Below are 105,907 nucleotides of genomic sequence, written 5' to 3'. Positions count from 1 at the left end.
AAAATCCATGAAATGAAAATAAATACGCAAGTAAATAGATAAACGTGGATCTATGACATCTATACAGTGGACCACCACTATGGCACTGCCCCAACCGGCTATGACACTTGGGATAGGGTCCCACGCGGAACCAGGTGCAAATGCTAAACAGGGGAAGTAGTGGGCCCATTCTAGGAATGGTCTGTATTGTCAATTTTAGTTTTTCTTTTCCCATATGAGTTGAGTATTTGATGGTAGAATCTAAAACTGGCCTTTTGTTGAGCACTCTTAGTGGAAGTAAATTTTGGTCTTCATATTGATTTTAGGGGAATGATTCATGCGCTCCAGTGTTTTGATAAACATGCGCTCCACTTGTTTGTCGTGTACTATTTACATACGGTTCTCACAAAGCTCTTAAAGCCCTTTAAATACTACACGACAAACAAGTGAGCGCATGTTTATCAAAACATTGGAGCGCTGAAATCATTTCCATAATTTTATCAATATTTCACTTAAAACTAGTCTATGAGAAATTGTCATCTCTTTCAACTGCTACAAAACAGTAATGATAATGTTGAGCAAATTATATATAAGGGAAATGATATCACCACTACCGTATTTGGATGTGACCCATCTAGTGGACAGTTTGGATCATCCTATGGCGCACGCCATACGGTACTTTTTGATAATGTGAGGAGTGCGATCATCAAAATAAGGTAGTGGTGATCAGGGGTGTAAATGGATATTCAAAAATTCGATTACCGGCCGCATCCGAATCCGTTTAAAGTGAATATTATCCCAATCCGTTTTAAGCAGATATTATCCAAATCCGTTTATGAGATATCCGGCTCTTAGCGGATGCGAGTCTGGTAAATGGTATATCCGATCCGTTTAACATCCGAATCTGAGAAGTACATCATTTTTATTTATTATTATTATTATCATTAATATTTAATTTTAGTAATGACACACTATCTTTTGCTTCTAAAAGAAAAGTGAATTTTCTTTTTAGAAAAAAAAAAACAAAAAGTGTTTTGGGTGGGTAATGGAGTAATCTCTCATTTTAAGGGCATTCTTAGAGTTTGACATGACTTCTTTATGACGCAACAAATGTGGGTTGTAGGATGAAAGAGACAAATGGATGATGGTGATTGAAAAAAGATGTCATAGCTTCTAAAGAATCCTAAAGCATAAAAGGCCATCCTAGTCATTGATGGTAAATGGACGGCTCGGATCAGTTTTTCAACTTAGGGTTATATAAAAACCAAAAATGCAATTAAAAGATGAGACTTCTCAGGTTTGCAAGGAGAAGCAAGAGAGAGAGAGAGAGAGAGAGAGAGAGAGAGAGAAAGGAGGAGGCTGAGACACCATCTCCGACATTCCTTAGTGCCCCCAACCCCCACCAAAATCCACTGCCACCCCTCTCCACCTTCTCACGGCCACCTACATCACCGCCAATCACCTCCATATCTAACCCAATTCATATCTCCATCCCCATTTCTCTTCAGCTTCCACCATCAGCACTCCCACTTCCCTTGTTCAAAATAGTCCAAACCCATTCCATCGTATACCTCAAAAAGAAAGAAGAAAAAACCCAAAGACCACTATCAACACCATCATCCATCCCCACCGCCCCTCTCTCTCTGCCTTTGTTTTAAAAGGAAGACGAGAATCTCATATATTTTAGGGTTTGAGAGTTAATTTTAAGAATAGAAGGTAGAGGTCTGGTTTTAGGGTTTGGAAAATTCATTCGAGGAGTAAGAAGGAGAAGAAAGATAAAGTGATGCAGTAAAATGTTCGAATTTACCGGATAAACGGATACGGATAATATCCGAATTCGAACAAGATCCGCGGGAATCGAATTCGGTAACAGATATTAAATATCCGTCGAATCCGAATTCGGATAGTGTATATTGTAATCGAGTTCGGATATAGCCGTATCCGCTTCGAATTCTATCCGTTTACACCCCTAGTGGTGATATCATTTCCAAATCGTTTGCAATCTAAAAATAGTGATGCTTTGATATGAATACGGTGTAGTTGAGATTTGTAATGTGTGCAAATATGAATACCTAATGGGCATCCCTTTTGATACTGGCACCTATGTTCATTGTCATAGGATGATCCTAACCCTCTATAGAAGTTTCCATATGTGCAGTCCCACTATAGAGTGGAGGATTATGATCACCTATGGAAATGATTTTTGGGGCAGCCCCCTATTTATTTTGTGGTGATCCAAATGTATGGTTTGGATCATCCTATGGTTTTACTGTTTGAAAAATAATGGTTCATACGGCCACTCATCATGTGGGGACGGATTATCTACAGCTGATACTAAAAAATGAATGGTTTAGATTATCAATTCATCTGGCCCCCAGTACTTTTTTGGCTACAGAAATAACACCACTTGCTCCATATAAAAACTCAAAAAGGGATAGTTCACAGAGTTAATAAACATCAATACAGCTGCTTCTGCAAATGAACGACTAGGATTGTCCAATGGATGAATTATTTTTTTTGAATGGTAAAGAATTAAATTAAACCTTCGATCGAAAGACCCACTATAGGAATGGTTTAGATTACCAAGTCATTGAATCCCACCATCCATATCAGTTCTACGGAAAAAAAATTACTGTCGAACAAGGCAACTCGTTTGCACAATTGTAAACAGTACCATTTATGAGGTATATTATATATTTATATGGTGTAGGCACATATTTTTTTTAAAAGTACATGGGCCCATATGGTTGGATCATCCAAACCATTCATTTGTTAGATCCTAAAATACTAGTGGAGGGTCTCACTCTCAGGTGTCAATCCTCGGCTTCCCACACTCCCAGCTAGGGGTGCAACTTGGGTTGGGCTCAACCCAAATGCGACGGGTTCAACTCGATTTTGGCTCATGTTGGGTTGGCATTTCCTCAGGTTGGGTGTTGGGTTAGGGATGGGAGAAAGGCCAACCCGATTTAATTTCGGGCTGGGATAGGGTGGAGTCCTTGGCAACCCAACCCAAACCTGACCTCTGTCCTCTGATTTTATTGTGATTTTCTTAGGGTTATGATTTTTCTTTTATTTATCTGTTTGGCCCTAGGTGAACTCAAACGCAACCTGAGCCGATTTGGGAAAAACAGGTTTGATCAGTTAGTTAGGGTTGAGAGATTTAGAGGCAGGTTGGGATAGGGTTGACCATCATCGACCCGAGGCTCAGGTTGGGTAGGGTTGGGTTAGGGTTGAGGGAATGGTATCTATGGTTGGGCTAGGGTTCGCCTTGCCTCAACCCGATCCAATCCGACCCCCCATCTTCCTCCAATGGTGTACTTTGGAGCCTCTCTATCACGACACCAAAATTATTCTCCACTTCGCTGCCAAATCTAATGATTTGTCGAATGCCCTTGCTGCAAACTCTCTTCCTCTTTCGATCAAGTGTTACACTGACACTTCCACCAATCACATGAGTCTGATTCGACCCCACTCGACATCCAAAACTTAGTATCCAGGTTCCGACACCCTCTTTTTAGGGAATGGGTCTCTCTTTTTTTTTTGATGTCCAATTGCAGTTTTCTCTATAGCCCAATATGTATTTGTCATTGTTGAATATAATCTTATTGCTTTTATTTCTACACATAATAATAACGCACTTACATTGTTCCAACAACTCTTATGGTATTATCTGGACTAAATTGATTTCCTCTGAAAACCCTGGCCATTCCAAAATCAGATATTTTTGGATTCATCTCATGGTCCAACAAGATATTTTTTTTTGAAAAGGGCAACAGATTATATATATATATATATATATGTAAAAACAGAACCGAGGTGGTCCTGAAGGAACAAAGATAATACAAAGATAGCAGTACAATAATTCAAGGAGGTAGATAGTCAAAGCACTCAAACGCGGCCCGAAAGACTCCTTTCTTGGCAAGGGAGTCTGCTTCCGCATTGGCTGATCTCCTGACATGGCGAAAAACTATTCAGGAGCCCTTAGCCCTGTCCTCTATTTCCTCTAAGAGAGGCAAAAATCGCCAAGGGGGAGAAGCGTTACCCGAAAGCCAGCGAATAACATTTAAGGAATCCCCTTCGACGATAATTTTGTCGCACTCTAGACGAGGCATCGAGAGAAGCCCGCTATGAACGGCTCGTACCTCTGCCTCGTTTGAGTCTGCCACTCCGATAGGTCCCGAGTAGACCCAGAGGACTTCCCCTTTGTGGTTTCTACATAACCCCCCTACTCCTGCCATTCCTGGATTGCCGATAGACGATCCGTCAAAGTTAAGTTTCAGGGATCCCGGAGGAGGAGGAATCCAGGAGGGGAGGATTTTCACTTTGGTAGCCGATTCCAAGCATATGATTGACCATCCTTCCCAGAGGTCGAAAGCTGAAACAAAACGAAACAGAGGAAGGCTTCGAGCCCAGGATATGACCGCAGCTATCAACTGAATATAAATCCAATAGGGAGATCTAGCCTTCCCTTCAAAGATACGAGCATTCCTCTCTTTCCACAAGAACCACCATGAGGCCATGGGTCTCTCTTGCCATCTCTCACAATGATAACTCTAAAATTTCTATTTCCTCGTCCAAAATTTCATTAGCTAATGTTCTCAAGTTCTCTCTCAAACACAATTTACTCAGTTGCACAATTTACTAGCAATCAAAAATGTGTCTTCGTTTTTTACTTTGATGGTTTTTTAATCAAGGATGGCTCGACTTGGAGGTTCTTCGCCAAGGAATGATCGTCGACTCTACCAATTAAAACCTTCTCTCTTTCCACTCGTCTCAAGCTTTCATTGGAATAAAAGTCGATGGAGACGAATGGCATATTGTCTTGGTTATTTAACTAAAGCCTACGTCATTGATTTATATTGAGCCTTTGTCTCCTCCTCCATGGTTACTAGTCAATGGATAGCATCCTCATAATCACATGCCTCTTTCTTGGAGCTCAGTTCATGGTTTTTTGTTCCACAAGAATAAGTTGTCACATAATCCTGGAGCAATAATTGAGATTTTTAGTCGCTTCCATGTCGGTCTTGATCACTATGAAATTCTTATTCCTAAACTTGAACATTTTCTATAGATTCATTATTAAACATCTCTATTGTCTTCAAGTTTATGATCCATGTAGACAAACCCAACTAGTGTAGTCAATTTGAGCCAGGTAGATCCTTTCACCTTCTTCATGAAAATTTTGTAAAGGATTCATTAGCCGACCCCAACTAGTTCGGGACAAAGGCTTAGCTGAGTTGAGTAGATTGTCTTCAAGTTTGGTTGCACTTTGATTTTTGCAACAAATTTTCAGTAAAGAAAGGGAAATGATATCAGCGCTCCAATGTTTTGTTTGATATTCAAGCTCAAGTTTCTTGTCTTTTAGTATTTAAAGGGCTGTCAAAAGGTTATTACAGTTCCCAAAAAGCTCTCACAAGCTCTTTACATACTAAAAGACAAGAAATTTGAGCGTAATCAAAGCATTTGAGCACTGATATCATTACCCTAAAGAAAACATCTTGACTAATAACAACCTTTAAGACAATATGATCCTACAAAGTATATTCCATTGTTCCAGCTGCATATCCAAGAAAAATACTTTTTGTACCATATGTCCAACTTAATCCCTTGCTCTTTACGAATTCAATTCCTAAGTACAACAGAAAATACAGAAGAAAAATTAACTAGTTTATCATATCACATCTCTTCTAAAATTTTGCAGTCATGTTTGTAGAACAACTCACCAGATGCCAAACTAAACGGACGACTTCTACCTAAATATTTTCCAATCCGGCTAAACATGCTCTAAAATGACCCATAAACATTTGTATGACACTGCACCAGGAATTGTATAATACTGTCTATAAAATGACTCATTCAAAATACACCCTATCACAGGGTTTTTACAAGTTGTGCATACGTGAAGTTGATTATTTTTAAAAAAAAGTACACTGGGACCCACTTTATAGGGTGATCCAAACCGTCCATTTATTGGTCCGCAACGTAACCCGCAAATCATTTCCATAGGATGATCCTAACCCTCCGATCTGTAGAGGGCCAAAGAAAACTCTAGAGATAGGAGGGTTAGGAGCATCCAATTGAGATGATCTACATGATACATGCACAACCTATTTATGTTGTGTCTCAATCGTTTGAATCACCCTATAAAGAGGGCCCCAACTCCACTTCTTGGAAAAAAAAACACAGGACTTCACACCACACAGCATAAAAAATCTCTCCTGTCCCATTATCAGTTCTTACTTCTTAGGCACTTTTTTATTTCTGTTTTTTATCTTCAGCCAAATTCTTGATCTTCCTGAATATGAATAACATATCATTATTCCTTGTAAATAAATTCACTATGCTTTTCTAAAAAAGAAATCAATAGAACCAAAAAAAAAAAAAAGCAATTTATATTGGCAACATTATGTTTAAATAATTGCACAAACCCAACTTACCCTTTTCTATCATAATTGGCTTCTGAGGGATTTGTGGGTAGTGTAATAATAACATTTAAGATTGTTTAAATAATAAAAGACAAGATGAATTTGTGCAATTATCAAAATATGGTAGTGCCAATATCAGTAGCATAAAACACTTATTGGAAGAATCTCTAGAATTTACAGTAGCATAAAACAAAAGGCAAAGGTATCGAATTTACAGCCTAAAAAACAGGAAATAAACCTCTAGAATGATTCTGATTTCTTCCCTGAGACCCCCTCTCTTTTCAGCTAATAATAACTGATTGGAAGAATCCGAATAAGACTGGCTTCAAGTTACCTGAAAATCTCTCTACATTCTGGAATCCAATCTCTTTCTCCCCAATTCAGCATGAATTTTCAATCCGGAATTGTCAAGACTGTTCAGACTCATTGTTCCTTCTCCAAAAAGCCCTCCTCCACCACACCTCGAAACCCCTCTGAATGTTGGGGCAATCCTCGCCCGAATTCAAGAATCTATCAAACCAGGCAAGCAAGATTTCTTGCTGCCAACCCAATGGCAATGTGAGAATGGTATTACTAAGACCATCCTCAATCACATTCCGATCAAGCCCCTTCCAAGCTCTTCTCATCCACCCAAAATCATCATAAAATGGCTCTAACCATGTCTGTAACAGTAAACACCTCACCTCCTTAGACACCAAAATCTGCCCTTTTCCGATCCCGACGAACAGTCTCGATGTAACCCGGCTCACCTCGTACCTGTTAAGATACATCAGATCATATATGGTAAGATATGACCTTAGAAGGTGAGATTATACTATCTATCTTGGTAGGTAGAACATTAATCCTATATTTATCTTCATCTTATCTGTTAAAGATTAAATAACACCATCTCCAACAGCTTAAGCTTTTTGGAGTAATTGGTTGTTTCACATGGTATCAGAGCAAAGGTTTTGTGTTCAAAACTCAAAATCCACATCTAATTGGCCAACCCAAAAGAGGGGCCACATGTAGGCCAATCCTAAAGGAGGGGCCACAAGTGAAGGGGGAGTGTTAAAGATATAAAAGATTAAATAATACTAACTCCAACAGCTTAAGCTTTTGGAGTAATTGGTTGTGTCACATTATCTAATTACCTTTATATGTTTATCTGTATGTGCTTTATATAACCATATATTATTGTTCATGAAGATCACTCCGAGACTAGTGAAAATCAAAATTTGAACAGTACCGGTGTATCGCCGGAACCCTAGAATGCGCTTCCGAGAGGTCACTCTGACTCGCCCATGAGTTTACAAACTCATCAGCTATCTGGCGGTCGATCAAGATGTCGAGAATCCAGTGCAAATTGTCTGCCTGCCTGGAAATCTGACCCACATTCATAAAATCCGATGACGCCGCACTGAGAAAATGCGACCGAAGGAGTTTCAGGCAGCTGTTGAAGGCAGAGTAGAGTGATTCTTTGCTGAGGTCTTTCTGAGAGGCATTTTCTCGAAGCATTTTCGAAACTAGGCCTTTCATGTCTCTCCGCGCCTTCTCATCTTTGCCTTCTAGAACCACTTGTAAAAGGCGTAGAAGGGTTTCCTCGCTGCTTCCTTCTTCTTCTTCCATGCCGAATTCGAGAGAAACTCTTTTAAGTACTTCACCTGCTCCCGCGGTCTGAAGGTGGAGCTCTGAGAGCAGAGAAGTTACCTTCTCTTCTTCTTCTGCCCATGGAGCTGCTTCTAAGTACTCTAGACATGATAAAACCCCCGCATCGAAAAAAATTGCAGCTGAAACCTATGAATAAGAAAAAACCCAGTAAGAAAAAACCCAGTAAGGAAAAACAGAGACTTAACTCAAAATATTAGAGGAAAGAAAAAGGTTTATTACATGTGATAGATGGTAATCTAGTATGATTAGGTGATGACATATATCACAAACAATGATTGTTAGATATTTTGTTTGCCATGGTCCAAACTTAGTATAAATGTCAGATCAAACACTTTTGGTCAGACAATGTGGCGCAGCTCAAAATACCAAGATCAAACAAAACCAAGAAAGAACAAGTAACAAGAAGAACTCGTACTAAATCTCACGTATGCCGTGAATATAAATTTTTATTCAATCTCAAAAACTCCCCCCCAACTCTAATCTTCCATTTCTTTTATTACATCTCCAAAAGATTTCCAAAATCTAAAAGTAGCTAAAAATAATATTAGCATATCTATCTAAAATATTAAAGTTTCCTTAGCTAACAACTAGCTACAAATAAGAAAAACAACTAGAGCCTCTCAAATATAGTAAATAGCTAAATTAGAAAATGATAACCTTTTAAGAAACAACATACTCAAGGGAAAAAGAAATCATATTTTCCAAATCTTGAAACTTGCTAAATCTTAAAGCTTGTAATCTTGCAAGCTTTCCAAGAATGTATGTTTCCCATATCATGTAAGCTTAGCAAGTTTCCATTCCGCCAAAACGCCTCCTTATTTATGAAACTTTCCGTATTTTCCTCTTGTGAAACTTCCACTCGTGAATCGTCCTAAAATAGCCATCTTCAAAATTTATTGCTAATTTTTGGATTGCATCACAATGGCACTGTTTTCCTTTCTACAAACATACAAAATACTTTATCTCAGTAGGAAAGATTCATCAAACTAGTTTTGTTAGTACACCTCAGCTATTGACTGCATCAATTACATGTAATAATTCTTTCCTCTCATACAAAAATTAAAAAAAAAGAAAAAAAAGATGATGATGCAAAGGAAGCCCGAGAAGATGAAAACCCCAGCAAGATAAAAACAAACCCAAACCCAAAATTTCAATTAAAAAAAAGAAGAAGAAGAGGAAAACAGTGCAATTGAAGGTGAAACCAAAGAATAGGAAAATAAACAGTGAGAAAAAACAGAGCCATAACCCAAAACAATCAGCAAGACAAAAACAAACCCAAACCCCAAATTTCAATCAGAAGATGAAGAAAATAGTGCAATTGCAGCTGAAACCTAAGAAAAAGAAAAACCCAGAAAGAAAAAACAAACCCACAACCCAAAATTTAAAAAAAAAGAAAAGAAAAAAGATGATGCAAAGAAAGCCTAAAAAGATGAAAAAACCCATCAGACAAAAACAAACCCAAACCCAAAACTTAAATCAGAAGATGAAATTTTAGTGCAATTACCTTCAAAATGCCCAAAACTTTCGAAACGTCTTCTTTCATGAGCTTTCTTCTGAGGTCTTTACAGTACATAAGACGAAGAGTCTCCATATAAATGTCAACATCATCACAGTCTGAAATTTCAACCAAATGGGGCAACGATCTCTGCTGCTTAGACCAATGATCAGAGATCTGAGTAGCAAAAAATCTACTATGGGCCACAAGAATCTGACGGTGTACATTCATCGAAACACTCAAACCATCTTTCGAGCTTAGTGTTAGCTTCACATCACTAGAACTCAAATTATTAAACTGATTCCCAGGGCTACAACCACCCATAATCTCTAACACTCGTTCCTGTAACAAAACCTGCTTATCTTGTATTGAGATTGTAGATTTCACAAGGGGATTAAAATTCATGGCAGGAATAGGGTTTCTGGAGTGAGAATCAGGCTCACTCGACATCATCTCTAACAGGGTCGGACTCGACCGGGCTTTGTCCGGATTCGGAGGGGGTGACAGTGGGTTTAAGAGGCCCGCATTGAGGGCGTTGTTGAATTTATTGTAGCTTGAAGGGTATGGAGCAAAAGAAGAATGCATGAATTGAGAATCCATTACTGGTTGAAACAAGGGTTGGGGTGGAATGGGAGAAGAGGAGGATGAGATGGGGTTTTCACGAGAATTACGAAGCTTGGATTTGTGATGGGTTTGGGTGTGGGTTTTGAGGAGTGCCATGGATTGTTTGTTTGTTGTTTTTTGTGAAATGGGGGAATAGGGTGGTTTTGGTAATGAAGGAAAATGAAGTGGGGCGGTTTTTACTATGAATTTGAATCAAGGATAAAGGGTTGCCTTGAGAAGAGGGACAGAGGGAAAACAAACAAAAAGGAAAGGGAGTATGAGAGTGACAATGGAAAGTGGTAAATGATGTAGAAAGAGAGGAGCTGAAAGGGATTTTTGAAAAGAAAAAGAGAGGGTGAGGGTTACAAGAAAAGTAGCAATCAATGCATAACGCATAAAGAGAAGAAGGCGGGAATCCTTTAAATTTTATTAATAAAAATGATTGTTACAAGAGCAAGGAATAAAACCTTGCCTCCAAGAAGAGAAACAAGAAGAATAATTTGATACAAATTTAAGGAATATACTCCATAGGAGTAATCTTCCTTACAAATTTGAATTATAGTAAATTCCATAGGAGATAATATTTCTCTCTGTTTTTTTGTAATATAATAAATTGGCCATGGGATCTAACTTTTTTAATAAGGACAAGAGTATAGGATTCAATCTAGATTTTCTTGATACCTAAAGCAACACTGTAGCCAAGGCCATCTCTCATTGCTCTAAGTTTAGCTAACAAGTTAGCATTCATATCATAAAAGTTAAGGAAAATGATATGGAGACCGAGAGTTCCACCGAGCAAGGGACCTGCAATGAGAACGTGACATGTGTGCAAAAAAAAAAATCTGATCTTGTTGATTTCCCTGTATCTAAGCGATGGCACACATCACTTGTGATATTATGGCGAGAACCCATTTGTTCAGTCCCCTTTTCTGGGGTACTCTCGGTTTCCTTAGCATTACTCAAAAGTTAAAGAAAACAAATCTCAATCAATACTAGGATTGTCTTTAAAAATACTTGAAAAAATTTCAATAGATCACTAAGCAAATCACCTTATATAAACAAATATTTAAGGTTTCCATAGTTTCTTCCTTTACAACAATTACATTTAGAGGCTATTTTAATATTTTTATCTCTAACGTGATCATCAAAAGGCCCGAAGTTTCCATATAAAAATATTATTCTTTAGTCCATATTTGGGCAGATTAATTGTTTCATATCAAATTTCATGCAGATTTGATGAAGAATTTTCTATCATTATTAGGACATCAAATAAGATTATTCTCATTACTAATGATCTGTAGCTTTGAGTGTATCATCCCTACCCAAACCATGCATGTGGTGGGATCCACCATTGACACAATGTTTTGATAAGGTTGGTCCCCAACTAAAACTCGAATCCATGCATCGGGTGGGCCACCATTTTACTTCATGGTTTGATGGAGTGGGTCCTACAATCTCCATCCAAGCGTAAGCATAGAGTGGACCCCACCATTTTACACCTCATGTTTTGACGGTGTGGGGCCAATTAACCGAACCCCGATGGGTTCAACCGTTCAACTATAAAAAAAAAAAGTCGGGTCGGGCAGGACCGGCCGGGTTGGTCTCAACCCGACCCGACCCGAGTTGCACCCCTAATATTTTATGACTGCCTTTTTTTTTTTACACTAGAAGGAAGTGGCCTGGGGAAGAAAAGGGGCTAGATAGAAAAATGAAAAGAAGAACCTATTAAATTCAGAGCGTGGTGCATTGGTGATAGTGAGCAGATCCGGCATGGAAGTTTACACAAGCTGACACACCATACCGTCCATGGTCAGATACTTCATGTTGTAATAAGTACGATTCAAGCTGTTGATTTGGGAAATGATATATTTGTCCCCCTTTCTTCCCCAGGCTACCCCTTGTAGAGTAAAAAGAGTAGTCATAAATACACTAGAGGGGGTGGCCCAGGGAAGAAAGGGGGTCCAATATATCACTTCCCTTCAAGAGCTGGTGGGACCCTTTGTTGTAATTGTTCTTGTCGATCAAAGAGCTTGTAGAAACCAAGAACTGAGGAGGGGAGCTAATAACAGCAGCCTCCTGTGTTGATATTGGCACTCCTATATTTATTATGTATTTTTGTGAAGGGATTTGCTAGCATCATTGCGTAGTGTCCATCGCAGATAGCCTGTTGCATGTCAGACCAGCTGTACAGGCTCACTTTACAGCAGCTTTTGTTATCATTAATGAGGTGGCTCGTCGACATGCAACAGACCATCTGCGATGCAATGGACGCTAGGAAATCCCTTGTATGAATGACCTGTGCGATTATGACTGACTGAAGAGCAGCTAAAGCCTGTTGTACTTATGTCAGAAGAATTCAATGCCCTTGATTGCCACAAACATTGATAGGGGGTGATTTTGGTGATCAAAAGGGGCGGATATATCACTTCCCCTTTAGAATTTCAAAATAAGAAAATGTAGGATACTACCTGCATGGATCAAATCGTGGTTTAACCATGCCAATTTCATTTTTATTTTTTTCATAATGTCTGCTCGTCCGTACACGCATGAAACAGATTATAAGTTCTTGAATAACGATATGGGTAATCGATTTGGGACCAGCAGTGGAATGGAACAAATAGCCCCTTAACACATTACCAATCTTTCCTTTGATTTTGGCTTTCCCTCCATGAAAATGGCAAAACAACCCCTCCATGCCTGAGGCACGTGGAGATTTGTTAGGTTACACTCTCGGTTCCAATCTCGTTACCCATGTCCTCAGCAAGTTATTTTTCAAAGTTTGCCGATTCTCATTTCAATCTTTGACTCTTCCTCAAAGAGTAAATATTGTATTCCCATTTATCTGTATTCAAGAATGAAAGAGACTAGTAGGGCTGCAACTCGGGTCGGCGGGTCGGGTTTTGGAGAACCCAACCCTACCTGTGAAATATCTCGGGTCGGGTTTTTTTTTTGGAAAACCCATGATTCCCAAACCCGGCCCTACCCATGATAAATCTCGGGTCAAGTCGGGTTTTTTCACGTTGACGCAATTTTTTTAAGGAAAATTCTTGTTTGGCAAGACAACTCAACTCATAGAATCAGAAATTACACTCACATTACACTTGAATCAAACAATGCTGTAATCAAACAATGTTGTAATTACAATCAAACAATGCTGAATCAAACACTTGAATCAACTCAACTCATAAAAGCAGAAATTACACTCACATACAATAACAGTGGGTGCGTGGGTTTTCACTTTTAACTTTTAACTAACAATAGAAAAAAATGTACATACTATAGCTTATGTAACTCGGGTCGGGTCGGGCCCCTTCAAACCCGGCTCGACCCGAAACCCATGAAACCTGAACCCAACCCAGGCTATTTTCGGGTCGGGTCGATGCGGGTCGGGTAAAACCCGGCTCGAGTTGCAGCCCTAGAGACTAGGTTAGCCTTGATTTTTCATGTCCTCGTATAGCTGTTTTCCAAAGTTCGCTCACTATCGTTTCATACTTGGACAGTCATGTGGAAGAGTTGATTATCCTTTCCTGTCCTTCAATCAAGAATGAAAGAAAGTGAACCTTGGATTATTCATGTCCTCGTTTTGTTGTTTTCCAAAGTTCGTATATTCTCATTTCAATCTTTGACGCTCACACAGAAGAGTGGATTCTCCAGTCCCAAAGTCTTAGAAAAGTTGAAAATAAAGATGAAAGGTCCTCATCAAAATAGGGAGTGCGGATATCATTTCCATATGTGTACACACACCCACGGTCCATGCTTTGTGGACAAATACTATGAGACAGCACATCCGGAAGAAACTCTAATTGGGTCCATTAATGTCATGTCAGGCTAAACTTTCAAAGTGCATATGGTCAGCCCCGCCAAGGAGGTGCAATATCCTAAATATCATGCATTCGTAGAGTTTTATGTGATGGGAACATTGGATGTGTATTTTTTAGCCACTCCATCTCTATTTACAATATCAAGAGAATGGATCCAACAAGAGCATATGCCATAAAAAAAAATTCATGGCAAAAGACACAAGAAAAGCAGTCTTCCACCGGCAAAATAGAAAACTAGTCTCAATGTAAAAGACGCACGGTGAGGAGGAATCCAGCTATAGTAATCGTGATAGAAAGAAAAGCTAAGTGCAAATTACTCACAAATGACTGCCTCCTGTAGGTTGGCTAAAACTCAACTTCGATGGTAGTGCTAAAACCCCGGTGGAGCAGGCATAGGAGGTATTATTCGAGAAGGTATTATTCGAGGAGGTATCAATATCTCTCACCAAAAAACATGGTACCAGAGTCATTGTCTCACGCCAGCCGGTTTCTTAGAGTAGAGTAGGTCAAGTTATGACCGAACCACTATAAATCTTGTGCCTTGTGGATGCTTTCATCTTCTCCTTCTCATTTGCACATTGTGGTGATTGGAAATCTCTAACCCAACTTATGTTTATGTTTTAATTAAAACAAGGGTTAGTGAATGCATGTTTAAAGTAACATCCAAACCCTAGCTCTTAATATCTTTATTGATTAATCAAGGGTTAGACTTGTTAAGGCTTAATTGGTAAATTGACTTTAGTAATCTAATTAATTAAGCCCCAAATTTTTAATTAGTCAATTCACACCCCTCTTCTCATTTCAGAGGTTTGATATTTGAAGCTGTAAAATTCTAGTGACCTTACTTAGGAGTGTTGTTTTAATGCTGGTGGAAGTCCATGCTCCATCTTTTGGTAGGATTGTGGGTATGATCAATATGCAAATATCCTAGCTCTCTAGAAAAGCAAGGCATCTCTTTGGAACTCATAGACTAGTTATGTATAATCTACTATTACTTTTAAGGGTGAGTAGTTCTTTCCTTTTCGAAGGATGGAGAATGGTTCCCTTGGAAGCATAGAGGAGAACTGGTGGTATGTTGTGCTATTTGTAATACAACCGGTGAGAAAGTCTCCTGATAGTCAACGCCAAATGTCTGAGTGTACGCCTTAGTAACAAGGCGGGCTTTGAGACGTTCAATAGACCCATCTAGTAGGTACCTGATGGCAAAGAGCCAACGACAGCCAACAGGTTGGGCACCAAAAGGAAGAGAAACCAACTGCCACATTTTAATGGAGTGAAGTGCAACCATCTCAACATCCATAATAGCCTTCCATCCAGGATGATTGAGAGCATCTGTAACTGACTTAGGCACAGTAATTGAACACATGCTAGAGACAAATGACCGAAAAGATGGTAAGAGATGCTCATAAGTCACATAATTAGAAATATGATGAGCCACAGTAGGTGATCTAGTCTGGGATGCAATAGGTGAATCATGAATAGGAGAACAAATACCGTAAGGTTGACAATCCGACTGTGGAAGAGGATCAGTGGGCTGAGATGGTGCTTCAGTCATCGAAAGAACGACCTGGCGAGGTCCCAGAGTAAAAGTTTTCAGTTCAGAATCCTTAGGGTCCACAGAAGAACTTGTGGCAATGTCTGGAGCACCCACAGGACCTGGCAGAGAATGACCCATCACTAAAGGAATGGGAAGGCTAGAGATGTCAACATGTAACTGAGGACCTGACCCAAACAAATAAGGCTGGTCCTCAAAGAATGTGACATCCGAGGAAACTTATGTCTTTCGAAGGCAAGGGCTATAACATTTATAACCTTTTTGGTTCTAGAGTAACCCAAGAAAATGCACTTCTCTGCCCGAGGGTCTAACTTGTCAATTCCCAGAGACAATTTATGAACAAAACGCATACATCCAAAGATACGTGACACTAAAGGAAACGGATCTCCAAAGGATACAAGACAAAAAATGGCGTTTGACCAGATAAAACTGAAGAAAGAAAACGATTACTTAGGAAGCATGCAGTGAGGGCTGCATCTCCCCAGTGAATCTTATGAACCTTCATCTGAAACATATTCGTATGTATCATATCCAGCAAATAACAAATTTTCCTTTCAGCGACTTCATTCTGTTGTGATGTGTGTGCCCTTGATGATTGAGGAATGATACCACGAGAGGAAAGAAAATCATGAAAGCCATTATCCACAGAAAAATATTCCTTAGCATTGCCAGTACGCAAACAATTAATCGTACATTTAAATTGATTTCCACCTCAAAATAAAAATTACGATATGCATTAAACACTTGAGATCTATCTTTAAGTTAAAAACAACCACGTGGTCCTCGAATAATAATCAACAAATATGATAAAATATTTATGTCCATTTAACGAAGTAGTTTTAGCTGGACCCCAAACATCAGAATGTATAAGTTCAAATGGACGAGACACTCGACTACTAACTCGAGAAGGGACGGACATATGATGGTGTTTTCCCAACTCACAAGACTCGCAAAAAAAGATGGAATTGGAGTTGAAACAAACGAAGACTTCCTAAGCATATCCACAGGTGGATGTCCCAAACGACAATGCCACTGATAGGCATCTACCGAAGTACGAAGAGCAACACTAGCACTAGCCTGATCAAGGTAGTAAAGGCCATCAATCTCACGGCCCAAGCCAATCCTCGTCCCAATCTTCATGTCCTAAAAAACACAATGAGAAGAAAAAAAGGAAACAGAACAGTTAAGAGACTGCGTTAATTGACGAACAAATATTAAATTAACAGGAAAAGACAGAACATATAGAACGGAAGACAAGTGAAGACCCTTTGAGATGGAGACTACACCCATGCCAGAAACAAGGGATGTAGTCCCATCAGACAAGGTAACAGTACAAGGACCCATAGACGGAACAGACTGGAAAGAAGAGAGAATGTTAGGATTACCAGTCATATGGTGTGAGGCTCCTGAATCAATGAGCCATGGACCAGAGGAACTACCAGAGAGAAAACATGAGGGGCTACCTTGATGCGCAAACGTGGCAGTGGGCTGCCTTCCTTTGTCCCGGATACAGAGAAATTCCTCATATTCTGCACGAGGGACAACCAGAGTATCAGGCGTCACAGATGGAGCATCAGAAGAAGAAACACCATCATAAGCAGCAGCAGAAGCATTCGTAGTTCTGTAGAGACGAAGCTCAGGGTGTAAATCGTAGCAATAATCAACGGTATGTCCATCCATACGACAATGAGTGCAAAAAACGAGGCTCACGTCCACGACCACCACCATCCCAACCTCCCCCTAACTCTCGGCCACCACTACATCCACAGCCACAGCCATGTTCACCACCGTCGCGGTCGCGCCCAAAACGACCACCACGATCGGCCCCAACATATGTCACATGAGCCGACCCATCCACCATAGGGTCACCAAGCTGAACCGCTCGCATACTCTACACACAGGAGAAGACATCTGCCAGGGTGGGAAGCGAACCAGAACTAACAAGTTGTTGATGAAGCTGGAGATAGTCAGGCCCCAAAGAATAAAGAAATCGAACAACTCTCATCTCTTCTTGACGCTTTTTAAGAAACTCAGGATCAACAAGACAACAATAAGTCAAGCTCCTGACAGAGAGCAAGGTAATCACTGTAATGGGACGCTACCGGTTTGTCTCCTCGCTGAAGATTAAACCAATCTGAAAACCGATCACAGATACGGGTTAGATTATCCACCCCTGAATACATCGTAGATGCCTGCTCCCAGATTTCTTTCGAGGACTGAAGATACATCATGGAAGTAGCTATATGAGGTTCCATACAACCCCATTAAAATGAGCGAACCATAACATCATCCTCGCACCACAGTTCATATGACTTGTCAGTACTAGCTGGAGGAGGGCGCTCAAGAAAACGTATCTTCCTACGGCCAAGTAGATAAGTATATATGGCCATCTTCCACGAGGGGTAATTTGTTCCATCCAATTTAATGGACATCGTCAAAAGAGGAGGCTCAACATGAGAGTAACTAGACTGAGCATCATATGACGAAGGATGAGTCTCATCAACCTTAAAGGCAGATACTGCCGAGCGGAGGGTCCACATACTCCATAACAAGAGCACCACAATAGAACAACCAACAAATATAATCCAACCACAACAAAAAAATGAGCCTCCAACACCGCACTCAACAACCTATTGCAACAATCACACTAACACCAACAATAAATATCACAATCCCAGATACAAGCAACCACACGGAGGGCAAAACATATGTAGCAAACCATCCACAAGATAATCACCACAATTGCACCAACAACACCAACAACCAACTAACCACACAGGCAATACATGTACCCTCCAATAATCATCTACGACTAATCACAACACCGCCAGCACAATGATCGTAATAAGCACGAACCAAGAATTCATGCGGAAAAAAATGAGTAAATCATAAAGAAAAGGTATGGAAGGTGCTGATTTTTAAAGAAGCGTGGTGATGATAGAAGGTAATCACGCACCCGAATGTAGAGGTCTCAAACAATTACATAGAGAAACTAGAGTTAAAGTTTTAGTCAAATTGTGTAGGGTATGGAATGAGGGAAAAACACAAGATGGGGAAGAGAGAGGTGGGCGAAAATAAAGGGTGGGGTAGGGGAAAGGTGTGGCTAGGGTTAGGGTTAGGTTAAGACGACCGACGGAGATGGGAAGTGAAAACCCAAAAAAAGAGGCAAAACACAAAAATAAGGGTTTTCGAATAAGACGAAAAAAAAAGAAACAGGGGGGGGGGGGGCGAAAATCCAAGAGAAGTAGAGGGATGGGGTTTGACAAGGGTTTGGGTTAGTAAGGCTAAATGATTAGGGTTGAAATCTGTTAGAATAAGCTTATGTAGCCTAAGGCCATTATAGTCTTTTCATATTCTTTTCATAATAAATATATATGTGTGTGTTAGGGCAAAGAGGCTGACACACAATATTTATTCTCAAATATCTTTGTTAACATGGTATCAGAGCCCTAGGGTTTCTCGATGCCCTAGGGACCTCCATTGAAGACCTCTTGTCTTCCTCCATTGAAGCTCATGCCCATGCCCTAACTTCTTCTTCCATTGAAGCCCATGCCCATGCCCTAACTTCTTCTTCTTCTTTTTTTCTTTTTCTTCCTCCATCTTCACTGGTTACCCCCCTGCGCGCCCCCTGGGAAACCCAACTTTCCCTGTTTGTCCCCCCTGGAAAACCCAACTCTTCACTGGTTGCCCCTACGCGCGCCCCATGGAAAACCCAATTTTCCCTGTTTGCCCCCCTGCGCGCCCCCTGCGCGCCCCATGGAAACCCAACTTTCCCTGTTTTGCCCCCCATGCGCGCCCCCCGGGAACCCAACTTTCCCTGTTTGCCCCCCCTGGGCGCCCCCTGGAAAACCCTACTCTTCCATGTTTGCCCCCCCTACGCGTTCTCCCTTCTTCTTTTGTAACATCTTTCCCCATCTTCTTTGACCTATAAGGATAGTGTTTTTCTCTTCTAGCCGTCGGGTGTTCATGCCCTAAATCTTCCCGTTACATTTCTCACCTTTTTTTGGTCGCGACTCCGCTTTGTTACATTTTTCTTTACTTCTTACTTGATGAGTTAAGCTTTGTCTCTATGTTTCGTTGTAGTTCCACAAGTATGAGGCTTCGTGCTTGTTTTTTCGGGGTCCTTCCGGCGGATGTTTGTGGTTTTTCCTTCCGATTGTTTATTTTTCGTGGTGATTTGCTTGTCTATATTTGGCTGCCCTTTTCTGTGATTGTTGTGGTGTGTCTTGTCTGGTCTGCTTCACCCACATCCCATTTGAGTTTTGGTGTTGATTATGGCCTTAGCATCAGCTTCTTCCTCCGGTTCATTTCCGGTGTCGGTGACCTCTATGGCATCCATTAAATTGGATGGTGCTAATTACCCTGCCTGGAGTCGTTCTGTTCACCTCTATTTACAAGGTCAGGGTAAGTTACGTTTCATCACGACGGATCCTCCGGATCCTAAAGATGCTGGGTATGATAAGTGGAGTAAGGATGATGCCCAGCTTCAGTCTCTTCTCTATCAGAGTATGGAACCAAAGATTGCGAGCCACATGCTATTTCTGTATACATCACGGGCAGTCTGATTGCATGCTGAGACACTCTATTCCGGCAGCAATAATCTCACGCGGATTACTGATGTTTACAGTGACTTCTTTCGTATCTCGCGTGGAGATAAGACTGTTGCTGAGTACTATTCGGATTTTGTTCGTCTTTGTGAGCAGATTGATATTTATCATCCCCCATCCACCGACCTTAAGGTCTTGGCTCAACAGAAGAATGAGCTCCGTACTACTCGGTTTTTGGATGGCTTAGGGCCTGAGTTTGTCCCTCTTCGGCAGCAGATCCTTGGGTTAGGCACGCTCCCATCTTTGGATGAGATCTTTTCTCGCGTTCAATGCACTCTACGTCTCGATCCGACTATCTCTGTTGCTGGTGACCAGTTCGCCTTTGCTGCCCAGTCTGGTTCCTTTCGGGGCACTCGTGCTAGGGGTCGTGGTCGCAGTCGTCGCGGACAGGGCCGTGGCTTTGGCCGAGATTCAGGGGGAGGCCGTACGTATGGGGGTCGTGGCTCACGTTATTGCAGTCATTGTGACATGGAGGGTCACACTATTGATTTTTGTTACGATCTCTATCCCGAGCAGCGTCCCGCTCGAGCCGCCCACTTCGCTTCTGAGACACCTGCTGCACCTACTCCTGCTCCCTCAGACACCATGCTCGTCTCTCGGACTGAGTATGAGTCACTTTTGCGCCTACAGGAGAAAGGGAAACAACCGGCTGCTCAACTTGCCACAGAAGGTAGCAACCCATCTTGCTCCCTTAGCCACTCTGCTTCCTGGCTTATTGATTCTGGTGCCTCTCATCATATGACCGGTAACAGTACACTTCTTAGTTCATTTACTTCTTGTGCTCCTACTAAGATGGTCACCTTGGCCAATGGGACTTGATGTCCTATTTCAGGCACTGGGACTGTTACAGCCACATCCCACTTATTCTTATCATCTGTACTCTGTGTTCCTACTTTTTCCTGCAATCTTCTTTCTGTTAGTCAGCTTACTAATCGCTTTAATTGTTTAATAACATTCTTTCTGTCTTATTGTGTTTTTCAGAACCTTGCGACTGGGAAGATGATTGGCTCGGGGCATGAGACAGATGGCCTATACTACCTGGATGATGCTATCACTCCCACGGCGTTTAGTACCTCAGCAGATTCCTTTATGTGGCACTGCCGGCTCAGTCATCCTTCTCCTGAGCGTCTGCAGTGTTCTTCCGTTGTTTCTGGTGTTATTAGTCCTTTTCATTGTGAGTCTTGTCAGTATGGAAAACACCATCGTGTTTCCTACCCGTCTCGTTCTGTTAGTCGTGTCAGTAGTCCTTTTGAGTTAGTGCATTCCGATGTTTGGGGTCCATGTCGTACTCCTTTTATGTTTGGTGGGAAGTACTTTGTTATTTTTGTTGATGATTTTTCCAGGATGACCTGGCTTTATATAATAAAGGATCGTTCTGAGGTGTTTTCTACATTTTGTTTATTTTATGCTGAAATTACAAATCAATACTCATGTTCCCTTAAATGTTTACGTACTGATAATGCCCGTGAGTATTTTTTTGATCGGCACGGTTTTCAGGAGTTTCTTTCTAGTCGTGGAATTATTCATCAGTCGTCTTGTGCCCACACTTCACAACAGAATGGTGTTGCCGAAGCGAAAAATATCGTATCTTGTAGATATAGCTCGCACCATTCTGTATCAGATGCATGTTCCAAAATCTTTTTAGGCTGATGCTATGCTTACAGCCTGCTTTCTGGCTAATTGTCTACCATCTTCAGTTCTTAGCAATCGGTCCCCTTTTTCGGTGTTACACCCTTCTGGGGATCCGTTTCCGTTACCTCCCAAGGTGTTTGGGTGTGTTTGCTTTGTTCAGGATCTCACCCCAGGACTTGATAAATTGGCCCCAAGGGCAGTCAAGTGTGTTTTCCTGGGTTATTCACGAACCCAGAAGGGTTATCGATGCTACAGTCCTCAGCTTCGCTGCAAATTTATCGGTGCTGATGTCTCATTTTTTGAGGATACTCCCTACTTTCCTGCTTCCTCTTCTTTACCGGTATCTCCTCCTCCGTTGCCATTGCCGGTTCCGGTTCCCAGTTTGACACCGGATCCGGTTCAGCGTCCCTTCCAGGTATATAATCGCAAGCGTTTTACTACTTCAGTTGAGCCTTCATGCCCTGCCATCTCTTCTCAGCAAGCGGGTCCTTTACCCTCATCATCTGATGATGCTACTCAGGTTGATGAATCTCTTGATGCCCCCATTGCGAGCCGTACTTGTTCTCGTGCCACTCATCACACTATTTCTGATGCGGTAAGTTATGCTCGGTTATCTCTTTCGTATACCGCATTTATATCATCTTTGTCATCGGTTTCTATTCCCCGCTTTGCTCAAGAGGCTATGCTTGATTCGGGATGGCGAGCAGCTATGGAGGCTGAGATGGATGCTTTGGCCAAAAACCAGACATGGCAGTTGGCTTCCCTTCCTCCTGGTGCTCAGGTAGTCGGATGTAAGTGGGTGTTCACCGTCAAATACCTACCTGATGGCTCTGTTGAGAGGTTAAAAGCCCGTCTTGTTGCCAAGGGCTTTACTCAGACTAATGGGATTGATTATGTTGAGACATTCTCTCCAGTGGCAAAGATTCCATCCATCCGTGTATTGATTTCTTTGGCCGTGAATCAGTCTTGGCCATTATATCAGTTGGATATCAAGAATGCGTTCCTCCATGGTGATTTGCAGGAGGAGGTGCATATGAAGCAACCACCAGGGTTTGTTGCTCAAGGGGAGTTGCAGCATACCGTCTGTAAGCTTAGAAAGGCGATTTATGGTCTTAAACAGTCTCCCCGTGCTTGGTTTGGGAGATTCAGTGAGGCCATCCTACGATTTGGTATGAAACAATGTGCTGTAGACCATTCTGTGTTCAGCTCTCGAAGCAAGGATGGTTTGATTCTCCTGGTTGTGTATGTTGATGATATTGTTATTACAAGGAATGACAAAGCAGGAATACAACGACTCAAAGATTTCCTTCAGAATGAATTCAGCACAAAAGACCTTGGTGTTCTGAGATACTTCTTAGGCATTGAAGTGGCACATTCACAAAGAGGGCTATCTTTGTCCCAAATGAAGTATGCTCTTGATATTTTGGAAGAAATAGGTCTTCTGGGGGCAAAACCTGCACAAACTCCTATGAATCCGAATGTCAAGCTTTCACTTGATCAGGGGGAGCCACTAGAAGATCCTGGTCGATACAGACGGTTAGTAGGACGATTGATCTATCTCACAGTAACTCGTCCGGACATTGCATATGATGTTGGTGTGGTTAGCCAGTATATGAGTGCGCCTCGGACATCACATTGGTCAGCTGTGATTCAGATAGTGAAGTATCTGAAGAAAGCTCCCGGGAAAGGTCTTCTCTTCATGAAGCATAACCATTTGAGGATTGAGGGATACTCTGATGCAGACTGGGCCGGATCTCCTGCTGACCGGCGATCTACTAATGGCTATTGTACCTTCATAGGTGGAAATCTAGTATCTTGGAAGAGTAAGAAGCAGGACGTTGTGTCACGATCCAGTGCAGAAACCGAATATAGGGCCATGGCTTACACAAGCTCTGAATTAATTTGGCTACGGTCGTTTATGTCAGAGATTGGATTCTCATACTCCTCACCTGCATCCCTCTACTGTGACAACAAGTCAGCCATTCACATATCTATGAATCCGGTATTTCACGAACGAACTAAGCATATAGAAGTGGATTGTCACTTTATTCGTCACAGGATTCAGACAAGCCAAATTCAAACCGAGTTCACTCAAACGAATGATCAGATTGCAGACATGTTTACCAAGCCGTTGAATGGAGTTCGATTGCGTGATTTATGTAACAAGCTGGGCATGTATGACATTCATACTCCAGCTTGAGGGGAAGTGTTAGAATAAGCTTATGTAGCCTAAGGGGATTATAGTCTTTTCATAATAAATATATATGTGTGTGTTAGGGCAAGGAGGCTGACACACAATATTCATTCTCAAATCTCTCGGTTAACAAAATCAAAAACCCAAAAAATTGAAAAAATGAAGATAAAGAAGGGAATAATGAACCTTTTTTTGTTGATGTGAATCTTTCACAACATCAGCTTTAATACCATGTTGATGTTCTATATTATGTATGAGAGGGAAATAGAGAGAGGGAGATGAAGTGAGAGAGGGAGAGGGAGAGTATGAAACTTAGAGGAGAAGGGGCGTGAGTCTGGAATGCATTAAAGCATTCACTCCCCCCATACGATATATTAATTATAATAATTAGCATATTATGACCATAATACCCTTAGTACGTTTAACATATCTAATTTCCTAAACATTGTATATTTTTTGCTTAAGAAAGGCATCTATTGTATGGACCACCGACTATGTCATATAGGGAAATGGAGGGAAGAAATACCTCCTAATTCTTGCCTGAAAGCATATATCTCCAACATACTGAACGAGCATGAACTCAGCCAACCCTTTCAAGATATAACAGTGAAAACTGAGATCAAGGGAGCCATGACCTAACCATGCAAATTGCACATTTGGATCACATTTAGCACTAAAGTGCCATATATTGACAAAGATACATGATGAATCTAGACATGCATAAAAGAAGCCCCCTCATTAATTAGAGGGTCAAAAGTAGTTGTCCTAAGCAAGGATTGAAATTTCGGTTTCTGTTTCGGTTTTGGCCTCAGCCGAAAATGAAATGTCGGTGGCAATTTCGGTTTCGGTTTTAAATTTCGGTCCAGTACGAAATCCGAAATTTCGGTATTTCGGCCGAAATTTAAAACCATGGTCGTAAGTGGACTGAGCAACACACTAATGACTTTTCTGCAGAAATGCACTAACAAAAGTCGGTCCAGAGGAGGTTTGGGCAAGGGTGATGGCCTGATGGGGCAGCTCATGATACATCCAAAACATCCAAATCAAGCCAAACTGGCACCTTCAGTCTTCTAAAACAACTCAAAAGAGGTTATACCACTGCCAACTAATAGACTCACCATGTAATCAATGTGTGACTTCGAGAGATGTGTAAGTAAAATGTGTTCCAAGAGCCTGCCTTTCACTGATACTTATAAATACTAGTAATAATATTACGTGGCAAATGTGTGTGTGAAATGAAAATAACAATTCTATATGCACTAACAGGAAACAGAAAACATGCTCTTTTCTAGGCCCTATTAGAAACAAGCCAGAGGTGGTGTTCCAAAACTCTGTAAGTAGAGCATTAAAGTGTTCCAAGTCCACACACAAAAAAAAAAAAACTATATAAGAGCTAGATCTCCATGCAATATGATGGAATCACGGTCAGAAAACCTATCCAAAACAGCAGCCTCAGATTTTCTAGTGGGGCCTTGATCTTGTGAGCTGGAGAGGAAATAAAGATTTCCATGCTGAAGACCTTCAGTGAGAGTTCTCTCTGGACCCAGATCCTTCACAAAGACAGTAGAGGGTGTGAAAACAATACCGATTATATTGATCAGTAAACTGAAGACATAATAATTTATTTTGCTTGCTAGAAGCAATAAAATCATCCAGAGACAGCCTACCAAATCAAGAAGTAGTAGTCACAGAACTAAGGTGTGGGAAGGGAAGATAAGTGTCATTTCCCATAAGGGAAGAAATATTACCTCACTCATCTGAATTGTGGTTCATTTGTATTTATAATCTCTGAAGATTTAGTCGGCAGAGAGAGAGAAAGGTTGCTCAACTGCTTACTTAGGTGATAAGTGAACACTGTTTGGCATTGAAGAGTTATGCTGAAATTACTGTTGGCCTATTTGTCAAACTGATGTAGGTGAGAGGTGGAAATGGATTCAAATACGGTTAGGTCTAATCTTAGCTCAGGTGAGGATCTAGCTGAAGAAGGCTAGACTTGTTCCAAAACAAGTTATCTACTGATGGCCTATGGTATGCCAGAATTGGAGACTCTGGAACTTGCAAGCAAACCTGAAATATTGAAGTTCAATTCAATTCAAAAGATTTTTTTTTTTAAGTTGACAAAATATATTTATACTATAAGAATTACATTGGGGACCAAAGGTCCCAACTTGCATTTACATAGCAAAACTGAAAAGAGTATACTCCTGACCCATCAGGTGAAACAAAAGTAGAAACTATTCATAATTACATCAAGATAAAGATAAGTAATCCATCCTGCCAGTTCCACAGCAAAAACATCTAACAAACAAGGCTACAAGCCTACCAACTTCCCTACAAACCAAGAAACAGTTCTTCTTCACTCCAGACAGGACAAGTACAGGGTCAAAGGAAGGATGTCACCCAAAGCGAATGACCAGAGTCTATCAAGCTAAGGGGAATCAACTTCGTTGAGATTGCTCCACAGCTTCCAAGGTCAGATTAGTGCCTGAAACAGCCAAGGCCAAAGAGTTTGAAGCTTGATGAAGATCTACATCGTTTAATTTGCTCGCGTACTTCCTCTGGATTAATTAGTGCAACAATCTTAACAACCAATTCCTCAAGACGAAAGCCACAATAAGGTGTCTCATAAAGCGAAAGACCAAATAGTCCCTCAAGCTTAGCGAGGATCTTCCACGCTTAATTCACTCCCATGGTCTCTCATGAGAAAATCTAAAAAAAAAAATCTCCTTAAACTAACAACCGCCCAATGGAAAAACCACCCTCCCACAAAACGATAAACATCACCAACACCCTTACCCTATAAACCCCGAAGATCCAGCCACCTATTCAAACTGAACTGCTTGTAAAAGCTGATAATCAAACCAAAAAGACTTCCAAACTGATAATCCTACCAAAACAGATACAAAAGAACTCTAAAAAACCTACAACCTAAGCACAGACTATGTACAAAAGAGGGGCGTGACAACTACTTCTTCAGGGTCCTCGACCCTCGGCCCCCCTTTCACCAACCACTTTTTCTTTTTCTTTTTTCTTCCTTTCCCGTCGGTCCCTTTCCTCCATACCCAGAAACATTTTCCTCGTCTCTTCCAAATTATCACCATACCCAATCCCAAAAACATCCCCCACTCACAGCAACTCATCAAACTCATCAGAATCAATCTCCTTCTGCTTTTTTGAGGCTCTAGTATCCTCAGAACCCACCTCTACCTCCTTACCTTTAGACTCTTCCTTCCAAGCCAAGTGCGAACGAACCAGCTAACTAACTTCCACGTTTAGAGAATCCCTAGAAATTTAGACCCCTCATCAGGAATCGTAACCAGGGGAGGCACCTCTAAGTTTTCAAGGGCCATCTGCGCTTCCCATTTCAGCCGCCTCTCTCTACGCTCTAATTCCAGAGCCTCCTTGAAATGGGGGAGCTTGTAGGCTGGGATACAAATTTCTTTAGGGTCATGCCTACCCGTCAACTTAAGAAATTCCTCAGTGTTCGCCCTTGCATCTTTCTTGAACTGTCTCCAATCCTCTTTTCATATAGCCAGAAACCTTTCTCTAGGGATCAGAAATTCTTCAGAGGCCTTTGCTTCGTCATAAACCCAGGTCTTTTTTGGCTTGGACCCCTCTCCATCCTCCTTAGAAGTTCCTTTCCCTTTCATATTTTTGTCTCTATCGCCTCTCTCCCCTGAAGAGGTGGAGTTACTGGGATTATCAAAGTTTTCCAACATTTTCTTAATTTCTGAAACCAGAGATTTTTTTTTTCCTCTCCTCCCTCACAAAATGACCTTGAAGCTTCCTTTTAAAGGAGGAGAGACCACCCCTTGTGGCCAATAAATGATTTTCGAATTTCTGGTCCCTACGTGTGGATCTGGTTGTTTCAACATGGAGGCTGAAAAGCCTCCTCTTTGATTTCACACTTTTCCTTGTAGATTTAGCTATATCAATTAGTGCTATTTTTGGTTTCCCCGCCTCTCTGTTGTGGCCGTCATTATCACTATTTTCTGATTGCTTCGGTATCGCTGCTACTGCCGACTGCAGGGCTATTCCTTCTGCCTCACGACTTCGATTAACCTTCCCCCAGATGCCAAGTGTCCTCGCCTTAAATAAGCACTTATCATTATCCGGCCCACGCCGTCCTTTCCTTCCTCGAGATGACAACTTCCTTTCTACTGACCATGTAACTTCTTTTTAGTTTTAGAGAGCGCTTCAAATTCCTGGGAGGGCTGCCACAACGGCACTCTAACCTTTGAATTCCTCTCCGCAGGATTTTTCTGTCCATTGCTTTCCAGGAAATACTTTTCCCCCGGCATTAACTCATTAGAAGTCCGATAGCCGGAAACCTCAGGAGAAATTAATTTTTCCTTAGGTTGGGACTCGCAAGAGGACTGCCAACTCCCATTAATGGGGGGGGACTTCAGCCACCACTTTAACTCCTACTAAAAAAGAACTGGATTCCACCTTTAGGCTTATAAAAGGCTCCAGGCATTTCCACATAGAAGCCAAGACTTTAGCCGAGTCAAAAGCCATACAGTGATCATGGTGCCCATAAAGTTGGACCTCAAGAGCATGGGCAAAATATTCCCCTAGAGCCACCACTGTTGCAGAGGACCATGCATGAAGAGGGATATTGTAGAATCTTATCCAAATAGATCTTGCACCATTGTTAAACGCAGGGAACCAAGGCTGAAGCGAGAGGAGATAACTGCCCAGAGCATCCCCTCCTTTGTGCAGGATTGAGGAAACTTGCAATTCCGAATCAAAACTGAATAGAACCATTGTAGGGCATAGGGTAAAGGGTTTCTTTAGCTGAAGAAGGCCCCAAAGTCTTTTAGCCCAAGCCCAGATCTCTTCCAGGAGCCATGAACTATTTTTCATGCTACCCAGCAAGCAACTTTTGAGGGCCAGTCTTCGCTCCACCACTTGATCCAATGGTACTTCAATCTCCGTAAGTCTATTAGATTCAGGCTCCCCAGTAAGGACCGCCTTATCTACTCTGGGGAACCCCCACCAGAAACTTTTTCCTTTCTTGCCAGCGAGCATTTCCTACAACGGCTTCGCGACCCAAAGTTAATATCCACAATCCGAGCACCTCCAGTCACTAGCCTTGGCATGGGAGAACTGCCCCCTGAAGCCATCCACTCTTCTAGATTTCTTCTCAATCCAGAATCAGGCCTTCTAAAGGAAGCCTTTCCCTCCTCAAATCTCCCAGGGGTTCTAGGGAAAGATCTCGGGGAAGACCAATGGGATCCATCATCGCCACTTCCCTGCCCCAAAAGAATCATGAGTCTTCTGCAACACACCCTGAACAATCCTAACGAACGAAAAGCCTCCTGAGCCGAATATCCAGCTACTAGCACCCAAGGGACCACCGGAGCCATAATCTCCCGGAGATAAGCCTCGGCGGCGACCATAATATTCTCTTATGGTCATAATATTCTCACATACCTTGTATTTCCTAGTCTTGACCTGTTTGTTTCACAATTCAATTCAAAAGATAGCAAACCTTCATTGGCTGAACTGGAATCTCAGCTTTTGAAATATTGTATACAACTGAATTAGGATTCGGCCAGTGAATTAAGAGTAACTAGAATGACAGTAACATTGAATCAAAGCTAAGCTTCTCGATCTTGGAAAATGTAGCAATGGCTACCAGTAGTAACTTAACAAACTAGTTCTGTCAACGTGAGTCTTAAGAACAGCCACGGCTTAACCAAGGGATTAGAAGAGCACTCTTAAGTCTAGCACTCAAGAACTGGAAACTCAGTTTAAGACTGAGCTTGATGGAGCTGTTGACAAGAATTTAACAACTTCATAGCAAATATAGAACAGACGATCTGAATCATAGCAGATCTTCAACAATTCGCCCATAAGATTTTGAATGCGAGTCGTGTATAGAACAAACAGCAGAAAAAAACCTCTCGGTTTCTAATTTACACCAAAAGATTAGAGTAGTCTCAGTCAAATTCAGATCAAGTTCGATTGGCATTAGAACAGAGACAGGATCAAACAAGATTGAAGAAAGCAGGGAAAGGTTTCGCTTGAACCAGAACACAGGCTACTATTCAGGTCGTAGAAATCATCAAGTTTGAATTAAGTTGAGTGTAAATTCAGATCCGAACTGACTATGCACTCATGGTTCAGAAACATAGCAGCTATAGGAAAGGAAAGGAAATCAATGCAAACTTTTTCTTTGGAGATATATCTTAGTTTCAACAGAGGAGGAAAACAAGATGTCAAAAGTTTGAGACCCTAATTCATTCCTTTGAGAGCCTTCTTATTTCCTTGCCTTTATTCCATGAGAAAAATTTCCTAACTACGGTCTACTCTATGCCCTCCATGTCCTTGGCCGCATTCCATGTCCATATCACAAACCCAATAGCAGTCTAGTCCACGGCCATGAGAAGAAAAATTATCCGTATAGAACACCACTCAAAATGATCTAAAACATTTTGTGTGAAGAAATCAAAGATGGAGAATGATGTAAGAGGAGAAGAAGAGAGATGGCAAACAGGAGAATCCACACTATTCACGTGGTCTGTCTTGTATCCAATGATAAATCTACATACAAACTTACAAGAATGCAATAGCTGATATGTCTGTAATGATATCCAGAGATCACAAGAAGTCAGCATATTGAATACTCAGCTAAAATTTCAGAGAAAGCCTATCCAAGATATGATGTTTTGATCCTTGGCTGTCTCCAAAGATTGAAATTGAGGATTTCAAATCCATGAAAGCGCTTGTTTTATCCTTATCCTTTGTACTCATGCATATTCAGGAGAAGAAAGAGAGGCACCGTCAAGATAGTCAAGGATATCTTGTCATTAAGCAATTGGTACGATTTGTACTTCACGCATAATGAAATTATCACTAGGTAGCTGGATTGAAACAAGTTGAGGTAAGAACGAGAATGAAGGGAATGAGAGTGAAGAATACAAAGATGGTAATTTAAAAAAAAAGATAAAGAAAGTCAGAAAGTGACGAGAACAATGGAGGAAGAGAAGGTTTATTCTGAATTAGATGAACAAGAGAGAAATGGAGGGAGAGATGTGGAAGCAATGGAGCACAAATAGTCTTAGGCATTGCTTAGGGGTTTTAGGCAAAAAAAATAGAGTGACAAAGATGAAAGAGGAGATGAGAGATATTTGAAAAGGAGAAAAAGGATTTAACGAATGAGATCAAGGAGATTATAGGGAGATGGAAAGGAGTGCCTTTATATTCAGATCTGACTTATGAAAGCTCAAAACATGCTCTGACTCTCGGAGACCATAGAAGACTATGAATATGGAAGAGGATAAAATAGGAGAAGCCCCAAAGGATGAATTCATTCGTCACCAAAACATAGGTCATTTAAAGAATAGTACAGCAATTATATTAGAAATGAAAAATATCATTACATAAGCATTTGCAGTCTAACTAATCAGTCACTTGAGTTGATTAGGAAGTACAGATAATTTAAATCATCAAAATGAGAATATCAGCCAAATCCTCGTGAATATTCATCAAAAAGAACCCATTCTTCATAGGTGGACATTTAAAGAAAAGCCATCTCCATAGAAATGACTGAATCTATTACCCATAAGTTCAAGTAGAAAGCAAAAATAATAATAATAATAATAAAAATTAAGAAGGAATGATTATATGGAATAACCTCAAAATAACACATCAAATAATAGCAGGAATTCTAATAACTGCAAAGATGCCAACAATCGTCAGATTGGCAAGGCTCATTGTCTTATATATCACGTGTTCTCAAGGTTGAACGCAAAGAGAAAGCAGATTGTGCATGTCAAAAGTGTCCAAACACCAAATGATCGGCCATGAACTTCAGTCACTGCAAAGAAAGAACATACTATAGTTAGAAATGCAACCTCATGAAACACAATATCCCACAAAAAAAAAAACTACGTGTCAGTCAAGCTAATATGGACACAAAAAATGAAAATTTGTTTTGACATTAGGCAGAGTACTTGCCTTTTGAGAACATAAATGAATCCGTGGCAAGAATGTGGACTTTGACAGATTTCCAAAGAAATCTGCAAGCTAAATATCTAAAGAGACAAGGTGTATGTTACATTGTTTGATATTGAAATTGTAATATATGGATAATAACTATGATTAATTTTAACTTGGCCTTAAAATTGTAATATATGGATAATAACTATGATTAATTTTAACTTGCCCTGCATGAGTATCGATTGGGCAAGAATATCAATCTGATATTCTCTAAGCAGTATCAAAATGTGACTCATGATATTAATCTCCAATGGAGAATTTGTTGAATACTATAGGTATAAATCTAATATTCTCTTGGTGTATAAATCTAATGCACACCATATGATTTATATGCACCTCCATTTCAAAAGAAATGACTTAAAAGCATCATAACATGATGCATATAAGTCACTTGTTTTCCACATTTTGCCACATATTGATGCATTGGATCATAAAACATCCATTAGTGAATTCAAAATTCATGTCTAACTCAAGTAATTGCTTTTGTGCAAATATTTGCAAGCTGATTTGTTGAAGAAATATCTGGCAATGTAATCCACCCTCTATCATAGCATTAACGGATATAGCAGCAATCCATCTCAATATGCTCTGTGTGCTCATGAAGAAAACAGTGTTGGTATTGATCTGAATTGCATTCTTATTAACTCTATGAAGAGGTGTTGGATAAGAGCTCGAAGCCATACAATCTCATTGGATGTGTCTAATATGGATTCGTATTCTGCTTTAGCTGATGATTTGGAAACAACATCTTGTTTCATCCATTTTTAGGAGATGAGAGAATCTCCCAACTCCCAAGAACATACATCAACCCGTATGTGGCGGGGCCCAGTCAGTATCAACATAAGCAATCAACTCCAAAGAAGAGAACAGAAAGAAGAGTCATCGACCCACTGTTCCTCGTAACTATCAGATAATTCTATGCACAACTGTGAGGTGAACAATAAAGGAGAAGATACAAATTGACCCACTATCAGAACAGAGTAAGCAACATATGGCCTAGACAGTGTCAAATACACCAAACTAACCACAAGTTTTCAGTATGTAGTCATATCTTCAAGAGGCACACCATCTTATTCACTATATTTCTCATCAAGCTCGAGTGGTGTCTCGACTACCTTTTCATTGATTGATGGGGTGTGAAAACACCAGCCTCTCACAGGCTGCCACCTGTCCCAGAGTAGGTGAGGTCCAGCCTCTCACAGGCTGCCACCTTTCCCAGAGTAGGTGAGATCCAGCCTCTCACAGGCTGCCACCTGTCCCAGAGTAGGTGAGATCCAGCCTCTCACGGGCTGCCACCTGTCCCAGAGTAGGTGAGATCCAGCCTCTCACGGGCTGCCACCTGTCCCAGAGTAGGTGAGATCCAGCCTCTCACGGGCTGCCACCTGTCCCAGAGTAGGTGAGATCCAGCCTCTCACAGATCACCACCTGTCCTGGACACCTGTCCAGGACACCTCAACAGATCTTCCCTATAAATAGGGGACTAAAGCTCAGACTAATGGGTAATACGAAAAACCCTCTTCTCCCTAAAAACTCTGACATTTCCCTTCACTCCTGCTCATACTGACTTGAGTGTCGAAGGGCCTGTCCGGAGTAAAACCCGGTCCGGTCTTCTGACCTCACTTGCCTTGTGTAGGACTCAGCCACTCCATCGCTACTCACTCACTCTGGTTCACCAGGACTCAGCTCCTCTGGTCATCCAGCTCAGCTCTTACGTCACTGCTGTACCTGTTACCGATTTTAGGTCTAACATTGATCATATGTGCAAGAAAGATTAAGTCTCGAGTTTATTTGGTTTGAGTGACAAGGGTTCCTCCTTTCGAGCTTGTAATTTTCAACCCAAGAAAATAGGTAAGAAGGTCCAAGTCCTTCATTTTAAATGAGGACCGCAGGAAGGATTTTAGTCCTGAAATACTATCAGGATTATTTTTAAAATAATATTATTAATATAGATAAGCAGGATAGTAATTCCTGATTTTCAACGACGGACGCACTATATTGAAATCTGTGAGAAATCTCTGTGGTGGGAAATTTTCCAAACCATACGCATGGTTCATATTTAAGGCCATAAAGGGATTTATTCAATATGCAAACCAAAGGGGATGATGTAGGAATAAGTAGTCAAGGGGGTGGCACAATGTATACATTTTCAATGAGCTCATCATGTAAAAAGGCATTGTTTTTTTTTTTAAATTGACATATATATATATATATATATATATATATATATATATATATATATATATATATATATATATATAGAGAGAGAGAGAGAGAGAGGGGAAAGTGAAGCTACACCGGCGGTGTAGCTAACTTAGCTACACCGCCGGCTTAAAATACAATGGGCCCACATTGTTTTGGTGATCCAAACCATTCATTTGATTGGCCCTCACATAGATAGGGTGTCCACCAAAAATCAGCTCCATAGGATCATCCCAACCCTTCAAACTGTGGAGGCAAAAAAGGACAAATTTGGGAAGGTTTTTACACGTTCATTTTTGCCTAATGGTAGGGTTGGGATGATCCTATGGAGCTGATTTTTGGTGGACACCCTATCTATGTGAGGGCCAATCAAATGAATTCTTTGGATCACCAAAACAATGTGGGACCATTGTATTTTAAGCCGGCGGTGTAGCTAAGTTAGCTACACCGGCAGTGTAGCTTCACTTTCCTCATATATATATATATATATATATATATATATATATATATATATTAATAATTCATACGAAAGATATATGAAGAAGGGACCAGAAGTCCCACATGATTACATCGTACGACGGCCAAGGAGAGAACTCCAAAGCCCTAAAAAATAATAAAAATCTATCCAAGAAAAAGAACTATCTCCATTTACATTCCCCATCCAGCCAAAAAAACATAAGAACTTCCAAACGAACTTTTACGATCTTCCTCAAAGATCTTGAATAGAAAACCCATAAGAAACATCCAACAAATTTTGCGATCTTCCTCGAAGATCTTGAATAGAACACCTTCAAAGCATAAGAACTTCCAACAAACTTTTGCGATCTACCTCGAAAATCTTGAAAAGAACACCTTCCCATCCAGAGTCTCAATATATGACTCCATTACATAAGGTCAAAGCAAAAACCCTCGAAACGGTACAGCCGTATAGGGGATAAGCAGTGGAGACGCCACTGCAGATTTTCGATCTTTTCCTACGACAACTCCTGTGTCAAGGAATCCCCAAAAAAACTATACCCGATCCCAGAACCAAAAAACTTCTTACCAAAAAACTTTTTACAGAATAGGTACCCCTCATTATTTTTGTAGAACTTTGAGCTCTCTAAGTCCCTTGCCTGGAGCTCCCCTTCTCCGCCCTATCCCGCTTCTCAATTTCCATCAGCATTTCCAGTGTCTTTTCCACATTTTCCTCAAAATCTATCCAGAAAGCAGTCCCCATCTTTGGCATCCTTCCAAATTCCTCAGAAAAACCTTATCTTCCTCCATTGAAACCTCTTCGGCCCGCTCGACAGGTTCTTCGCCGGCAGCCCTTTCCATGCACCCTTTTATATTCCCACTGAGTTCAACATCCATGGAGTCAGGAGAAAAAGCCGATTCTCGTGAAGGAACCCTGCTATGTTCAGCCATGCCTTCTCATCCTCCGATGTCGACTTAGATTCCTCTTCCAAAGCTTTATTTTCCTCCTCTAGCAGCTTTCTGAAGAACGGAAGATGGTGCATTGGAACACATATATCAGTTATGTTTCTTTTGCCTGTCAGGGCTTCTAGTTTGTCCTCTTTACCCTTTGCCTCCTCAAAAAAAAATTCCACTGAAGGTCTAGGTAAGCCTCTACTATTTCTCCTCTTGATGGCGACCTTTCCTTTTTCATCTTTAACATCTTCTGTATCCTCCTTGTTTTTCCTTTTAAAATCTCTTTCCCTGAACTCCCTGCCAGAAGATGAGGAATCCTCAGCCATCTTATAACTACGTAAGAGGTGAAGAATAGCAGAAGCGAGGCTCTCTGATTTTTCTCTACCTCCACTACTCTCCCTTTTCCTTCCCTCCCTTTGTTTATATAGAGGTATTCCTTTCTCTTTATCTGCAAATAATAAATACATCGAGTATTTATCACGCCCGTACGCATGACGCCTGTTCAAAGCGTTTTTTATGCGGAAGCTTTTCATATGCCTCATCGTGGGCCTGCCACGTCCGCCAGGTGTTACGCGATTAAAAATTGATCTTTTCCCAGCTACCCAAAAATCTTTATGATGATTATCTTGAGTCTTACGCTGGGCGACGATATCATTCCTCGGGACTGTGATAGTTATCTTTTCTTATGATATTTTTCTTCTCATCCTTCCTTCTGGCGAAATACCTATTGTTGCCATCTGTGCCTGCATATAATTCTCCATTAGACGTCGATACAGGTACTCGACGTTCATTGGTCACACCTGCCTTGGCCGCAACATGTCTGCCAGCGATGTTTCTGCAACATCTCTATTTTCAAATTTGAAGTCAATACCCAACGGTCCAATCCCCTCCGGTTGAGAAATCCTTTTTTTTCTTTTTTATCCGTCTCGGCGGCCAATTCTTCCTCCGGCAACCTACAATTATGGTTTTCCACTTCCTGTGCATTGGCTGCTTGCCCCAATTGCAATCGATCATTAAGGTTGCCTCAATTAATGTTTTCCTCAGTGGATATAATTGTCATACAAATTAAGAAGATTTTGTTCTTCACTCTCATTTTAATAAAAAATAATAAAAACTTTCATTGTGATAAGAGAACCTTGGCAGAAGCAAAGGCCATGCAGTGTTCATGGTTCCCTGATAATTGGACTTGTAGAACCTGCCCAAATAATTTACCCAGCGCTTCAACCGTAGATAGGGTCCACACATGTAATGGAATGTCGTGAAATCTTAAATATATAGTCTTAGCTCAATTGTGCATGGCTAGGTTCCATGTTTGGAGGGATTCAATATCCCCTCCTAATGCCTCGCCTCCTTGTCTAACCACCTCTACCACTTGTTTCTCTGATTGGAATGTGAAAAGAACTTTCTTTGGACTGATTACATGAGGTTTTGGAAGCTGAGGGAGATTCCAAGCTCTTCTAGCCCAATAACATAGCTTCACAAGTTGCCATGAATTATCCTTCATGATCCCCACCAGACAGTTCTTAAGAAGTTGCATATGCTCCTCGACCTCTTTTACAGAAATAGTAATTTCCGGATAGTTCCTTTCACAGGTACTTTCTTGGTTATTCTCCTCCATCCACCTAGATTCTCGGATAGTCTCTGCTCCTCCAATTTCTTCTTCTCTATTCGGTTAGCATTTTCTACAGATATTTCATCTGCCAAAGTTATGGTATCCGCAAGCTGTACATTTCCAATCCCCAGCTTGAGGATACATCTGCATATCAGAGCCTCTCCCAGGGTTTCTTTTGTACTGTGGTTGTCAACTCCATTGAGGTTCCTGCCTGAAATTCTCTTCATTTCCCGATCCGTAATCAGAGCCTCTCCCAGGGTATCGTTTGTACTCTGGTTTTCGACTCCATTGAGGTTCCTGCCTGAAATTTTCTTCATTCCCGATCCGTAATCATAACCTCGGAAACTTCTTGGCGAGGATCTGGGAGAATTATTTAAACTTTTGCCATTACCAAGAAGGATTAGGCTTTTTCTGCAACAATCATGATCGATTTCTTGCAATTGGACGGCTTCAAGTACAGAGTAACCCGCTGCAAGGATATCTAGATAGACATCTTTTAAGCTTCCTATCCTATATCCACATCTGCAAGTCCCTTCACCAATGGAGTTTCTGAGAATCAGAACTCCTTGTGAGGGCTCTCGTTGCCCAAAGAACTCGCGAACTCCCATCTTTTGTTTGAGACTATGGGATCAACCGGCAGCGAGTCTTGGTCCGGCGGCTCCGATTGCTCAGTTTCTTTGGTGCATGTAAAAAGGCATTCTTGATATCCATTTGATAAAGAAGCCACTATATGACAGATGCAATTGCAATTAGAGTTCGAACAATAGTCATTTTAGCAACTGGAGTGAATATTTACTCTTCTTTATATCTCTAAGCAACTAAACAAGCCTTATATCTATCCAGGCTTCCATTAGACTCAAGAGTGAATGAATAGACCCATTTGCTTTGAATAATTGGTGCATTAGGTGGGCATGAAACTAAATCTCAAGTGCCACTTTCCCAAAGAGCATGCAGTTCTTCATCCATAACCTTTTTCAAACACTCCAGCTTTACCGCTTGTTTATAAGTCTAAGGAATAGAATGTTGGCCAAGGTTTACAATTAAAGCTTGGAGAATAACTAAGCTTCATGAGGGTATTGATTATGAAGTTGGTTATGGGATGTGTACTTTCCTTTTCTGCTTATGAGTGATTATAGGTCTGGGTGAGAATGGAGTGAAGTAGCTTCATCATCAAATGAAGGTAATTACGAAAGATTGGAAGGATATGAGTATTATGGAAGACAATATCACATGACGAGGAACACACATACGACGATGGCCAGGAACATAATTATGAAAACCTTTCTGATCATCTCCATAGCCAAGGAAGACACACTTGGCAGCACGACGTGAGAGTATATCTCTCATGAGGTGGTAGGTGAACAAATCAAACACAGCCAAAAGCATGGAGTAGGGAGTAGCATAGAGAACTGACAGTCAGATGAACACCAATACAAGCATCATCACCCTAGCGGTAAGTGGAACCTTTGACAATGGAGAGAAGATGCTCGTTCTTTCTTTCAACAATACCATTTTGTTGAGAGGTGTAATGACAACTTTTGTGAGCAAGAATGCCCCCATATTGTAAAAAATTTTAGGAAAAAATACAGATAGACCCCTCAACTATCTGACATTTTCACTTCTAACCCTATAGTTTCGAAGTCACCGATGACACCCCCATCAATTTTATGTCTTCTTCGAAGAAAAAAAACCTAAACATTATCAGAGAAAAGAGTTAAAAGTTAAAACCCAAGGTTCTCGGTAGGCTGAGTACTTTTATGGATTTGACTTTTCCCGCTCATAAAGGGGATTCTTTATTTCCCAATGGAATAAATTCTAGATCTACATAAGGAGACAGGTAATCTTAGGGCAAAGCCAGCTGATATTCCAATTGAACAGAATCACAAACTGAGTGATGCGAATGGATAACAATAGATTTATGAATAGAGAATTCAACGATTGGTAGTTCAATTGATTTATTTGTCTCTCGCTCAACTTGATATCGTACTCGTAGATGTTATGAGTGCAGTTAGTCAGTCTATGCACACTCACAAGACACTGCATTCAGAAACCACTCAGAATTCTTTGATACTTGAATTAATATCATGGAAAGTTAATATTGTTTGCAAGACATTGTCACTTGAGGATTAAAGCTTATAATGATCAATTACAAGCTAGTACTCTACCTTTGATTATTGCACTTTAGTCGAAAGTAAACTCGTTATTTGGCGAAGAAAAATCAGTATCGGATAGATCAAGTGCAGAAGCAAAGTATAGATACATGGGTCATGGAGTATGTGAGCTGGTGTGGCTAAAGTTTTTATTGGAAGATTTTGGGATTGATATACCAAGCCTGATGAGTTTATATTGTGATAATAACGCAGCTATTAGTATTCCTCACAATACTGTCCAACACGACCGCACAAAGCACATTGAGGTGGATTGAAATTCCGTAAAGGAAAAGTTCGATGATGGACTGCCTTGTCCACCACAAATCACTTCCCATCTACAGTTAGCGGATATTCTTACTATGGGTCTTTGGAAGACCAGTCTGTCTTGAGAGCTTAGGCAGGTGTAGGCATTATTGCTATCTAGAATCCAACTTGAGGAAGTTTTGATCTATAGGGGTAATTTTGTCTTATTGATATTTCTATATTCAAGTCACTTAAGTGACTTACGTAGGAAGTAGGCGGGTCCAGCTTGGGTTTTCGGAAGTGATGAATTAAAGATGTTTGTGGGATGGGTGGCTAGCACAGTTTCCTTTTCATCCATTTCTTTCTTTCTTTTTCCCTTCTACAACCCTAACTACTTTGCAACTTAACTTTAGTCATAAACTTTATGATTTTTTTATTTTTCCATGTTCAAGTGAAGGCATCTGATGCACAAGCTAATTTGGATGACATTTGCTTGATGGTCATATGACATCACTATATTATTAAGGAGTTTCAAAGGAGGTTCTAATTGCCATGTGTCTACTTTTTTAATTGATGGTAGTTCTTGAATAATCTAGCCTTCTAACAAGTCATAGGTAGTTGGTTTTGTAGGTTTTTTCCAAGTGTTTGAGAAGTTTTGGTACTGTTGATAATGGATATTTTGCAGCACAATTCAGTTATAATCTAGAATAGATTTCCAGAAATGTCTCTTCATTCTTTGAATCCGATGGTGACTTTTCTTCCACTGCTATCATCAAAGATAGATTGGTTAGTCTCCATGCTCCTCTCCTTACAGTCGCTCGTTATCACTTGCTCCTTCGTCGCTCCTTCCCTACTCGTTCGCGTAGTCTCTCTACTTAGTTTCAACTGGTGGAACTTTTTCAGGCACTTGAGCCCAATTGGGTTAGCAAGAGGGAGCTTATGCCCCGACGGGTGACGAAGGGGATGAGCGGAACAGGGAGTCTACTGGACGTGGTTCAACTAGCGGAGACTCTTGGAACAGCTGGAGTCAGAAGTTACGAGGCTCCAGTCTTCAGCAGGTCACCATTAGTTGACTTCCAAAGGCGAAGATCTGGGCAAGGGAAAGCGCAGTGCACCTGGTGCAAATTTGACAGATTTTACTTTTGAAAACGGATAGGTTACTTGTTTTGTGAGAGAAACTCAAGTAAGAAAGGTAATTAGGAGTCTAAATCTATAATTAGAGAGAAAGGTACATTTAAAAGTTGTTTATGAGCTTTTTTTTTACAGAGGGTATCCCCACACCATTTACTAATCCATATGGATGCACGCAATCACCCGAAAACCACGTGCAACAGGTGACTCCGAGGGGACTCGAACTCGCGTCTATGGGGAGCAAACCCACGACTCGCCTTGAGGACTTTTTAACATCTTGTTGTGTGATCTAGCCTCCCTCCCTCCTCTCTCGCTCTCACACACACGCACTACCTTTAATGCTTAATCCGATTTTAGCATGGAGTATCAATTACCTCTTTTATTTTCTCGACTGCTTGGTGTAGGCATCTATAACCCTCATTTAGATGACTAGAGCCACAAACATGCATCCCTCTGATACACTAGGATGATGGGAAATATTTTTCTTTCTACCTTGTTGGCATGTTCAGGAAAATTAGCAGCCACATTATCTTCATGTACTAATTAGAAGAACTTCTAATATATGATTTCAGGAAAAAGAAATTGGCAGCCTATTAATTATGCAGATTGTTGATTAAAATGCATTAATCTAGACTCTAGAGACTCAAAGGAGAGCAACTAGCAAAGATCATTGATAATTTGGCTTCTATTGTCTGTGCTTTCTTTCAACAATACCACCTTGGGCAAAAGTGTGGGGATGTGGAATGTGGATAATGTTAAAATTTCATCGAAGAAAACAAGTTAAGTACATTCACTCCTATTGTCACTTGAAAATGTTCAAATTTTTCTCCTAGAAATATCTTTCAACAACTATTTGAACCTTTACACATCCAGAACTTGCGATTTATTTTGAAGAAAAATGTGCAATTGATTCTCGCACATGAATCCAAAAACAAAGCTTAGAGAAGAAATGAGTAGGAGACCCAAGGGATTCCGAAAAATCTTGTCACAGATTTAAGCATACGTCCATGATGTTGTCCTTTCTTGCGCCCAAAACATAATGACCCTTTTTTGCAGTCACCAACACAGACTTCACCACAAAACTCATAGACGTCCCATGTCATTGCCTATTACAGTCATGTCCTTCCTTATTTGTCAACACTTGACTGCCAAAACATCATGTCACAAGTACTCCCTATGGACTGAAGAACCTAAGCAAAGTTTCATTCAATATTGGTCTTTCTTAGTTTCTTTACCCTTGGAATGAGAAAAAAGAAAAAGAAACGAAAATCTTTCCATAAATTTAGGAATGTCTAATAGGGTGATATGAGGAACTAATAGCTCATTTGCTTCTTCTGTATACACTGTTCACGCAACCTTATGGGAACTGAAGAGCAACAAATTACCAAAATCGTCGCTAAAATGATTAGTAAAGCCAGAGCATCATCAGAAAAAAGAAAAAAGAAAAAAAGAATGCAAACAACTGCAACAGAGATATATCCATGCAAGAAATAATAGGAGAGTTGGGGGGGGGGGGGGGGGGGGGGGGGGGAGCAAAATCAAACTCTACTAAGGTATATTGGAAGAAGAATGCCAATAAGAAGCCCCTAAATGCTTTATTTGCATTTGAAAGATGTAACCGACAGCCAGCAAAGGTCCCTACTTCCATAATCTTTTGGATAATGGGCATTTCTGTTGGCACTAAGTTCAACGGATTTATGCTAAAGTTCCATGATAGACAAATAAATCAGCAACACCAAATATTAAAGCAATCTCTAAGTCATCAAGCAACTCTACTTGTCTAAAGATGATAATAAGGGAGTTCATTTACCAAGTCCAAAGCATTCTCATTCTGTTTTGCCCTTAAATTTCAGTTCATAAACCATTGCAATTTGAGGAAAGCTAGACTATCAATTTCCTGCTAGGGTGAAACCCTTATTGGAGGAAGTTCAAAGGATGTTGAGTGCCGTGAGGCACACCATATACTAATCCGATATAATCCAAGAGTTTTGTTATAACTAGGTGGACTCTGTGGTGTAGATTTTGCAGAAGATACATACCCAAGATCCACCACCATTAATGTATTTAACGTAGTATTATTGGTGTTATCTTGGTCAAGCAAGAATCAACTAATAATATCTTTGTAATAAAGTTATCGAAAAAGTTAGAATGTGAGGCTGCAATGATGGACCTCATGGACTATGGCCGTGGCTCAAATAAACAATGATAAAACATTTTATTTTGACAGCCGTAAAAACTACACTTTCAGCAAAATCCAGTCTTTAATTGAATAAGAACATCCAGTTCCAACATCACTACATCGGAAAAAAAGTTTCTATCTAGCTGTGGCGGCTGGTCCGGGTTACACTAGCAAAACTAAAATAATTCCCATCTTTTGTGTGTAGCAATTCTTGAACAACTTCAATTGGGATCTTTTGACTGATAAGTTTGGGAAATTAAGTGCTTTGTCGAGTGTCGCTGTGAACTAGTCCACAAGAGGTACCAGGAAAACATTTCCCCTCTCAAATTCTTAAATTTCTTGCTTCACTTTTCTCAGAAGTCAGATCCATTTAACACATTTGACTACCTACCGCAAAAAAATGCTGTATAATAGATGCTTCCCCAAATTCATCTTTCAATGAATTCATTTCTCAACCCAACTTATAATCAATCCATTGTAGGTATCACTTTTCAAAGAGGAGATTTCAATTCATAGTAATCAACATTTGTCAAGCTTCAAACATATGGCATGCATCTCAACAATCGAGTGTAATTAAGGCCATGTTTGGCAATATTGCAATAATGAATTTTTCCATGGGATATTAGCTTCCCAAGTGTTGAGAGAGAGGTAGGGAAAGGGGGAGAGGGGGAGAGGGGGAGAATTGAGAAGGCATGTTGGGTAGATGATGCGAAGTAGCAGAAAAATAAGGAAAACAAAAACTCTATTTTGAATATAGTTTTTCGTTTCCCTATTTTTTAGCCACTTCTCACCCTCTCATCACTCATGCCCTCTCAATTACCTTCCTCTCCCACCCCCTCGCTGCCCCTCTCCCACCACTAGATAAAGTGATAAACCAATATTCCATGGAAACAACTTTCATGGCTGACAAACATGGCCTAATGGATGAGTGTGCTTTTCCACATAAAGTCCCACTTTACTCCAGTCTTCTTGCCGTGGTTAGATGGGGATTGAATCCTTCAAATGAGTGTTACTGAATAACAAAATAAATCACCTTCTCAATAGTGAAAAGGCTGGGAACTAACCACTTCCATCCTTAGTTATAAATTCCGTTACGGTCGCCGTTCTGTTTTGGCTACTAGAACGGAACGTTTCGGTGTTTCGGCCGTTTTGTTCGGCGTTTCGTTCGAAACTTTCCGTTCCGCTCCGGCGAGGGGAATTTAAAAAAAAAAAAAAGTTAAAAATATGAAAAAAAAATCCAGTGGGTATGGTGAATTTTTTGGAATTTTTGTTCAACTTCGACGAGGGGAATTTTTGGGAATTTTTTGAATTACGAAAATAGCCCTCCAAACAACACACCCACGGTCATAAAACGAGAGTAAATATGTAAAATACACTCCCCAACAGCCATACGGGCATTTCTGTAATTTTTTGGATTTGTTTTGAATTTTTTTTATTTTTTCCAACTTTCCAACCCCATTCCGGCCGGAATGACCGGAACGGAAAATATAGGCATTCCGTTCCGGAATTCCGGTGCGTTCCGGCCGGAACGGAACGGAACGGAATTGATAACTAAGCTTCCATCATCTTCAACGGTTTATTCTTTTTCTTCTTCTTTATGTTTCTGTATATTATATGTTTGTTTTCAAATCCAAACAATATGCATCCATTGACGGCACATTTGGCTACCCTGAATTTTTCCTGGAATAGTTGCTTACCCAATGGTGATGGAGGCTGGTAGATGGATAGATAAGAGAGGGACCGAGTGAGGAGATCGTAAGAAAAGACATCAAACAAGGAAACAAAAAAGGGTGGCCCAGTGCACGAGGTTCCCGCCATTGCGGGGTCTGGGGAGGGCTAGATGTACGCAGCCTTATGCCTACTTTGTAGAGAGGCGTGACTTGAACCCGTGACCACCAGGTCACAATGGAGCAACCTTACCGTTGTGCCAAGGTTCCCCCCCCCCACCCCACCAGGTCACAACAAAAAACTGTCCCCCAAATATGATCGATTTTTTTTCTTATTTTTAGCCACTTCTCACCCTCTACTCATTCGTGTCCTCTCAAATCTGTCCACAGCCCGTACTGGTGTGGCTCGTTGACTAGAGTCATGGGCACGCTCCCCTAGATGCACGGGTGATTGCACACATCCGTAGGGAATAGTCCTTGACTAAAAATTGGGGTAGTGAAACCCTATGTCATAAAAAAAAGTTCCCTCCTCCACCCACCCTCATACGCCTCTCTCACCACTTGGAGAAACTGATTTATCATAAAAAAAAAAAAAAAAAAAAAATCATGGTTGCCAGACATTGCCTTAATTTGTGGCTTTGTCCATATCTAATCACACCCATTTCTCTAAACGAACTCATTTCCCACTCCAAGCCCATGTTGTTCTCTCAAGTCATTCAGACATTAACAAATCAAATGCACAATATGAATTTCACAGCAAAGGAGTAAAATGACATCCATCACTACTTACTATCATTGTAAAAATATGTATTCGTCAATCAATCATTCCCTTTCTAGCAAGTCCTCTTGGTCATTGCTCCTCACAGAACTAAATTTTTAACAACTGTGAAACAAAAATATCAGATATGATAATTAAACTAAAATGTCAAATGCGAGAGAGGATCGATGCAAACTGACTTGTAGAGTTGGAGAAGACAGCGAGCCATAATGCCCATATGTCGAAGAATCCGAACCAGATCGAAGCCAGGCGAAGCGAACCAACTAGCAACAGCCACCACGCCAAAGCCTTCATTTTCAGATCAAAAGTAGGGCTGGCAATTTCACCCGAAAAAGCGGGGATCCGCCCCGCCCCGCCCCGTTTGGGGAGGGGATTCCCCGATTTGAGAGGGGAAGGGGATTTTAAAAATTCCCCGGTGCGGGGAGGGGAAGGGGAAGGGGATGGAGTTGTCCCCTCCCCGACCCGCCCCGCACCGCCTCGCCCCGTTAATCAATTCCATTTTTTTATATATTTTTAAGTGTTTTTTTTTTAAGGAAAACTACTAGAAACTCTGTGGATCGGCTACAAGATTCCCCCAAACATAGACTTAGCTTGTCTTTTCCTTTTAATTAGCTTCTGAGAGCATTTTGGGAACTATAATAACCTTTTGACAGATGTTGAAATAATAAAGACAAGCTGAGTGAGTGAGTGTATGCAATTATCAAAAAATTGTAGTGCCAACATCGGTAGCCAAAATAAATTGCATTTTATTATTAAAAGTATGGTATGGCCCGCACCATACGATGATCCAAACCATCCATTAGATGGGGCACACCCTAAATAGGTTGTGCCCCAAAAATCATTTCCATAGGTTGATCGTAACCCTCCGATCTATAGAGGAATAGGATCATTCAGTACCTCTACAGATCGGAGGGTTAGGATCAACCTAAGGAAATGATTTTTTGGGCGCAACCTATTTAGGATGTGCACCATCTAATGGACGGTTTGGATCATCCTATGGTGCGGGCCATACCTTACTTTTAATAAAGTCAGAGTGTGATCATCAGAATACAGTAGTGCTCATAAAATTTCCCAAAATTAATGATCCAAAATGGGGTTTGGATGTTGGGTACTCTAAGTGGCAGGCTATGATACCACTTGATCTAAAATTGAAGTTGGATCGAATCCAATTAGCAATGTGCGGAAATCCCATCATCCAACAACAGCTACTGTCGGTCCAATGGGTCCATCCATCCATCGTCCACACACAAATACCGAATATGGATCTGCCCTCTCTTATTAAATCTTCAAGTAAAAAAACACTGCAAACAAGTGAAATCTGGACGTTCGTTGCTACCCAGCATTTCAATCAATATATAAAGACAATCTCTTGCTAATTTAATTAACAGCTAGCCTATCGATTGTTAGTTTATAACATTTTTATATATTGAAATTGCATCAAGTTGATTAGGGACACCCAGCATTAGTGTATCAATGACTAAAGAGGGGGTAATGTTGGGGCGGGGATTTTGTCCCCGAAGGATGCGAGGAGGGGAAGGGGATTAGATATTCCCCGCGGGGAGGGGAGGGGGATTCCCCACCATCCCCGCAGAGGGGAGGGGAAGGGGAGGGGGGAAATTCCCCGCAGGGGAAGGGGTAGGGGACCCCAACATCCGGCCCGACCCGCCCCGTTGCCAGCCCTAATCAAAAGGCTATTCTAAGATGTTGGTGTCTGTCTTAAATCAATAGAGAAGGATATTGTATTGTCATGGAAAGATCTGAAATATAAAACCCAGTGAAAGAAATAACATAAGAAAAAAAATAAACCTAGTCCGATGGAAGATCAAAAGGCCGAAACCATATCAGAAATTCAGAACAAAGAAGGTAAGCGTACAAATTCTGAGAGTTTCCTTCTTTTTGGTGAATTAAAAGCGCCCAGATGCACTTATCTTAAAAATTGGCTAGCAACCCATATGGAGATATTGGGGAAGAGTGAAAAAAAATACCGGAAGAACAGAATGGAAATGATAAATTCAGACCTTTTTCTTACACTTATCTTAAAAATTGGCTAGCAACCCATATGGAGATATCGGGGAAGAGTGAAAAAAATACCGGAAGAACAGAATGGAAATGATAAATTCAGACCTTTTTCTTACTTGGGCAGCCCCTTCTCATCCTTCTCATGTAAATGAGCCGCCATAAATAGGTCGCCGTCCCAAGTACGTATAGGGGGCTAATGTATCACTTCCCTCTATTCGCTCCCTTTTCTTCCCTTGGCCACCCTTATAATGTAAAAGGCTAAAAGCTAAAAAGAGTAGTCAGTAGTCCCAACTCACAAGTTCCTATCAGGAGTGGATCCGTAAAAAAGAAAGTTATTAAAAAAAAGGATGATTCCACTATCTTTTATTTCCCCATTGCGTCTAAGGAAACGTAAACCTCAAGAAAACTCCCCTCAATTTAACCAGCAATTCTCTTCCCACCGCTACTCCGTGCAAAAACCAAGGATAGGAGAAGAAGAAGAAGATTTCGAACTGAGAATATCTTGAAGGTAAGCAAAACATACCATTTTGGCTGTAAAGAAATCGATAGTAAAAAATCAGGGTTTTGGGGTTTTCATGAATTATAAATGATCAGTTTTGTTCGTGATCTACCTAATCTCTCCCTAAAATCTATCTTCTTATACTTTGCGCACCTTCCCCCAAAAGAGATATACGGAGAGTTTAGGTATTCTCTTTATCAGTCTGCTCCATCATTTGTAATTTGGGTTTCAGATTTGCCAAGGATTATTGGAAACATATAACAAAGTAATCTCAAACTATGTCTAAATTTATATTTCTCCTTAGAAAAACCCTTCTAATAAATACATGAGTAAAAGTTCTCTCTCTTTGTGCTGATTTTTTGTTTTTTTGTTTTTATGTGGAAATCGGGTTACGTTCTGATGCTCTTGCTAGAGGACTCATGATTTACTTGAAGTGGGTGTGAAATTTATTCCTTGAGATAATCAGGTTTTTAGGTTACAGTTATCTATTTGCAATCAGCCAAAAAACAACAGACTGTTCTTATGGGCATTTCGCCGAACAGGTGGGCATCACTACTGCATATTAAGGACATGCATAATTTACTACCTAAGCATTCTCATGAAAAATGGCCAAAGTACCCCTATCTCATGGAAAATGACTTTGACCAAAGTCTGCTACTATGCTGGCGTGGAAATAACAAAAATAGTCATATAATGAAAAATAACCAAAGTACCCTCTCTCATGGGGAATAACTAATAAGAAAAATATCCATCTCTCATGAAAAATGATCAAATTGCCCTCATGGAAAAGATCAAAATACAGTTGGTTCTCTTATAATTTATATTCCCGGTGGCATCTATTTATATAAAATATTAGAACATATTAAGTATTAGAAAAATAAGTATATCACCCGATTTTTCTTGCAATCTCATCACCTCTTAAATTCCATTTCTTTTTCAGCATCTAATACCGAGAGAGAGTGTGGAAAGAGAGATGAACGGTCTTACAAAATGACTCCCAAAATCCGACTGCACGTACTAGCTGGGTTGAGCCTGTGATCCTGCGCTCACAGAGAAAGCGTCAGTGGACCCGGAGTTGTGGCTTCGGGCGGCCACTTCGACACCCAAGTCAGAGATGGGCAACACAGATAATGGACGATGAGTAAGGGGAGGGCCAAGACAAGTTACCAAACAGATGGAGAAAAATTGGATTCGATCCCTTTGCTTGTGTGCGTAGCTGCCCTTTTATGGGGGAGGAGACCCACGATGTCAATTGTGCCCTTGATTTTGGTCATGTGGGCCGTGATGGGCGGCGGTTATAATCGTAGGGGTGTGATTCCTGGGATTCTGGGCGGAGATGGGGCGTGGTAGCCTTGGCGGGAATCTTTGAATTCGTGTGGGGCGTACTTGTCGTAACAGTTATCCGGATTGGTCGCTTGATGGCGGGATTTCCGCAATCGTGTCTGATTTCATTGAGAGTCGGTGCCGATGTTTGGGAGAGTAGCCTTGGTGATACGTGTGACACGGTTTTGGTGGAAGAGTTAACTCGGTACCGTAGTTCCCTTATAGGGGTTCATAGCGAACCAGTTTTGTACTTTGGGTTGACGTGAGGGTCGGTACCGGGTATACCGATTTTACCCCCAACACACTTCTTGTCATTTGAGAGAGATGAGTTGATGGTCTTACACACTTTTGGTTAGAAACATATTGGATATACACACCCTCCAATCCTGTCAGAATGTTAGTGGTATGAATGCGATTAGGATCTGTGAATTTTGACACCTGTTTTCTTTTCTATTTCTATTCTCTTCCTTCTCCTATGCTGCACCTACATATAGTATTGTAATGCATATGTACTTTGAACAAAATTTTCTAAGAATGTACACTTATATCTGTTTTTTTTTTTTTCGAAAGGACTCTTATATCTTATATTACTAGATTTTTCTATTTTTCTTTATTAAGTATTAGAAATAAGAGATTATAAATTACCAGCGTAGGAACAATGTCGGTTCCTGGTTTAGCAATAGGATATAAGAGATTATAAATTTATGGAGCATTAATTATGGGAGCCCTAACTGTATTCATATCTCATGAAAAATGACAAATAATACCCATATCTTATGAAATAAATGCCCTTGTCTCATGGAAAATGAACTAAAATATCTATCTCCTGAGACAGAGGTACTTTCGCCATTTTTCATAAGGAATGGATATTTTCTCATTTTCACAAGTAGGGGCATTTTCTTATTTTCACGAGTAGGGGCATTTTCCATAAGAGAGTCTTTAGTCATTTTCTATTAGACAATGGGTGTTTCAATCATTTTAATAAGGGATATTTTTTGTCATTTTCCATTAAATGTGGGTATGTAGTCATTTTCCATGATATATAGCAATTTTTTTCATTTTACATATAAAGAGTTACTTTGATAATTTTCCATAAGGTATTAGTAATTTGTCATTTTCCATGAGATAGGGGTAGATTGGTAACTTTCTCTTGAGATATGGTTATTTTTTGATATTTTTGCAATTTCATGAAAAAACATATTTTTCAGACCATGGTCAGACCATCAAATCCAAACTTGTAGGATTTTTTGTGTGTTATGTATGTGCATTAAAATATGTTAGCCATGCACCATGTTATATGGAAGTTGATTGCATGTTCTTATTTTTTGTGTATCTTTTATTCCCTTGAAGTTCCAATTAATAACGTAATAAATGGATTTCAAATTTACCTGTTTAATGTATATAAGTATGTATATTAGGAGATTAAGAAATAAAAATTTTCATATGAAAAAAGTACCATAGACAGTGGAAGAGGAGAAAAGCCTGGTCCTTTCCTGGGTCTCTTCCTAAAGTTTCAAGCGAAAATCATCAAAGCCTGGTGAAGAGAAGAGTAAGGTCTTTTTAAGTTTTATTCCTTGCAGTTTGTTCTCCATCATCAACCTAGAGTCAACTCTCTTTCGAAGTCTTTTTCTAGATTTATTTGTTTAATTTCAGTAGAATTTAGCTATTGGAATTTTTTTTTTTAATTTGGGTCTCCTATTTCTTGGTTTTTATCAGCATAATATGGTTTGTACCACAAGAAAATCTTATGATTCTTGAATTAGACTTCGTGTCTCATTTTTATAGTATAAATAAGGGCAATCCTTTCATTTTGGTTCCCTATGGATTGATTGGGGTTTCTTAACAAGGTTTCCAGCTTCCCAGGGACCCTTCTGAATTTGGACACATTATCTTACAAATATATGCTTTAGTAGATCGTCGTGAGTGTCTCAGAACAACATTTTCAGTATTCTTCATTTTTATTTAGAGTATTTGAACTTAGTATGATTAGCATCTTTATTAAGCGTTCTCATATAGATCTCATTTCTCTTAACTGCATTTTGTTTGGTGTAACTTTGGCTAAAATTTTATTCATTTGATTTCAGAAGAAAATAAAAAAATGAATTCCTTCTGCGAATTGGAGAACGTGCCTGTTCTAAACTTAGATATGATCAGCAATTTACCAGAGAATATTATAGACACAATTCTCGTCCGCCTATCATTAAAGGATGCGGTGCGAACAAGTATCTTGTCGAGCAAGTGGAGATTTAAATGGGTCACTATTCCTCAACTTGTATTCGATAAACAATGTAAGCCACCTCAATCTACAGATAAGACGCTCAATACGCTTAAGCTTGTGAATATTATTGATCAAGTTCTCTTACACCATAAAGGTTCAATTCACAAGTTTAGGTGTTCCTATTACCTGCACAATTGTTCTGATATTGATCGGTGGATAATTTTTCTGTGGAGAAACGAGATTAAGGAATTCATCCTTGATATCAGTGGAGATGAGCATTATAAGGTTCCTTCTTGCCTCTTCTTATGCCGTGAAATGAGCCATTTGGAGTTATATTTTTGTGTTTTCAAGCCACCTTCCACATTCAAAGGCTTTTGTAATCTGACGACCCTCGATCTTCAAAGAGTTATCATTACCAACAACACATTGGAATGGTTAATTTCCAGCTGCCCAGTTCTTGAGAGATTGATACTGCAAAACATTGATAATATAACTCATCTTAGAATTCATGCCCCGAATCTTCGATACTCGAACCTCGGTGGTGTTTTCGAAGTACTTTGTTTTGAGAATACTTCACTTTTATCTACTCTAATAATTGATTCGCATTCGGCTGTCACAACGTCCAAATATCTTGAGCAAGGAGAAACTTGCAATTTAATCAAGGCTCACGGCAGTCTACATAGACTCGAAAGTCTTGAACTATGTAATTATTCTCTACAGGTAACTTAATGTTGTACTTCTCTTTTGAAATTCACTTGGTAAGTCCCTTATGTTCTCTTTTTTCGCTTGGATAATAGGTTTTGGCTTTAGGTGACATACCAAACAGGTTTCCTACTACATATGATTGTCTAAAGAAAATTACTCTGAAAATCAATATCGCAAACTCAAAGGAGATTTCAGCTGCTCTTTGCTTGTGTAAAAGCTCCCCTAAATTGCAAGAACTTGTAATCTCGGTAAGTACTTTTGAACATACCTTGTATTTTGATGTGTATTGTTGTAATTTAAATGTATTAATGGATTTTAATTTCATGGATATCTGTAGGTCTATTCTGATGCAGAAGCGACTTTTGGACTTGTTGAACTTGTTTTCTGGGAAGCACCAGAGCAATTGGATTGCTTGTTCAATTACCTCAAAACTGTGAAGATGACAGAGATATTAGGCACAACAATTGACATGAAATTCATAAAATTAATACTCACTAGTGCACCAGTGCTTGAGACATTGTATTTTCAGATTGCTAAGAATATGGTCTCTGAGAAATTAAAGATTTTTGAGGAGTTGTTGCGATTCCGAAGAGCTTCACCAGAAGCTGAAATCATATACTTGAGTTGACTCATAGTCCGCTGTGACAAAAGTAGTTAAACTCTTCAAGAGATTACATTTGGACAATGTGGATTTATATATTAAATGTTGTATCTGTTGATTACTTGAAACTTTTTATTTTGATTGCATGTTTTTTGCTGTGTTCAATGGCTAGATTAACTTTTTTAATCTTGGATATTTAACTAAGATGAAAATAACTATAACAACTTGTGATTCAAGCCATGATCTAAGACCCACATTTACTCCCAAAGTCCCAAGGGGATGAAAGTTATCGGCATCAATGGTTCATCTGGCGGGGCTTTTACCATGTAATTAGAGTTATGATTGAATCCATTTTGGCCACAGTTGGCAACCTTGAAAAAATATTCAATATAATATTTTTGGGGCCATTTGTTGGAAATGGGCGAGGGGTTAGGAGAAACTTGACACTTCAAAAGTTGGGAGTAGGAGCATGAAAAGGTCCTAAAATCAGGTTGGGAATTCATTGCCTTCGATCCTGATCACTAGTTAATGATTCGGACCAGTGATCAAGTGTGTTGAAAAAGACATCTTTTTTAGTTTATCCGAACCATTGATTGTTCAGGTGCCTCAATCTTGCGGTTGGGACCTTTGTTTGGAATGTGACTAGGATCCTCTTAGATCGCTTAATGATGGCATATTAGATCAACGATCTTGATTACGAAATAAATTGCCATACCTAAGATATATTTTAACCATTCTCATTAATCAAGACACGGTCAGCTAGCTAATTAAACTCCAAATGAATATGTGAAACAACCAGTTAATTGAAAAGCTTAAGTTGGTGTTATTTAATCATTTATACTTTAACACTCCCCTTCACGTGTGGCCTCTTTTTTTTTCATTGGCCGTGCCTGTGGATTTTATTATCAAGGAGTTTTAAGGATTTGAATCCAAGACCTGACGTAAGGCAGTATCTCCGATACCATGTGAAACAACTAGTTACTTCGAAAGCTTAAGCTGTTAGATTTGGTGTTACTTCGAAAGCTTAAGCTGTTAGATTTGGTGTTGTTTAATCATTTATACATTACTAAGCCGAAGCGACTTTGGAGGCGCTTTGGATCTACATAAGTCAGTAGTCTTCTTCAAAGACAACGAAATTTTTGCCTACTTCATATCTGAACTCGTAAAAATGAAGGAGATGTCCTTCTTTGGAAGCATAATGGGGTGAGATAACTAGTTTTGCTAAAAAGGGTGGAGGGATATCTGTCCGTGAATTTTTTAACCGCCGGCATGCAATCTCCCGTCGGCATGCAAACCTAATGTTGGGATTGAAGAATATCACAAACATGTGCATTTGTGGTTTCAGCCTCGACTGGGTATCCCCTTTCTTTTTAGATCTTGTGGACTGTGGATACTCAGCTTAGGAAGCTTTCTATACCCTAGGCATCTTCAAAAGTTGTTGCCGGACGTCACGCCCTAAACCCCACCCTGAGCGTAGGACGTGGCAGCGTCGTACACCTGCAAGATAAATTCCATAAGCATACAAGGCTACAAAGCAATAACAGAAATAAGCCTGGCATTCCATAACTAGAATATTAACGTCTCAAGTAATGTGGACTCAACATGGTCAAATCAAATCTCAACTCTCCCCTGAACCATAATAAATAAGCACATTCGTTTGCTAATACTCACGGTTTGAAGCAAAAGAAAATAAGCTAAATAAAAATCTCCAAGCTCCTACGGTTCCGAAACTAAGCTTCTTCTTCCTCATTCACCTCACGAGAATCAAAACTCTGAAAATGTTAATATAACCACAGTCAGCTGAAAAGCTCAGTACATAATAACGAACCATAAAAGTAGGGTCAAAAGCATGCTACATAGAGAGGGTTAATAGGTAAACGAAAATGGTATAAGATGCACATGATGTGATTGATACAAATACAATAACTGAGGAAACAAAGCTCCCAAAGTAATATTTCAAAGTATCACATTAGAGAGGGTCTCAATAAGAGGAGTCATAAAGTCTTAAGAGATCACTGAAAGCGATAAAAATGTACGAAATCACCCAAAGGTAATCAGCTTAGCTCCAAAAGCAAGTTATTTTATCCGACTGCCCGCGGTTCGAAACTAGTTTCTGAGTTCATATACCTGTCGACAGGATCAGCATATAGCACCCACTGACGGGACCCAAAAGCCAACGTATAACCCCCATTGGTGCAGGCTCTTATAGTTTACATATATACCTAAGCCTCACAAAAGGTGTTCACATATACACAAAGTCCAAAGGTACGTACAAAGTCCCAAAGATTGTGATTCACATTTGTTCCACAAGATTTTTCAGAATAGTTGGGAATATAAAATGATCAAAAGGTTCTTATATCAAAAGGGTCACATATTCAATGCGAAAATCGTAGGCTATCAATGAGTACAAAATTTAATAGATTGTATTTAATAAAGGATAAGCATGCAAGACCCAAATCAAAGACTAAGGTTATCACAGGTTTCACATATTCAAAGAGACTGGGGAGTTACAAATCAAAAAGGCATATCATTCAATGGCAAATCATATCACTAAAGTAGTACGAAATTACATACCTTGATATCGAATTACTTTTCTTTTCATAATCACCTACAATCAAGAGTATGAATATTCTCCATGAGTTTTATTATTAATTTCAATCTTATCAGGCATATATATACTTACTCAAGACACCCTTTGGTGCCCCATCGGAAAAGAATCGGTAAACCGTCCTAGGGTTCTTTTTTAATATTTTGGAACTATAATCATTATAGTCTCCAAAAAATTTTGAAACTATTTTTAACAGAAAATACTCGTTTCTGGCATGTCCGTAGAGTATAAGAGCTTTGAAAACGGATAAGAAACAAAGAAGTTATGAATTTTTAAAGTTTCACAATTTCTTTGAGATAATTTCATATTCGTCCCCTATTTTTCCAAAACTTCTACGGACCAAACTTTCTCGTTTTAGCTCCAATTCGCGCGTGGTTGGATCCATTGGATTCGTATCGACGAGAGGAATCCAACTAATCTATTTGCACCCTCGAATTGACACATATAATTATTATAAAAATAATCTAAACTTTTTTGTTCGACCCTTCAAGACAAACTTTTCTAAAAACCAAAACGATACGATCTTGGGTTCGTTAGGGATTCCATAACAAAGCGAATCCTAAGAAACTCGAGATCAGTCATAAGACACATCTTAAACAAAATCAAACCTTCTCTTTCACCTTTTTAAGATCACAGAATTCTTGTTTTAGGGTTTCTAATAACATAAATCAATAAAGAACATAGTTCTTACCTTGATCTTCACTCTCTATTTCCAAAACTTTGTTTTCTTCTTTTCCCACACGGAGATCTTCTCTTAAGGCTGTAGAAAACGTGTTTAGGGTTTTAATTAACTCCTAAGAGATGTATTTATAGGCTTTCTTTGAGAAACCCTAATTAAATAAAACACAAGAGGGACAAAAAGCCCCTCCCCCAAAGGGAAAAAATGAATTTTCATTTGGGGTTTTTTAGGTATTTACACCGGAGATCTCTGATTTTTATAAGCTAAGGGGGGAGTAGAGAGTTAGCATGGCTTCCTCCCAGATCTTTTCCTCGGTCTCTAGGGAGTCAGGAGGACCTGAAGATGATGACAAGGATGTTAGACTTCAGAAATGGTACCGATGAAGGCAGGAGGTTTGGCCCAACTCAAAGCGAAAGCGAATGAAAATGCTTGAAGTGCAGCTACAACAACTTTGGATCACGTAGTGTCTGCAGGAAATGTTTAGGGGCGAAGATTAGAAAAAAAGGTAGAGGTGGCTAAAACATGGGTTAAGACAACCCCCAAGGAGAACCTCATTTTTAGAGTGGATGAGAAAACCTCTTTGTTCACTATCCCAATCGATGTGGTTAATGATAGGAAGAAGACCCTAAAAAGTTGCTTGATAGGCAATTTGAGGGATAGGTTCCTGGTAGAAGAAGTTTGGTACTGGGCGAAGAGACAATGGGCCCTCCCGCTTCTCAGCAAGCCTTTTTGTATCAACCCCTCAATGGTGCTCTTCTATTTTGAGTCTTAGGGTTAGGCTACATCCATTCTGCGGTGGGGTGGTGATGCTTTGGGGGTTTATCTTCTATCCCTGACTCCGTGGTCACCGGTAGACCTAGGAAATGGTTGGGTCGGGTTCGGTCGACCCGCGGGTCATGTGGGTGCGGGTCACTCGGGTTGCGGGTCAAAATGACCCACATTCCTACGGGTCAGCAACCGGGTGACCCATACCCAGTGCGGGTGGGTCGGGTCGACCCGCGGGTTACCCTCATGTTTTTCCAAAACAAAGTTTTTATTGGGAAGTGATAAATTCACCCCCTTCTATGTATGAGCCCCTAATTTTCAAAATGGACGGTACAACCTACACCATAGGATGATCAAACCGTCTATTTGATGGGCCACAACGTAAATAGATCGTGCCCCAAAAATCATTGCCATAGGACAATCTCAGCCGTTCGATCTGTAGAAGTTTCCATATTGTTAGTCCCAGTTTAGATCGGAGGGTTAGAATGATCCTATGCTAATGATTTTTTGGGCACAAACTATTTACATTATGGCCCATCAAATGCACGGTTTGGATCATCCTATGGTGTGGCCTGTACCTTCCAATCATCCATTTTGAAAAATAGGGAGTGTATTCATGTATAGTAAATTAGTAATGCTGATGAGTTGTTGGAGGTTGGGAGTCCTCAAAAAGTGAGATGCTGTTAGAAGGGCTGATTTCCAAACACAAGTCCACTATTCCAGCTCAAAAAGTGAGATGCTCTTAGCCCTTGATCTCATTTTCTATTTTAAAATAAAAAATGTTTAAAAAAATCCAAAAAATCACGGGTGCCCGCTGGTTGACCCGACCCGACCTGTGTTTTTGCGGGTTGGGTCACCCGTGGATCGGTTTTGGCGGGTCACTAAAACCCTCCCGTGCCCGCAAATTTACGGGTGGGTTAGGTCGACCCGCGGGCATGGGTTGCGTTTGCCAGGTCTAGTCACCGGCTCTAAATATGGGAGCAAGAGAATCAATGTGGAATTGTCTACCATACCAGCAACCCCTTGTTTTGAAATTGGTACTTCTACATTTATCTTGCATTTTTACTGTTGACTTGTGCAGTTCCAACAAGGGAGATACACAAACGTTGGACAACTTCTTAATACTGGCATGGGTCAAACCGTCGTTTAACCATGCCCAATTCATTTTTGGGCAAAGATAAATTGGCACCCCCTGTAGGATAATTCGCACCCCTTTGATGTGAATTTACATTAAAAAGCGTTAAAAGTCTGCCACATACCTTCCTTCAAAGGTGCGAATTTATCAAAGCCCTTCATTTTTCAGAATGTTTGCCCGTCAGTACATACATGTTAGAGATTATAAATTCTTGAATAATGATATGGTGACCGATTTGGGACCAGCAGTGGAACAGAACAAATAGTCCCTTAACACATTACCAATCTTTCGCTTGATTTTTGGCTTTTTCTCCAAGAAAATGGCAAACTACCACTCCATACATGAGGCATGTGGGGATTTGTTAGGTTACACTCTCGGTTCCAATCTTGTTACCCATGTCCTCATCAAGTTATTTTTCAAAGTTTGCCGATTCTCATTTCAATCATTGACGCTCGCACAAAGAGTAATAAGGGGCCATTTGGATACCCAGATTTTAGAATCTGGGATTTCTTCAAAATTGTAGCCAAGAGACAAGAGAAGAAGCAGACCAACCGTCGTTTTTGACTTCGCGCCCTTCTTTCCATCAGCAAGAGAGTAGCAGATCCTGGATACCCGGATTTTAGAATCTGGGATTTCTTCAAAATTGTAGGTAAGAGACGAGAAGAAGCGGACCAGCTGTCGTTTTTGACTCGTTTTTTTCTTCTCGCCCTTCTTTCCGTCAGCAAGAGAGTAGTAGATCCTCCCATATTTCCAGGTTTTAGAAATCTCAGGATGCAGGAGAGATTTTAAAAACCCCTGAGATTTCTAAAACCTGAATTTCTCACTTAAAATCCAAGAAACGCTATCAGGACAGCATACAACAGCTTGATCATGAACCCTCTTTTACACTATTTTCAAACTAAAAACCTAGATTCTAAAATCTGCGTATCCAAACAGCCCCTAAATATTCTATTCCGATTGTTCTATATTCACTGTCCAGGAATCAAAGAGACTAGGTTTGCCTTCTATTATTCATGTGCTCGTATAGATATTTTCCAAAGTTCGCCCAGTATCATTTCATACTTGGACAGTCAAGTGGAAGAGTTGATTCTCCTTTCCTGTCCTTCAATAAAAAATGAAAGAAGCTGGGCCTTGAATTATTCATGTCCTCGTTTTGTTGTTTTCCAAAGTTCGTATATTCTCATTTCAATCTTCGACGATCACACAGGAGAGTGGATTCTCCAGTCCCATTGTTCTAAGAAAAGTTGAAAAAAATCATGAGAGGTGCTCATCAAAATAGGGAGTGCGGATATCATTTCCATATGTGTACACACACAACCTCCATGCTTTGGGGACGAATACTATGAGGCAGCACATCAGGAAGAAACTCTAATTGGGTCCACTAATGTCATGTCAGGCCAAACTGCCAAAGTTGATGGCAAAAGACAGAAGAAAAGCAGTCTTCCATCAGCAAAAAAGAAAACTTGTCTCAATGTAAAAGACGTAGTGTCGAGACTAAAATGTGTTTTTGATGGTTTATTTTATGTCGGTGATTAATTTTTTTTAAAAAAAAATGGTGGCCAGTGCATGAGGCTACCCGCCATTGCGGGGTCTGGAGAGGGCTAGATATATGCAGTCTTAACCCTGCTTTGCAAAGAGGCTGTTTCCATGACCAGAACAAGTCAAAATGGAGGAATCCAGCTACGGTAAAGATATCCCTAGAATGGCAACAGTCGTGACAGAAAGAAAAGCTAAGTACAAAATTACTTTCAAATGGCTGCCTCCATGTGTTGGTTCTCTAAAACTCAACTTTGATAGTAGCTCTAAAGGGAACCACGGTATAGCAGACATAGGAGGTGTTATTCGTGATTCGAATGGAAGAAATAAAAGCAAAGTACAAAATTACTCCCAAATGGCTACCTCCTTCCGTAGATTCACTAAAAGTCAACTTCGATGGTAGCTCTAAAGGGAACCCCAATAGAGCAGACATAGGAGGTGTTATACAAAGAGGTTTTATTCAAGGAGGTGTCATTCGTGAATCAAATGAAAGACATTTAGGGGCCGTTTGGATACGCTGATTTTAGAATCCAGGTTTTTAGTTTCATGATGAAGCTGTTGTATGCTGGCCTGACAGCGTTTCTTGGATTTTAAGTGAGAAATTCATGTTTTAAAAATCTCTCCTGCATCCTGAGATTTCTAAAATCTGAAAATATGGGAGGATTTGCTCTTCTCTTGCTGACGGAAAGAAGAGCGAAAAGTGAAAAAACAAGTCAAAAACGATGGCTGGTGTGCTTCTTCTCTTGTCTCTTAGCTACAATTTTGAAGAAATCCCGGATTCTAAAATCCGCGTATCCAAACGGCCCTTTAATGTCGTATTCTGAGCCGGAGGAAGAATTTGATGCAAACAAGGCAGAAGCAAAAGCCCTCTTGTGGGGCTTAAGATGGTACACACAAGCCCGGCTTGGTCCATCTTCTCGAATGGAAAAAAAGTATCTTTTTTTCTGGGCAAAAGGTCAACCAGAAATTCTGATGTTCGCAATTCTTCATCCACCGATGCAGAATATGCTCCAGTTTTCCATTCTCATATAAGGCAGAAAGTTTATTGGCAACAGGTCGGCACGAAGTGAGTCATCATGCTCAAACATGAGCCGATCGTTCGTTAGGGACGGTTTATAGATCATCAAATTCCCACAAATGGAATGAGAAGTGGGCCCATGTAAATGATCGAGACCTCGCAAACGACAACGCTCCTTCCCCATATGGAGTTCGGGACCCAAAGGCAATCGTTGAGTGATAATAGGAGACTCTACAAATGCCATTGCCTGGGCAACCTGCAAGTAGTTTGGCCCTTGGAAACTCGCCAACATAATACCAGAGATTAAGGATCTCGTCCAAATCATAAAACATCAAATCCATCATCAAAAGAAAGGAAGAAGAAGAAGAATCTCATCATTGGAGGTGGGATGAGAGGGGATAGAAAAACAAAAGGAGAGGGGATAGAAGGGTAGCAAATTAACGGATGATACTGTTGGTTTAAAACTCATTAAGAACAAAGGGACTAAGCTTGCAGACGATCTGCTGTTTCAGCAGGTTAGTGGAATGCTATTGCTAACCGTTCATCATCTGACAGAAGGATCACTGCTCCAAGGACTTCAAGGTTGCTGGGTGTGCGAGATCTATCTGGTCCTGGAATCGTAGGATTGATTTCAGATAAGATGGGTACCAACATTGGCAATGGGATTCTAGAAAAGGAATTCTGCTCTTAACAGTTGGGAGCCAAGTAGGGATACCATTGAGGCTAGGATCTTGGATTATAAGTCTTCTCTTGATGAGCTCAATTTGGGGTTGTGAAATTCAAAACCAACTCCTGTAGCAACAACTGTCAGAGAGATCACGACAATATCAAGGGACACTTCACAGATTGTAAGAAAATTATGCCTCTGCTGGCATTACGCAATCTGTTGTGCAAAAATTAACCGATGTGCTATGTTATAGTTGTTTTTCCGAGTTCTGAAGGAGTGCTTTAATGGGGGCGTGTTGTGATTTTTGGGATGATTGCTGTTTTCCTTGTACTCTCGAGGACGTCTTATCCCCATTGTTGTATCCTGGTTACAGCAATAAATAAAACTGTTATCCTCCAAAAAATGATAAGGTCTACTATCAGTGATGACATTATAGTTATTTTTATTTTCAACACTTTTATACATAAAAAACTACGAATTCCATTGGGTTAGTCCATCAAACCCTATAACATCTTTCTTTTCCTATTATTTCCCCTCTATTCTAGATCTTGGTTGATCTTCTCCAAGACCTTTCTTCTTCACTCTTTTACTTAAACATGTATTAGACTTTTAGTTTTCTTTGTTCCAAGCTGGAAATCGATGATACATATGTTCCAACTTGACGGGGGAGTGTTGAGATTAGAATGAGTTATCATGTGGATTATGGCAAGGCAATATCATAATTTGTCTTTCAACCCGTATACGTGCATACAGACAGACATACATATGTGTGTGTGTGTGTGTGTATATTTATATAACGGATTTCATGGGGCTACTCTACCAAACCCAACAATATCTCTTTCTTCTTTCTTCTTTTCTTCTTCTCCCTCCATCTACATCTTGACTCATCTCATCCAAGTCTCTTCTTTTTTTACTTTTAACACATACCAAGACCAATTGCTCATTATCAAGATGCAAAGGCCAAGACCAAATCGCTCATACATGTGATTCAAAGCATCCCTCCATTTTGCTTATAGGCATGCTTTTTCAGTTGGTATATATATTTTCTGTAATTCTAGCTATCTATATTATCTGTCAGTCTAGCTATCTTTTACAGCTTTACAAATTTTGGGTCAAGACAATTCACCCAAAAGCTGAACCTAACCAGGAAACAACTGTTACCAAGCTTAAGGCAGGCTATGTGAACATACCAAAGTTGCAGCTCCAAGCATCGCGGCTATGGTGGATATCCTTTGCTGAACGCCATCATCCACCCACATCTATCTTCCAATATACTAATTTACTTAAAATGGGTGAAGAAAGATGGTCCAGATGTTGTACAGTCATAATTCAATTCACCAGGCCTCGCAGTTTTTTGCCTGGATTAGAAACCAAGAAATAAAATGATCAGCATAAATCAAGTTTAGAAAAGAAATAGTCCGTTAGAAATTTTCAATTTACTGGAACTGAAACAATCGGAACCACAGAGAAATATGCAAGGCTACAATCTGGTACCAGTTTTGATCAGTAAGCATCGCATCTGTTAAACCTAGCTCTCTCAGCTCCTCAATGCTGTGATGAACTAATAAGCTATACCTGTTCAAATCATAGATGTAAATGGAATTTCACTTTCAAATTATAAATTACTTCTAGCTTCAACTTTAAAACAAGGAATATCAAAAACTTAAAAATATTTACAATAAAAGTAGTGTTAGACATTGCTATTCTAGAAAGGAAACAAGATTATCCCATATGGTTAGATGGAGTGTTGAAGTGGTTTCATGAAGGGAACCTCAATTTCCCATGGACTCGAGCTTTCATTTCTTACAGGCACTCTTGTTAGGCTCGTGGGACAAATTCCAACAGTCAACACCGTGTTTTGCCAATTCCAAATGAGTTCATGTATGAGCCTATGAGGTCTAATTATCAGATTGATTACTTTGTCCAGCAAAGATTTTTTCAAGTGATAGCACATGTAACCTATGTTATGTTAGAGGAAGACAATCTAGCTCAGCTATTTGGGTATGGATCTCAGTATCCAAAACCTACAGGTCTAGGCATTCTAAATCCTGAAATTCAAGGTCACTGCAGATGAAAAATTCAATACGACATTTATGGCAGCATCACATATTAATACATAAATTAATACAATTTATGTTCGGAACATTGGCCATGGAAACCCACACCATAATCATACCCATATATTTTGGTTGTTAGAAGGGTATTTTAGTCTTTGTATGTAACCCTAAGTGAACACACACACACATCATACATTGTGAGAGATCAATTACATTCCCTCACTTTCTTTTTCACTCTTCTTCTCCTCTACTTCTCTTTCTTCCATTGATATTAGGTTAGATCGAACATGGTATAAGAGCTCTGGGTTCTTATTCCGCAGTAGTGAAGCAACACACACACACACACACACACACACACACAAAAAGAACCTTTCCCTTACCCTAGCCGCCGCCCCTCTCCTCTCTCTTTCCCCGCTGCCGCCCCTCTCCCTTGCCCTAAACCAGCCGCCGCCCCTCTCCCTTGCCCCAATCCAGCCGCCGCCCCTCTTCTCTCTCCCCACCTTCACCAGCTGCTGCCACTCTCATCCCTTCCCTTGGCAGCAACCCCACCCCCCACCTCCTCCCTTGCTGCCGCACCACCCCCACCCCTTCCCTTGGATGCCGCACCATGCCTTCCAAAACCCATTCTAAGGTTTTCTCCCAACCAAACCCTCCAGTTACGCTTGCCGCGCCTCTATCCGTCATTCTAATGGTTTGAACCTTTTCTTCTGACCCATATTTCTTGTTGTTGTGAGCCTCTAGAACTATGTTGTTGGTGGTTCCTTCGTCTACAATTATTTTGTTTCCTGTGTGCTCAGATCCTTTCTGTTCCGAAGCCTTTTGATGTTGTGCTGGCCTGCCTCCTTGACGCCCTAGTGATTTTCTTCCTTTGATGGTTGTTCTTATTGCTTCTTCTAGTGGTGGGTTGACATCCCTCCTCTACGCTTCACGCATTCATGGATGCATCTACTAGTTCATCTCACATCTACTAGTTCATCTTAAACATGGAGATCCCAATGGTTTAGATGGCATCCATCAAGTTGGATGGCTCTAAATATCATACGTGGCGTATGGCAGTTGAAACCTTTCTTCTGGCTACGGGCAAAGTTGAGTATATTGAACGGAATGCCCCCTGTTGATGACAAGTCGTACGCGAAGTGGAGACAGGAGGATGCGCTTATCAAGACTCTTTTGTGGAATAGCATGGAACCGAAGATTGCTAGTCCCGTGATGTATCTTCGCACTTCCAAAGAGATTTGAAAACGTGCTGAAACCCTCTATTCCAGTGTGAACAACCTGACGAGGATCTGTAATGTCTACTCGGAACTCTTACATTTGCAGCGTGGTGAACCATTGTCCAATTTTTACACCCAATTTGTGACTTTATGTGAGCAACTTGATATGTACCTGCCATTCACCACGGATGCTACAGTGTTAGCCAGGCGTCAGGAGGACGTGAGAGTGGCGCAATTCCTGGATGCCTTAGGGCTCGAGTTCCTCTCTATTTGTCAGCAGATTGTGGGCCTCAGTTCTCTCACTTCCTTGACGAGGTTTTCTCCCGTGTTTAGAGTTCCATGAGAGCTGAGGGCATGAGTGACTCATCAGTTGAGCACTCTGTACTTGTGCAGTCTAGTTATGATTGTAGCGGTTGTGGTGTCTGTGGCGGCCGCGGTCGTGGGCGCCGTGGTCATGGCGCTGGTCAGTCTTCTCTTTTATCTCCTTCTTCCATTACTTTAGCAGATGGGACTATCCCTCTATCTTAGAAGTAGGGGTAGCCTCTCTGTCCTCTAGTCTTTCTTTATCCTCTGTATTGTGCGTTCCTATGTTTTCTTTTAATTTACTTTCTTTTTTTAAATGGTCAAGAATTGCATTAATAAGAGATCGAGATGGTCAAATAGAAATAAAAGGAAGAGAGGAAGTAAGAGAACAAATAAGCATAATGAATAGGAGAGCGAGAAAAAAAGGATCTCAAGGAGGAAGGAAATCATAATGCTCCAAAGACTCGAGCTGAACTCCTCTCCTTGCAAGATTATCCGCCACCCCATTTTCCGATCTTTTAATTTTACTTTTTTTTAAATTTACTTTTTGCTAGCCTATTAACCAAAAATCTAAATTGTTCTGTATGTTTTACCCCTCCGTGTGTTTTTCAGGATCCGAAGACAAGGAGGACGATTCGTTCGCGTCGTGAGGTGAACGATCTTTATTACCTTGATCAACCGAGGACCACAATCGCTTTACATAGCTCGGTTGACACCTTTCAGTGGCACTGGCGATTGGGACATCCCTCCTTCGATAAGTTGCGCCAATATGGCCTTGTCTCGAGTCCTGTTACATCATTTCGTTGTGAGGGAGCCCTATGAGTTGGGCAAATACCATCGTGTGTCATTCCCATCACGTCTAGTTAGTCCTGAGCTGTTCTCTGCTTTTCGCACTTTTTACTTTCACCTTTGTAATCAATTATAAATGCTCTATTGGATGTCTATGTACTGACAATGCCAGAGAATATTTTTCTTTGCATATACTTCACATCAAAATGGGGTTGCTGAGCGGAAGATGAGGTATTTACTGGATATGGCTCGCACCCTTCTTCTTCTTTTTTCCTTTTTTTGGTGCCTCAGCGAGTGTTCCTTCTACATTCATTGCGAAGGAAACTCTCATGCAGGTAGATTAGCCCAAACTTTGTAGTTCTTCTATAGATACGAAATGCAATTGTTGTAATATTTTCCTTCGTTTCTTTTCTTTTTTTGTCATTTGTTTTCTTTTGTTTAAAAAAAAAAAGATTTGAAAAACTGAATAGGCATTTTTGACAAGAACAATATTGTACATGAGTTTTGAACCATTTTAGTCATTGCAAATCAGCCCATGCTGGGAAAAATTGGCAAAAACATTAATATTTGTTTGCAAAGACAGCTAGCAACCACAACAAGAGACTCAGTTATTATGGGAATGGTCAGTCACTGCAGATAGGAGATCCCATGGATCAGTCATAAGAGACTCAAATCCTTAAAAGGCTCACAAACGCCACCAAAAGCAACCTGTTATTACCACACAAGGGATTTTTTTTCTTTTTTTAATTTACACAACAGTTAGTAACTGCTTAGAACATAGGCAGATGAGAGGGCTGCATTACATCTCTTTTCGCTCACAACTTCATGTTAATTCAAGCGTCTGAATTAAGTGTCCACTAAATGGCTGCCATCTTTGGTTGCCTACAATTACCTTGATAGTTGGAAAGCCCATCCTAAGGCACTCCCCGTTACATGGACATAACGCACCTAGCTACTAGCCTACCTACTATGATGTGTCTAATTTCCTAACTTCTCACTGCAGATGATACCTACATCTAGGCATGTCCTAAGCTAAGGATGTAAGCCCTATGCTAACCACAACACTTCAGCAATACATCAAAGTCATACAACATGAAAACATCCTAGTTCCCATCGTTCCTCTCTCATCTTTTTTTTGTTCAGTGGTGAGGCTCATCAAGAAGATGCATTTCCTCCTAACGAGGCTAATTTCCTCCTTCAATCTTTTTCTATTGAATAGAATCAGATAGTCTCCTTCTCAAGGGAGGAAATATACATAACAACTTGTACAATTGTGGGAGGACTCCCACGAAAATAAAATCTTTTAGAAGGAGAATTTTGTAGCAGATATGTTTGTATATATCCTTATATTCAAAATTCATATGCATACAAAGTACAAACGTGACAGAAGATGTTAACTTATATGAGATGAATGATGGTTTTGATATTGCAGATGCAACAAAGCCAAGGACTTCTTATTAACATATAATATGAAAATGGTTTTAGTGAATGAGCACTCTTCACTAACCAAAAAGAGCTCTCTACATGGTTCAATATGTACAAAGAAAACTATTCTTAAAAATGGCAAGTAATAAATATATTTAATCAGCAATGATCACAAACGAAAACTTTATCCCTAATGAAAAAATCTATAGTTGGAAAGAAGGCCCATATGATAGATGAAAGCATCAATGTAGAGGAAGTGCTAAATCACAAACTCATATGTTTCTATGGTCGGCGCTTTATAATAAATCTCTAACTTTAAAAAAAAAAAAAAGCTCATATGTTTCAACAAACTGTAGAAATGAACACTAGTATTACATAGCTATAGCTGTCAACATGCATAAGATACGACTAAAAGTATGTAGACCATCTGCAAAATATTGCACTGCATCTGTAAAGCTACTAGGCTTTAAAATCTCTAGTTTGTGCATGTTTTTCTAGGTATTTGCTAGGTGATTTCAGGGAGAGTTTCGTGTCAGCGTGTCGCAGGGATTAGAGATGCTGAAAGCCATTCCTTTCTCTTCATTTCTTCTTGTAGTGGGCTTAGGAAGGGAGAGAATCGCTAGGACTAGGAAAAAAAAACTCTAGACAGAATAGAGTAACCAAACCATCGAAAGATAAACTCCATAGAATACAGAACCACCAAACCATTGAAAGAAAGGGGAAACAATTGTTCCATACTAATATTTCACAAATAGATCCAAAAAAACCAAAGAGATATATAAAAGATAATAGAGCTAAGAAATCCCCCAAAATGCAAGACCATAAAAAAGCAGACCTATTGATAGAGAAGTTCTTTTTAAGGGAGAGTTTCATGTCAACATGTCGCAGGGATTAGAGATGCTGAAAGCCATTCCTTTCTCTTCATTTCTTCTTCTTGCAGTGGGCATAGGAAGGGAGAGAATCATCAGAGATACAGCTGAGGTCGAGAGTTGGGAGAAACGATGGATTTTCAAAGGGTAAGGGAAGGGGAGATTCACCGGATTTCGAGAGCTTAATGGTAAAGGTGTAAGGGAAGAGAAATGAGGAGGGAGAACGGGGCGAGAGTTGAAATGGGTTAGGGTTTTTAGCCTTTTAGGTTTGAAATGCGAAAATTAAAGAGGAAGACATGATAAAAGATTAATAAAAACAATGTAGGGTTTGAATCGGGTCGAGTTGGCATAGACCTCAACCTGAACTCAACTCATGTTCATTTATCTCAACCTGAACTCAACCTTTCAGCTGATTTCGTCTTATTCATTTAATTCATCTGAGGTGGCCATTCTCTCCTGTAAAAGTAAGCAGCAAAATTGGCTTTCTACGAATCCATATTTATGTGTTTGTGTGTGGGTGTGCGTGCGCGTGCGCATGCGCATGCACAGAAAGCCCTTGATACTAAACAAGTTCACGAGGGAGAAGTCCACCTTACCATTCAAAAAAAAATCCGCCTTTAAGAGTTCCAGAATTAATCCAAGAGTATACAAAGTAGTTGAATTATGTGTAATGGTAGTTTAGGCATTACTTGTAAGTTAGAGGGTATTGTAGTCATTGTACACATGTTGCCCTAGTTGGTCCTATATATACATCATTTACATGAGGGAGCTCCTTAGTGGAGACTCTCCAGCATGTTCACTCTTCTTCCTCATTAAACTAATCCCCATTTCTAACATGGTATCAGAGCAAAGATCCTTGGGAAAGGAAGAAGGAAAGAAGAAGAGTCATCTCTCTCCACGCCATTCTCACTATCATTCACGTATATATCTCTCTCCAATCTCTCACGCGCAACCCTCTCTCATCTCTCGCTGCCGAAAAACCGAAACCCTAAATTTTCTCCTCAAATCCCCAAAATCTTTCCCCAAGATACCTCTCTCTGTTGCTGTAAGACCCATGCTTACATTCCTTTTTTTATTTTGCGCAAACTGCTGATTTCTCTCCCTGATTTCTCTCTTCGCAAATCCTCTCTCTGTGGCTTTTTCTATTTGCGCAAACCCATGTTTGGGTTTTATGTAAACCTATTTGCCGAGAATCTCTCTCCCCTATATTCTCTTGTTGTGTGCCAACCACTCTAGAATATCTCTCTCATCTTCCTGTTTTTTATTTCTCTCTTCACGCAAAACCCCCTTCTGTCTGTGACCATATCTCCATCTTCCTGTTTTTTATTTCTCTCCATCCATATCCACATATCTCCATACTTTCTCACCACCAATCCCATTTGAGTTCCCTTTTTCATCCCTGAACCCTAGATCTACAACCCCAAATCTCATTTCGAAATCCCTTTATTTTCTCTTTTTTATATTTTTTTTGGCCTCTATGGCCTTTGTGTTTGTGTAAATCTACTCCCCAAAATCCTTTTCCATTCCCAAAACTCCACCCCAAATTCTTTATTTTCTCTTTTCTATTTTTTTTTTTTGCTTCCATGGCCTTTCCCTCGCTCTCCAAGGTGCACCCCAAGTGTTTGATGCAATATTTAAGAGGGATTTTGTGCCTTGAAAGTCTTCTTTTCTTTGCAAGTCGGCCTTCAACTTGAGGAGGAGTGTTCTGATGTTGTCTTTTTTTGTCTCCGGGCTGATGTAGTCTCTCGCTCGAGGAGTGTTGTTGGTGATTCCTTTATGTTCTTCATACTTCGTGTTATTATTGGTTGGTGGTTGTTTTTCTTCGTATGTCATGTTGTCTTCTCTAGTTGATGTATTTCACCATTCTTAGGTTGTTTGGTTTCCTTTTCGCAATGTTAGTTGCTTCTTCGCATTGTTGGTTCTTCTTTTTGTTCTTGGCATAGTTTTTGCACATTCAACGTGGTTTGCGTTGCAATCCACTTCTCATTTTCCAGCTATATGCTTGATCGTTAGCTTGGCTTTCGGGCTTATCTCTTCAGGCAACGTGATGCTGTCGGCCTTGTCGCCAGACGATGGTGTCCCCCATCTTTGGTTTGTTTTCTTCGGGCAATGGTGTCCCCCGTCGATATTGTCTTCAGACAATTGTGTCCCCGTCGTTGGTTGATTATCTCCAAGCGACGTCCCCTGTCAACCTTGTCTCCAGACGATGGTGTCCCCCATCATTGGTTGGTTATCTCCGGGCGACGGTGTCCCCCGTCGACCTTGTGATGCAGATATTATGATTTATTTCCGCATTATTTAGTTTCTAGTATTTTTTCCATGTTATTAGTTTCTAGGATTTTATTTTTCATGTTATTTTTAAGAATTATGATTTTAGTAGGTTTCTATTTTTTTTTAGGTCGTTTATTTGCCTATATATAGGCCTCTTTACAGCTTTATTGTTAACTTTGAATGATTATTGAATAAAGATTGATTCTCCCCTCAACTGTTTTCTTCTTCTTCTCCTCTTCTCATATTCTTCTCTTCTCCTCTAATTTCGTCTCTTCTTCTCTTCTTATTCTTCTTCTATTCTTCTCATTCTATTATATTCTCTTCTTCTTCTTCTATCCCCTTACGTCTATTTCTCTCCCCTTTCTTCTATTTCCCTTCACGGTGCTGCATCACCTTGTCTCCAGACGATGGTATCCCCATGTTATCTCCAGGCAACGGTGTCCCCTGTCGACCTTGTATCTCCAAACGATGGTGTTCCCCATCATTGGTTGGTTCCGTTCATCTTTTAGGTGGTTGTTCTTCTTCTATTAGTGTTGTACTGCTCAACTGATGTCTCTGCTCATGGTACTTCGTCGTTGCTCGTGTGCACGCCTTTGGTGTGCCTATTTTGCTCTTTGGATCGCTGTATTTCCCTGCCAAGGTGTCTCCATTCGATCCTTCGTAGTGTGCAGATTTATTAGCCGGGTTCTCATTCAACGGGAGGCCCTGTTGTGATTGCTCTCGCCCTAGTGCTGCTATAGGGGGCGTTGTTCTTTTCCGATGGCCATTGATCTCGCTGATGTACTCTTGTGACCATTGCAATCTTTTTGTTATATTTTTCATTATGTATTCACCACACCAGCTTGAGGAGGAGTTTGGTACCAAGCTGGTTGTGTGTATGAGATTATTGTCCTTTTTGTTATATGGTTATTTTTTTGTTGTAGTTTTCTTTGTAACAAGATGGAGTTCCATAGTATATACACTCCAACTTGAGGGAGAGTGTTGAATAATGTGTAGGGGTAGTTTAGGCATTACTTGTAAGCTAGAGGATATTGTAGTCATTGTACACACGTTGCACTAGTTGGGCCTATATATACATCATTTACATGAGGGAGCTCCTTAGTGGAGACTCTCCATCATCTTCACTCTTCTTCTTCCTCATTAACCTAATCACCATTTCTAACAAAAGTGAATTTCAGCATCATATACCACAACTCTAATAGCATCTGCAAAGTCAAGCTTTTTTATGTTCCCATAATGTCCAAAGAAATGTAATAAGTAGCTATTGGAGTTCCGATGAAAATGTTTCATAAGTGATAGGCACTCCATGGAAATTCTAGAAACAAAAGGCCCTAATATTGCAATGAATATAAAAGCAACAACTTTGAATATACTTTTGTAGTTAATATGCACTCCATGGAAAATCTAAATGAATATAAAATCAAACAACTACCTTCCACCAGAGCCCGTTTGCATAACAAGCATTCCACCATTGCCAAAATTCCTGAGACCTTCAAATTGCTCTACAGTCCATTTATACCACCTCATCAGAAAAACTCGCAATGTTAGGCCATGTGACACTATTATCAAGTTCATGTTCTCTGTTCGTTGCCCAGGTGGCTGAAAGCGTCCAATGTCAATGTCTGCCCTGAGGGTCTCCCGGAAGCCTGTAGCAGTAACACTCCATAAATTGAAGCTCGGCACCTTAATTGTAGAAAATAAGATCAAAAGGAAAAAAAAAACAATTAATGAGTATATCCTAAGTGATGCATCAAACAGTGCATGGTGTATTTGAACATATTTTCTATTCTGTGTAGTACCAGTAATTCGGTCATAAACATCAGCGGCTGATTCCCCATTAGGAAAGCGGTAAAAGAAACGACCGTAGCGAAGACGAATAGTTTTTTCAATCCGCATTCTCTCCCTGTCCTGAAAATTTCCTTTTCACAAATAGTAGAAAGGACTCAGTAAGCATAATCAGACAGATTTCCCAATTATTCCTACTAGATTTAAGTTCAAGACAAACTTAAAAAGATAAACAGTAAACAAAATCAGAAAGATTTTTCACAAATATCTACCAGATACAAGTTCTAGACAAACTTATCAAATCACTAAGAGGTCAGTCACATAGAATTGAACAAGAAATTAGGGGGAAAAAAATCTTTTTTTTTTTTTTGAAATGTTAATAAAGAGAACCGAGGAGGTCCTCAAAGGAACAAACAGAGAAGAAAAGATACAAAACAAACCAAGAAATCAGGGGGGAAGGAAATCAAACCATTCCAACCTCACCCTAACCACACCATCCCTAGCTAGAGAGTCTGCTTCAGAATTAGCAAATCTTCTTACATGATTAAATACAATAGAGGATCCTTGAGTTAAATCCGCAATTTCGTAAAAAAAAAGATGAAAATCTCCAAGGGGGAGCCGCCGAACCCGAAGGCCACCGCACCACATTTTTAGAATCACCCTCTACAATTGTCTCACTATAAAGAGCCTTGTCAATTTTTATAATTCCTTGATACACCGCTTTAACCTCCGCCTCAATTGCATCACCAACTCCAATAGGGCCAGAAAAGGACTACAAAACCGACCCAAAAGAGTCTCTACATAGACCTCCAATGCCCGCCGGCCACGGATTGCCCAAACTAGACCCATCAAAATTGAACTTGAGCCAATCCACCAAAGGAGGCTCCCAATGTTCAATGATTTGAGATCTTGCTTCACTTTCATTGCACACTATTTGCCACCCCTCCCATAAATCAAGGGCCGAGACAAATTGAAACAATGAAAGGCTCTTCGCCCAAGCAATAGAAAGAGCAATTACTTTGATATAGAGCCAATATGGAGATTTGGCCAACCCATTAAAGACTCTAGGATTTCTCTCATTCCAAATAACCCACCATGTGGCAAGAAGACAAAATATTCCATAACACCTTCTCTTTTTTCTTCCAAGGGACACTCTCCCAGTAAGCCATTAAAATAGGGATAGATCGAGGAAAAACCCAACATATTCCAAACCGCACAAGAATGAGGCTCCACGCCTCTCTAGCAACCTTACAGTGGATAAATAGATGGTTAATAGATTCACCATCTTCCAAACATAAGGGGCAATGGTCCACGAGCAATATGCCCCGTTTCTAAAGAAAATCAATCGTTTGGATTCGGCCATGAATCACGGCCCACCCAAAGGAAACGAAATTTTCATACCTTGGCTGAGATAGAGCGTACACCGCAGGGCACAAGATGATGATAGAAGGACTTAACAGAAAAGAGGGCAGACAAATTCCAAATCCATACTCTCTTATCATATCCAGATCTTTTGATGTAACCTCCCCCAATTAACTTTAATCGCTGGGAAACTGAATCCAACTCCCTATTGAAAAAATTCCTTCTAAAACTTGGCACCCAATTCACACTGTTGCCCTCCCACTCAAAGCATTCACCAACTAATGCCTCCTTCTGGGAGGCAACCGCATATAAGTCAGGGAACAAACTCACAAGAGGTTCACTTGATCACCACACATCAACCCAAAATCTAATACGGTCACCGGAGTAGACTTTATATCGAATGCCACCATAAAAAAGGTAACTCAGCTTATGAATATCCCGCCACACTGTTATCGACTTTTTGTTATATAAGTCCTCCAAGCCCCATTTACCAGCCGAGAAACCATATTTACTCCCTATCACTTTCACCCATAATGAAGATTCCTCTACCCCAAACCTCCATAACCATTTTCCCAAAAGAGCATGATTGAAGTCTCTAACTCTTCCAATTCCCAGACCCCCCCCCCTCCTATCGAATGGAAGGCAAACAGATTCCCATTTAATTAATGGAATTCCTTTCTTATCCTTTGATCCCTCCATAGAAACCTTCTCTGAATTTGCTCAATCCTCAACACTACACTCACAGGGCACTTGAAAAGAGATAGGAAGTAAATAGGGATGTTTCCTAACACCGCTTTAACAAGTGTTAGCCGACCTCCTTTAGATACTAAAATCCTTTTCCAAGTTTCTAATCTTCTCTCGATTCTTTCAACAATAGGCTCCCATAATACTTTATTGGGTCTCCCAACTCCTAGGGGAAGACCAAGATAAGAAGATGGCAGAGCCTCCACCTTACAACCCAAGATTCGGGCAAAACCACATAGATCATCCCGTGAAGAGTTCAAAGCATACAACCTAGATTTCTGAAAGTTGGTTCTCTGACCTGAAATCATTTCATAGCATCTGAGAGTAGCTTTTAAGTTCAAAATCTGATATTCCACAGGAGCACAAAAGAGAAGGGTATCATCTGCAAATTGGAGTAATGACACTTCCAGATAATCACGGCCGATCTAGAAACCTTCAAATAGCCCCAAATTATTACCCTTTTTTATTAACCAGCTCAGAGTCTTGGCAATTATAACAAACAAAAAGGGAGAAAGGGGATCCCCCTACCTTAAAACTCTAGATGATTTACAAAAACCTCTAGGGGATCCATTAATAAGAATACAGAACCAAGCAGAGGAAACACACTCTCTGATCCATCCTCGCCACCAGCTACCAAAACCCATCCTCCCAAAGAGGTAGTCCAAACAGTCCCACTCAACTCTATCATAACCTTTCTCCATATCCAGTTTACATAAGACACCACCTTTTCCAGATTTTTTATAGAAGTCAGTATTTGCCTCTTGCTAACAAAGGCGCTTTGACTATCCGAGATAATTAATGGAAGCACACTTTTCAGTCTATCTGCCAAAACTTTTACCAACAATTTATACAAACATCCTACCAAGCTAATGGGACGGTATTCCGAGACCTTTGAGGCCCCCTCCACCTTAGGAATAAAGGTGATAAAAGTCGCACTCGTTCCCCTATCCAGAGACAATCCATCATATAATTCATTAAAGAACTGTAAAATGTCAGGCTTCACATACGACCAGCACGATTGGAAGAACGCTAAACAAAAGCCATCGGGCCCAGGAGCCTTATCCTTACCCATAGAAAATAATCCTCTTTCTATCTATTCCTCCCCAAAAGGTTTTTCCAACCTCGAACACCCTTCTAATGATAAGTTATTAAACTCAACTCCCTCGGGAATGGGTCGAACCGTATTCTCTGATGAGTATAGAGAAGAATAGAAATCCAAGATAGCTTTAGAGATCTCCTCTTTGCTATTCACCATATTTCCATTGACATTAAGCGACTCTATTCTGTTTTTCCTCCTAGCACTAGCCATAGCGTGACAATATGCCATATTTTTGTCCCCTTCCGACAACCACTTCACTCTAGATATTTGACACCATGAAATCTCCTCTTGAAAAAGCACACTTTTATGCTCTTCTTTTAACCTTCCCAATTCTTCCCACTCCACTTCGTCACCAAGGCCACTTTCCTCTAAGGCAGTTAGCTCAACCATGCGATCCTCAATCCAAAGTTTCCTTCCACCAACCCACTCTTTCAACTTTTTCTTCACAAACCTCAATTTTAGGCCAATCAAAACATCAGTTGGACCTTCTGCAGAAGCAGACAACCACCAATCACCCATTTTTTCCACCATATTAGGAAAGCAAAGCCACGATAACTCAAATCTGAAAGGAGGAGGCCCCCATGACTCCAATCAAGGATCAAGGATAAGTGGGCTATGATCAGAGACGGAGTGGGGCATGGCTTTCTGAAAAACCTTAGGAGTTAACTCAAGCCAACCATGACAAATAAGGAAGAGATCAATACGACTTCTACTCTAACCACGATACCATGTGAAGGAAGCCCTTGAAAGAGGAAGGTTTACTAGCTCAAACTTAGCAATGAAGTCAGCAAAGGACCTCATATTATGGTTTGATCTGAGGGGAAAAAAATCTTAGGCATCAATTTAGCTTGAAAGACTACAAATTACATATATGAAAACCCCTATGTGAGGCCCAGGTGAAGGCAACCCAAGAGGAGGGGTGAATTGGGTTTTAGAAAAAATTTACCCTTCTTAAAAACTTAATTAACAAACTAAACAACCAAGGAACAAATTTAACAATTAAACCCAAGAAAATAAAAACCAAGATGCACAAATAAAATCGGAGAGTAAGATAAGAAAAAGTGCACCGTAGATTTTTATAGTAGTTCGGTCCAAAACCCAAGACCTACCTCCACTCCACCAAAACCGTTGGTGGTTCCGCTAAAACCTGATCTTCTTAATGGTGAAGATCAAACCAATACAATAATCGAGGTAGCTGAACGCCTCCCGACAATCATTAGTTCGGCTTGCTACTTTATTAGAAAAGGGGGACATCACTTACCTAGATAGAAATCACGTTTTTTCTTTTTCTTATCAATGAATAGATCTCTTTACTTGTACGACTTAGATGTCTCGTATTTCTCGAAAAAGTGATTCGATTGATGGGATTTGGTATGATACCTATGAGATCGATGATATCGATGAGATTGATATTCAAATAAAAGGCTCCGATCAGTATTCCGGCAGCAGTCTTACCATCTACCTTTGAAAGGCACGAATAGGGGACACGTCCTTCTCCATTGATAGGGGGAACTAGGCCTTCCTTTCGGGGGTATCGGAGTCGAGCCTTACTAATAGGGGGGACCGGGGGGATTTCTCTATCTAGAAGGTTTCTTTCATCCCGAGTCTCAGGAAGGGATGGGCGGAATTGAGTGCAGTCACTTGCAACTTCAATCATCATGTGGGGTCAGAATCCTTTCGATGGGAGGCATGTTTGAAAGATGAGTTCGGCTATGATTGAGCGACACACTTGCGAAACGGAGATGGATGGCGTCACCCAGGCACTCACCTTCAGAGATGTCTTTGCGTCTTCAAAGACTTGCCAATTACAAAGATAAAGTAAAGAAAGAGGGAATGCCTTCAAAGGCTACAACAGTTTGGCTAAAAAACAAAGTAGAATGATATACAAGTTTAAGCATAAGTCCAATCCCTCACAAGAATAACCAAGAGAGGCAGGTGTGAAATCACTCAATAGTATATTCCAAAGTTGTTTGAGAGTGTGTCTTGAAAGTTTGGAGTGAAACCCCATTATATAAAAGAACCAAGCAAAACTAGCGGTTTCGGCTTCTAACAGCTAGTAAAAAACTAGTCGTTACAGCGACCAGACGACTGCCCAGACGCAAATGTCTGTCAACGATTTTGTTTCACTGTTTCCATATTTGTGCAGTTAACTTCAAAAGCTCATATCTCTCTCGTGTCTTATCCGATTTTGATGATCTTGTGCTCTACAGAAAGCTAAGAGAGCCTACTTTTGGTTAAAAATAATTTCAAAAATATTTGCAAAATCCCTATAGTTATTATTCATAGGACACAGACCCAGCCAATTTTAGCCTTTTTTTCCTTTTTGTCTTCCTCTTTGGCTTATGGGACTTGGTCCACTAGATTTTTATGATACATTTAACCTTTTTTAGGATTAATTTAAGTGCCTCTCTAAAGGATCTTAAGTGGGATTGGATTTTACAGTCTAATTCAAAAGACTTAACTTTTTTATCTTCCATTTGGACTTCAACTTCAAGTCTTCACTTTGATCTTCATGGATATCCCTCCCTTTGATCTTCAAGCATGCTTCAAAGCCTTGATCCAAGTTTCCTTGACTTTGGTATTGTGCTAGAAATTAAATAACGAAACTTATTAGTACACACAATCATTTGTGTTTGGAATCATCCCAACATGATAGAGAATTGCCAAGGGTTAAAACATATCTTCCAATTTCACTCCCTCTTTGTCATCAACAAAAAGAAGGGGTGAGAGATTTTTCAAAATCTCAAGGGGTTTTGAAAGATTAATATATAGGTTTTAGCTCCCCTTTAGAGTCAATGGTTCAACCCTTTGCAATTCTCTATCTTGTTTTGTGCAGTTGTCACCTCCGCCTAGGGGCGGAGGCACATGTAGCATGAGGAGGGCAATGCGCCCCCCCCCCCCCCCCCCCCCCCCCCCCCCCCCAATGACTTGCAAAATCCCTTTAAAAGTGCATGTACAGCCATGCATGCTTAGGTAGTTTAGTGGCCATGGCTCCGCCAATGACCAATGCAGGCAAGTGAAAATTAGTCCGGCCCCCCCCCAAGTGTAAATTCCGGGCTCCGCCTCACTAGCATCAGTGATACCTATGGGACCCGCGAAAGCCCAAATCACGGGCCCGGCTTCATGTCTCAAAACACCACCAAAGCTGGTCGGACCGGAATTTCCCAAGCTCGATCCATCAAGATTAAGTTTTAGATAGCCCTGGGAAAGGGTTCCCACACTTTCAAGCCTTTCGGGCACTGCTCTTTGCTAACACATATTTCTTGCCACCCTTTCTATAGGTCGAAAGCGGACACAAACCTAAAGCACGGGAGAATCTTTACCCAGAAGATGACTCGGGCTACCACTTTATAGTAAAGAAAAGAAGAATTTTTAGAGTATCGCTTAAAAACTCCGGCATTCCTTTTCCTTCCAAAGGACCCAAATGGTAGCCAACAACGATACATTCCAAAGAATTTTTCCTTTTTTCTCCCACGGGACAGTTGTCCATCCCTCCAACACTTCTATAAGCATGGCGAGGAAAACCCACGATAATCCGAATCTTATCAGGATGCGGCTCCATACCTCCCTAGCCACCCTACAATGAATAAAGTTGTAGTCCACCGATTCCCCGACCTCTATGCAAAGAGGGCAATGGTCAATGATCAGCATCTCCCTTTTGAGCAGGAAGTTGATTGTCTGAATCCTGTTTAGGAGGGCAGCCCATCCAAATGTACATACCATGGGCGGAACCTGGAAGGTTCATACCATAGCTACTCTGAAAGAGGCAGGAGAAGGCACAAGATGATAGAATTATTTGACCATGAACACCCTAGAGGAATTCCAGATCCAAACCCGTTTATCCTCAGCATCCATCTTGATGTATCACCCTTCCAATGTCACCAATAACCTACCGACAGACTGAAGTTCTCTGCCGAAGAAATTCCTTCGTCACTGAAACCTCCTTGGATGCTGCTACCACAAATAGGCTGGTCAGGAAATATGTCCTTCAAGGGAAGCTGCGAGCACCACTTATGAAGCCAAAACCTTATTCGATCGCCAGAATAGACCCCGAACCTTTCTCCTTCTGAGAAGTTAATTATAAATCCCAAGATGTCCCTCCACACTATAACCCCAGCCAGCCTGAATCTATCCTCAGACTCCCAGTGGGTCTGGTGCTCTGACGTTTACATTAAGAAGCTTTTAAATAACCTCAGTGCTTCACCATGGCCACCCTCATTTTCCCATTATACAGTATAGATGAGTAATGAGTCCAGCGACTAGTTACTAGTCAGATTGTGATGAATTGTCAGTCTTGTGTGTAACATTATATTTCCATACACAAATTCAAATTAAATAACTTCAAGTTTTCACTCACTCTTAAGTCCAAATTAACAAAATAAACACTTCATTCCAATTCTAAAGAAACAAAGTCATAACATAATACACTCACTGTTGATCCTCTCTCAATCCCAAATCACATCACATAAGATGCATTTCAATTTACAAAGTACAGAACTAGATAACTCAATACCTCAATACTTGCTAGATTTTACGCAATTCAGCATATTGAATTGAAAAAAAAAAAAAAAAAAGATAGCATGAAACTAACATACCAAAATCTTGCTCGCGTAAACGAGGCTCCTCTCTAACAGCAACAATCCGATCTCTCTCAAACACCTTCCCCAATCCCCTAACAGTCTGGAGAGTCCTTTCATAAGGAGAAGCATAGAAATAAATCTTCCAATCATCCACTTGATCTTTCTCAATCAAATCCCTAATCTTCCTACCACATTCCTCAGAATCTTTCCATCCTTTTTGCGTGAGCCCAATCTCTGGATCAGGAACCATCGTGTAAACACTCTCGTCCACATTCCCTTCACTCTGCCCATGCCGGACTAGAATTATCCGGCGAGGACGAGGGATTAGACCGGAGACCGGAGATTTCTCAGGGAAAACCCCTAATCCATTGTCGGATGACACGTGTCTCGATCGAGACCGTCCGAGAGAGTCCTCGCAGCAATGGAAGCGTGAATAGGTTAACGAAGGGGGGAGAGTGAGAGAGACCATAGTTGTTTTTCTGAAGCAGAGAGAGAGAAGAAAGGGAGTGTTCTGTGTTTTTATTTTGCCATCTTTTTTTTCTTTTTTTTTCTGTTACAACGGTAGTGACGATTGGATTTATATGCGAAGGTATGGTGGGCGCGTGTTTGCTCAATTGTTATTCGAGTGGGGACCCAAGAGGATATTTTTATATACTTTCAGCACAATTTGTCCTCTTTCGTAGGCACATGTTTGATAGTAAAAATATGATTAAAAAAAGTAGCTTTTTTGGTAAACTTATTTTTTCGTGGAAATTAGTTGTCAAAAATCAATAATTTTTCTTATTTTTTAAAGAAAATTATAAGGGTGCAACTTGGTCAGGCTCAACCCGAACCGATCCGATTTTGGCTAGGATTGGGTTGGGTTATGCTTGGGAAAAGCTGGCCAAATTTAATTTTGGGTTGGGTTAGGGTTGAGGCCTTTGGCAACCCGACCTGAACATGACCTCCGTCCGCTAATTTTATCATGAATTTCTTATGATTATATTTTTTTTTTCTTGTATTTTTCTGTTTGGCCCTAGATGAACCAAAACCCAACCCGACTCAACCCAATCCGATTTGGAGGCGGATTGACCATCCTCAACCTGAGGTTTGTGTTGGGTCGGGTTAGGTTGAGGGAATGTTATCTCATGTTGGGTTAGGGTTACCCGACCCAACCTAAGCCGAGTTGCACCCCTAGAAAACTACAAACCTACTTGGACCCTACAATTTTATTTCCTATGGAAATTTTTTCCCATCAAAAATATTATTTTCCATACTTTCCTTTTCGGTGGGTCCAAATAATTATTTGGTTAGTTGGCAATTACTAAGTCTGTCCTTAAGTAGAGCAATTTGTCGACCGTCGAAGTCACTTGTCGACCCATCAAAAAAAGAGTCACTTGTCAGACTAAAGAATAGATGCTCATTATGGCTGATTACTCTCTCTCTCTCTCTTTTAAGATTTTATATGGTGCCCGAGGGGGAAGTCCTCCGCGTCCTTGACATTTGACCCGACAACAGCCCATTGGACTTCAAAGGCAATACTTTAGTCCATTGGACTTTCAGGGCAATATACCTCGGGCCAATGAACTTGACTTTAAGAGACTGTTTTTGGATCAAATATCAAAGGAAGGACTTCCCACTTGGGCATCATATACAACTTGTTTTTGTTTTCTACAGGACATTTTAGGGCAATAGAGGTTGCAGGATCAAATAAGTGTGTTGTATAGGAATTTTTCAGTATGTTATGAAGAACCCATGATGACTCAACTCAGTGGACTAAATTTTTTTCCAGTGAGACTATGAAAAACCCATCGATAAATAGATCAAGTAGCTGCCATCATTGATAAATTAGCTCCATACAAGTACAATTTGTTTTACTCCTATTTTACATTGAAAGGAAGAGAGCCTTATAAGATCTATCATAGTGAGGGTTAATAAAGGGGTAAAACATTTGTTTAGCCCCTACAAAAATCTATGCCTGTTCTAGTGGGGGTAAAATCATGTACTTACCCCCTTACTGCCCTCCCTCCCTTCATTTACCTTTTTACCTCTAAATTCTTGAAGTGGCTTACCACCAAAACCATAGTAAGTACAAATGTGGTAAGTAATCGGGGTAAGTTTGTGTATCCACAGTAAAAATCTCAACTCAACACAACTCAACAAAACTTTTGTCCCAAAATAGTTGAGGTCGGCTAAATGAATCCTTTAGAAATAAGAAATCATCAAAAATGAGAAAAAAAAAGAAATAATAAGAAAATACTAGAGAAAAGAAATTGACCTTATCTCATTGAAATGACCAAAATACCCATCTTTCACAGAAAATGACCAACGTACCCTTATCTCAAAGAAAATGATCAAAACACCCTTATCACATAGAAAATGTCTAAAATGTCCTCATCTATAGAAAATAACCAAATTACCACTTGGTCCCAAAATGACCAAAATACCCCTACTTCATAGAAAATGGCTAAAGTATCTCTATCACATAAAAGGACTAAAATACCCTTAACTCATGGACAGTAGCCAGATGATCTTGTCTCATAGAAAATGACCAAAGTATCTCTATCTCATTAAAAATGACCAAAACATCCTAATTTCATGGAAAATGACCAAAATACTCCGATCCCAAAACATAACTACAGCTTTCTAATTCCCTATCGAGGAGGCTGGACTGACCCCACTGGCTTTTAATGCGCCCACCAATGTTAAGATGGGTGGAAAGGGCGTGAAGAACAATGAAGGTGGCGAATGAAGGTGTCGGATGTCTGAAAACCAACAAATCATCCTAGTCTTCGTTTCTTTCGTTTTCTGCACTACCATACACATTGAGTGGCTAGCCAAGACGGTAAAGGACATCACTGCTTAGAGTCCAATGGTGAATCTAGATCGTGCCACATGAGCCTTTCATAGGAATTTATCTTGCAAAAAGCCTTGTGGCGCCTCTTTTTCACGAGAGAAAAGCTGCCTCATAGATAAATTTGTCTTATTCATTTAATTCGATTTTATGAGGTGTCACTTCTCTCTTAAAAAGAGGGGTTGCAAAAGTGCTTTTGTGAAATTATAGAAAAAGACTTTCGGAAAATACGCAAGATCGGATTTTTCACCAATTGGTCCGCAATCTCCAACCTTGGTTGGAGAGGACAGGGTAGCTGCTATTTCAAGGCGGGTGGATTCTTATGTGCCTGGTGGAATAAATTAATATCCTATTTTAAAGAATAAGATCGAATCTTACCAGATTTGATATAAATTAATATGCTGTCTTAAAGAATAAGATCGAATCTTACCAGATTTGATATATTTAGTTGTTAGGATATATAGACCAGGATACTAATTAGATTAAGATTTAACATTTCAATGTTTATCATTAAGTGTTTAATATAAGCACATGTTATTGTTAATGGAAATGAATGAAGAATCATATTAGAAATTGTGTCTCTTTGCAGAAAGGAGGACTGATCCTTCGCTCGTAGTAGATAGCACATGTTAATGTTAATGGAAATGAATGAAGAAATCTTCTTAGAAATTGTGTCTTTTTGCATAAAGGAGGACTATCCTTCCCTCGTAGTGGATCAAGTGGCAGATCTTCCCTCTAAGAAGATCAAATCCGTTGCGAACCGATTTGGGTTCGTAACATATAGCGACGTATTTTCATCTTTTGTCGAAGGATTTTATCTGTCACCAATGAATGTATTTCTCGCAGTATTCGTATTCATTTAATTCATGTGAAGTGGTTGTTCTCTTTTGAAAAAGTGAGCCATGGCTGTTATCTCCTAAAAAAAGTGAGTCGAATATTGCGTACACACATATATGAGTTTTTATATGGTGCCCGAGCGTCATGCAAGTCCCGTGAGGGCGGCAGTACCGCCCTTGATATTTGATCCAATAGCAGCCCACTTTTTAAGAGGCTGCTATTGGATCAAACATCAAGGGTGATAATTTTGTTGTACCTCTCATATGGGACTTCACGGCTGGGCACCAAATAATTTCTCACATCTATATATATAGGGATAAGATATCAAGGGCGAAATGCAATAGACTTTGATGCTCTCACATGCAACAACCCATCCATGAAATGCCTTTTGCAATGGACGATAGCAAATCATCATCACCCCCCCCCCCTCCTCCCATCCACACACACAATATATATATATGGGAAAATTAATGTTTTCTGCGCGATACCTCAGATAAGTTATCTGAGCAAGAGCTAAAAAAAACATGTGGGCCCACATTGTTTGGATGATCCAAAGCATTCATTTGATAGGCCCTTACATAGATAGGGTGTGCCCAAAAATCAGCTCCATAGGATATCCTAACCCTTCAATTTTTTGAGGTTAAAAATGGACCAAATTGTGGAGGTTTATACCCATCCACTTTAACCTCCACAAATAGAACAGATTTTTTGTGCACACTCTATGTATCTATCTTTGGACTATCCAAATGAATGCTTTGGATCATCTAAACAATGTGGGCTCATATGTTTTTTTGAGCTCTTGTCTTGTTCAGATAACTTATTGGAGGTATCACGTAGAAAACGTTTCCCTTATATATATATATATATATATATATATATATATATATATATATATATATATATGAGAATAGAGTTCCTAAGGTGTCACCTCATATAGCTTATATGAGGTGGCGCTTAAAAACATAAGGGGCCCACTTTGTTTGGATGATCCAAACCATTCATTTGATAGGCCCTCACATAGATAAGGTGTGCCCAAAAAATCAACTTCATTGGATCATCCTAAACCTTCCATTTGTGGAGGTTGAAATGGATGGGTATAAACCTCCATAAATATGCCAATTTTTTACCTCCATAAATGGAAGGGTTAGGATGATCCTATGGACCTGATTTTTTGTAAGCACCATATCCATCTAAGGGCCTTTCAAATGAGTGGTTTGGATTACCCCAAACAAAGTGGGCCCCTTATGTTTTTAAGCGCCACCTCATATAAGCTATATGAGGTGACACCTTAGGAACTCTATTCTCTCTCTCTCTATATATATATATATATATATATATATATATATATAGGCGGACAAAGAACTGTACGGACCACATCATAGGTTGATCCAAACCGTCCATGTGATGGAACACAACAGGTTGTGCACGTAAAACCATTTCCATTGGCTGATCCTAGCCCTCCAATCTATAGAGGTTTCCATAATATGTTGTTTCTCTTAAGGTGCCGGGAATTTGTCAATATTTTGAAAGGTGTCCTGAATCCGTAGTATTATGTAATATGTTTACAAAAAATCGTAGTATTATGTAACATACGTACCCAATCCGTAATTTTACAAAGAAAAAACATCACTATGTTGACTTTCCCCACTTATTTTTATTACAAAAGCATAAAGGAGGGGGGTAGGATTGAAATTATGTGGCTTTAATGGGTGCCTTTGTTAAAAAGCATAAAGGAGGGGGTAGGATTTTCAGGGGTAAGATTGAAATTATGTGGCTTTAATGGGTGCCTTTGTAAAAAAGCATAAAGGAGGGGTAGGATTGAAAATATGTGGGTTGAATGGGTGCCTTCGTTAAAAAAACGTCAAAAAAAGTGATGTGTAATTCTCATAGAATTTTGGGAGAAATTCAAATAATTCTCCCATTTTCTCTTCTACTATATATATAATATATATATATATATATAGAGAGAGAGAGAGAGCTAGAGAGAGAGAGAGAGAGAGAGAGAGAGATTTTATTCTGTGAGCATGAAGTCTAGTGTAGAGGTACAATTCCCTTGATATTTGATCCAACAGCAGCCTCTTAAAAGGTAGGTTGCCGTCAGATCAAATATCAAGGGTGGTACTTCTGTCGTACCTATGTACTGGACTTCACGCTCGAGCACCGTTAAAATCTTTCTCTCTCTCTCTCTCTCTCTCTATATATATATATATATATATATATATATATATATAGAGAGAGAGAGAGAGAGAGAGAGAGAGAGAGAGAGGTTTATGTATACTCTTGCATCAAGATACGTACGAAACAATGAGAACATATAAAGCTATTAGACATCAAAAGAGCTAGCCAAAGCAAGTAGTCCATACGGGACTATCAACACAGGATGTAAACCTAGCAGTCTGGATCCATGAAACAAACCTAGATAAACCGCCTTCAATATTTTCAAATGTCTATATATACCTCATGGAAACCAATATACATGCACTACTTCTACGTATGTATAATAGTATCAAATGTATACCCATCCCTCTATCGTCTCCACCCATCCATAGAACTCCCATTCCAAGACAAAGCAAGCAAGCCACTGTTCTTCTCTAACCAGCCAAGTCATGAAGCAACTGTGCTCCCATAAAGTTTCTATAAGGAAGATTCTGATTTTCTCCATCCAAAATGGAGTACTGAATTGGTTGGCATTCTTCCATATGCTGTCTAGAGAAGAAAAGAGAGTTCTGAGACACCGGTGAGAACGAGAGGCTGACCCCACCGCCGCCGTGCTGTTGCAAGCCCAAGGTCAGCGACTCGCCCCCATGGCCACCACTGTTGGTGTAGGTCACTGTGCTCGCTGCATGGCTGTAAGACGAGAAATCCAAGTCTATTGCACCAAAATTTTCAGTTTTATCAAACAGAAGTTGATGTGGGTTGTGGTGATTTTCGCCTTTCCCAGCTTTAGGGTTCCTTTTGTCTGGGTTCTTGTTGTTGAGGATGATGGAAGAAAGTGACTCTGAGTCGTGGACGAGTTGCTCAGGTGTGGGTTTTTGATCCTCTGGGCGCGGTTGAGAGTCGCGATTAGAGTTAGGGTTAGGGTTTTGGTTGGAGTGTTGTGGGTCTGGGCGGCTGTTGTCTTGGAGCCCTAAAATTCCAGCTGGGTCTCTATTGTCCTGCTCCTTTGTTTCTTCCAAATACATTTCTTCCACCATTGGCTTCCACAGCCTGACCCTTGCGTTTATAAACCAATTTGAGACCTGTGTAAACATATACATGTATGATTACCAATAAACTACTCTATAGGGTTTGGATTTTCTCATGAAAAAACAAGGAAAATGATGTCTGTGCCAAGGTGTTTCGATAAACAAGCGCTCCACTTGTTTGTCATGTAGTATTTAAAGGGATTTCAGAGGATATTACGGTTCTCAAAAAGATCTTTAAACCCTTTAAATACTACATGACAAACAAGTGAAGCGCTTGTTTATTGAAACACCTTGGCCCAGATATCATTTCCCAAAAACAAAAGCAAATGCAACATAATATATATAAAATATTTCGATATAATATTACAATATGATATAATATTAGAAAGAATATAGAAATAGATATTGTAGGAAGCTAAGGACAATAGCGATGAGAATCTAATCATTGAAAGATACGTTTGAGATGAAGACGTGCCTGGCTTCTAGAGAGTCCTGTTTGTCGAGCTAAGATGTGCTTATCCACATCGCTAGGGTACCTGTATCAAAGCAAATGACATATAATATATAATATATAACATGAAATCCGTTACCCATTGATATTCTACATGTATTATTGTAAGAAGAAGAAAAGATGAAAGGTGAAGTCTCTGCATGGCCTACTACTCACCTGATAACAGCTGTGTTTGGCTCTTACTAAAAAGGGAAAAAGCTCAATAGTATTAGACTATGACATAGATTTGTAGAAGATGAAGGTCCTCTTTAGATTCCACCAAAAATTGATTACATAGAAGCCCAACATGCTTAATTCGATCCGATTATGTGCAAACGTAAAACGAAAACAACATGCACAAAGATAAAACAAGAAATATCACTATAAGTAAGAACAAGAAGATTATAATGGTTCCTTGCTGTTCAATCTAAAATCAGATCAAATGATCCCAAAAACAATCATAGTCTTCTTTTTTTAATGATAAAGAATTAGATTAATAAGAATAAAGAACCAGTGGATTAGCCCAGCTATCGAGATGATCAATCTACACCCCGAGAATGAAAAGAGAAAAACAAAATGTGCAGCAAATTCCAAATCAAGAGGGAAGGAAGTCAAATAATTAATTCCAAAGCCGGCCTAGATGCTCCATCCCTTGCTAGCCTATCTGGCGTACTGTTTGCCATCTTCTTACATGATGGAAGGAGATGAGGGATCCCTCTACTCGATCAACTATCCCATCCAACCAATGAGCAAATCGCCAAGGATGGGGAAGAGACGCTTTCAACCATATTATCACTTTCAATGAGTACCCCCCACTATTACCTTATCAAGGATATCATAGTCTAACAGCATAGTACCTTGATAAACGGCTCTAACTTCCTCCTCATTGCAATAAACAATTTCAATGGAGCCTGAGAATGCCCAACAAGAGCGACCAACATGATCAGAAAGAAGACCGTCTACTCCTGTCGTCCTAGGATTCCCCAAGCTAGATCCATAACAATATAAATGTTCTATTTTCCAACACAACAAATATATAAAATATTCTGCTCTGTGATTTGTTATGTTTTTGTCCGTTTTAAAAATTCAAAAAAAAAAAAAAAATTAGAAATACTTTTTTGGCTAATTTTCCATTTTACCCCCTTTTAGTGATGATTTTATAATTGTTTCTTTTAACCCTATCCACAAATGAGAAGGTAAAAATATATCAAAATCTCTAATTTCACACTTTCATAGAGCGTTTTTTATTTTAAATTTCTTAACTATACGAAATGGGATTTGCTAGGGTACATCGCAAAAGGCATCTCGCAGAACGTTGTTGCATGAGAGAGCAGCCACATAGGCTCACTTTTCAATAGATTTTGTCATTATTCATGAGGTGGCTGCTCTCTCATGAAACAGACGTTCCGCAAAATACCTTTTGTGGTGGACCTAGCAAATCTCCCATATGAAAAAAAAAAAAAACACTGATTGTAGATACTTTTACAGAAAGGAACACAAAATAGAAGAAACGCCAAAACATTCGTGAACTTAATGAAACGGCTACTAAAAACTTAAGGGAAATGATATCTGCGCTAAGGTGTTTCGATAAACAAGCGCTCCACTTGTTTGTCGCGTAGTATTTAAAGGGATTTCCGAGGATATTACGGTTCTCAAAAAGCTCTTTAAACCCTTTAAATACTACACGACAAACAAGTGGAGCGCATGTTTCTCAACACACTAGGCGCAGATATCATTTCCCAAAACTTAATCTCTAAGCTTCACAAACTCATGGTCAAGAGAGCTTACATAGCAGTTTTCACTCAAAAAACAAAATCGATCCCTCTCTCTCTCTCTCTCCTAGTAAAATAGAAAACTAGAAGATAAACCCGGTGACGTGTGAAACGAGAGACTAAAATCCAAAATTATCCTTTTTTTATACTTTTGCGGATCTCATTATTTTGAATTTTTAACTATTTAATTAAAAAAATCCTCCTGTACGTTGTAGATTCCTTTCCTAAAAAAAATATTAAACATAAAAAATACCATAGCATTCCATTCCAGTGAGCAAAACGGACTACTCATAAAAACGGAATTAATAACTAAGCTTACCACTGACACTAACAATACTTAACTCCTCTCTTTCTCTCTGTTGGTTAATTAGAAACAACAAGAAAAGGCCTACATGACGTTGAAAACAAGACGGTGTAAAACCCAACAATCTCCGTTTGCTGTTACTCCAAACATCCATTAGCCTTCAGATGTACTCGCTATACGCATCATCAAATCATCCTGGTTCTGAATCCACCTGCTCGATCAACATAACTAATGAACATGTCAAGCTGCCTTGAGACAATATAACCTAGTCTAATCCAAAAAGACTTTGATTTGTCATCTATAACTCATCACGCTTTATCTTCGCTAGATTTTCATTCTTTCCATCCAACACCTTTATGCTAATTGAAATCTTAGGAGTATCAATCAATATTCCGCCCATTGATCGCTACACTGGCCACAGAACTCTAACACAAGTTGATATGTTGATCACCTACTTTGAGTGTTGTTAACAGAAGACACCTTTCAACCTCTAAAAAAAAGGCTAAAATCCAAGAGTTGAACAATTAATTACATCCAACATGTTGATTGGTGCTCTCTACCTACTATTTTTCTAAAACCTGCAAACACGGTATGATTCGATCAAAACCTGATTCAAATTGACTTTAAATGATTGAAACCTCATCTAAATTAAATCACCTCTTCTTATTTCCAAACACCAAAACAATGAGAAAAAACACACCACATGCAATCAAACTATAGGATTGAATCGCTGAAAAAAATACTTGGTTCTTCTTCCTTCGACCATGTCTCAAAAGTGGCACTGACAGCACGTTGTAGAAATCCAATGTGCCTAATTCGATTTGATAATGTGCAAGGGAAATAAGAAAATGACAAGCACAAAAATAACATGAGTGCTTACGTGGTTCAGAAACAGTGCATATGTCCATGCCCAAGTCGATGAGAAATATTACTAGGCAAGAACAGGTTTTTTGCAACTTATCCCAAAACCCTTCCCTGTATCCTCTAACTCATTTTTCCCACTCAAGAAACCTCTCACCACTGTACACTACAGTGAAAGAGGCCTTAGATATTAGATAACATTAGGTTTCTATAAAACAACCTAATTCTTTTCTCTCTCCTAGTTAAACTTGGAAACTAAAAGATAGACCCACATGACATGGGAAGCAATACAATAAAATGGCAATGTGAAAAACAAGACAATAAAACCAAACGGGTTTAATTTAATCATATTTGTAAAGAGGACACTGTGGTCTCTTTGCAAGACATAGACTACATCATTTCTAATATTATTACAACCATTATTTGCAAACATTCATATTTAACTTCAAAACCTTTTTCGTATAAGATTATATACAAGTAATTTTGAGAGGTATCGAAGGAGGCCCTAAGACAATTAAATAAGGGATTGGTAGACGACATGATTAATGGGGAATGATTCGGTGCAACATATATGCACCGAATTAGGGTGATATCGTCATGTATTAGACATGTTAATAGATTTGGTGGGCCCCATTTTGATTGAGAATGGCTGAAAATCACTAATCAAATGATCATAACTCTTCAAGTTAAACAACTAATGGATAGTTAAAACAGAAAGAGATTTATGTTAACTATCCCTTTGAAAGGTTCCCCATTTGTTGGATTCGCACGGTTGCCTATGCAATGTTGAAATTAGCTGATCACAGTTTAGATTTTAGACCGTTGGATGAACTATCACATTTCCAACATATAAGAGTTTCACCATAATATGGTGCAAACTAGTTCTACCAATGGCTTTAAATAGCAACAAATTTAAAATTCTAGCTATTGAAATGCGTAGATTAATTACTCTTCATGTTTCAGCATATTACTTGCAAAGACGATCATACTTTAGAAAGATCACCTAATAAGTACTTGTTCATCTTTTCATGTTTTTCAATATATAGTTTTATAGCTCACTTATTTGGTTATTAATAGGTAGTGGTTGGAGATGAATAATAAAAATATTTCTTCTTGTCATAATATAAAAACCCCATTTCAAAAAAAAAAAAAAAAATCAATATATTGTAAGAGAAAATATTTTTTTTCTATGATAAATATTTCCATGCGACCAACAAGCACAATAAATTCGTTTATGCCATAAATTATAACACACTAATACATTTTAACTTTTGGCTATGTGTTGGCAACCTTGAAAAAATATTACATGGATTGTGGCCAGGTGTGAGAGATGGTTGGAAGATGGAGAAATTTGAGGAGGTGGGAGTGAGGGGAGCATGAAAAACTCCTAAATATCAGGAAAACAAAAAACTAATTTTAAATAGGTAGGGATTTCTGATGATCTCTCCACTCCCATAGTCCCACCAACTCAAGTCTCTCATTCTCCCTTCTCCTCCCTTCTCACACAATTGACCCACAAATATTCCATGAAATAATTTTCCATGGTTGCCAAACATGGCCTTAGTTGAAATATCATGAAGCTCTCACTCTAGATTTCAAGGTTATAATTATAGGAAATAATATATTTGCCCTTTTTTTTAACTTGGGACAGCCCCCATCTAGTGTAATAGAGTAGTCATAAATACAGTATAGGAGGTTGTCCCAAGTCCCAACCACTATCCCAAGCAATAAAAGGGGCAAATATATCACTTCCCACACTTATTAATTACTTCCAGAAGCATCTGCATTCAAGAAAAAGAAATTCAATGTAGTTTAGGTTTATTTGTAAGGGTCTCCATGAGAGAGAGAGAGAGAGAAAGAGAGAGAGAGAGAGAGAGAGAGAGAGAGAGAGAGAGAGAGAGAGAGGGACTTACGGGTGAAGGAAATGTTCAAAGAGCCAAGCACGAAGGACTGAAACGGATCGATCAGGAAGGCCTCTCTGAGGTCTCCATGGATGATTTTCAATCATGCCCATCTGCTGAAAAGCTCTCTGTTGTCTAATGGTTTGGTCAAGTAACTTGAGTCTTGGTGTTTCACCTCTAGTGGTTCCTGGTGCAACTGGGTCCTTCTCCCCCATTGCCTTCTTTGTTGCCTGAATCTGACCCACAATGCCATCTCTCAGCCACCTGAAATGCCTCGACATGGCCTTCGATGCCATGCTCGAATACACAGTCGCTGCACCGTCGCCCGCCACCGCTTCAAATGAGGACACTACACCCCTCATCTGCTCACAATATTGCCTGTATCTTCTATCCACCTGGAGAAAAACAAGACTATTACATTCTTATATTGGAAACAAGTCCTTTGGTTAAAGGGTAGTTATATTGATGGGGAAAAAACAGAACAAAAGAAAACCAATTTGGCTCTAATTCTACTGTAAAAAAATCTAAAACCATGCAAGCATAAGAGATGAAATTTCATTCTTACATTGTAACTAAGTCCTTTGGTTAAAAAGGCAGTTATATAAATGCAGAACAGAATAAAAAAAAAGTAACCCACATGGTGTAAATACTTGTCTACCAAGATCTAAAATCATCCAAGCATAAAATACTGAGTTTTCATTCTTATATCTTAACCAAATGATTTGGTTAAAAGAGAATAAAAAACTAATATGTTTTTAATCCTTAACAACATTTAAACCCATGCAATCATGAAAGGTGAATCATCCATTGTGACTATATATATTTAGCTTATAATTAATTACCTCATAGTAAAATAAAATCAGGGATCTTATATATCTGTATCAGTCATCTCTATCTTATACTAAGATCCTGACTTCTAATTTTTACACCATTATCCAAGTAAGATGTAAGTTTTGAAGCAGTACAGGTATTTTAGGTTCTGCCAACTGCTAAAAAGTACTGCAAAATTACAACCCTAATGTGAAATATTCTCAAGTTGAAAGGAAAAAAACAAAGAGAAAGGAGTGGTAGATTATTTTCATTTCATGGATTCAAACAAAACAAAAAGACGTAATTACAGCAAGGAAGATTTTCTACTGAGAGAGATGCTACGTAAGAGGAAAGGGAATAAAGTTTTCTAAAAGTAAATCAAATACCCGAACTGTCAAACTGTCACTACCCAAACGCAGCATATCATTAATGGAAGGCCCTCAGAGCTCTCAATTAGCTCGAGATTCATAACTCTCAGAACCAATCAATCAGTCTCTCTCTCTCTCTCTACCAGTAAAAGTTGGGCAAGTTCTCAAAAATAATAAAATGGGTTTTGATATTTGGAGTAGAAAAAAGAAAAATATAGAAAGTTAAACGAAAATAAGGTGCAAACCTCATTGAGCATGGAAACTAGCTTTGCTTTTCTTTTCTGCAATTCGAGAAGATTTAAAGAATACTGAGATTGGCTTTGTGAAGAAACCCCTTCTTCCCATCTATTTGTTTTACTAGACTTTGGTTTGAATCCTCCACCATTTTGCTTAGTACCCAAATTACAAAACTCATTCAAAAGCTCTTGAGCAGGAACTAAGTACTTTGAGTTCTTGAGCTGCTGAAAAGAATCCGAATAAGAAGGTAAAGATCGACCTTCATGCTGGTAAAAATCTGTAGATTTTCCAACAAAACCATCTCTGAAATTCGAAGATCCATATGGGTATTTTTGTAACCCGATATTCGAAGGCTTGTTGGGAGAAAGAGAAAGAGAAAGCCCTTGACTTGGCCGTTCATTTTCGCCAGGAAAAACACATCTTAAGGAAGAATCATCAACTAATAATCGATTCTCCTGCCACCCCGTTTCGGGTGCATTAATCAGATTCTGATTCTGTGTTTCGGAGAACCCGGCACCCAAAAAATCGGACTTTTGGAAATCAGAATGATAAAAATCGGATGTATCAGCCATATTCTTGGAAGATGATGAACCATGGTTACCAGATTTTGAGGAAAACCCTTTCCAAGAAATAGGGTTTCGAGACCCTAACATTTCCATACCCATCTGTAAGTTAAAAACCTCTGAATTTGGTTCAAAACTCTGCATCTGAGAATCGAGTTGAGGAATCGTTGAGTTGTTTGAAGAGAAATCTGAGTACAAAAATCCTGAAGAAAACTTGTGTTCTCGAGATTCATGAGCCATAGATGAAAACCCTTGTTCCTGATTTTGCAACTGAAATTCCATTAAAACCCCATGTTCCATCCAAACTCTCAAAATAAAAAAGACCCACAAAGAAAAACCAATCAAAAGCAAAAACCAATCACAGAAAACAGGAGAAATGAAAGAGAAAAGCCTGGAAAAAGGAAGAAACTTTTTGGATGCCAACAGTAAAGGAAACTTTGTTTACATGTTATAAATCCTTACCGGTTTTAGAAGAATAGAGATTTTGATATCTCAACCGTCCCTCTAGATGTAGTACAAAGTATAAGAGAAGAGAAGAGGAGAGAAGAGGAGCTCTCTCTTAATAACCCAACATAGCATGATATGAAAACCAACCTAGTAAAATCATTGCAAATCTCGGCAGAAATAACAGATGATTGATGATGACGATGATTTGATTTCCTCAGTATAGTCAAATATAAAAAGAAAACCCAAATGAAAATAGAAAAGAAAAAGGAAAATCAAAACCAAAATCAAAATAAAAAACTAGTCCTTTGCCTGTTACAAACAATAAGCCGCCTTTTAAAAGAACCCAATACGAATCTATGTATTCTGATCTCTGTTTTGTAATCCCAATGAAAATTTATAAAAAAATTGAGGAAATATTGAAGGACACGAATCCCAATTTGCAGAGTGAAGTGAAAGTTTTTTTCTGATATTTCTTCAGATGGCTTCTGTGCTCAGTTCTGAAATGAAGTCTTTTGAGATGGGGAGGAATAGATGCGCCTGTAAAATGTTCCGAAAATAGGGGCTGGTATAGACCGAGACTTATGTGGGCCCCACTTTCCAACTAATTCCAATTAAACGCTTATTAAAGCGGGCCCAACTCCCCCTCCTTCTCTCTTCTCTCTTCTCTCTAGACATGGGACCGCATCTGCTTTCTTCTTTTTTTTTCTCCTTTAAGTTGGTGGTCCTCTCACGCATTCTCCGCCTTTTTTCCTTTCCTTTGTATTCTTCTTCTTCCCCCTTTCTATGTATCTAGGAAGATTTTGTTACTAAGGGAAATGATATTTCCACCACTCCTGTTGGCCTATTATTACTAATGGACCGAGGCAGTCCGAACGTTAACGGGCACGATTTGGGCACATGGATCTGAATCGTGTCTGTTGGATCCGAATCAGAAGGTCCAAAATTATTTCGGATCTTGATCTGAATATCAATGTTTCAAAATGCAGATGCGAGTTGGAATATGGCCAAAGCAAATCCTAGTCGACTCAGCACAGCATGGTACTCAAGGTGTTAAAATGCGGTCAAAGCAAATCCTAGTCGACTCAGCACAACATGGCACTCACTACTCAAGTACTTGACACGCGGGAAAGTACTCCTTTGAGGCTATCATAGCTCAGAAGAGTCAAAAGAGTTTTGATCGACTTTATAGGAAAAAATAGGGACTTGAATAATACTCAACTAAAGTAAAAATGAGTCAACACAGTTTACTGATATTTGCACTACCGTGTTTTGATAATGAGACAAACTCACATTTTTTTTCTTATTTCATTGGATGCTAAGAGCTTTTTTTCGAAGAGAATAATATTCTCCCCCCTTTTAACTTGAGACAGCCCCTCTAGTGTATTTATGACTACTCTTTTACAGCTGGTTAAATAATAAAAGACAAGGTAATCTAGTATCATTATCAAAATATGGTAGTGAGAATATTAGTAACCTATATAAAAGTACCCTCATATTTTCATTTATTTACGTCTTCTTATGAGGGATATTTTAGTAATATTTAAAAAACTACTCAAAATAAAATATTTTAAAACCTAGGATTATAAAATACAGGTTTTAGATTATAAAATCCAGGAGTTTACAATCAAGCATGACAAATCCATGTATGCAAATGGCCCATAAACAGGATCCGTGGGATCCAAACGGATCGTAACCAAGACATAAGTAGATCCGATCCGAGGTAGTGGTTTCGGTTGGCACCCCCAGTTTTTTCTTATCATTTCCTTGTTTTTTTCCTCAAAAGGTGGAATAAAATGGGTGGAAATACAATCATTTTTAGAAAATAACAAATAAAAAAGGGGAGGGGTGGAAATATCATTTCCCTACACAGATAAAACCACTCCTGTGCTGACATCACTTTCGTATGGGGCTTTTTGTTTGGGGCGATAGAACAATACGCACGCTGCGTACGTTAACAGACTGGCCCTGGGTCTATCGTCCTTGTTGCTGTATGCATGCTCTGCTGTTCAAACTCTTTTTGTTTTATTACGTGGGAAAAAGGATGAGATTTTTAGAGGAGAGATAGAGAATACACTTAACACTGCGTACTGTATACGCTCTGTTTGTGTCTTTTGTCCTTACTATTGTAATGCACTATAAAGCATGGGGCAACCTCACCCACACCGGACGTACGGTCACTCTTTACCCTCTTCAATTCCTCCTCCCTTCTTTTCTTCTTGTAATTGATCTTGTGGGGCAATCATTGTGAATTTAAAAAATCGATTGTTCAAAGTAAAATTTAGTAATGGCCCACGTTTTGATGAACATAAATATGACAATATGTGAGATCTCAACATTGGATGCTAGATGAGGTAGGTAGAATAGATTAAGGAATTAGCTTATCGATATTTAGTGAAATTTTCATTATTTTACATGGTATCATGGCAGTCTATCCCCATTGACCTACGACAGCCATGGTTTTAAATTTGGACCGAAATCAGAAATTTCGGGTTTTGACGGAGATCGAAAACCGAAATCAGGTATGCCCGAAACGTTACAAAATTTCGAAATTTCTTTTATCCTGAAAAAAAGTCTCGATTTTGTTCATTTTTTAATATTTTTCCAAACTTTCGGCTGAAATTTTGTATGAGATAAAATATTATTTGTACGGGATAAATTATTCTTTTAATTGATTTAGTCCGATTTCAGCCGAAATTTTGGTTTCAGTAAGGACCGAAACGCATTCGGAAACCGAAATTTGAAACCATGGCTACAACCATCCTCACAATTTCAAACAAAAAACTAATATTGATTCTTTGGTCATTCCATCGAAAACCCTTAAAAGCGATCTCAATTCCCATAAATGACTCAGATGAAGATGAGAGAATCCACTTCATCCAGAGAGAGAGAGACGAATAGTCTATCGTCCTTTTTAAGAGAGAGATTCAAGACAAGGAGGTTCCAACCGTTATGGATTGGTGGGGCCATCTGATTAAATAAAGAGAAAAGAGAAAATTTTCATTTTGCTAAGTAAATTGAATTTAAATAATATCTACTAAGTAATTGTACTGAATTGGAATTATAACAACTTTTGAGAACATTCCCTTAGGATATTAAATGAAATCAGTCATTGATAGTACACTTGAAATTGTATGTGTAATTTACGAAAATGATTTGTGGAGGATATGGCTGGAATTGCCTTGGCCCCACCCTCTCTGAGTGTATCAGAAATCTGCATGTTCTGGCCCACATGCAAGGCTCGCAGAGGTTTGCAACCCCAACCCTAACACCCTGATAACATTATTAGAGTGTTGGAAAATTCTTTTCAAGTTATGTTTGGATTGTGTAAAAAACATTTCTTGTGGAAAATATTTTCATAGGATTTTTTTTCTTCGTTCCCACGATTTAGAGAGAAATCATAAGTTTAAGGCTTATTTAGAGGGATTTCATTATAAAGTATCGGTCCCCGTAAATAAAACTTCAACTGCGGTGCATTTGGTTAGTTCATTTTCCATGGAAGATCAAATTTTTTCTTGTTTTCTAGGAAAATTACAAACCTACTAGACCATAGTCTTTCTAATTTCATTTAAGTGTATATGTTTAATCCACTAAAAAGAATTGCTTAAGTTGTGGAATTTAAAATAACTAAATTTATGATATGAGAAACGCCACACCCCACGCCTACGTACCATGTCTAAATGCTCCAACATGCTAACATGGTGGGTGCAATTAGTGGGCCCATCTTTGATATTTTAGGGCGTCAAGCCGTCAACAGTGGGGCCTACTTGATTATGAAACGTGGATTGGGTGGCAATATTGACATTAATTGTTTAATCGCATATACCTTCCAAATAAAAAAAAAGAGAGAGCTATTGTTAGTACATTTGATAACTGCAACGCTCAGTCCTTTACTGGTTCGGTATTTTTAATTGATGGGTACTAAACAAGAGACTGAAGCACCTTTGCTGATTAATGTATTCTTACCATGAATAATTTGGAATCGACTAATCCCTAATTATAAGTAGAATTTTTCACATTTAGGGTACATTTAGTTTTCACTTTAAGGAAACAGAAAAAATGAAGACTTCTTAGTGTTTCAGAGGAGAGAGAGAGAGAGACCCACGTGGGTAGGAGTGTAAATGGATATTCGGAAATTCGATTACCGTCCGCATCCGAATCCGTTTAAAACGAATATTATCCGAATCCGTTTTAAGCGGATATTATCCGAATCCGTTTATGAGATATCCGGCTCTTAGCGGATGCGAATCTGGTAAATGGTATATCCAATCCGTTTAACATCCGAATCCGAGAAGTAAATCATTTTTATTTATTATTAATAATATCATTAATATTTATTTTTAGTAATGACACACTATCTTTTGTTTCTATAAGAAAAGTGAATATTCTTTTTAGAAAAATAAAAATAAAAACAAAAATAGCCCAAACTTATTCCATCAAAATAACCCAAACCCATTCCATCATATACAAAAAAAAGAAGGAAAAACCCAAAGACCACTACCAACACTATCATCCATCCCCATCCCCATCGCCTCCCTCTCTCTCTCTCTCCCTTTGTTTTAAAAGGAAGAAGAGGATCTCATATATTTTAGGGTTTGAGAGTTAATTTTGTGAAGAGAATGTAGAGGTCTAGTTTTAGGGTTTGGAAAATTTATTCGAGTAAGTAGGAGAAAAAAGATAAAGTGCTGTAATAAAATATTTGAATTTACAGGATAAACGGATACGGATAATATCTGAATTCGAACAATAACCGACGCATACGAATTCGGTAATAGATATTAAATATCCGTTGAATCCGAATCCGAATCCGAATTCGGATATAGCCATATCCGCTCCGAATTCGATCCGTTTACACCCATACACGTGGGAATAAAGCCCACATGAAGAGAGAGGGAGAGAGAGAGAGAGAGAGAGAGAGAGAGAGAGAGAGAGAGAGAGAGAGAGAGAGAGAGAGAGAGCCACGTGGGAATAATGCCCACATGAAAATGATGTGATTGTGGACACTATGCTACGTTTTTTCCCAAAAACCTTGCATGTTAATTTCAAGCTAACTTTCTCATATAGGTTCATCATTCAAGTTGGGTATTTAAATGGGTATTTTTGCTATGTTTACATACTTGGGGACATCAACATATTCACTTTCGATATGATCATTTTCGGAGTGCTTTTCAAATCTTACTTTATGAGTCTGGGTGGTGATCCATTTCTCATCCAACTGCCCATGGGAGTGATAGGGCCTACTTAATTGTCATGGATCACCAAAAAAGCGAAATACAATCAAATTTTTGTTGATAATTTTGAGTAGACTCAACAAACGTTAGGAAAAAAACCTTAATGAATAGATATAAATGAATAAAAATATGAAGGGAATTTTTCATTCAAATCCAGTACTATCCATTTGATTTTGTGGCTATGTCTAGGTCACGCTCCAAAATAATTTCAGACCTTAGGATATGAATATCCAATGGAAACGGCTCAAATCCACCTGTTTGTCCATTAATGACATCCCTAAGTGTTGGTGATTTTGGCATTAAAAATAATTTACCACCTTAAGATATGAATCCAACGGACATGGTTCGAATCCGATCGCTGTGCTCAAATCATGTCCATTAACGCTCGTATCCTTAGGATTCATCGGACCATCTGTGTCCATTGACACCCTTATTTATACTAAATTAGGGTCATTTTATCCCTTTAGATTTTTAATCTGAAAGATAGGAACAATAAACATTGCGAGTATATATATTTGATCGACAAACTAAGATTGTTTGATTGGTTTGGCTTCTAAGACATGGGAGATACAAGGTATGACCCACAAAGTACACAGTTATGATCTATCAAAGGTAAATGATCCACTTATTCAATCTAGCACAATTTATTGGATCACATTTATCTTTATCTATGCATCATAAATGAATGATTCTCAATAATGTATAAAAAATAATCTATAACAAAAATGCATGAAACATAATAATATTAAAATGGCAACCAAATATACCTTAATTAAATAAATGAAAATTCCATATTGGAAGCTGAAAGATACCCCTTGTTCATATGTGATTGTCATTAGGAAGAAGCTAAATCTAGGCCATCACAAATTCACAACTGATGCAAAGAAAGCTTAGTTTGATTGTACCCTTTTGAGGAAAAAATGATAGAGAGAGAGAGAGAGTAAAAAGGGGTGGGACTATAAAAAAGGAGGTGGGCATCTCTTTTGTTTTGTTTGTTTAATGTGAACTGTCGAATAGTACGTATTCAACGAAAAAGTGTGCATACTATTGCATGTCATGGTTGTCCGATTCGCTTGAATTTTGTGTCAATGAAGATTCACACTCCATCATAAAAACCCAAGGTGGGCCAATCATAAGGGAAATGATATATTCACCCCTTTTTCTTCCCAGGTCACCCCTTGTAGTTTAAAACAGTAGTCATAATTATGGACATTTATTTCGGCCGACACCAAAATCGATAAAAACCACAACGGACATTTATTTCGACCGAAATTTCAGTTTTTCCAAAATTTGACCAAAAAATCTGTTTTTTTTATATTAATTTAATATTTCACAGAAATTTCGGTAATTTCGGCCGAAATTTAATATTGAATAAAATATTGGTTTCGGGTTTTGTACCAGATTTCAACCGAAATTTCAAAATTTCAAGGTCCGAAACCTGGTCATAAATACACTAGAGGGATCTGGCCCAGGGAAGGAAAGGGTGAGAATATATCAATTCCCCTAAAAGTGGCCATGTTTCACTGTATTAGTATTACAATTAGACCTGGCAAACGGGCGGTCGGGCCTGGTCAACCCACGGGTGATGCGGGTGCGGGTCCACGGGTCGGGTGAGGAAATGACCCGCATTTTTGCGGATCAGAATTTAGGTGACCCTTGCGGCCCGCGGGTGGGCAGGGTCAACCCGCGGGTCACCCACAATGATTTGACCGCATCTGTTTTTTTCGTAATTGTCATAACTTTCTATATTTTATTGGTATTTTTTTCATAATTTTACAACTTTATAACCATTTTTAGGTAATTTTTCATTTAAAACTTTATAACTTTAGTTATTTTACTTTTTTTTGTGTAATGATTACTTTTTTTTGTTTGCTAGCAACATTTGCCATGTGCGCATCTTTGCACCACGATGGCCACATGCCGAGAAGTTGCCATAGGAGAAGTTTGGTAGCAAATTCTTATAAAATAAAAAACAGAAGGAAATGTTATCAACACTACTGTTTTCTTATGAGCGCACTCTCACTGTATTAAAAGTATGGTATGGCCCACACCATAGGATGATCCAAACCGTCCATTAGATGGGCCATAGCCTAAATAGGTTATGCTCCAAAAATCATTTTCATAGGATGATCCTAACCCTCCAATCTGAATGTTAGAGGGTTGATCCTAACCCTCTATAGATCGGAGGGTTAGAATCAACCAATGGAAATAATTTTGGGGCATAACCTATTTAGGCTATGGCCCATCTAATGGACGGTTTGGATAATCCTATGGTGCGGGCCATACCGTACTTTTTATAAAGTGAGGAGTTCCCTCATACAAACAGTAGTGCTGATAACATTCTCAAAAAAAAAATTAAAAAATACGGTAAAAATGCAGGTGCCCGCGGGTTGACCCGACCCGACCCGCGGGCACGGGTCGCTTTTGCCAGGTCTAATTACAATAGGGTGGCATCTTCAAGCCATAAAAAATATTGTCCATCGGACGGGTCGAATTGGATCTCTCACATGTGGTGGATAATAGGGAGGGGGTGTGTTTTGAAAATCTAGGGGGAGTGTGGGGTATACCTAGGGTTTGTGGCTTTCAACAACTTCATAGAGTGGTAGTTAAGGAGAGTAAAATCGCAGGTGTGGGGGAGAAACCCAAAGCCCCCACTCCTGTTTTAATGCAGGACGGAGACAAGGATAAGTGGCTTCTAGTGTGACGTCAGTCTACAAAGCATGAACAGAGGATGGGCCCCACCTTCAGAAGATAGCTCCCAAATTTATGGTGGGGCCCACCCAAATTTGAGTATGCCCCATTTGCTGACTGACTCTTTCTTTCCAACCTCGTGGGTAGTCGTGGCCATACTCCCAAAGGTGTCCTTGTACTGAGGGGAGTGGGCGTGGGCCCCGATTTTTGCACCAGCACCAATGAGAATCCCTCGGATATCCCTGCTGACGTGTCGACTTCTTAACACTAGGGACAGTGCCCGGTCAGGTGACTCTCTCTCTCTCTCTCTCTCGCTCTCTCTCTCTCTCTCTCTCTCTCTCAAGTCCCAACCCCTATGCCCTAACCCCGAAACTCCTAAACCATAAAACCCCTAAACCCTAAACCCCAAAACCCCCTATACTCTCACTACAACAAAACTGGGCTTTCCCTACCAACTATAGTTACATCTTTTCCCTACAGATTTAAAAACAGTAGGGAAATAGACCATATCCCTATGGGTGTTGATTTATCTGTAGGGATATAGTTTTTACCTATGGTTTACTACAGTAATCGGTAGGCAAAACATGACATTTATGCCTGCAAAATATTTGTGCCTACTAAAACCATCATTTTTCGGTAGGGATATGTGAAATTTTGCCTATGGCTGAGTAAGTAATCTCGTAGGGAAAGGCTAAACCATACATTACGGACCTTACCTTGCGGGAGCGGAGTGGAGAAATGTAAATTTTTGAATTAATTTTCCTGTTATGCCCATAGCATTTTACTTAAATGATAAAAATAACCGCAAAAGGGGTAAACCCTCTCTCGTTATACTATTGCCCCTTCTCTATCTCAACCCTATCGCTGCGACTCCCTTTCTCCGCCTCCACCAGCTCCATAGCCAAATCCACCCTCTCATTCTTCTGTCTCTCACACCCCACATCTCCTGAAAACACCTTATTCTCCATTTCTCCTTCTTTCTTTATCCCTCAACTCACCCCTACCGAAACCCCTTCTCTCCCTTTCTTCTCCCCGCCTCTCTCAAGCTCCTTGCAGTTGTTTCAAGAGTATTGTGAACGTGAAAAGTTCATGGAAATAGAGGCAATGGAGATGCCCTAATTTGTTTTAATTGAATATGGTTGTTTCAAATGTTCTCTTTTGTGGATTTTTCATCAAAGGAAATGGGTGGTGTCGTTTTTGTTTTTTATCTCGCTATTTCTACTTTATAATCCACACTTGAGGGAAATGGGTGTTTTGCAGCAGAAGCTTCAAATGCATTCTCCTTTTTGTTTCAAAAATTTGAGGTTAGGGTTTCTATGTAAAGAGGTGGTTGAATTTTCTTTTTGTAGGGTTTCTGGAATTTGGGTTAGGGTTTCTCTGTAAACAAGAGGATGATGGAGCTTCTAAGGAGGATGCTGCCTGTTGGAGCACCCATTCCCGACAACGACGGTGGACTCGTTTCCCTTTTTTTTTTACACTACCCTATCTCCATCATTTTACATTTGGGTCGAGGGTTTTTGTTAACATGTCTATTTCTTATTTAAGATTAGTGTTTGTGATTGATAGAAACCCTAAATCCATTAATTAGCAATACCTTCTGATAATGTAGGAAATGAGATTTGTGGGTTTATCTTTGTGGACTTGGTTCTGAATGATTATTTTATCTTGGTTTTTTATTGTTTTTATTGTATTTTGATGGGATTCCAGGGTTTTCTCAGAAACCGAGAGTAGGTTTCTACACTGTTGTTACAAAGCTGAACACAAGGAGATTTCTGGTTGTTTGCGACTCTCTCATGTGGCTTTTTACCCAATTTCAGTCGTGACTGCATGTTAGGGTAAGAAACTTAATTCTTGTTGTTCACTTCCTATAAAATTTCATTGGGTATGGAGAGATAATTTGTATATTTGTTTAATCTAAGATGCAATTCTTGTTCTTGGTATGGATTCCCAACTATAGTCATTAGTAGATATCATGAGTTCATGACAACACTAGTTTTATATTTTTTATTTGTTATCTATCTGTTGTTTATGGGAAATTTATTAGTTGTTTTGCTTTATAAATATCTAAATCTCTGCAGTTTCAACACCAACGCTTAAGTAGATTGCTCATTTAAAGATATCATTATTACAAGAGGGTTTCACTTACATCTCTCCAAACACTCACCTCTCCAAACATCTCATACATTTTCATTTTCTTCCTTTCTTTCTTTTTTAATTTTCTGTATGGAATGGACCCTATTCATTGGAATCTGTGAGAATTTATATGATGGGTGGCCGTGAAAACACATGAAGTCTAAAAAAAGTAGGTACGGCCCACTTTTTTTGATGATCCAAACCGTTCATCTGTCTGGGCACAACGTAAATAGGTTGTGCCCCAAAAATCATTTCCATAGGATGATCCTAACCCTCCGTTCTGAATTGATTTGAATATGGAGATTTGCAAAAATCATTTATTGAATCTTCTACAGATCGGAGAGTTAGGATCATCCGATGGAAATGATTTTAGGGGCACAACCTATTTACGTTGTGCTCAAATAGATGAACGGTTCGGATCATCAAAAAATGTGGGCCGTACCTACTTTTTTAGACTTCACGTGTTTTCACGGCCACCCATCATATAAATTCTCGGAATCTGTAATGGCTACAGAATTTTATATGCAATCAAGTATGTATTATCTTCCTATCGTAAACTTGTCATTTTTTTCTTGAACAGTGGCAAAAAATGATTTCATTAAAAATGCAACAGAGAAATGGATACTCACAGAACTGAGATGGTCATGCAAGTGAGAGATACGAAATGAGTTAACAAAGAGTAAAACAATTCACTCCCATGTGAACTCAGTTAGTACATAGGATTCTTATAAGTGAAATGGTATTTGTACTCCCTTGTTTTGATAATTTAACTCACTACTTTCATAGCTACTCTTTTTATTTGCTGTTGAAAGAATCAAGGGACTTGTAACAACCTTCAAAAGCTAATTTGTCATTTTTGAACTAAGAGATTGTGGGTATATGTTCCCTTATGAATCCAATTTAGTTGTAATAATGATGATCATCAAATAGTTCTTAATTTGTTATCTCTTGCAATACCTATGCTTATGTTCTCTCTGCTTTCCTCTCTTTATTTCTTCACTATGAAAACATTATGTAAAAGGCTCATAGGAATGCATTGCAACAGATGACTTCCTTAAAACCTTCTTGATTGACATCCAAGTGTGGTATGTTGTAGTGTTCAACAATTGTTTCCTCTATGAAGATAATAGTGTCATATGCATAATAGAGGTGTATCACCAATTACCTTTTTTACTACAAGTACGTGCTAGTCCCCAAGCCCAGTTGCATACCGATAGTGGTCAGCAATGCTTGACATCTTTACACTTTTCACTTGCCGAGTCCGTTGAAGTCACTTCCCCAGGACTGTAAAGTCTAACGGCATTTCTTATTGGTTCCACAATAAGGCATCCAGCAATCTTATGACTGGAAATGAACAGATACACCTTTCAAAGCTTATGATGCCATCCATCACTTCAGACAAGTTCCCACTCCATGATCTTCAAAACCTCTTCAACCTTGGCTCTTTTTGGATACAGGTACTTACCTTGTAGATTAGTGGTATACGTAGTCACTAGGGAGGATACAAATACTTGATTTACCTAGAATTTACCTTGTGGAAAAGTGATAAGTAGTGATTGGTTACCAACCTAGTAGAGCAGTGGGAGGGAGTGTAATTACCATTATAGAAAGAGAAGACAGAGAAAAGAGAGAGAGAAAG

The 105,907-nt window shown here is 39.6% G+C and overlaps 5 protein-coding genes and 1 pseudogene across 10 annotated transcripts; 2 read left to right on the top strand and 4 right to left on the bottom strand.

Annotated features, from left to right (window-relative positions):
* Positions 1–6,543: 6,543 nt before the first annotated feature.
* On the bottom strand, positions 6,544–10,393 carry LOC143887193 (BTB/POZ domain-containing protein At1g63850-like). The gene is made up of 3 exons (XM_077391298.1): positions 9,559–10,393; positions 7,633–8,180; positions 6,544–7,160 (listed from the first exon to the last, which is right to left on the bottom strand). The coding sequence occupies exons 1-3, from the start codon at positions 10,267–10,269 to the stop codon at positions 6,812–6,814; spliced, it is 1,608 nt and encodes a 535-aa protein (XP_077247413.1). The 5' UTR covers positions 10,270–10,393; the 3' UTR covers positions 6,544–6,811.
* A 9,409-nt stretch (positions 10,394–19,802) lies between these two features.
* LOC143888733 (uncharacterized) lies at positions 19,803–22,804 on the top strand. The gene is made up of 5 exons (XM_077393152.1): positions 19,803–20,071; positions 20,123–20,930; positions 21,117–21,362; positions 21,781–22,730; positions 22,789–22,804. Exons 1-5 carry the CDS (start codon positions 19,803–19,805, stop codon positions 22,802–22,804), a joined length of 2,289 nt encoding a protein of 762 aa, XP_077249267.1.
* An 8,890-nt stretch (positions 22,805–31,694) lies between these two features.
* Positions 31,695–47,371, bottom strand: LOC143888732 (ergosterol biosynthetic protein 28 pseudogene; annotated as a pseudogene). Its single transcript, XR_013254610.1, has 4 exons — positions 47,144–47,371; positions 47,028–47,048; positions 45,517–45,645; positions 31,695–31,786 (listed from the first exon to the last, which is right to left on the bottom strand). The product of XR_013254610.1 is annotated as an ergosterol biosynthetic protein 28 pseudogene (transcript).
* Positions 47,372–47,660: 289 nt separating this feature from the next.
* LOC143887852 (F-box/FBD/LRR-repeat protein At1g13570-like) lies at positions 47,661–52,848 on the top strand. Of its 4 annotated transcripts, XM_077392074.1 has the most exons (6): positions 47,661–47,864; positions 48,268–48,397; positions 48,796–49,581; positions 51,263–52,116; positions 52,194–52,349; positions 52,439–52,848. In XM_077392074.1, exons 4-6 carry the CDS (start codon positions 51,277–51,279, stop codon positions 52,727–52,729), a joined length of 1,287 nt encoding a protein of 428 aa, XP_077248189.1. In that variant the 5' UTR covers positions 47,661–47,864; positions 48,268–48,397; positions 48,796–49,581; positions 51,263–51,276; the 3' UTR covers positions 52,730–52,848. The 4 variants fall into 4 exon arrangements, with proteins under 4 accessions (XP_077248189.1, XP_077248190.1, XP_077248188.1 ...); XM_077392075.1 differs by lacking the exon at positions 48,268–48,397; XM_077392073.1 differs by lacking the exon at positions 48,796–49,581.
* A 9,211-nt stretch (positions 52,849–62,059) lies between these two features.
* On the bottom strand, positions 62,060–80,184 carry LOC143887851 (phosphoglycerate mutase-like protein AT74H). Of its 2 annotated transcripts, XM_077392070.1 has the most exons (5): positions 79,624–80,177; positions 71,838–71,957; positions 71,471–71,684; positions 62,605–62,685; positions 62,060–62,468 (listed from the first exon to the last, which is right to left on the bottom strand). In XM_077392070.1, exons 1-5 carry the CDS (start codon positions 80,075–80,077, stop codon positions 62,390–62,392), a joined length of 948 nt encoding a protein of 315 aa, XP_077248185.1. In that variant the 5' UTR covers positions 80,078–80,177; the 3' UTR covers positions 62,060–62,389. The 2 variants fall into 2 exon arrangements, with proteins under 2 accessions (XP_077248185.1, XP_077248186.1); XM_077392071.1 differs by lacking the exon at positions 71,838–71,957 and having other exon boundaries at positions 79,624–80,184.
* A 5,387-nt stretch (positions 80,185–85,571) lies between these two features.
* On the bottom strand, positions 85,572–94,858 carry LOC143887850 (homeobox protein BEL1 homolog). Its single transcript, XM_077392069.1, has 4 exons — positions 93,215–94,858; positions 91,804–92,186; positions 86,939–86,999; positions 85,572–86,517 (listed from the first exon to the last, which is right to left on the bottom strand). The coding sequence occupies exons 1-4, from the start codon at positions 94,067–94,069 to the stop codon at positions 85,870–85,872; spliced, it is 1,947 nt and encodes a 648-aa protein (XP_077248184.1). The 5' UTR covers positions 94,070–94,858; the 3' UTR covers positions 85,572–85,869.
* Positions 94,859–105,907: the final 11,049 nt, after the last annotated feature.

This window comes from Tasmannia lanceolata, unplaced genomic scaffold, assembly GCF_043159265.1.
Source record: "Tasmannia lanceolata isolate RefF3 unplaced genomic scaffold, GAP_Taslan_0.1 ptg000012l, whole genome shotgun sequence".
NCBI classification, from domain to species: Eukaryota; Viridiplantae; Streptophyta; class Magnoliopsida; order Canellales; family Winteraceae; genus Tasmannia; species Tasmannia lanceolata.
The sequence above is the reverse complement of the archived record's forward strand: the minus strand, read 5'-3'. Positions and strand labels throughout refer to the sequence as shown.

Coding starts and splice junctions, on each gene's coding strand:
- LOC143887193 (XM_077391298.1), bottom strand. CDS start 10,269: ATGGCACTCCTCAAAACCCACACCCAAACCCATCACAAATCCAAGCTT. Junction 8,181..9,558: donor AAGTTTTGGGCATTTTGAAG/GTAATTGCACTA, acceptor TCTTATTCATAG/GTTTCAGCTGCAATTTTTTT. Junction 7,161..7,632: donor AGGGTTCCGGCGATACACCG/GTACTGTTCAAA, acceptor GTATCTTAACAG/GTACGAGGTGAGCCGGGTTA.
- LOC143887851 (XM_077392070.1), bottom strand. CDS start 80,077: ATGGTCTCTCTCACTCTCCCCCCTTCGTTAACCTATTCACGCTTCCAT. Junction 62,686..71,470: donor CAAACGGGCTCTGGTGGAAG/GTAGTTGTTTGA, acceptor TGATTTGAACAG/GTATAGCTTATTAGTTCATC. Junction 62,469..62,604: donor ATGCTTACTGATCAAAACTG/GTACCAGATTGT, acceptor TTTCTAATCCAG/GCAAAAAACTGCGAGGCCTG.
- LOC143887852 (XM_077392072.1), top strand. CDS start 51,277: ATGAATTCCTTCTGCGAATTGGAGAACGTGCCTGTTCTAAACTTAGAT. Junction 52,117..52,193: donor TATGTAATTATTCTCTACAG/GTAACTTAATGT, acceptor CTTGGATAATAG/GTTTTGGCTTTAGGTGACAT. Junction 52,350..52,438: donor TGCAAGAACTTGTAATCTCG/GTAAGTACTTTT, acceptor GGATATCTGTAG/GTCTATTCTGATGCAGAAGC.
- LOC143887850 (XM_077392069.1), bottom strand. CDS start 94,069: ATGGAACATGGGGTTTTAATGGAATTTCAGTTGCAAAATCAGGAACAA. Junction 92,187..93,214: donor TAGTTTCCATGCTCAATGAG/GTTTGCACCTTA, acceptor GTTTTTCTCCAG/GTGGATAGAAGATACAGGCA. Junction 86,518..86,938: donor CAGGACTCTCTAGAAGCCAG/GCACGTCTTCAT, acceptor ATGTTTACACAG/GTCTCAAATTGGTTTATAAA.
- LOC143888733 (XM_077393152.1), top strand. CDS start 19,803: ATGGCCTTAGCATCAGCTTCTTCCTCCGGTTCATTTCCGGTGTCGGTG. Junction 20,072..20,122: donor GCGAGCCACATGCTATTTCT/GTATACATCACG, acceptor CTATTCCGGCAG/CAATAATCTCACGCGGATTA. Junction 21,363..21,780: donor TTTCCTACCCGTCTCGTTCT/GTTAGTCGTGTC, acceptor AAATCTTTTTAG/GCTGATGCTATGCTTACAGC.